General features: G+C 42.6%; 1 protein-coding gene across 1 annotated transcript; it reads left to right on the forward strand.

The window, feature by feature from the left end:
- Positions 1-13,836: 13,836 nt before the first annotated feature.
- Positions 13,837-102,958, forward strand: LOC308168993 (uncharacterized protein; the record flags this gene model as incomplete). Its single annotated transcript, XM_080543631.1, has 7 exons — positions 13,837-13,946; positions 19,715-19,940; positions 35,227-35,553; positions 48,088-48,969; positions 58,569-59,648; positions 101,977-102,038; positions 102,953-102,958. The coding sequence occupies exons 2-7, from the start codon at positions 19,742-19,744 to the stop codon at positions 102,956-102,958; spliced, it is 2,556 nt and encodes an 851-aa protein (XP_080399757.1). The 5' UTR covers positions 13,837-13,946; positions 19,715-19,741.
- Between the last annotated feature and the right edge of the window lie 19,277 nt (positions 102,959-122,235).

A 122,235-nucleotide genomic window follows, 5' to 3' on the forward strand; every position in this document is an offset into this window, starting at 1 on the left:
CTTTTCCCATTTCTCTATTGATATTGTGGACTCTTTTTTTATTATTAATGGGGATGGTGTCAGGGGGTTGTTAATTATTTAAATGTTTGCTTTGATTATGTTTTATTTGGATGTAGGCCTATTGTAAATATTGTTCTTCGCCTATGTTGAATTTATCGTTTAATTGTTCGAAGGTTGACAATGAGCAGAATAGAGCGTATGAACGCACCCATGGATTCAAGTGTATTATTGCTTTTAAAATGCAGGATGTATTCCCAGCCCATCAATTCACTCACTTTGCTTGTCAGCTGACTCCACAGCATAATTATCACCCAATTTCCAAGCTTTCATATTTGGCAAAGATTTTAGAAACCTTAGCGAACACTCAACTTAAGTCATACCTTTCTAGAAACCTTAGCGAACACTCAACTTAAGTCATACCTTTCGAGTTATCCTAATTATTTAGTCCTCTTCAATCTGTTTTTAGAACAAAGCATAGTACAATCACTGCTGTCACCTTGGTTACACATGACATTATATCTGCTTTAGACATGAAGAAGCATTGTGCTGCACTGTTTGTCGATCTATCTAAAGCTTTCGATACAGTAGTCCACTTGCAGCGCACCGTTTTATAAATCAGAATCTTGTGTGCGTAAATGTTCTTGCTTTGCGTACGATGAAACTCTCTTCTCTCGTCTATATAATATCTACACAGTAAATTTGAAAGTGTTAAATCAACACTTTAAGTGTTACATTTAACACTGACAGCGAGTATGGTCCCACCCTACACAGTGTAAAAAGTACACTGATCAAAGTGTTACATTTCTAGTATTGATTTAACACCAAATAGTGCAAAAAAGTAACACTGCACTACACTGGCCGGTGTTGATCACATTTAACACTAAGGGGTAATCAACACTTTAGAGTGTTATATTGACACTCACTAGTGCTGATCTGAGGTGACTCTTACTAGTGTAAACATGGGTTTTAACTCTGTCCAGTGTTAATGTAATTACTCACTAGTGCTGATCTGGGGCGACTCTTATTAGTGTAAAAATGGGTTTTTAACTCTGTCCAGTGTTGTAAATTACAATGTAATTACTATCTCCCTTGTAAATGGAAATCAAAGCACTTGGAATTCACAATACATTCAAGAAAAATGTTTAAAATATTAAAATATGTTCTTAAATTTTTTATTTAAGAACAAACAATTCAAACATAACATTTGACCTATAGGCCTATACAAATCGCACCGACCAATTTAAAAGTAAATAAAATAACAATTTTGGTTTCTATGGACAGACAAAAAAAAAGAAAAAAGACACATGCAGGAGACTGTTTAACCTTTAAACTGTCATCAACTGACAGTAGGGGACAATGTAGTCAAAAGAATCCCTTGCTCCATATGACATGAGCAGACCAAAAGGTTTGTGGTACATGATGTCACTCACATGAAATACCTTGCATGGTGGACTTTGCTTCAAAACAACTTTAAATGCATGCATATGATCATCAAAACATATGGTTTCAAGAGCTGACCCAACCAAAAAACAGTCTCCTCTTTCACAACAATATCCTTAATTTTGTAAAATACTGGCATTTCACTGACAAATTCACCACATATGACCAAATCAAGACGATATTCTGTACCATGGTACTTCACCCATTTAACTGACAAAACATGTGTGTGCACTTCAACTTGACAGCAATTGGGTCATTGACCCTTGACATCTTTCCTGGACCTATAGTTAATCTATCCTGGCTGAATGTTTCCCAATTATATGCCATGTAATTTTGGTGTTTGTTGGCTAAGTTCATAGTGACATTCTTAAAACTCTTCAGTTGCTTTTTAAAGAAATAGTGTTTAGCCTCATAGCGCATACACCATGAGTGAAGAATGGGCCCAATATTCGGTATACAACGAGGATAATGTATCATGAAGTGGTGTTTCGGTAAGAGATTTCTATCAGGAAACAAATACTTGAAAAGCCTATGATGTTCAGCTATTAAGTGTTTATCAATAGCTGGATTATCTGCAATAGCATCAAAGTTAGCGTTTAACAAAATTGGACAGTCTCCTGCATGTGTCTTGTTCAAATGCTTCCTAAAGCCTGAAAAGGTACCAAATACACGACAACAATCTGCTTGACCACATTTTAGTCTAAGAGTTCTACCAGGGCACATTCCATGTACCAACTTGAGATGCCTCACAAGCAAGTTGGTACTTCCATGAGTAGCATGGCAAATAAAACATATAACAGGCATCAGTGCAGTTTACCTCTAAGGCATTAGTGCAGGAGTTTGGCTCTAAGCTCAGCAACCCTTGGAGTTTCCTTCACCTTCCCTATGTCTATGTTGTACACAGTTGTCTGGATAAAGGTGTACATGCTGCGCAGAGATGTATTGTAAGCAGCACAAAAAACGAAGTGAGTCTTGAACAGCTCATCAAAGGCACCAAGAGCACTTGTTGACTTGCACGGCAAGGCTCGCTTGTCCAGGATGATGAAGTACGCATGGATGATGCTCCTCCTGGTCCCCACTGCTAGACGATATGGTTGTTGGCTCTGGTCAATCGCATCAAGGTGCTGCTGGATACTGGTTCCTGCCTGAAGATGACAAACATGAAGACCATCATTAGTTCATAATAACGGCAGCAGCACGACCTATCTATCTATCTATCTATAAGAATGGCAACACAAACCTTTTAGAAGATGCTGCTCAGCTTGGGATGCAGACATCTTTCCTGGTCTTTTGCGGCCTTGTGATGCAGGAGGAATCAAATGGAGCAGGAGAAGGATAGAGGAAAGGTCACTGTCCCATCCTAAACAAAGAAGATATCCTGAGTAAAATGGTTCATTCCCATCATCAGTGACATTAACATTAACATTTCAGAGTCATTTTAAATAATAATATAAATGATACTTTTTTTAGCATCTAACCATCAGCATTTGTGTCAGCTCCCTCATCAACTGTAGATTCAGCCATCTCGATCAGCTCCTGAAGTTCAGCTCCCTGACTGGCAAGGGTCTTGCTTAGCGTGATGATCTTTTGCTTGAATGTAGTTGGCCACCTCTCCAAAAACATGGCTGATGTCTCCTCTCCAAACAGCAGCCCAAAATCCTGTTCAATCTGAAAAAAATCAGGTGGTGAAGTAAGCAGTACAGGCTCTTCTTGCCTTCTGCTGTTCTGCAACAGTATTGCCATGCTACGAACGGACAGAGATGGACACTGCATGTACATTCACAACGATATTATCTTTAACACCCGGTGTGACCTGAATCGTGACAAATTAGAATCTGTTTGGGTTGAAATTATCTTTAACAAAGCAAATTCGGTGCTGGTTGGTACTATCTACAGACCTCCCGATCAGAATGATTTCTATGATATTCTTGAGGGGTGCTTGGATGACGCTGACTGTGTGGAAAAGATTCTTATTGGGGATTTGAACACGGACATGCTCAGAAATGAAGCATCCGTTTTCAAATCCTTCACTAGGTTTTCTGAATTGCACGGTCTCCGTCAACAAATTACCAAACCCACTAGGGTGTGTATTTCTACTCAAACCACCATAGATCTCATTCTAACATCGGATGAGTCCAAAATCTCCAAGAGTGGGGTTATTGTATGTGGGCTAAGTGATCATTACATGATCTTTTGCACTCGTAAAAAACATAAACCCAAGGCTGGCGGTCATAAAACTGTAACCACTAGATCCCTTAAATCCTATTCTAGTGAGGCCTTAAACCATAAACTGGAGAAACAAGACTGGTTAGATGAACTAAAATGCACACAGGTTGAAGAGGCATGGCTAGGTTTCAAAACCAAATTCCTAAATATTATTGACAGTATAGCCCCCATGGGAACCACCAGGGTTAAAGCCCGATCGGAACCATGGATGAATTCAGACATTCTAAATGCTATGAAAGTCAGAGACCTAAAATGCTCTGAAGTTCAAAAATGCAAATCAAAATTAGTGAAACACTTAAACGAAGATCACAAAACCCACTTTGAGAAAATTAAAAAACAATGCAACAAACTATGCAATCAGGTAATTACCATGACCAAATCTGCTAAGAAAGAATACCTCGATAACAAAATCGAAGAAAACTTAAACAAACCACGTGACCTTTGGAAGCTACTTAATAGCCAACTAGGTTGCAGTCAAAAACTCAAAACCAGGTCTACAAACATCAGCATAAAATCTGGAGATTCTCTCCTTACAGACAAGCTGGATGTGGCTAAGTGCTTAAACACTTTCTTTACAACCATAGCCATTAAATTAGTTAACAATCTACCACCCCACTCAGGGCGTTATGGTGTAGAGCACATCCGTGCGTTCTACAATAAACTGGGTGTACGCAAAGATGATTTTAAACTCTCCATGGTGTCAAACGATGAGGTGTTTAAAAAGCTGGGCGCTCTACACTCAGAAAAGGCCACGGGCCATGACAATATTCCAGCCAGATTTCTAAAAGACTCAGCTGCCTCCATTACCCCAATCATCACCCACATAATAAACCTCTCCATCAAACAGGGACACGTCCCCCTTGACTTTAAAATAGCAAGGGTAACCCCACTGTATAAAAAAGGAAGCAAATTAGACCCAGGCAACTACCGACCTGTTTCTATTCTTAATTCCATCTCGAAACTTATGGAAAAAATAGTTTATGAACAGGTTGATAGGTACCTTACCGAAAAAAATCTGATGTATGAATTTCAATCAGGATTCAGAACATCCCATTCCACTGACACATGCCTTCTCTATTTGAACGACCACATCAACCATGAGGTGGACTCGGGCAAGTACTGCGGCATGGTCATGCTGGACCTCCAGAAGGCCTTCGACACAGTAGATCACCACATATTGTTAGATAAACTGAAAGCAATTGGGTTCGATAGAACATCGGTGGGCTGGATGCAATCCTACTTAGAGGGGAGGGAACAGGTGGTTAGTGTGAACGGAACACTGTCCCCCCCCCTCCCAGTGACCTGCGGCGTTCCACAAGGAAGCATATTGGGACCTTTACTGTTCCTAATATATGTGAATGACATGTCATCAGCATGTGATTGCAATTTGTTCCTGTTCGCGGATGACTCGGCTCTGCTGGTCTCTGACAGGGACATATTGCAGGTGGAAAAAGCGCTAAGCACTGAACTGAGTAGAATCTGCATCTGGCTAGCTGACAATAAACTATCAATACACCTAGGTAAAACTGAAACCATCCTATACGGATCCCCATCTAAACTCAGAAAGGCTGAAAATTTTAAAATAAAAGTGGGTAACATTAATATCACAAGAAAAGAGGATATTACATACCTGGGCTCCATCTTAGAGGCAAATCTTTCCGGAGATAAAATGGCAGCAAAAGTAATCAAAAAAGTGAACCATAGAACTAGATTCTTGTACAGGATATCCTCACTTGTCAGTAAAAACACACTGAGGACCCTATCAGGAGCTCTCATTCAATGTCACTTCGACTATGCCGTAACATCATGGTACTATAGAACCACAAAGGCCCATAAAACAAGACTCCAGACAGCCCAAAATAAACTGGTTAGGCTTCTGCTAGGCCTCAACCCTAGGACACATCTAACCGCTGCTCATTTTTTGAGCCTTGATTGGCTACGAGTAGTTGACAGAGTGCAGCAGCTTGCACTGGGCCTGGTCTTCAAGATACGCTACACCACAAAGACACCCAAGTACCTGTCAACATACTTCCAAAAAGTGAACAACGTCCACACATACAACACCAGAGGAAGCTCCACGAACCACGTTCAACCGCGTTGCACCACAAACAAGGGGTTAAACTCGTTTGCAAACTATGCAGTAAAAATGTGGAACGCCCTTCCTATAATCTTAAAGGAGTGCAAAACACTGCCCACCTTCAAAACCACTCTCAAAAAACATTTACAGGAGGCTGCAATCCGTAACTGGACCCTCTAAATCAAAAATCAGATTAAAAGACCCGAACTACCCACTGTACATACTTTGTGTTTTGTCCCCCGCCCCCACCTGTGGTGTATGTCCCCACCTGTCCTACCCGCTGTACATACCTGATGTTTTGTTGTATTGTATATCTAGTATTGTTCTTCCCATGATGGATGTATTTTTATCTTGTAGATAGTAATAGTTATTTGTCTGTATTATCGTGTAGATAGTACTAGTTTTTTTTTCCTGTCTGTCTTACATGTAACGATGAATTGAAAATCAAGGACCCCAATTGAAATAAGCCAGTGGCTTTCTTGGGTTTTTATCCTTTTAGTTGACCGTGTATGTAATATGTACTTTCATGTACCTACTTCTGCAAATCTTCTAATAAAGTTTTCAATCAATCAATCAATCAATTCAATCAATCAAACACACATGACACGTATAGAAGCAGCTGCACCGCATAAAAATAAGACAAGACAACAAACAAAACATTAGTTTTGAGTTTCAAGTCAATTTCTTTCTCACAAAATATTTTAGTTTTTCTCAAACACCGTTTTGGAGGCCAATCACCAGGATACACATGAATCGAACAACTACTATTACGGAAGTATTGTTTTTGTTTACATTTACTGGCCAACCTGAATTGGCATCTAGAGATTAAACGCAATGTATACAATTTAAAACTGTTCTTTAAAAAAGTCTTACCAAGCCCTTCACATCCAGAAAGCGTGGAAATTCGGTTAGGATGGTGGAGCATTTAATCGGGTCGTGGGTCATCTTCTTCCTGTACTCAAAGGTCGATTTCATCTTCTGTTTGACCGTTTCTTCATCAGAAGAATGCTTCATAAGAGAAATGGCCTCTCTGCACTGGTCTTCACTCAGGGTAACCGAAGTGGATGAACTGGACTCCCTCTCAGCAGTTGGCCCTCCAGAGTATAGTTGAGTGGGTCGTTTCTCAGATGAAGCCGATTTCCTCTGAATGGTTTTGATTCTATTTGCGAGGTATCCATCTCCACTCTTGGGGTCGAAATAATGTTCCTTAAGAAGATGAACGTGGTTACTAATCTTAAAGAAAAAGTTAACCAAGTCTCATTTGCTCAGATACCATACCAGACAAATTAAACACAGATGCTCTTTATCAGTTGTAATATATACTTACATATCCATTTTCAGTGTAGGGATCCTTCAAGTATGGGAACAAGGAGACGATGCCTCGTGCAAACGTTTCCCTCACACTGCGCGGTGGTGCTGTCCTGAAATGAATATACACAAGCAACATTCCTACTCTGTCAGCTAAATATCAGGAGTGATTTTAGAAGCTGTATCATGCCAATCGAGTTTGATACAAGAGAAATCTTCTCCCAATAGCAGTGGATGGCTAGCAGTAGCCTAACCAATTATTTGACTGAGATACTGATACAGAAATCATTCTTAACAAACAGCAGAGCAAGTACTGCTCTACAATGTTCATTATGAATCTTTCCTTTAAACTTACCCATGAGTCTCTGTCATCTCTGAAACAAGAATGTTGATCATCATTCGTCTGGTGCTGTCAGTGAGGCTTTTAGATTTGGAGTATTCCTTGATGACAACCTCTCCACCAGGTTTCTTATTGAGTATGCTCTCTATCAGCTGTAAGAAAACAGCAGTGTTGAAGGGTTAGTTTACTATTTTGAACGTTAGACCCCATTTGCGGTCCCTCTATGAACCTGAAACAAAGAGAGCTTTTCTGCAGGGCTACAATAGAAGTCAATGGTAGCAGTAGCAGCCACGTCAGGAAACTCACCGAGTGGTCACTGGTGTCCGTTGATGTTCTGACAAAAAAAGTATGCTTCTTATCAGGTTTTATGTATCATTTAGCATTCAGTCGCAGTACAGCCATATGCTTCCACTGAAAATATTTCCATGCTAAATGATACATAAAACCTGATAAGAAGCATACTTTGCAGAGATTTTCAACATCAACGGACACCAGTGACCACTCTGATGTTTCAGGTTCATGGTAGAGGAACCGCAAATAGGGTCTAATGTTCAAAATAGTGAACTAACCCTTTAAAATCAATTTTCTGGCACATGAATTGCAAAATGAATTACTAACATACATTTTTTGCTTCGTCATCAGATATTTGACTTTTTCTTGAAGGGCTTCCATCCTTGCTCAAAATGATTGCATCATCCGACTCAAGGCCTGAGGCATTCATCTCAGAACCGGCAGAGGAAGGACTCATCAGGGGAGATGCTAAAATACACAATACACACACATGTTATATTGAAAGTAATGCCACAAGTGACCAAGACTTGAAAACATAGATGGTTCCCACCCTATAGTTCCAACCACTATATCCTGATTTTACAGTTCATACATTTATGCAGTTTGAACTTCACACACTACACTGAACCGGCACCACCATAGCCCTGGACGTGATGCTGCAGAAGCTAGAGAGGGAGAGGAAGGTGGGCATCGCTGCCTTCATACGCACGATAAGACTGAGTCGTCCCCTGGTGGTTCAGACTGAGGTAAATACTGACTCCAGACTTAACCCCTATCAGACTGATAAAGACTGACTCCAGACTAACCCCTATCAGACTGACTCTAACCCCTACCAGACTGAGGTAAAGACTGACTCCAGACTAACCCCTATCAGACTGACTCTAACCCCTACCAGACTGAGGTAAAGACTGACTCCAGACTAACCCCTATCAGACTGACTCTAACCCCTACCAGACTGAGGTAAAGACTGACTCCAGACTAACCCCTATCAGACTGGTAAAGACTGACTCCAGACTAACCCCTACCAGACTGAGGTAAAGACTGACTCCAGACTCACCTCTATCAGACCAGCACATACCTTCATTGCCCAGTGTGAGCTTGAACACACCAAGATCTGGCTCTTTCACCACCTCCTCAAACACATCCCCATCAACTTCAGTTCCAGATCCATCATACAGCTTTGCATCTGATAAACTGGTAACTGGGATTCCAAATGTCAGGAAAGCTGTGACAAACATTAAAACAACAGCCTACAATTAGATTTGCAATCATAATGGTAAAAGTAATCAGACTAAATCGCAAATTAAAAGCTTACCTTCAGTCAAAAGGTTGTCAAGTGTCAGGTCAATGATCTTGACATTTTTGTTCACCATTGAACCTCACCTTGATTAGCATCTGGAAGTAGTGATACAAGATAGGCCACAATGGATGAAAAAGCATTACATTTGTATTTCAATCATGACATATTACAAGAGAGACAACTAACTTCTTCACCAATACTCATTTACTTAGCTATGGTAATTTCACATTACAATATAATAAAGACTGACTGCAGGGAAAGAGGAGCGAGCTAGCTAGTTCAGTGTTGCCAGATAACTTAGACAACCCCCCACACAATGCAGTCCCCCGAAGAACTCACTGTAGGGAAGTATGTACATGTACTTGTCTAGTTTGGCAGCGAAGTGGCGAGGCATTTGACCGCAACCGTAATAGTTGCGGTCATTCTCTGGGATGTGATTTATTTTTATTTTTTTACTAAACCCCTAGTTGTTACTAGCTAGTTTCCAACTAGTTGTTTACTAACTAAATGATGATAAATGATTTAAAAATCATCAAAACTGACAAAGGGTCACTTCATACCACTATTTACAGAAAGACCACAGACCGCAACACCATCCTTAGAGCGGATTGTTTTCACCCCTCCAGCTTGATCAAAAATATACCATTTGGGCAATTCCAAAGGCTGCGGCGCATCTGTGACAGGAAAGAGGATTTTGAGGAAAAGGCATGTGATATGCATCAAAGGTTCCAACAACGGGGCTACCAACCCAGCCTTCTTGATCAATCCCTCACCAAAACCAAAGCAACTATTGTCAACACATGATCAGAACCAAGCACTTCACAGATACAAGTGGATTCAGGTACCAGCTAAAGTCTTTTTCCAACTGCAACACCACATATGTTGTTTACAGGCTGGAATGTGGATGTGGTTGCTTCTATGTGGGACGCACTAAGCGTAGACTGAGGGACAGATTCGCAGAGCATGTTTATGCCATCAGAACATCCAATGACCAATATCCTATGGCTAAGCATTACCAACAGGCCGGCCATAGCAGCCCCAGTTCTTTAAAAGTGGTCCACTGCTCTCGCAGAGGAGGGGACAGGCTCAAACTGCTCCTACAAAGGGAAACATTTTGGATTTTTAAACTCAATGCCATGGTTTCCCCTGGGTTAAATGAAGAAATTGATTATTCTCCATTTCTGTAATTTTTGTATGGCCATACAGCTGTTTTTAATTTTGTTTTGACATTGTTTTCAATCATATCTGTATATTGTGGTGTTTGGTTTTATTGTACATAATTGGTGTTTCATGGTACATATTTACCTGTATAACCCATGTTGACCACTAGGGTAGTCACCTCCACCCATTGATTATGATGTCACTTCCACTCATTGTCTTCATAAGTGAAATGTTTGTACCAGTACTCCATGTGCCCTGAGGAAGGTCAGAAGACCGCAACGCGTCGGCATAGCCACTCCTAATAAAGGCTTTTTAATTTGTTCTACAATAAGAGTGCCTTGGTTCCCCTTTTTTCTTAGTTGTTTACTAATTTCAGTTGCACCACGCCAATCTTTTGCCAATTAGCTAGTAAATACTCAGTTTTGGTAACTGTTTTTTGTTTCTCTACTGTAACATAACCAGGTACATGGTACATTAATAATAATAATTACAATTTACAATACAAATACAACAATTGGGGGTCCCTCAAAAAAAATTTGGGAGCGCTGCGCGCGCACAAGACCAACCACCAAGCCCTCATTCTGACCCAGGAAAAACCCTGGTATGTACTGTATAACATGATAACCATCTATGAGCAATGCACTATATAAGATGATGACCAAGGGTCTTTCTGCTTCTGACCAAGGGGCTGTGTCCTGTTGATGGGGCCCAATTTTCTTTTAGAGTCTGTAGGCTGTTTATTAAGATTTCATATTTTGTGTTGTTTTATAAAATGTTCATTATTTTAATTTCTTGTGCTGGTTTATTATGAACAACATGTAAAATTGCAGGAAACTAGCACAAATAATTGGGTGGGAGAGAGGGGCTGCCAAAACGTGCACAGTTTTGGGTCGCTCCACCGCCAAATCTCACTCCAAACTTTTGGTGAAACTTGGCAGCCCTGATCATATTCGTAATAATAATAATAATAATCATATTCATAATAATGTTTTTACTGTTGGAGCATTTCAGGGGAAATGTATCAGTCATGCCTGTCTCTTTAACTAGGGTTGAACACTGCAGCTTCCAACATGAAACACCTTAATGATGAACCCCTTTTATAAACCCCAAACCATGTCAGTCAGACAGCAACACACAGAGAACACTGAGCATTGGTATTAACACCTACTGGCCACTGCTGGTATTAACATCTACTGGCCACTGCTGGTATTAACACCTACTGTCCACTGCTGGTATTAACATCTACTGGCCACTGCTGGTATTAACATCTACTGGTCACTGCTGGTATTAACACCTACTGGCCACTGCTGGTATTAACATCTACTGGCCACTGCTGGTATTAACATCTACTGGCCACTGCTGGTATTAACATCTACTGGCCACTGCTGGTATTAACATCTACTGGCCACTGCTGGTATTAACATCTACTGGCCACTGCTGGTATTAACACCTACTGGTCACTGCTGGTATTAACATCTACTGGCCACTGCTGGTATTAACACCTACTGGTCACTGCTGGTATTAACATCTACTGGTCACTGCTGGTATTAACACCTACTGGTCACTGCTGGTATTAACACCTACTGGTCACTGCTGGTATTAACACCTACTGGTCACTGCTGGTATTAACATCTACTGGCCACTGCTGGTATTAACACCTACTGGTCACTGCTGGTATTAACACCTACTGGTCACTGCTGGTATTAACACCTACTGGTCACTGCTGGTATTAACATCTACTGGTCACTGCTGGTATTAACACCTACTGGTCACTGCTGGTATTAACACCTACTGGTCACTGCTGGTATTAACATCTACTGGTCACTGCTGGTATTAACACCTACTGGTCACTGCTGGTATTAACACCTACTGGTCACTGCTGGTATTAACACCTACTGGCCACTGCTGGTATTAACATCTACTGGTCACTGCTGGTATTAACACCTACTGGTCACTGCTGGTATTAACACCTACTGGTCACTGCTGGTATTAACACCTACTGGCCACTGCTGGTATTAACATCTACTGGCCACTGCTGGTATTAACACCTACTGGCCACTGCTGGTATTAACATCTACTGGCCACTGCTGGTATTAACACCTACTGGTCACTGCTGGTATTAACACCTACTGGCCACTGCTGGTATTAACATCTACTGGTCACTGCTGGAATTAACACCTACTGGTCACTGCTGGTATTAACACCTACTGGTCACTGCTGGTATTAACACCTACTGGTCACTGCTGGTATTAACATCTACTGGCCACTGCTGGTATTAACACCTACTGGTCACTGCTGGTATTAACATATACTGGTCACTGCTGGTATTAACACCTACTGGTCACTGCTGGTATTAACACCTACTGGTCACTGCTGGTATTAACACCTACTGGTCACTGCTGGTATTAACACCTACTGGTCACTGCTGGTATTAACATCTACTGGTCACTGCTGGTATTAACATCTACTGGTCACTGCTGGTATTAACACCTACTGGTCACTGCTGGTATTAACATCTACTGGTCACTGCTGGTATTAACACCTACTGGTCACTGCTGGTATTAACACCTACTGGTCACTGCTGGTATTAACACCTACTGGTCACTGCTGGTATTAACACCTACTGGCCACTGCTGGTATTAACATCTACTGGCCACTGCTGGTATTAACACCTACTGGCCACTGCTGGTATTAACACCTACTGGTCACTGCTGGTATTAACATCTACTGGTCACTGCTGGTATTACCACCAGTGTCATTACTGGGGCATTGAGGGGCTCGGCACCACGGCAAGGCCAGACTAGTGAGATGCGTTTCTGACTATCAGGTGATTCACATGCAGAGTAAATCCTTCATCTTGACATCATCATCATCATGAAGCCTAACAGGTTCAGGTTCAGACAGGCTGAAGTAAAACAACGTCTCTGCTCTTCTGCTGAGCTCAGCTGATGTCCTGCTGCTCTCCAACACACCTGGAGAACTACGCTGCTACTTCACAAACGCAGCAGACCAGAGACGGAGAGGAGAGAAATGGGTAATTTCTCCCAGCAACTTTCCTGTGACTATTAGGGATGTAACGATGCATCGCCATGCGGTTCATTATCGATACAAATCGGTGAAATGAAAAACGAATCGCGATGCTCTTTTAACCCTTAAAAACAGCATGAACAAGCGTTGGAATATTACCGTAATTCCTAAACTATATATGCTAATACATGTAGTATTAATATATACTACATATTAATATTATATTGAAAGCTGAAGTCATCCTGGAAAAAGGGGCCAAAGCATTTACTCCTATGACATTTTCTGACATCTCATTTTGTTAAAAAAATTGTGAGAAAATCGTATTGTGAATCGTGTGGTCAGAGCGCCTTTTACAGGTGGAATGTTGTATTACACATCCCTGTTGCTGTTAAAAGAAATCATGTGACTATTCTAATCTCCCTGCCAGACCGACACAGCAGCACGCGCACGTCATGCGGAAGTGGGCGTGGTTTCGTCTAAACTCCGTTACGATTCGGGGAGGTTCCAGCTCTGCATTTCCAGTTCGTAAATTCGCTCTGGAACTCTGATCAGCACTTGCGGAGTGCCTCTTGTCCAATCAAATGACTCGGTCGCTTTATGACGTTGAACCCAGTGTGCGCTCCGGCGCTGTCAGAGCGAGTTTAAGAACGCAGCCCATATTGGTATGAGGAGTCAGGAGGAGATTGTGGAAACACTGGGAGACGTGAGGAAGTTGAGCGGGTCGATCTTAACAACTTTATAAACTTCCATCAACGATGAATATTGTATGAGCGCAGGTAAGCATGGCCTCTAGTATCTATATGAAACGCAGGCAGCTGTAAACCAAGGTAGATTTGAGTATAGAACCAACCAACGTCTAGATTCTTCAATAGGTGACGGGTTCTATCCAGTAACGTGCAGTGAGGTCATTGGCTGGGTAGGCAGTGAGCTATTTAAAAAAATCATGCGAGTAACGCAGCAGCCAGACTTCAAATGGCATAGCGCATACTATAAAGACAATCAAATAGCCCTTATATCTTTTAACGCAGGCTCAAAACTCACTTCTTCAAGAAGTAGGCCTACTACTATAGGCTATTATACTACTATACTATATATACTATATACTATACTACTACTATAGGCTATTCGGTCGTCTGAATGAGACAGACGACGAGGGAGAGAGAGAGAGCGAGAAGACAGGCAGCGCTGTCCGGGAATGAGTTTGGTGTCAGCGCACCACAACCACCATCACATTATAACATGCACAAAGCCAATGGGAGGGGGGCACTTACTTTATTTGTAAATGAAGTCCATCCGTCTATCCTTCTGGACGAAGATGCTGATCACTTTGTTATAGAAGTCCTCCTTGTCTGGTGCATTCATTAGTTTCATGAGTCTCTCCTTTTCAATGGAAATCAGAGCCAAAGATGAAAGCCTACAATCCACAGAAGCGGTTGTAGCAGGTATAGTTAAGACCAGCTTCAATAGCTTTGTGGCCTGAGGTACTGTCTCCTGCAGGTCATTGTCCCTCAAAAATGTAAGCAGTTGTACAGGTGACATTCCCTGGACCATTTTGTGAACAGTATAATCCCACCAAATCAGATTTTAATCTAACTAGATCAAAGTATTTTGCGTATTTGGACAGACTTTCCAATTTGTCACAGTCAAAATTAACTGACATCTCCGCAAATTTCTTGCTGTCAACGAGGCCAAGGAAAGCAAGCTCATTCATATTGTGAAACCGGGCCTTCATTTGTACAGTGATGTTGTCAAGAACACTGTAAAACAGTCTCCTCCTCTCATCTCTGGGGGATCTGCTGTGGCGAGAATTGTCTTCCGAAAGATTCAGTTCATTGCATTTCTGTTCAAAACGATCATATAAACTATCAAACTGTTCGCGCTGATTGTTCAACGCACACATGGTGTCTCTGACGCGCACACAACAGCAGAGGAATGCCGCTACGGCAAGCCAAACAAGCCAAACGCAAACTGTCAATCATGCTGTCAGACAGTCAGAAGCAGCGTGGCACGGTGCCTCAACGTCCATCAATGAAGACAATGTGAGAACAGACTACGCATGCGCAAACCTACGAAACCGTTGGTCTATCACTTCGCATAGCACAGAAGCACAAGCACAGTCTGCCTCTCGCACACACAGGTGCCTCTCGCCAGCAATCAGCAATCAGCTAGCTTTGGGAGCAAACTCTCCTGGTGCCAGGGCATGCATTCTATTTTTAAAACAACACATTTTACATCATTTATTTTTATTTTAACAACATTTTAACAGATTAAAGTTAAGAATAATTAGTAAAATAAAAAATATATATATATATTTTTGAGATAACAAAATAATAAAAAAATATTTAAAAAAGACTGATATTCTTTTTCTTTCTTAAATGCCTGGGTGAGGCACTGCCTACCCTGCCTCACCTGACTGCACGCCACTGGTTCTATCTCCATTTTTGAGTGTTTTACATAATCTGATCCATTAGATGTTTATTAATGCCTGTGTGGTGTTATTTTTAAGTAATTAATAAAATACAAAGGTTCCATCTCACAGAACATCCAAGATCGCGATACGTTGCAAGTCTCGTCCATGTCTTGTCCATGTCAGTGTATGACATCTTAGTTTGTTTATCGTTTACTGTTTGTTTTATAGCAAATCAGTGCGCTGTCTGCTTAATCGTTCAGTTGTGTGTAGTACATGAAGTTAATCTGCTGATAAACAGGATTTACAATCGTTACCAGTGGCGGCTGGTGCAAAAAAAATTGGGTGGGGCACAGCAGTGTTTTTTTCAGCAGCGATTTTTTTCGTGCAACAATGTTTATTTAAAAAAAAAACTTTTACAAATCGCAACTAGGAAGTGAAGGTGGGGAACTAGGAAGGCTTAAGCCTAGTCCTGGACTAAATCACACTTTCAATGTAAAATCTCCATTGAAGATGCTTTTTAGTCCAGGATTAGGCTTAAGCCTTGTCTGTGAAACTGGCCCATCAAGTGCTAAACGACATCATATGCGCCTTTGACTCCAAGCACTACTGTGTAGCTGTATTTATTGACCTGGCTAAGGCCTTTGACTCCGTGGACCACTGCATCCTGCTTGACAGACTCAAGGATGTTGGACTCACAGAGGAATGCCTGGCATGGTTTAACAACTACTTCTCTGGTCGTGTGCAGTCTGTGAGAGCTGAAGGCCTGCTGTCTGACCCAATGTCCCTGTCCATGGGTGTCCCCCAGGGCTCCATTCTGGGTCCAACACTATTTAATATTTTTATAAATAACATTGCTCACGCGGCTGGAAACTCTAACATCCATCTGTACGCTGACGACACCATTCTTTACACGTCTGGCCCCTCTCTGAACACCGCCCTGACCGATCTCCAACACAGCTTTAATAGCATCCAATATGCCTTCTCCAACCTCCATCTTCTCCTAAACACAGATAAAACTAAATGCATGATCTTCAATCGGACCCTACCCCAAGCCTCCTGTCCCCCAAAAATCACCTCACTGGATGGGTCAGTACTAGAATTTGTCAACACATACAAATATCTAGGTATCTGGCTTGATAGTTCACTCTCCTTCCAAACCCACATCAATAACCTACTCACTAAAGTCAGAACAAGAATTGGTTTCCTGTACCGCAACAAAGCCTCCTTCACCCACTCTGCAAAACACACTCTGGTAAAAATGACCATCCTGCCAATTCTGGACTATGGAGATATCATTTACAGGATTGCCCCCAAAAACCTTCTCAATAAACTGGACGTCATCCATCACACTGCCATCCGCTTTGTCACCGGTGCCCCTTTCAATACACATCACTGCAACCTGTACTCCCAAGTCAACTGGCCATCACTCCACACCAGGCGACTGACCCACTGGTATCAGTTCATCTATAAATCCATCATCGGCAAATCCCCCCCTACCTCTGCTTACTACTGAACTTCTCATCCAGCACACGCAATCTCCGCTCCAACAAATATATCACTCTGGTCCCCCCCAAAGTCCGCACCTCCTTTGGCCGTCATTCTTTTCAGTTTGCTGCCCCCACTGACTGGAATGCGTTGCAGTTGTCATTAAAACTCACCACTTTTATAGCATTACCCACTTTTAAACACTCACTTTCAGATGTTGTCTCGGATCACTGCACTTGCTTTTAAGATAACTTCCCCCTGCTGTAATGTATAGATATTTTTGATACTTGTGTATTGCACTCATGTTTTATATTGTATATATCGTGTTTTGTATCGTATATACTGTGTTGTGTTCTGTGTACTGACTTGCCTCTGTTCTGCCAATTGGCCAGATCGTCGTTGCAAATGAGAATTGGTTCTCAACCGACCTATCTGGTTAAATAAAGGTTAAATAAAAATAAAATTAAAAAGAACATAATGGAATGTAAAAACGTTGACGCTCAATATCTCTGAACTACCCTAAACGGAGATAGAACCTTATGATTCTAAACGGAGTTAGAACCTTATCATTCTAAACAGAGATAGAACCTTATAATTCTAAACGGAGATAGAACCTTATGATTCTAAACGGAGATAGAACCTTATCATTCTAAACGGAGATAGAACCTTATCATTCTAAACTCACAAATAGTTGTATTTTATTTCGTGCTTCGCTTCCTCTTTTCTCTGGTCTGTCGCCCTGCTCAATACAAGGGTTTTTTGGTATTGAACTGTTCAGTCATTTCTACATTCTAGACCAACATATATAGATATCTATACTGTACAGTTAAATGAAGAGACTTCAGATATCGCTGCCCAGATCATGTTGGATATCTTCAGTTGAGGTTCATGTTGAACACCGCTAACCTGCCCAGCGTCGCAGGAGTCACTGCAGAGTAGCAGACAACTATCTACTTATTACTATCTATAATAATATTAATAATATTAATAATATATAATAATACTATCTAGTTATTACTATCTATAATAATATATAATAATATTATCTACTTATTACTATCTATAATAATATTAATAATATATAATAATATTATCTAGTTATTGTCATTAGTTACATTTAGATTGACATTGTTGGCATTTTGCAGATGCCTTTATCCAAAGCGACAACAAACTACGTAATTCCATATGTGTTCTTTCATAGTGTTGATGTCTTCAGTATTAATAACTTTTATTTGTATAGCACTTTTCCTGCAAACGTTGCAATTACAATGTAGAAAATGATCAAATAAAATAATGAAAAATTACACCCCCCCCCCCCCCCACACACACACACACACACACACACACACACACACACACACACACACACACACACTTATGGCCTTTTTCACATGACCCTATCACATTTTTCAAAGATTTAAATTTCAGGTCGAGGGAGTAGAGTTAAGTGTCTGATTAGGTTTTTAGTGTTTTTTTATATATATACCGTATTTTCCGGACTATAAGTCGCGGTTTTTTTCATACTTTGGCTGGTCCTGCGACTTATAGTCAGGTGCGACTTATATATCAATAATTCATAATCTCTGACTGACATGAACTGACATACGGTAATCTCTGACTGACATGAACCAAGGAGTAACTTCCGCTAGCGCCTCATACACGATAGAATAGCCATTATACTTGACAATGTGGACATTAAACACGACAATGTGGACATTAAACATGATGTTATGGACCTTATACACAATGTTATGGACGTTATAAACGATATTAAAGTCATTTATTCCTTCCAGAGACTGTTCTATGTTGCTAAGTTACCCCCGCGAGGCTATTTTGCTACTTCCGCTAGCGCCACATACGCGCTAGAATAGCCATTATACTCGACAATGTGGACATTACACACGACAATGTGGACATTAAACATGATATTATGGACCTTATACACGATATTATGAACGTTATACACGATATTAAAGTCATTTATTACCTTTCAGAGGCTGTTCAATGTTGCATTGTTTGTAGGCCGCCCTTCATCCTAACTACTTCCGTTTTTCACCAAGCTATCTTTGTCATGGCCTTATACACGATAAATAGTCGTTACACTCGACAATGTGGACATTAAGCACTATATTATGAACGTTATACACGCTATTATGAACGTTATACACGATATTAAAGTCATTTATTACCTTTCAGAGGCTGTTCCATCCTGTTTGCTTGCTCCCGCGACGCCATTTTGCTAACCTTCGTTAGCAACGCGCTAGCTAGCCCTGGCTTTACACTCGATAATTTAAGTATTTCTAACCTTTCAGAAGAAGTTTTAACGTGAATTATGTCCTTCCTGGGCTTACAAATCCTCTCATGTCTCTTCACAGTGCCAGACTAGAGTCAAGCTCAACAGGGTCTTCTTTCCCCGCTGATTCCGCCAAGCCCGTTCCCTTGAACCATGCGACTTATAGTCCAGTGCGACTTATATGTGTTTTTTTCCCTCTTCATGACCCATTTTTGGCCTGCTGCGACTTATACTCGGGTGCGACTTATAGTCCGGAAAATACGGTAATATTTTATTATATTAGTATTGTGTTGTATTTGGAGTATTTGTGAAATATGCTCTTCATTGTTTATGCTTCCTTTGTTTCCACTGCACAGATCGATCCACCTCACGGCCCAGCTACCATGTCTGACCCCAGGTCCACACGGGCCCCTGGTTCTGGTTCTGGTTCTGGTTCTGGCTGGGATTCTCCAGCCCAGGAAAGCCCACACGGCCACTGGATGGTGAAATATGGTGAAGATGGGGAGGATGAAGATGATGGTGAGGTTGATGAAGATGGTGAGGATGATGAAGATGGTGAGGAAGATGAGGATGATGAGGATGGTGAGTTCATGTTATGTATTTGGCGAAGGCCAGACCAGATTAATGAGTAGATCAAAGGGGCTGGCAGATATTCAGGGTGTAGGGTTAGGGGTCGGATATTCAGGGTGTAGGGTTAGGGGTCAGATATTCAGGGTGTAGGGTTAGGGGTCAGATATTCAGGGTGTAGGGTCAAAGCATCAAACATGTATTTACATGTATATTATATGGAGAGTATATATGGCTGTTACAGCCCCATATAGAGTCTAGGGTAGTGGTCACCAACCCGTAGATCTTTGAGACTTTCCCTGTAGATCAGGGGTGGCCAACCCGCGGCGGCTCTTTGGCTGTCTGTGTGCGGCTCTTCAATCCATTCATTAAAAGTGTTGGTGTAGCGCTCTCTCTGACAGGCCGCGTTCGTAAATTCGCCGGAGCGCACACTGGGTTTAACGTCATAATGGAACCAAGTAATTTGATTGGACAAGAGACGTGGAGGCACCAACGTTCTCAGAGCGAATTTACGAACGCGGCCTCTGTCTTGCTGCACGCTGCTGTAACCCGATACTTTTTTTTCAAGGATCATCTCGAGTCACTAACAGTGTTGCCAGATTGGATTGATTTTTCAGCCCAACCAGAGTCTAAAAACCCACCCAGAGTGATCATAAGTAGCTCGATTGGGCTGGAATCGGCCAAATCAGGCAACACTGTTCCCTAATTGTCCGTTCTGAGGAGAAGCTGTCACGTAACACTGCTTTTTGACAGTTCATTTATTGACAAATTACAGATAACAACAACAAAATAAAAATGTCAGGGAAGAAATGTACAGCTAAACGCAAGTATGGAGATGAGCACAGGAAGTTTTTAGCCGAGTGGGAGAGTGAATATTTCTTTGTGGAGCGCAATGGAAAGCCATTCTGCCTGATATGCCAAACATCGTTGGCACATTACAAAGCTTCCAATCTCCAGCGCCATTTCAGCACAACGCATGCTAACATTGACCAGGAGTTTCCAAAAGACACCGAACTTCGCAATGGTAAATTAAACAGCTTGAAAAGCCAGACACAAACACAGACCAAGTTGTTCCAAAGATTGGTTAAGCAATCAGAGACAGTGACACTTGCGTCCTATCAAGTGGCCTGGAACATTGCACGTGCTAAAAAGCCATACAATGAAGGAGAGTTTATTAAGAAATGCATCACTGATGTGATGGAAATATTTTTTCCAAATGAAACACTGAAAAAGATGGCCTCAGACATCCAACTGTCACGCCACACCATTGAACACAGAATATCGGACATAAACAGTGCCATTGAAACAGAATTACATTCTGATCTTCAGAATTGTGAATATTTCAGTGTTGCATTGGATGAGTCTTGTCGTGATATACAAGACATACCACAGTTGGCAATATTTGCACGGTCAGTTTCAAAAGACTGTGATCAAAGAAGAGCTCCTTGATATTCAACCTCTGAAGGACAGGCCCCGTGGCATAGATGTGAAAAAAAACATGACTGACGTGTTTGCAAAAGCAAATCTGCCTATCCAGAAACTGACAGCAATAGCCACGGATGGAGCACCCTCAATGGTTGGATCTGTAAACGGGCTAGTGGGGCTCTGTAAAGCTGACAACACTTTTCCAGAGTTTTGGAATTTCCACTGCATCATTCATCGGGAGCAGCTTGTGTGTCTAAAACCCTGAATTTAGACCACGTCATGAAGCCTGTGATGGAAATCGTCAATTATATCCGCACACATGCTCTTAACCACAGGCAATTCAAAAATCTGATTGCTGAACTTGACCAAGACCTTCCCAGGGACCTGCCACTTCACTGCACTGTGAGGTGGCTTTCTAAAGGCAAAGTGCTGTCTTGCTTCCTTGAGCTGTTGGATGCTGTGAGGCTGTTCATGGAGGATAAGAACAAGGACTATCCGCAGCTGTCAGACCCCCAGTGGATTTTGGATTTGTCTTTTTTGGTGGATTAGGTTCTACTTTATAAAATGATATAATTGTAAATATGTTTGTCAATGTTAATAATATGAGAAAGTACACATTAGTTTTACTTTTGTTTTGATGTGAAAAGTGATGCTGCATAAGATGACTGCACTTAGCACTGACTGAGAAAGTACACATTACAGTTCTACTTTATAAAATGCTAATTGTAAATATTTTTGTCAATGTTAATAAGTAAGAATAATAATTAAGTCAGTCAAGTGTCAAAATGTCAAGAATGTCAATTTGTTAACGTTGGCTAATGTTACTATGAACAAAATTATTTTATCATACATTCCTCCATTCCATGCCTTTATTTTTTTGTGTTGTAATGAAATGACATAATCAAACTTTGAATTGAATTTCAGTTATGTACAATTCTTAAAGCAAGACAGCTGCCTGATATGCTTGATACAGTCTTTTTGTTGTTGTTGCTGCATCAATTTTAATGTTGGACCAATGCATTGCATCTAATTAAAATACAGGCAAATAAACGTCATTAAGCTGAAAGTACTATCTTGGCTGTCTTTTTCTCTCAACGCTTCAATAGGTAGATCTTGCCTTCACCAAGGCCGAGGTCAGGGATCTTGGGCTTAAAAAGGTTGGTGACCACTGGTCTAGGAGTATATATGGCTGTTACAGCCCCATATAGAGTCTAGGGGATATGGGGGGTATATATGGCTGTTACAGCCCCATATAGAGTCTAGGGGATATGGGGAGTATATATGGCTGTTACAGCCCCATATAGAGTCTAGGGGATATGGGGAGTATATATGGCTGTTACAGCCCCATATAGAGTCTAGGGGATATGGGGGGTATATATGGCTGTTACAGCCCCATATAGAGTCTAGGGGATATGGGGGGTATATATGGCTATTACAGCCCCATATAGAGTCTAGGGGATATGGGGAGTATATATGGCTGTTACAGCCCCACATAGAGTCTAGGGGATATGGGGAGTATATATGGCTGTTACAGCCCCACATAGAGTCTATGGGATATGGGGAGTATATATGGCTGTTACAGCCCCACATAGAGTCTAGGGGATATGGGGGGTATATATGGCTGTTACAGCCCCACATAGAGTCTAGGGGATATGGGGGGTATATATGGCTGTTACAGCCCCATATAGAGTCTAGGGGATATGGGGAGTATATATGGCTGTTACAGCCCCATATAGAGTCTAGGGGATATGGGGGGTATATATGGCTGTTACAGCCCCATATAGAGTCTAGGGGATATGGGGGGTATATATGGCTGTTACAGCCCCATATAGAGTCTAGGGGATATGGGGAGTATATATGGCTGTTACAGCCCCATATAGAGTCTAGGGGATATGGGGGGTATATATGGCTGTTACAGCCCCATATAGAGTCTAGGGGATATGGGGGGTATATATGGCTGTTACAGCCCCACATAGAGTCTAGGGCAGGCCTATTCAATTAGCGGCCCGGGGGCCGCATGCGGCCCAGACGTGACCCCCGATTGGCCCAGCCATAAAAGCAGAGAAAAACGTATTTCGCAAGTGTTCAGAAATTCATGCAGAAATGTCTACTATAGTAGCCTACAGAACGTGAATATAACACTCTAAACAAACTAAGCGGGGAGCTTAAAATAACAATGGACAACGTGATGGCTACAATTACTTTTATTCGCTCCACTTCGAGCCTCCAACATTATTATTATTATTAACTTATTCCGCAAGCTGCTGTCAGAAATGTCTGCTGAGCACCACGATCTGCTTTTGCATAACGACGTCAGGTGGCTGTCCAAAGGCAAGGCACTGGAGCGTTTCTGTGATCTCAGAGAGGAGATTACAACTTTCCTCCGCAGCAGCAAGCAAACGAAGGCAGAAACACACTTGAATCGCATACTGGACGACAACTTCATGGCTGATGTCTGCTTTCTGAGCGACATATTCAAACAACACCTGAATGACCTAAATGTGGGGCTACAAGGCAGAGACAAAACTGTGATTTATCTTGTGGAACAGACGCGCGCGTTTCAAATCAAACTGGACCTTTTCGCGGCCGACTTCTGCACCGGCAGAATGCTGCATTTTCCGACGCTCCGCAAATGCGTCTCATCCCCGGCACACATCACAGATGTGATGACTGATTTCATTGCGAGGTTGAAAGAGAACTTTGCTGGTCGACTGGATGGACTTGCTCTGCCCGCAGAGGTGATGGGCTTTGCCAGAGACCCGTTCAATAGAAGGGGACTTATCCACCAGAGGAAAGGGAGTGGTGCCTTCCATCGACGAGGGGAAATTCATACTCGAACTTGTTGACATGCAGTCATCCGTAACCATGGCACAGGAGCTTCGCACTAATTGACCTGCGAAGTTTTGGAGTGATGTCAACGTGCACCAGTTCCCTAACGTTAAGAAAGTAGCAATCCATGTGCTCAGTATGTTTGGATCAACATACACCTGTGAATCAAGCTTTTCACACATGAACACAATAAAAAGCAGCTCTCGTTGTTCCCTGACTGACAGTACTCTTCACCAATGCCTTCGGATTGCATTGACATCTTATGAGCCAAATGTCACTGCTCTTGTTCAGAATAAAACATGTCACTTCTCACACTAAGAAAGTCAGCAGGGTAAGATTAGATTAGATTAGATTCAATTTTATTGTTTAACTGTAATTGTAACTTGTTAAATTGTGCACTCAAGGCGTTGATGGTTATTTTCATTCAGTTAAAAGCACTTTGTGATGTGCCTGGGTCAGCTATGACCAACATTTATATTTTACAAAAGGACATTTTTTTATTGGTATACTACTGTACACTTTTTTTATGCACTTTGAGATGACTTTTGACGTGCCTGTGTCAGATGTTACCTAATTTAAAAGGAAAACTATAAATAAACTGCTTGTATTTCATTAGGCCTACATTCATTTGTGTTGGTTTGAAATGTGTCATTACCTGGTGCCTAGGCTACTGGCCGCTGAAAATGTCTGGCCCAGCAACATTTCTTGGTTTTCAAATCTGGCCCAACTGAATTTGTAATTGAATACCCCTGGTCTAGGGGATATGGGGAGTATATATGGCTGTTACAGCCCCATATAGAGTCTAGGGGATATGGGGGGTATATATGGCTATTACAGCCCCATATAGAGTCTAGGGGATATGGGGAGTATATATGGCTGTTACAGCCCCATATAGAGTCTAGGGGATATGGGGGGTATATATGGCTGTTACAGCCCCACATAGAGTCTAGGGGCAGTAGGTGAATCCCTAATGTGCAAGTTGGTCTCTGTCTTAAGCGTCTGGTGCGGGTGGGGGATGTGTCTCTAAATGCGTATGAGGCCGGATGTGCGCCTGGCCTAAGACAATTGCTGGAAGCCACACCCAGGTCCCCAAGGACAGACGCACGGACAAACCAACTGCTGCTACTGCGCCTGTCTCCTCTGTCTCCTCTTTTCCACTGACTCTCTCTATGGTCCCGACTCACAGAACCACCTACAGTTCTCCTCTCTCCAATTCAACATAGACGTTCTCAATCACTTTACTCCTCACCCAACATTATCATCTTATCTCTTTCTTCCCAAAATGTACCAACACTAAAAACACCCTCTTGCCCTTAACATGCCCTGTCTTCCACCTCCAGGACATCTCCCTTCATAGACCAGTCAATATTACAGGTTTAAACACAGTTCTATCTTAAAAGATCCACTAAGTCAGCCACAACTTCACTCTCCTGCTGTCTGAGATGAAGAAGGGGTTAACTGCAGAAGGTGAAACACACAGAGAAAACAAGATTCTTCTCCGAAATAACTTTTGTGTCTCACTTATCAACGTTTTTAAACGTTTTTCCACACCCCCCGTCGTTCCTCCATAAGTATATGTATTTACTTACATATTTTAACTATATCTATAAGACGGCATATAGTTGACTATTTGTCCTATGTGATTAAACTACATGCATACATGAGTCATTGACCCGTGACCTCACCCAATCAACCAACACAGTTCATAAATGCTTCATTCCATTTAAAAACTCCCACTTTGTTCCCATTCTTATGGTGAAAGAACCACTTATTTCCTAAACATCTAATACAGGGTATATACAGGAATCTTGAGGTTAATTTCAAGACTTTTTAAAGACCTTGTCAATATTTTTCCAGACCTCACCGCCACTTCGAGCTGTAACCGTTTACATCAGTGACACCTTTAACTTGACAGTTTTAGTTTGCAATAGACTAGACCACTATCATACAACACAATTTCCTGTTCCTTTGTTTTTTAATAAAACTAATAAATTCACGAACTTTTACTAAAAGTTTTTAGTACTCAAACTCTTTGGACAGAGTCTAATTCAGAAAAATACCTACAAAATTCAAGACCTCATAAAATCGTGATAATACTTTTTAATACTTATTAAGGGTCTTGATTTTCCCAAAATTGATTCATCAACTTTTAATACTTTTCAAGACACCGCGGATACCCTGTGATAGACTGAAGCCAGGATACCCTGTGATAGACTGAAGCCAGGATACCCTGTGATAGACTGAACCCACTTTTGTCCCTCTGTTCCCAGTTGCTAAAAAGTTACGCAATCCTGTCCGTTTCTCCAGATTCAGCCACAGCCTTTATTATTATCTGCACTGCGTATGCCCGTCCCCTCATGTCCCCTTTTAGACTAAACTTGTCTTTTATTTATTTATTTATTGTTTTTGATCACTTCCTCACTTCACACACACTCTAAACGTTTTCATCTTTAGTCAAAACCCTCTAGTTTATTTGTATTCCTCACTTTTTTACACTTTGTTCCTTCAGTCTGTCCATTTTCCACACTATAAACAACACAATGTTCACACTATAAACAACACAATGTATACAGAATTATCCCCCTCTTACTCAGGGAGAGAGAGAGAGAGAGAGAGCGGGAGAGACAGAGAGAGAGAGAGAGAGACAGAGAGAGAGAGAGAGAGAGAGAGACTGAGACTGAGAGAGAGAGAGAGAGACTGAGAGAGAGAGAGAGAGCATTTGTACACTCCACTTATAACAACACACTAAGAACCTAACCCCCACCTTTATAACAACACACTCAGAACCTAACCCCCACCTTTATAACAACACACTCAGAACCTAACCCCCACCTTTATAACAACACACTCAGAACCTAACCCCCACCTTTATAACAACACACTCAGAACCTAACCCCCACCTTTATAACAACACACTCAGAACCTAACCCCCACCTTTATAACAACACACTCAGAACCTAACCCCCACCTTTATAACAACACACTCAGAACCTAACCCCCACCTTTATAACAACACACTCAGAACCTAACCCCCACCTTTGCGCTTCCCACTTTGTTCCTGCACACACTCACCTGGCACTCAGCCAATAGCCCTCCCTGTACAGTGCACTTTTGCAGCTCCGGAAATATTTGCACAGTGACACAATTTCCATAATTTTGGCTCTGTACGCCACCACAATGGATTTGAAATGAAACAATCGAGATGTAATTGAAGTGCAGACTTTCAGCTTTAATTCAAGGGGTTGAACAAAAATATTGTATGAAACGTTTAGGAATTGCAACCATTTTTATACACAGTCCCCTATTTTCAGGAGCTCAAAAGTAATTGGACAAATTAACATAATCATAAATAAGATTTTAATTTGTAATACTTTGTCGAGAATCCTTTGCAGGCAATGACTGCCTGAAGTCTGGAACCCGGTCTTGTGGAGCTTCCAATACAAACTTGCTATGTTTTCCAATACAAACTGGCTGTGTTTTTCCCCAGACAGTTGTTATAACTTATATCATAGTATCCTTTGATTATGATGCAATCACTTTACCAGCATATTGGTTCTCCTTCCTTTTTGTGACAATGCTGTCAGTATTTTAGCCACTTTGTTAGTTCCACTATGTTAGTTAATTGGTTTGTGTAACACAACACCAATGTACTGTGTATGGTTTTCTCTATGCCCTATACAGTATGTATCTCAAATAGAGAAAGGGAATCTTTTGCAGGGGACGGAAGTAAGCAATAGCGGAATACATGAGTGCATAATCTGGGTGATCTCAAGAATGTGTGTGTGAGTGTGAGTGTGAGTGTGAGTGTGAGTGTGAGTGTGAGTGTGAGTGTGAGTGTGAGTGTGTGTGTGTGTGTCCTTTCCTCCAGACCTAACTGGTTGATTTACTTGTGTTTATGCTTAAACCAAGTCTGACATGGTGCGTGTCTACTGGTAGGAGACTCCCTCTCTTTATGGTGTGTTTGGGTTAGATGAGGGAGGAAGGGGAGAACGAGAGGGAGGACAGAGAGCAGGGACGGGGTTAAATTCCTGAAGTGTAACCAGGCTGGCCATTCTGCTGTTTAATGTAAACACGGGGGAGAGAGCTGGAACGACAGACTGGCAGAATGATTCATGAGAGAGGGAGGGAGGGAGGGAGAGAGAGAGAGAGAGAAAGAGAGAGCTCAGTGGAGGGTTGTGTGGTTTGTCCCTACTGTGTGAGTTGGCTCTGGTCTGTGGGTCTGTGTAAACACTGAGGAGCGTCAGACAGAGGATCCGTACTGCACTCCTTTCTCAATTAGCACTGAAGCTCTAACTCTCCTCTCCTCTCCTCTCCCCTCCTCTCCTCTCCTCTGCTCTCCCCTCCCCTCCTCTGCTCTCCCCTCCCCTCCTCTCCCTCTCTCCCTCCCTCCCTCCCTCCTCTCCTCTCCCCTCTCCCTCCCTCCCTCCTCTCCTCTCCTCTCCCCTCCCCTCCCCTCCCCTCCCCTCCCCTCCCCTCCCCTCCTCTCTTACAGTCCAAACTAATGCAGACCTACAAGCAGGGTGATTGAATGACTGTTCAACAGCGACTGACAGAAAGAGAACTCTGTAGTATGAATGCAGTGCTTAAGAGCAACGGTTCACAGTTGCTTTGTGTGAGAGATCATTGTGTTCACATGGCGCCTGTTTTGAAATTGCCTGAGTGTTGAGTTTCATTGTTTTCTATGGGACTACATGCTTTGTAATGCTTTGTGTGCTCCTAGACTAGTGTGGCGTGCCTCAAGGGGCAATAATGTAGGATAGTTTAATATTTGAGTGTGGCCGGCTTGGTTTTCAGCCAGAAAAATGTCCAATGTAAAATGCCTGTCTACTTTTATGTTAGAGGGACATCTTCTGGTAATCTTTGGTACTGCAATCAGATCATGGGAGACAGTAGATGAGAATGAATGATCTGATGAATATGACTATACTATTTGCAGGGCCGTGGTCAGTATTTTGAAAGAAAAAAAACTATAATTGTAAGCTACTGTATTTGTAGTTTCTACCTTCATCCTTTGCCTATATTAATAAGTCTTGTGAAATGTATCATAATAAGCCTGGATTTACCTTGAGCGACATTGATGGAATACCCCCCCCCCTGAAATATGTTCACTAACCTGCGCAGGTGTGTCCGTCTCCTTGATGGGCTGTCCATCTAACATAAACCTAATCTCTCTGATTGATAAACCCTGTTGAAAGACAGAAAACGTTAACACGCATATAAAAACACACAAACAAAAGAATAAAAAAGAACCAGTTGTCAACCAACAAGTAAAACAAACCTTTACTGGTCTTAAAGACTTAATAGGTGAAAGCTAAACATGACAGAATTAGGCTGCACCCATCTATGATCAGGTGGGCAGCAAGCATCATCTGGCTTATGGGAGGTCCATAAGATCCTATCTGATCTACAAGGCATCTCGGGTTTAGCTTGCACCATGGACATCACCAAATGCTGGGTTTCCTCCTTTGTGATGCTTTGCCAGGCCTTTACTGCAGCTGTCTTCAGTTGTTGTTTGTTCGTGGGTTTGAGTTTGTGGCCTTTAGTTTTGTCTTCAGCGAATAATTAGCATATTATTGTTTAATATTTTCACTTTCTTTCAAAATGTATGTTATTAATGGCTTATTATCAGTGTTAACAGACTCCTGACACCTATACTGCAGCCAGCCACCAGGGGGTGATGAACATATTTTGGCTTCACTTTGTTATTACACATTGTAATAATTTTCAGTTATCAATCATGCAAAATATCACTCTCAAACAACCTGAAGCGTAAAATTCACGTGGAAAACCGCAACTTTAATGAGGAATGGACTGACAAGTACGCATTCATCTTGCCAATATTTAGCAAAGCAAAACCTGTATGCCTCATCTGCACTGAAACGGTAGCTGTTGAAAAACGATACAATCTTCGCCGTTACAATTATACAAGGCATGCAGCTTTCAGAGAATCATACCCTGAGAAGTCATACCCTGAGACCCGTCGCAGAAAAATGGCAAGCTTAAAAGCAACTTAAAAGCTGGATATGGATATGCCAGTGGAATTATTAGCAGAACGTTATCTGACCGAGAGGGCAACTAGTGCATCTCTCCGGGCTGTCTGGGTTCTACAAGCATAACAAGCCATTTACCTCATTACATTTTTGACTGAGAAGTTAGTTGTTATTTAAGTCACTATAATGTGCATGTGAAAAAATAGGCTATAACACGAAATGTTAAACAAGAGCATGTGGAGAAAAAAAAACACGAAATGTTAAATGAGATCTATGAGTGTCCCCTCATTCTTGCATGCGAATAGGCGCTACGTCTGCCGCATTCCATTTAAAAGATGGGAATTAGTTTCAGCTTTGCTACTATACTATACTATTATATACTAGTATACTATACTACTATACGGCTATTTAGATGCAAGGTTGCAGCTTTGTGAATGAGTTAGGTCTGAATCGTCCTGCATTGGAAGAACTATATATGCTATGGCCGTGTTCGTAAATTCGCTCTGAGAGAGTCAGAGCGTCCACGTGACTGCCTCTAGTCCAATCAAATCACTTGGTTCCATGACGACGTTGAATCCAGTGTGCGCATCGACGGATTTACGAACGCGCCCTATATGTTCTAAACGGTATTTCCGTCCTCATATTTTCTGAATTCATTCATATTTAAAAAACATAAATATTCCACGGGCCCGATGGGAAGCTTTGGTGGGCCGCATCCGGCCCGCAGGCCGCCTGTTGGTGACCCATGCACTACATGAACACAATGTTTCATCAAAGAGCTATGTATGCAAAGCCATGTAGGCTAAATAAACAGGCCTACCAGTCAAAGTGATCCTGGCCCTGTTTCCCCTGCTCAGTTCCATTACCTGGGGGGACTTGGTCACGTTAAGTTGCACACAAGCTTGGGAGTGGTCAGCTGTCACACGGCTCAGCACGCTCTACATGTGTGAGAATATCTGCTCACACAGACAGGTTGATACGAAGACTGTCAGCAAAGCCAGTGCAATGTTTGTTTGTTTGTTTGTTTGTTTATTAGGATCCCCGTTAGCTAATGCCATGACATTAGCTAGTCTTCCTGGGGTCTGAACGTTTTACATATTCTGAAACTGCAGATTGTAAGCTTTCAAATGATGTCATACGTCGAAATCGCGTATTTGAATGTTGGTCCACCTCAAACACAGAATGGGAGAAAAGTGACGAATGAAAGAGCAAACAAACGCTGCTAACAGCTACCGGCTGTTGGGACATCGCTACGAACGTCTAACTGCATTTCTATAACATCACAACATGCTGATAGAACATAGACATGCTAAAAACACATAACTACACATAATTATATGATCACACAGTCCTTGCTTTTGAACACGTCCCAAAACGAAAGTATATTTACTAGCAAAGTCTCCCTTAGCAGTAGCCTACAGCAAACGAGAACAGTGAATCCAATCCACAAATTAGTATTTAGTTATTGTTGTTTATTATATCGAGTGGGGATTTTAATTCTCTATTAATTATAATTAATTAATTCTTTTTTTATTAATTAATTAATCTTCTCGAATAACTTGTACATTTTCGAGTCTGCGAGTGGTTTAGCCCTAGACTGGCTTGTGTCGCCCCTTTTAGGGGTACGCTTCTGCTACATCAGGATCAGACGCAGGTTGATACTTTCAAAATAAACCTTTTTAATGGTTTCTGTGTCGTTCTGTGTGCTTTAGACTTGCCTAGAATTTGATTCGATTTTATTTTGAAAGATTCGGACCAGAAAATGTATTATTGTCGCCAGAACCACTGCGTGGGAAAACGAGGCGTGCGGATGAGAGACAACATTAAAACATAAAAAAAATAAAACACTCTTGCACACGTATTGCTTGCGTGCCATTGGTTAAGCTGCCACGTGCCACTGCTGGCAGGCATGCCTTGGGTTGCCGCCCCCTAGAGGATATGGGGAGTAACAACATGGTAGAACCAGGGAACAAGAACAGTCAACAGCCTCTGACAACCTTGAGTTCCAACAGCGTGTGCAGACTCCAGAGAGGTTGTGTTACTTCTGCCAAGTCTGCCAAAATTAACAATAAATATATAGACACATAAATGAATGTATGAACAAATAAATCAATGAATACACACAGTATAACACAATACATTTCTATATGTATTTATTCTTTTCCACATTTATTCTTTCTTTTCCACATTGTTTTCCACATTCATTCTTTCTTTTCCACATTGTTTTCCACATTCATTCTTTCTTTTCCACATTGTTTTCCACATTCATTCTTTCTTTTCCACATTCTTTTCCACATTCTTTTCCACATTCATTCTTTCTTTTCCACATTCATGCTTTCATTCTTTCCCCGATTATCAGTAATGTATGCAAATATAGGGGCGTGTCTTGCATGTTGTCCTCGCCCCACGCATTTTCATTGGTTGATACCGTGCGTGACGTGGTAAAAGCGACAAAGTTGAAAAGTCCACCACAGAAGGGAAGAGCACTATGGCTGTCACCTTGCCTGAGAATCAGAATCAGAGAGCCTTGCTGGCCAGAGAATTGTTCGTCTTAGCTGACCTGTCCGACACTGCTCCTCTTGATTATGTACTTTTCCACGTGGAGGCTGTTGTTGATCGTTTGGCGGAGTTTGCTGCATCGACCGATGAAGAAGTTAACACTGACATCTTCCTCATCTTGAATGAAGTCGTCCATGACCTGAATGTTGCTCAGCTGCATTCAGCTAACACCACGACAGTGGGTAGGCCCTCGTATGTACTGCCCGTGGAGACACTTGAGGGTTATTTATCATCGGGGTTGTCTGTACGTGACATTGCCAGGCTTTTTGGAGTCAGTGACCGTACAATTCACCGACGAATGGCAGACATTGGCCTATGGTAAGTCTTGTTTACCGGTATGATATTCCGATTTACGAGTAGCTCACGTTTAGCCCCGTAGTGACTTCAGATGAACCACTGTTGCTCCATCTAATCTCATCTGAAGGCGTACGGTGCTAGCTTATGCTATAAACTATCATACTATGGATAAATAGCCTACAGTTGGCCTTGCTATGTAAATCAATAACGTAGGCTACCTATCCCAAAAAGTCCTGAGTCTGACCATAAAAACTCTTCTTTAGGGTTTCTGGCATGTATGTCAACATGGGGGATGCCGAGTTGGATGAAGTAGTCCAGGAAATCCTCGAGTATTACCCAAATACCGGCTATAAAATGATGGTTGGTCACCTTAAACGGTGCATGCTCCAGGTCGAACCGGCGGTTTGAGTACACAGGTACAAGAAAATCCTAATTTATTATATGGTAATTATATTATAAAGTTACTCTTACAATTAATGAGACATTAAAATATATGTTTAATAGGCTATATTTTAACAAGTAAAATGCATAGTTTAATATTATCAGTAGGTATAGCATCATGATACTGCTGGCTGCACTCTTTTCTAAATAGGACATGTACATCAGTCTTCACATAGATACTATCTACAGTAGAGTCCTTCCTTTAAATACTTTATCTCCAGCTTGCTGGGCAGTTCGGCCTTTTGGCACTTTATGTTGTATGAATGATGGCAGGCACACATGGACAAGTGGCAGTCAGTGTGTGTGTATGTTAGAGACACTAGAGCTAAGAGATATAGGCTAGGCCTAATTTATTGTTTGTTTCATTGTTCACAACCAGCAACAAAGTGAATGAATAAAAAACATAATTCCTGCTTTTTGCCTTTTGTAATGGTATTTTTTCTTCAGTTAATACAGATATTGTGATGTATTGTTGATGAATTGTCTTACTATGTATCGATTATCGCATTATCGTGATACCATCGGTATCAGGGGCAAAATATGGTAAGGTTATGGTATGGTGTGGGAGGGCGTTGTGACCGGGCATTAAACAGGTGGCTCATCTGTTCAGAGAGGCACAGAGGGTGTGACTGGCCCTGTCTGAATACTCTGAAATAGCGCTTATCATTTCACTGGTCTGAAATTACTACTGATTGACATGTTACATTTCTGCCATATTGCTTTTACCTGTCCATGCTACAAATAAGATAATAGTTGGAACCAATTGTAAGCAGTTACATCATCCGTTCCTCATTTGTCCGTCCGGAACATAAGGTTCCGCGAGCTGTGTGTGTGTGTGTGTACGTTATCTGGAGGGGTGGAGGGGTGGGGCACCACGATAAAGGAAACTGTCACCTTATCAACAGCTACTCTTGGAGCCTGTATGGGCATACCGTTGTTCCCCGGGTCCAAAGTTCGGGAAATAACGCACGGTTGTCATGTGTTTAAACAGCATGGATGTTACGTGCCTAATGCCTTTGATGCGCACACTTGCTACTTGCCACTTTCATAATTTTATTTAGCCTATATAGCACAAGTCATGCATTGCATGTAACCTCAAGTGCTGAACAGTATTAAGTAAACCACAATTTATTTGCTAATGCTTAGGGGCGACCGTGCCTTTTGCAGCCATAGACTGTCACTGCCTGGTAATAACAAGGTAGGCAAATGACAGTATCCCGTCTAAAGTTTAGCAGCATTTTTTTTTTTAAGAAACTCATGTTCTGTAGTGTTTTACACACAATCAACGGCAATGGATTTTAGTTAGAAGTACGTTGTGAGAGAAATCTATGTGCCGCACAGCCGGCAACGGTACCCCCTAGGCAGGGCAAGTAGAAAGTTAGATGGGGCAAGTAGATTTCCCTGCGTGGGAAAGTGTACATTTGCAGAGTCGTGGTTGGATGTGCCGGACATTAAACCATGGCTGCAGCCAGTCGCTGATAACATCAAGGAGGCATATTGTACACTATGTAGGAAGAAGATCAGTGTTGCATCCATGGGGATCAACAGGGTTAAGTCTCACATGCATGGCGCTAGCCACAAGGCCGCTGTTGGTCACCGAGAGCGGTGAGGTCTTGAAAAATATTGACAAGGTCTTTTAAAAGGTTTTGAGATTAACCTCAAGATTCCTGCATATACCCTGATGGAGCATTGTGTTGTATTTGGAGTATTTGTGAAATATGCTCTTCATTGTTTATGCTTCCTTTGTTTCCACTGCACAGATCCACCTCACGGCCCAGCTACCATGTCTGACCCCAGGTCCACACGGGCCCCTGGTTCTGGTTCTGGTTCTGGTTCTGGCTGGGGTTCTCCAGCCCAGGAAAGCCCACACGGCCACTGGATGGTGGCAGTGAAGCTGGAGGACTGCAGGAGAACACTCAAACTCAATGTGGCGATGGAAGAGGAGGAGGAGGAAGATGTGATGGTGAAAGAAGAGGAAGAAGGAGGAGAGGAAGTGGAGGAGAAATATGGTGAAGATGGAGAGGATGATGAAGATGATGAAGAAGATGATGAGGATTATGATGAGGATGATGAAGATGATGAGGATGGTGAGTTCATGTTGTGTCTTTGGCGAAGGCCAGGCCAGATTAATGAGTATAAGGGCGCTGTGGTTAGAGAGTTAACTCTCTTGGGGTTGTGGTTAGTTAACTCTCTTGGTGTTAGGGCTGCCACGATTAGTCGGCTAGTCGCGACGACGTCGATTACCAAAATCGTCGCCGACATATTTGGTAATCGACGTCGTTGCATGTTTTTTTGGAGCTGAAATAAGCTATGCATTTGTTTTTCTTCCCTGAAGCTGCCACTGGCGAGCGTCTCCCAGTGTCTTTGATGTACATGCGCAGTGTCGGTCATCCGGGGCACACGTGACATCCCCGGAAAAACAAACAGAAATGTCTTCCCGTCCTCGTACCTCTAAAGTGTGGGAGCATTTCAACCACAACGTTGAAAAAAACAATGTAAAATGTAAAATTTGCAAAGCTGAACTCGCTTATCATGGCAGCACGTCTATGATGCGTGAGCATCTAAAAAGGAAGCACGTTTGTAGCAGATGACGAGGAAGACGATGGCTCGTCTCGGTAAGCTAGTTAGCTTGTTATTGGCTAACGATATCGTTACGTTAAAAGCCTTCAGTGTTTCCTCTATATGCATTTATTCGTGGCGGGCCGCCACCAAAGAATTTCCTCCGCCACCATTTGATTCAGACAGTCCACTTTGATTCAGGCTGCGCAGAAAGGCAGCGAGTTATTATGACCGGAGAACAGAAAAAAAGCAGATTGAAGCTAGATTTAGGCCGCTTCCAGACCAACATTTCGTTACGATTTAGGGGTAGTTATTTACAATATGTTACAATGTTGCAATTAACCTCGTCGTTTGTGTTCGCACTGCAATCGAGACTGAATCTCTCAACAGGCGCGCGGCGCGAGGCGCTTTCAAAACTGGCTGCGTTCGTAAATTCACTCAGGAAATCCGATCAGGACTCGTGGAATGCCTCTCGTCCAATCAAATGACTCGGTTTCTCTATGACGTCGGGCCCAGTGTGCGCTCCAGCGCTCTCAGAGTTTAAAATTGGAGTGAGAAGCAGAGTTGTTGCCTTGTTGAAAACATATTCAGACTCCCCAGCTGTTCTACACGAGTTTATGACATGCAGCTGTATCATGCGGTGGTAGTACTAAACCCTCGTTGTGTATTGTTTGTTTTGCCGTGGAAATGAAACATTTATGAGTCTTACAACAACTCATGTGCGTGTAAAAAGCCGGTAAACGGATTTCTCTTTTAGTCCGTCGCCGGTGCCTTTAATCCCGTATCCTAATCGAAAATGCAACATCATTGACGACTGTGGGTTATTGCATTTACTGCTGTTCTCTGGTTCATGTTCTTATACCAGTGCTCAGTATAGAGTATTTTAAATGAACATTCGTAATGTATGTCTCTGATGTTCATGGTCAATTAAATCAGCCTATTTTGTGAAACAAATATAATGTTCCCGCTAATGGGTTAACCGAGCATTCTCGCACCTAACGTGCAAGCACCTAGCTTCGAACTATTCATAGCAATATACGCGGGGCAACAATAATCTATTGCCTCTTTTTTTTTTCTATTTGCGCGCGCGAAAGATAACCACCCCGCCACCAATGGGAAAAATCCTGGAGGAAACACTGGCCTTCTTACATTATTTTACGTTATGTGCTGTAACGTTGTCATCAAAGCGATACTTATCAAATAGCTAAAAATGTTGTCTTAACGTTACAGTGCTAAGAAGGTGCGTTCTATGGATCGTTATCTTGTCAAGATGCCAACGTGCACACCCCAGCAAGCCACCGTCCTGACTGGATCAATCCTGAACATGCTGGTTAACAAGGGTCTCATATCCTTAACCAGCATGTTCAGGATTGATTAGGGGCGTTTCCCCACACTATCTAAGCTGGCAAAATCTTTTCTGTGCATCCCTGCAACCTCCACCCCATCTGAGAGGATCTTCTCTGCAGCACGGAACATCTGCTCTCAAAAGACAGCAAGCCTCTCTCCAGAACATGTGGAAATGCTGACTTTCCTCGCTATGAATGAATAGTCCACACAGGAGAGAAACAATTTCTTTGCTCAGTCTCCTGCACTTTTCTTTGTTATGTTATTTGATTGAGACCAAACCTTTTCTCTACAAACATTTCTTTTTGTGGATAATTGCTATTTTTTAGTTGCCTTAGTGCCTACCTCATTTTATTTTGCAGCACTATTCAATACATTAAAATGTATGTTTGATGCCAGAGATGAGTGAAGCAAAGCAAAACTTTTGTACTCTGTACAAGTATTTATTTTTGTTTTTGTATTCTTTTGGTTGCCTAGTGCCTAGCCTACCTCATTTTACTCAGCAGTTTGCACTCTCTACTACTCTTTACATTACATTACAATGCAAGTGATGCCAGAAATAAATCTGCAAAGTTCATTAAAATATCTATTTTTGAGTGAACAATCATTTTAATTGTCTTTATTTTTAGTTAGCACATGCCTACAACAACAACTAACAACTTCAAGCTAAATTTAGAAGCTGATTTAGAAGATGATAGCTAAATAAGAGCGATTGAGTAATTGTGCGATAAGCTGTAATTTATGATCCGATTAGTCGACTAATCGTTAAAATAATCGGTGACTAGTCGACTATGAAAATAATCGTTTGTGGCAGCCCTACTTGGTGTTGAGGTTAGGGAGTTAACTCTCTTGGTGTTGAGGTTAGTTAACTCTCTTGGTGTTATGGTTAGTTAACTCTCTTGGTGTTGTGGTTTGTTAACTCTCTTGGGGGTGTGGTTAGTTAACTCTCTTGGTGGTGTGGTTAGGGAGTTAACTCTCTTGGGGGTGTGGTTAGTTAACTCTCTTGGTGTTGTGGTTAGTTAACTCTCTTGGGGGTGTGGTTAGTTAACTCTCTTGGTGTTGTGGTTAGTTAACTCTCTTGGGGGTGTGGTTAGTTAACTCTCTTGGTGTTGTGGTTAGTTAACTCTCTAGTTAGTTAACTAACCACCCCCCCAAGAGAGTTAACTCCCTAACCACACCACCAAGAGAGTTAACTAACCACACCCCCAAGGGAGTTAACTAACCACACCCCCAAGAGAGTTAACTAACTAACCACAACACCAAGAGAGTTAACCAACCACACCCCCAAGATAGGTAACTAACCACACCCCCAAGAGAGTTAACTAACCTCAAAACCAAGAGTGTTAACAACACTAAAAAACACCAGCGTGGAAGCCACTCCGAGCCTCGCGTCTAAGCGCGCCGCCATCTTGGTTACAGAGTAGTTGCAGAGTAGTTACAGAGTAGCTTACACAGCGCTGGACTCAGTCAACACAGTGTCAGCAAGGACAGGTGGCAGAGAATGAACACCAGAATTATGTTTTACATTTTTATACACCGTCACATATGTCTTATGTCTCACATGTGTCATTTCCTTTGGTCACATGTAATTTCTTTTGGGCATATTCTCCGTGTTCTAAAACACTGATGGGCCAGTTATTTGATCATCAAACCCATTTCCTGGGATCATGATTAGGTATATTATTCTAAGTATATTCTTATCAAAAGCTTGCGACAGCAGAAGTGTTGATGATGGTCAGGCGTGTGTCAGGGTTTCCGCGCTGGTCTTAAAAAGCCTTAAAGTCTAAAATCCAACAGTCCAATTTGTAAGGCATAAAAAACCTCTAAAATGTCAGTTATAAGGTCTAAAAATTAGGTGCTAGGTCTTAAAAATGAGATCCTGCAAGGAAATCAGTCCGACCACATCTCTATGCGGAAATTAATCAAGCTGGAATAAAAAAAATAATCATTTTTTGTCTGTATGGCAGTGAAATCCCTGATTTCATCACCTCGAGGATGACAAAAAGCTATCACATGGTGATAGGTCTAAAATTCTATCGGTCTATTCTATAGGTCTAAAAAGGTCCTACATTTGACTTGTTGAAACTTGTAGGAACCCTGGCGTGTATTCCTGTTCACATTGTCTGCAGCTTCCTGTCACACAACAGGCACAAGACCCACGTCCTGTTTCTGAGTCTCATGACCGTTGGGATTCTGCTGACTTAGGCTGACTGTTGCACTGTTAGTACTGCAGCACATTAGAAATAGACTACCAGACCTAATTAGTATAACAGTAATTCATTAGTATTACAGTCATTCATTAGTATTACAGTATTAAAACAGTACAGAAAAATGGTTGATTAACATGAGATCACAATAATTGTGTAGGTCTGCTCTCTGTCATTGTGCAAGGGCAGCAGTGTCCTTTTAAAAGAGGAAGCTTCTACTGGATCACAAGATCATGTACGGCTGCAGAACGGTCAGGTCAAGTTCAGGCCATTTATGCAACTGACTTCTCTGCACCATAAAACATTAGAAGAACAGAATATTGTATCGAGAGTACAGAACAGTATACAAGATTACAGAAAAATAGAATATGATAACAGGCTGGTTGGTAGGCAGGAGATCTGGGTCTGAGACAATCCCTCTGAATCAACCAATGGTAGCTACCTAGCAACTAAAAAATAAAACATTGCTGTGTACTAACATCTAACTGCATGTTTAACACATCACAACACGGTGATAGAACATCAACATGCTAAAAACACGTAACTACACATAATTAGAACACAGTCCTTTCTTTCCAACACGCAGCTAGCCTGCAGAGTCCAGTCAGGTACATGTCTGGTTTCTAAGCAGCTAGCCTGCAGAGTCCAGTCAGGTACATGTCTGGTTTCTAAGCAGCTAGCCTGCAGAGTCCAGTCAGGTACATGTCTGGTTTCTAACCACCTGGCCTGCAGAGTCCAGTCAGGTACATGTCTGGTTTCTAACCACCTGGCCTGCAGACTCCAGTCAGGTACATGTCTGGTTTCTAAGCAGCTAGCCTGCAGAGTCCAGTCAGGTACATGTCTGGTTTCTAAGCAGCTAGCCTGCAGAGTTCAGGTACATGTCTGGTTTTTAAGCAGCTGACCTGCAGAGTCCAGTCAGGTACATGTCTGGTTTCTAAGCAGCTAGCCTGCAGAGTTCAGGTACATGTCTGGTTTTTAAGCAGCTGACCTGCAGAGTCCAGTCAGGTACATGTCTGGTTTCTAAGCAGCTAGCCTGCAGAGTCCAGTCAGTGGCTGTGTAGTGGAGGTCAGACTCGTAGGGAGTGGTGTTGGAGCTTGACCACATGTCAGCTGTAGCAGAGTAGAAGGGGATGTTTTTTACATCATTGAGGATGTCACCCTTCACTTTCTCATACACATTAGGAATGGCAGTTTTAGATGTGGAAGTCTTACTAGGCAACTCGTATTGTCCATCAGAAGAGTTCAGCATGTCTTTAAATGCTGGCTTCTCCACTGTATTGAATGGCCGCATCTCTTTCGCCATGTAACGCGTCAACGTTGCCCGGGAGCGCACACCATTTGGGACTGTCCCGGTTAGACTTCGTCCGTCGGCTTAACGACTCAGCAAGACCCAGCTGTCGGGAGGGACGAGCCACTGCAGCGGCACTGAGCGACTTGTTGACGACAGCAAATTGGGTGGGATGGTGACTTTTTAGATGTTGTTTCAAATTAGTTGTGTTTGCATTTTCTACAGTGAATTTTTTCAAATTCGGCAAACTGACTCATCCACATTTGCGGGTTCTCCTCTCTGATTCGGCTTCAATCCAAAGTGTTCCCAAATGGGTGCGGTCGTGTCCTGTTTTGCGACAAGCTCCATCTCTCTACTGTAGACTGCTGTGTTTGTCTCTCTACTGTAGACTGCTGTGTTTGTCTCTCTACTGTAGACTGCTGTGTTTGTCTCTACTGTAGACTGCTGTGTTTGTCTCTCTACTGTAGACTGCTGTGTTTGTCTCTACTGTAGACTGCTGTGTTTGTCTCTACTGTAGACTGCTGTGTTTGTCTCTCTACTGTAGACTGCTGTGTTTGTCTCTCTACTGTAGACTGCTGTGTTTGTCTCTCTACTGTAGACTGCTGTGTTTGTCTCTCTACGTGTAGACTGCTGTGTTTGTCTCTCTACTGTAGACTGCTGTGTTTGTCCATCTCTCTAGGCTACTGGTGTAGATTTTTACCGCCCGAAAGCTGATTTGATGTACTGTACTGTGCGGTGTCCTCTGATAGGACAGCTCCTGTTCTATCTCGCTACTATCTTGTTTATGACATTGAACCAAGTGTGCGCTCCGGCGAATTTACGAACGCGGCCAGAATATGCACAAGGGAATCCCCGATCGCCACCACTAAAGGTTTAACTAGGGTTGGGTACCGCTTGGTTTTATTCGATACCGGTGCCAAATCGATACTTTAAAAACGGTACCGGTACGGTACTTAAATCGTTACTTTTGATAAAAAAAATATTATATATAGAAATCCAGGATTTTTCACATCAGTGGCGGGGTGGTCACTGACGCGATTTTCCGAGTGCACGCCATTAATGCCGAGCGGCAATGTTTTATAAAAGGTGATCAAACCAACATATCCTGATGCTACAGCTGCAGCAGAACATGGGGAACTACAGCACTGAACATCGGTTACCGTATAATATACATGTGAATGACAGATACGCCCAAGACACACACACACACACACACACAGTGAAAGATAATCAACTCATTGAAGTACACACAGAACCGGGAACGCGCATACAGCACTGAACAACATCCGTAGAATATAAACTTGTGACTGACAGTCACTGACTCAGCTCATCAATATGAAGTAGGCCTATATGACAGTACACGCACAAAACGGGCTAACGTTACTCATTAACTGTTTACACAAGTAAAATCACAGTGTGACAGTCAGATGAAGCATTCGGTAAACAATCAACAGCAAGGTAATGCATCAGCTGAGTTAAAGACAACCAACCTTTACCTTTGATGACACCGACATGAGCCCTGTTTTCCCGTACCTCCGCCGTTCTGTTCGTGATGATTTTAGATTATTTTTGCCCAGCGCATATTGCCCTGTAATTAGACCATGCGACCACAGCTTCCTTGTGTCTCTTATTGTCCAAATGTTCCCTGAATTTTAGCTGCATGTTTTTCCAGCATGTAAATCCGTTGTCAATAAAAATTCTACTCCAATTATTTTACCCTGCCAATAAAACGTTGTTAAAGTGATGGAGAGACGCAAAGGAGAGGGATTTCCTGAAATCCATATTTCCCGCTAAATTCAGACCAATCACAAAACTGTTTTGCAAGCACGCGCCTTGCACTTGTTGAGAGCGATTCAGTCTCGATTACACTGAGTGGAACTTTAACAGGCGATGTCACGTGCGGTTGCATGTAACGTCCGTTTCGGACACCAGGGGGCGAGAGAGGAACCGAAACGAGGAACCGAAATCTCTGTTGCAATTCGGTTCGGTAGGTACCGAATGTAAAGTAACCGGTACCATACCGTTACCGGTTTTCAGTACCCAACCCTAGGTTTAACACCATGCTAACTTGAAAAAAACCATGTACTTAACTCATTGACTGCCAAAGACGCCAATTGGCGTCTTATAGAATAGTAACGTAGACTGCCAAAGACGCCAATTGGCGTCTTATAGAAATTTTTTTTTTTTTCGCGGGGATCGCGTTATTGACATGTTCTACACCTATTGTGTGAATTTCAGACTTGGGTGTAATGTATTTCGGTCCCAGATGAGGGCAGTAGTTCGATTTAGCTCAGCTATAAAAAGCCTGGACAAGGAAGTGGCTTGTTGTGGGTTGTAGAAATGGCGAAGAGGAGAGCGAAGACGAGAGGTTCAGGCGACAAGCATTATAAGCAGTTGACACTGGCACAGAGCTTGTCTGGCAGTGGATCTGCAAGGAGTGTGGTGCAGATCAGGTCAAGCAGATCTGGTATAGGAGATGTGCCAAACGCGGCGAGATCTGGTATAGGAGATGTGCCAAACGCGGCGCGGAGCATCGCGGAGCATCCCGGAGCAGCGCAGCCATCGCGCGACTCTTCAAACAGTTCAGAGTCGGACGATTCTGAACCAGACCCCGATTCAGACGAGTGGTTGCCTTCCCGATCGGATAGTAGCAGGGGCTCCTCTCCAGATCAGCGCGGATCCCCGCGGGTGGAGAGCAAAAACGGTAAAACTGTTGAATGAATGAATGAATGAATTTGTTTTTCTTTTTGTATTCTTTACAGACCGTGTGTGTGTATGTGTGAGTGTGTGTGTGTGTGTGTGTGTGCCTGTGTGTGTGTGTGTGTGTGTGCCTGTATGCCTGTATGTGTGTGTGTGTGTGTGTGTGTGTGTGTGTGCCTGTATGTGTGAGTGTGTGTGTGTGTGTGTGTGTGTGCAGATATGAGGGAGATGAAGAGGGGATGTTTATGGGTAATGTGATGTAAGGCTCATATTAGTTATGAGGTAGTTATGGGTAACCTTGGGTCTACATGTATGTGCTACACAAATACATTTGCCTTGCCTCAGGTCAGAGAGGCTCTGTTTCACACGCGCGCGCGTGTGTGTGTGCGTGCGATGTCTACCTGTGTTGATGTCTACCTCTGTGTTGATGTTTACCCGTGTCTTTGAAGTATACCTCTGTGTGTTGATGTGTGTGTTGATGACCTGTGTGTGACCTGTGTCTTTGAAGTCTCCCTCTGTGTGTTGATGTCTGTGTTGATGACCTGTGTGTGACCTGTGTCTTTGAAGTCTCCCTCTGTGTGTTGATGTCTGTGTTGATGACCTGTGTGTGACCTGTGTCTTTGAAGTCTCCCTCTGTGTGTTGATGTCTGTGTTGATGACCTGTGTGTGACCTGTGTCTTTGAAGTCTCCCTCTGTGTGTTGATGTCTGTGTTGATGACCTGTGTGTGACCTGTGTCTTTGAAGTCTCCCTCTGTGTGTTGATGTGTGTGTTGATGACCTGTGTGTGACCTCTCTGTGTTGATGTCTACCTGTGTGTGTTGTGCTGAAACTTTAACCATCACTAGAGCAGTATAACACTATTACTATTACTATTACACTATTACACTACATCATTACAAAGCAATAAAACATGCCTTTTGTATATATATATTTTGTATAAAATGGTATATATTTCAATATTTTACAGTTCCTGAATTGAGCAGAGGACGTGCCTCAACCAGTGGGTTTGCTGCAAGGAGACGGCTGTCTTCAGAGAAAGCTGCTGGTTGGGGTGACGGTGACTGGCAACCCACAAAGGTTCCATTCACGGCAACCCCTGGACCCCAGAATGCTGCTGCAGAGCTGAAATCTGACCGGCCGGTTGATTTCCTGGAGCTGCTCATTCCTGATGAGCTGGTGCAGCACATTGCAGATCAAACCAACCTGTATGCCAAGCAGTTTTTACAGGCACATCCCGACACATCCCGGCACTCCAGAGGGAGGTCATGGAAACCGGTGACAGTCCCAGAACTGAAACGATTCTTTGGACTCACTTTCATCACCGGTTACATAAAAAAGCCAAAAATAGAAATGTATTGGAGTGTGGATCCACAGGACGCCACTCCATACTTCAATAAAACCATGTCCAGGAACAGGTATCAGCTCATCTGGAAGTTCCTCCACTACAACAATAATGCATCACAGGACGCCACAGATAAAATGTATAAAGTGCGTCCTATTTTAGATCATGTTGTAGCCAAATTCAAAGAGCTGTATCAGCCCTTTGAAAGTATCTGCATTGATGAAGGAATGATGCAGTGGCGTGGCCGCCTATCATTCAAAGTGTATAACCCTCAGAAGCCGGTGAAGTATGGAATTAAATCCTACATACTGTGTGACTCTTATACTGGGTATTGTTTTAACATTAAGCCTTATGTTGGCCAGCATAACACACTCCCAGACACAGTGTTCTCCCTCCTTGACCGTCTCACAGGACACGGATACACACTTTACATGGACAACTTCTACAACTCTGTTCAACTTTGTGAGCAGTTGATCAAAGCCAACACCAACGTCTGCGGAACACTGCGAAAAAACAGGGGGGAACCGCAGATCATAAGGGAGCCGACAAAGAAGGACTTGGGTGTGGAGGGGAGGGTGGTGCGGCACAATGGCAGGGTGCTGGTTATGGCATGGCAGGACAAGCGTCTGGTGAGGATGGTGACAACCTGCCACCATGACAGCATGCAGAGGGTGGAGGTGTGGCAGAAGGGGAAGAAGGAGAAGGTGGGTCAGCTCAAACCGCAGTGTGTTGTGGCATACAATGCCTGCATGAATGGGGTGGACAAACTTGACCAGAACATTGCATATTACCCATTCATACGGAAAACACTCAACTGGTCAAAGAAGTTTGTGGCATACTTATTTCAGCTGTGTGTGTTCAATGCATATGTGCTGTACAAGGCCAGGAACCCGGGGAAGTGCAAAACACACTTGGAGTTTGTGAGGAGGGTGGCGAGGTCGTGGACTGAAAAAACCTATGTGGAGGAGGAGGAGGAGGAGGAGAGAGGAGGAGGAGGGGGAGGAAGAGGAGGAGAGAGGAGGAGGGGGAGGAGGGGGAGAGAGGAGGAGGGGGGGGAGGAGGAGGAGGAGGAGGAAGAGGAGGAAGAGGAGGTCCGACAAACCAGGGCCGCAAGACAGAGAGACCCAGACAGCAGGCTGGATGGCCGGATGGCCAGGCATGAGTTGGAAAAATTAAGGCCCACCAGCAATAACACAAAGCCAGCAAGAAAATGTAGGGTCTGCGTTCGAAGGGGTAAAAGGAGAGAGACCAGAATGTGGTGCAGGTCCTGCCATGTTCCCCTGCACTCAGGAGAGTGCTTCACAGCCTACCACACAGCAAAAAAATATGATTGAGTGCATAGAGACACACACACACACACACACACACACATATCTGTAAATAAGTTTACACACACACACACACACATCTGTAAATACGTTTACACACACACATACACACACATCTGTAAATAAGTTTACACACACGTACACACCTGTAAATAGTTCACACACATGTAAATAGATTATTTTGTTATGTTTTGTATTATGTTCTAAATGTTCTAAATCTGTGAATAAATGTAGTTATTTTGTCATCAAAAGCCTTTTTTCCTGTGTTGTTTTTATTGTTTCATAGAAGTAAACAACTTTTCAGATGTTTGAGGTGTCACTAAAACTAAAATATGTGGACGTCAGTCACCGTTTTGCTTGAATTTGCTTCTCTGCAGAAAAAAAAAAAAAAAAAAAAGTCTGCAGAAAAAGCTCGTTTTCTCTGTTTATTGGTCAAAATCAGGTGTTTTTGCTGAAACCACCCTATGTTCTACGGCCGATTTCTAAACACTCAAAGAGGCTAGAAACAAACTTTCTTTTTCTGATGAAAGAAGAGAGTCTAAAGTTTTGGTAGATATGTTCAATGTTTATGTAGTCCGAAAAGTCAATATTTGGTGGGTCTTCAAAGTTCAGCGAAAATGCCCCAAAAGTCTGGCAGTGTGGAGCTCTCCGCTCTGAACATGGCTGGCAGTCAAAGAGTTAATCAAGAACGATGGCTAAAAGTTACACGACTAACTAACTAATTATTAACGTTAACACATTTGTCATCTTGCCATTGATGTACTGTATGGAGAAAATCTGAATGTTTCAGTAACTGTGTCCCAAAAATGTTGGTACGCAAAAGTGCCTCTTTTCGTATTTTCTGGTGCGCATCCGTTATTTTGACCGCATGCGCACCTGTTATGTGTACCACTGGTTATAGTTAACTAGGTAGCAGTGTTCTAGTTAACTAGGTAGCAGTGTTCTAGTTAACTAGGTAGCAGTGGGGATTACTCACCTAATCCGTTGCGTTGTTGCGGTATTTTTGACTTGACTAGCGAGTTTGTGTTGTGATTCTCAATAACGTTGAAACGTAGTTCCATGTTTCAAAAGAAAAGTCTGAACATTTTGATTGGTTGCTGATATGAGGACCAAAGCATTAGAACGTGTCATATTACCAAGTTCTACCTACATGCATGGCACACGTAGATAACACTGTAGAGGGGTTTCAAGTAGGGTTGGACGATTTCCCATTTTTATATTGTTAAACTGTTCCCAAATAAAACCCCGGTTTTCAGTTAAACCGCAGACACGTCCACATTCCCCTACTCACACGGCCAGGGAGTGCTCCTTCTGCAGAGGGCATTGTCGTCGCCCCATACTGGCTCTCTGGGTTTTGCCTTTTGGGTGGTTTGGTAACCCTAGATGATCTTCCTGAAATTTCACACGTGACATTTGACATATATACTGTATGTACACAAACTCACAACAGTATAAAAACATCGCTCGTAAAACGCCACTAAAATGTGCTCGCTCGTAATGCCGCTTCTCTCTTCCTCAGCTCTCCACGAGCTTCGTGCTTTGAGTTACCGTAATAAACCCTATATGGGTAGAAAGCGCAGCTTCTCTGCCTTCAGGAACCGTTGGAATTTTTTATAGCACATGTAGTTTAGGAATTACGGTAATGAGAACGTGTGCTGTCAGTTTTTAAGGATTAAAATAATATTGAATTAGAGTAGCGGTTAATTTCTAATTTCACAGATTTGAATTGTCTCATATTTGTAGCGATATTTAACTGTGTCGCGATGCATTGTTACATCCCTACTGCTGAGTCTATGGAAGCAGCACTTGTTCTCATGTTGTTTCTCATCCTGTATATGTTCCTATTCTTACAGGAGAGAGATCCAACCCAGACTCAGACATGGAGCCCAGCTCCACCGCATCAGGAAGCCAGAAACAACACAGACGGAGGAGCTCAAGACAGGAGACTCACTCTTGTCTTCAGTGTGGAAAGAGGTTCAGTCGGGCACATAACCTAAAAATCCATCAGAGAGTACACACAGGAGAGAAGCCATATCCCTGCTCCCTGTGTGGGCAGAGTTTCAGTCGGACAGATTCCCTAAAGAGCCATCAGAGAATACACACAGGAGAGAAGCCATATCCCTGCTCCCTGTGTGGGAAGAGGTTCAGTGATGCACGATCCCTAAAACTCCATCAGAGAATACACACAGGAGAGAAGCCATATCACTGCTCCCAGTGTGGGAAGAGTTTCAGTCAGGCAGGACACCTAAAGATTCACCAGAGAATACACACAGGAGAGAAGCCATATCCCTGCTCCCTGTGTGGGAAGAGTTTCAGTCAGGCAGGAAACCTAAAACTCCACCAGAGAATACACACAGGAGAGAAGCCATATCCCTGCTCCCTGTGTGGGAAGAGTTTCAGTCAGGCAGAAAACCTAAAACTCCATCAGAGAATACACACAGGAGAGAAGCCATATCCCTGCTCCCTGTGTGGGAAGAGTTTCAGTCAGGCAGGAAACCTAAAACTCCATCAGAGAATACACACAGGAGAGAAGCCATATCCCTGCTCCCAGTGTGGGAAGAGTTTCAGTGATGCAGGATCCCTAAAACTCCATCAGAGAATACACACAGGAGAGAAGCCATATCCCTGCTCCCAGTGTGGGAAGAGTTTCAGTGATGCAGGATCCCTAAAACGCCATCAGAGAATACACACAGGAGAGAAGCCATATCCCTGCTCCCAGTGTGGGCAGAGTTTTAGTCAGGCAGGATCCCTAAAACTCCATCAGAGAATACACACAGGAGAGAAACCATATCACTGCTCCCTGTGTGGGCAGAGTTTCAGTCAGTCAGGATCCCTAAAAAGTCACCAGAGAATACACACAGGAGAGAAGCCATATCCCTGCTCCCAGTGTGGGAAGAGTTTCAGTGATGCAGGAGACCTAAAGAAACATCACCAGAGAATTCACACAGGAGAGAAGCCATATCACTGCTCCCAGTGTGGGCATAGTTTCAATCATGCAGGACACCTAAAGAGACACCAGAGAATACACACAGGAGAGAGGCCATATCCCTCCCCCAGACTAACCAACAGCTACTTCCCCCAGGCGATCAGGCTCATGAACAAGCCTGCTGTAGACAATTGACTATCATCCCCAAGCACACCCCATGTATACAGACTACCTAAAACTTAACCTCACAGCCACTTTACTACTTGAACTATCTATTTTATTTACTAAAGTCACACAATTTTTCCCGTAATCTCCCGAAGTCTGCAACCTGGGTGTCATCCTTGACTCCACCCTCTCCTTCCAGTCACACATCAAATCCGTCACCAAATCCACCGTCTTGTTCTCCAACTCACCTACAAATCCCTCCATGCCTGCGCCCCCCAGTACCTATCTGACCTTCTCTGCCAACATACCCCATCCCGGAACCTGCGGTCCTCAGACATGGGTCTGCTCTCCACCCCCCGCACCAACCTACGGACCTTCGGAGACAGAGCCTTCAGTGTGGCAGCTCCCACCCTCTGGAACTCTCTCCCCACAGTGATCCGCAACTCCCCTACCCTGGACACCTTCAACGCCCCTACCCTGGACACCTTCAAATCAGCTTTTTTCAGCTTATAGGATAGTATTTTCAGCTTATAGGACTGGAGGATGGCACAGTGCATGTCGAAAGCTACGACTGGCAAAAGCATCTGGGTGGCTACTTACGAAGGCTCCCACATACTACGAGTTAGCAGCACTACGAGGTAGCAGCACTCATGGTCACTGTATTAGCAATTCTATTTTATTACAGCTTTGATACCCAGACATCTGGACATGGCCAGGCAGAAATATCTTTTGGAGAAGATCAGAGAATTCTGTTCTGATGAGACACAAAACACAAAACATCACACTCCAAGTCCCACTAGATACTTTATAGACTGGAATGATAAATGCGTACACACGGACACAACGTTATCATTTTGTACTATTCTATTATTATTGCTAATATTGTAGTATTGCTCAATTGCATCTTGCCTTGTTTCCTATTATAAATATTGCCATTATGTTTTCTCTTGCTGCTGCAATGTCGACTGGAACTAAAGCCATAAGAATGTCACTCTCTTGTATTTGTATAATGGGATGTAATAAACCTCTGGCACACATGGCAATAAAAAAGAATGAATCTTGAATTATTATTATTATTATTATTATTATTTAGCAATTTAAACATGTCAGCCCTGCAAGTTTGTTTCCTGAGGGTTATTTGACAACCCCTCTAACAGATGACAGGTAGATAATGACAGGTAGATAATGACAGGTAGTGTAATGGGGGAGTGGTTGTCCTGGGGGAGTGGTTGGGGGTGGAGTTAACCAGCTGTTGTTCCCATCCTTTACCTGCCTGTGAAAAGTGTGAAAACTTTGAGGGTGAATTACTCTCTTAAGCACTATTATACATATATATATATATATTCCCACTGGACTAGTGTTATATATACAGGTGCTGGTCATATAATTAGAATATCATCAAAAAGTTGATTTATTTCAGTAATTCCATTCAAAAAGTGAGACTTGTATAATGTATACATTCATTCCACACAGACTGATATATTTCAAGTGTTTGTTGCTTTTAATTTTGATGATTATTACTGACAACTAATGAAAACCCCAAATTCAGTATCTCAGAAAATTAGAATATTACTTAAGACCAATACAAAACAAGTTTTTTTTTTTTTTATGTTGGCCAACTGAAAAGTATGAACATGGAAAGTATGAGCATGTACAGCACTCAATACTTAGTTGGTGCTCCTTTTGCCTGGATTACTGCAGCAATGCGGCGTGGCATGGAGTCCATCAGTCTGTGGCACTGCTCAGGTGTGACATGTTAACACTTGTAGAGCCAAAATTACAGGTTTTAGCCAGGGAGGTTTAAAATCCCCGCTCCCGGACGTGAATTTGCGAAACCTAGGATGGTAGGGGAAGGCAGGGCAATACTGAAGAGCCCCCTCATTGGCTGGCGAGTCTACCATCTAATTAGCCAGACTCTTTGCTATAAGCTAGCAATATTGGGCTTAGGGTCTGTGAACGGGTTGAAATGCGTGTGTCTCACGCCCAGAGAAGTTAGAAGTCATAAGGAAACATGTTTATTGACTGGGCAACACAGTGTAAATACAGAGTTCAAGTTTAAACAACTCCTAAAGAAATTGAATGTTAACAAGCTGGTTATTATCAGAATAAACAGCCTGGTCCCACACATCACACATAGAGATTACAGGGACAGTCTAACCCTAACCCTAACCTTAACCCTAACCCTAACCTTAACCCTAACCTTAACCCTAACCATAGAGACCCCATTGGGGCTCAAAGCGGTGCGGGAGCTATTTAACGACCATCCAGACCCTTCTAGACCAGATGAGGCTCTTCTCCATCTCTTAGAGTTAGGGTTGACTAGAAACGATTTTGTCTTTGATTCCAGATGTTTCCTTCAGGTACATGGGACAGCCATGGGGAAGAAGTTCGCCCCTGCGTATGCCAACATTTATATGGCTGATTGGGAGCGGACTGTCTTCCCCAAATGCCCGAAACTCCCAGCACTGTATGTCCGTTATTTGGACGATATTTTTGGCATCTGGAGCCACACAAGGGAGGACTTCCAGGTTTTTATCAATGTGCTGAACACGCATCATCAGGCAATCACTGTAAAATTCAATATTCAACCTGAGAAAATCGTTTTTGGACACAGAGGTGTTTATTAAGAGAGGAGAGGGGGGTTATAGTATGGGCACAAGAGTATATTTTAAACCCACAGATACCCATGCGCTGTTGCACAAGTCTAGCTATCACCCCAAACATACCTTTAGGGGAATAGTGAAATCGCAGCTTATCAGATTCAAGCGAATTTGCACAGCAGAGGAGGACGCGGAGTCAGCCACGAGGACCCTCTTCAAGGTCCTCAGATCGAGGGGTTATGGGAGAACTTTCCTCCGGACCATCAAAGCTGAGGTCCAGCAAAATTTCAGCAGGGGGATAGACCTGCAAAAGAAGGGGACAATTGCAGGATAATTCCTTTTGTTTCCATGTTCTCCCCATCCTCGATGGAACTTAATAAAATGATTAAAAGTAATTTTAAAAGGACTCAAGATATCGTCGAACCGTTGGTGGGTTTTAAAATTATTGCAGCCTTTAGGAGGAATAAAAATATAAAAGATTTGCTAGTACATGCAGCATTAAAAAGCGATAAACAAAATAAACTAAAAAGACATTTAAAAACACCAAAATACATTACGAACATATATACAGACAAAGGGGCTCCAATCTGGAATGTTCTGGGTTTGGAGTCCTCAAACCTGGTATATGGAATAAAATGTGGGGTCTGTTCTAAATGGTACATTGGTGAAACTAAGAACAAACTTTGTGAACGTTTAAAACAGCACCTTTACAGGATAAATCGGATTGAGGAATCCACCCTACTGTACGAACATTTTAGAGATCATGGTAGGGAGAATCTCCTGATTGTAGGCCTGGAATCTGGAACCTGTTGGTCAAAAAGACAGAGAATGATGAGGGAAAGACACTGGATTAAAGAACTAAACACAATTTCACCCAGTGGTTTAAATGAAATATAAAAACTTACCTCTCATTTAATATGTACAGTCCAGTCCTGAAAAAAATTAAAAAAAAATCTGTAAAGGAAAAAAACACTTACCTGTGATCTGATAGAACCTGAAAAAAGTTTAAAAATAAAATAAAAAATACAGTTAAATTGGGTGCTTACCTGGATACGTACTGAAATTCTGAAGCCGGAGATCCTTGAATCTTGAATTATGGATGGTCGACGACATAATCTGAACAAAGATCTGAAAGTAGAGAAAAAAACTAAAAGATTAGTGTGCCCGTGCATTCTGCGAGCCTTCGGGCAAGCAGGGCCTTTTATTCCCCTAACCTAACCATAGAGACCCCATTGGGGCTCAAAGCGGTGCGGGAGCTATTTAACGACCATCCAGACCCTTCTAGACCAGATGAGGCTCTTCTCCATCTCTTAGAGTTAGGGTTGACTAGAAACGATTTTGTCTTTGATTCCAGATGTTTCCTTCAGGTACATGGGACAGCCATGGGGAAGAAGTTCGCCCCTGCGTATGCCAACATTTATATGGCTGATTGGGAGCGGACTGTCTTCCCCAAATGCCCGAAACTCCCAGCACTGTATGTCCGTTATTTGGACGATATTTTTGGCATCTGGAGCCACACAAGGGAGGACTTCCAGGTTTTTATCAATGTGCTGAACACGCATCATCAGGCAATCACTGTAAAATTCAATATTCAACCTGAGAAAATCGAGTTTTTGGACACAGAGGTGTTTATTAAGAGAGGAGAGGGGGGTTATAGTATGGGCACAAGAGTATATTTTAAACCCACAGATACCCATGCGCTGTTGCACAAGTCTAGCTATCACCCCAAACATACCTTTAGGGGAATAGTGAAATCGCAGCTTATCAGATTCAAGCGAATTTGCACAGCAGAGGAGGATGCGGAGTCAGCCACGAGGACCCTCTTCAAGGTCCTCAGATCGAGGGGTTATGGGAGAACTTTCCTCCGGACCATCAAAGCTGAGGTCCAGCAAAACTTCAGCAGGGGGGATAGACCTGCAAAAGAAGGGGACAATTGCAGGATAATTCCTTTTGTTTCCATGTTCTCCCCATCCTCGATGGAACTTAATAAAATGATTAAAAGTAATTTTAAAAGGACTCAAGATATCGTCGAACCGTTGGTGGGTTTTAAAATTATTGCAGCCTTTAGGAGGAATACAAATATAAAAGATTTGCTAGTACATGCAGCATTAAAAAGCGATAAACAAAATAAACTAAAAAGACATTTAAAAACACCAAAATACATTACGAACATATATACAGACAAAGGGGCTCCAATCTGGAATGTTCCATTTAGTTGGAGTCCTCAAACCTGGTATATGGAATAAAATGTGGGGTCTGTTCTAAATGGTACATTGGTGAAACTAAGAACAAACTTTGTGAACGTTTAAAACAGCACCTTTACAGGGTAAATCGTATTGAGGAATCCACCCTACTGTACGAACATTTTAGAGATCATGGTAGGGAGAATCTCCTGATTGTAGGCCTGGAATCTGGAACCTGTTGGTCAAAAAGACAGAGAATGATAAGGGAAAGACACTGGATTAAAGAACTAAACACAATTTCACCCAGTGGTTTAAATGAAATATAAAAACTTACCTCTCATTTAATATGTACAGTCCAGTCCTGAAAAAAATCTGTAAAGGAAATAAACACTTACCTGCGATCCGATAGAACCTGAAAAAAGTTTAAAAAATAAAATAAAAAATACAGTTAAAATGGGTGCTTACCTGGATACGTACTGAAATTCTGAAGCCGGAGATCCTTGGATTGTGGATGGTCGACGACATAATCTGAACAAAGATCTGAAAGTAGAGAAAAAAACTAAAAGATTAGTGTGCCCGTGCATTCTGCGAGCCTTCGGGCAAGCAGAGCCTTTTATTCCCCTAACCTAACCCTAACCTTAACCCTAACCCTAACCTTAACCCTAACCCTAACCCTAACCTTAACCCTAACCCTAACCTTAACCCTAACCCTAACCCTAATTGTTGTGAAGGCCCACAGTTTAGAGCCAGTTTAGTTTCCCCAAACCAGCCCTATTTTGCCCCAGTTATTTCCTTTGTTATTTTCTATACTATTCATGTACGTTTATGAAGGTGTATGTATTGTTATTGTAATGTTTATGTATATGTTTGATGACGTAGTATATCCGGGGTGTGTCCGTGACCCGGATGTTAGGTTCGGTGGTATATATATAGGAACGGAAGTGCTCTGTCAGTCAGTGTGTGATGAGAACCAGAACGAGAGAGACCAAACGAGAGAGAGTAACGAGAAGTCAATCTAAGATGGCGGATTCAGTAACACGCACACCGTGCAGAAGCTGAAGACGCCAGGAAAGTGATTATTGAGTTTACCACTGTAGCCCAGTTTAGTTGTGTCCCCGTTAGACAGCCTTGCCAGCAGCCGGCTGTTAACGTTGGACCACGCGAGACGCCAAACTGGACAGAACCGTCGCCTCCAAGAGCGGACTGCGACCGAACGCTGACTCCATCGGAGCTTACCGTGAACCACCCGGACCTGAGCCCTTCACCCCTCGGCGCGGACTACGAAGAAGGCCCTTTCCCTCCGCGTTGCTACGTCACCCCCCCCCCTTTTGTCTGCTACCTTCCTCGACGCACATGCCATCCAACCAGGCCTCAACGCGCACCACAGTCCGGGACTATAAGCCTGTTCAGGCCAGACACTATGAGTGAGTGATTGAGTGTGTGTGTGGCCGGCGGGGAGGGAGTGTATATATCTGGGGATGTATACATCAGTTCTGTAAATAAATGTGTTTGTTCATATGTGATACCGTTACCGTGTGTTAGTTGTTTGTATGCTAATGCTAATTCCAAGGCTAATGCTAATGCTAATTCCAATGCTAATGCTAATGCTAATTCCCATGCTAATGCTAACGATAGTAACTGCTAGTCTAACGGTTTGCTGGCGCCCCCTGCCTGTATCCTCCTACACTGCCTATTTAGCTTAGAGTTAGTTAGATAACCAGCCCCTTCCTAAATTCTACAGTCCTTTTAGCTACTCCCTGGTTACAATTGGTCCTTCGAGCCGGATAGGTAGTGTAGTGATAGCATGGCTGAGCGCAGCCAACCAGACCAGACAGTTACCCCCCCTTCTCCGCCCCCGGAGCCCGAGCCACGACCACAGAGAGTCCCGCGGTTGCCTCCGAGGTTACAGGAGTATGAGCTTGAGCTCGAAAGCTCACTGAGTGGTAGCGAGGAGCGCACTCCACGGGATACAGTGGTCGGAGAGGCCGAGGTGTCCGCCGGCGCGCGGGTGGCTAGCACTGAGACAGCCCTCAAAGAGCACCAGCCTGAGGATGAGATGGCAGAACCGCAGGGTTTTGCCGTGGAAACGGAAGAGCAGGAAGGAGAGGCCCGGTCCGACAGCGCCTGCGGGCGGAAGAGGGAGGGCCTCAGCCTTAACGATCTGCCTCCCAGTACGGCGCGCTCGAGACCTAGCTCCTGCCGCTCAGTGGCTTCCTCCCGGTCCAGGGTTTCCGTGGGCAGTTCTGCCTCTGGGGCGGATAGCCTGCACTCCAGAGGGAGTAGTGCCGCGCTGTCCAAATGTATGCGCCAACAGGCCGAGGTGGCGTTAGAGCGAGAACGCCTCCAGTTCGAGCGTGAACGAGAGAGGGAACGCATCCATTTCGAGCGCGAACGCTTCCAGATGAACGGAGCGGAACGCGCGGCGGAGAGACAGCGCCAGGAGGCGCTAGAACGTGAACGCTTCCAGATGGAGCGCGACCGCCTCCAGATGGAGAGAGAGCGACTGCACGCGGAGAAGATGGAGGAAGTGATGCAGACCATGCGCGACGTGTGCATCAGCAGAGCTCCGTCGGGCCGTAGCTCCAGAGCATCATCCGCACGGCCCTCTCGAGTGCCATCTCCTGAACCCCCCGCCGATGGCTCCATGACCCCCGCCATGACTGTCCAACTACAGGCCCAGCTGACCACCTGGAAGGAAGAGGACCAGGGACCCGACCGCTACGCGGCCCAGAGGGAGCCAGCGTCGCTGCCCGGGAGGGGAGCCATCCCCCAAGAGCGTAGCACACCCCTAGGTCCTCCAGTGCACCAAAATGCATGCAGGCCGGACACCCAGACCGTCACTCCAGCCCCGATCATCCACTACAGGATGTTTCCCCAGGTGGAGGGACCCAAGTTCCCCTTCTTCAAGGACGAGGACAGGAGCCAGTATGTGGAACTACGCATCTGCCTAGACACGCTCTTGGACGACTCCTGCTCCGAGTCCTACAAATATGCGATTCTCCTTCAGCATGTGAGGAACCCCAGAGCCCACAACATGGTTCTGGCCCATGCCTCCGCACCGACACCTTACACCAGAGCGCTCGCTGACTTGGATGCCCGCTACGGTCGTCCCTGGAACCACGCCCTTGCTGAACTGCAAGCCCTCGAACAGCAGGCCCCCATCAAGGATGAACGGGCGCTGGATGACTTCGCGCTCCGCGTGCACACCTTGGTTGGAATGCTGAAGACGCAGGGCCCAGCTGGCGCCAGCGAGATCAACAGCACCTCCAACGTAGAGCGGCTGCTCCGCAAGATCCCACGCTTCCGGCAGGAGAGGTTCCGGCGACAGCAGCGCGTTCGTAACCCCGGGAAGTTGGGTCTGAGCATGGCTGCCTTCGCGGAGTTCCTACTGGAGGAAGTGCATGACACCAACGTAGACGCCATGGGTTACGCGGAGCCGAAGAAGGAGAGGGAGAAGGGAGACCGCTGGGACAGGCCGAGCTCGAACAGAGGACGCCCAGTAGGAGTGCTGCACACGGAGGAGGAGCCTCGGAGAGAGAGGAACGCCCGACCTGAGGGAAAGGATTCCTCTCAACCCCCTCAAAAGGGACGGAGAGGTCCACCGCCATGTCCGTACTGCACCAGCGAGCACTGGTTCAATGAGTGCAGTGACTTCAACAACCTGAGTACCGAGGCCAAGCAGAGGTGGCTCGAGGAGAACAAGAGGTGCTGGAACTGTGGGCGCGACCATCTGGCTAAGAACTGCACCTTGAGGAGAAAGTGCAACCGCTGTGAGGAGGTCCACCTCAACATCTTACACGAGGTCTCCCTCGCCAGGTCCACGGAGGGCACCAGAAGCCCTAGGTCCGGTAGCGCACCGGAAGAGGCAACACCTGTCTACTACCTAGACCCAGCCCGGAGCAGCGGCTCCAAGGTCCTACTGAAGGTGGTGAAGGTCCGACTTCACCACAACAACGCTGTGTACGACACGTACGCCGTTCTAGACGACGGGTCGGAACGGACCATCCTTCTCCAGGGGGCAGTGCGCCAGTTGGGGCTCCAAGGGACTGCGGAGAAGCTGACTCTGCGCACGATACGTCGCGACCTTAAAGAGGTCACCGGGGCGAGAATCAACTTCTCTATCTCCCCGGCGGGGCGGCCGTCGGACAGATATCGGCTTCGGAATGTCTTCACCGCAGACCAGCTAGCGCTCTCCCGCTACGACTACCCCCTGGAGAGATTACGCGCAAGATATTCCCACCTACGGCGAGTAGACCTACATCCGATAGAAGGAGCGGAGCCAACCCTTCTCATCGGCTCGGACAACGCTGAACTGATCGTGTCGCTCCGTCCTCCGCTGAGAGGACCACGAGGCTGCCCGATGGCTGTTAAGACTGCGCTTGGGTGGGCCCTCCAAGGCGCTACCGAGGGGAGAGATAGAGACGGGAGAGCTACGTCATCCCTCCATGTCCGAACCGAAGAAGCAAACCAACCAACCGGACCGCCTGGAGTGGAATCTATTGCTGCCAGTGCACCTGGAACAGTTAGTACCACAAATGGTTCACCACAGGATGACCAACCAAAGAAGAAGTCTCTGTGGACAGAGCATAAGTCTCTGGATGGGAAGACCTACTTCTACAACACAGAGACTAAACAGTCCTCATGGGAGAAACCAGACGACCTGAAATCTCCTGCTGAGCAAATGTTGTCTAAGTGCCCGTGGAAGGAGTACAAGTCTGACACGGGAAAGCCTTACTACTACAACTCCCAGACTAAGGAGTCCCGGTGGACCAAGCCCAAAGAGCTGGAAGATCTGGAAGCGATGATCAAAGCGGAGGAGAATGGGACGGTAGAAGCTGCAGCTCCTGGCACCGCCCCCGTTCCCACTCTTCAGGTTGATCCTGCTGCTACCATGGCGACCATGATGGACATGGAGGCCATGGCGGCAACAGCTGTTGCCGAGGAACACCTGCAGGTGGCCATGCACCCTCACGTGGCCGAGGTCAGCATTGACGCACCCGTCAACTCCGTCGAGTACACGTCAGCCATGGAAGTCTCAGCCAGTATTGTAGACGCCTCCAAGGAGGAAAGGCCGGAGTTGGCGAAGAAAACGTACAAGTGGAACCCAAAAGAGGAGGCCAAGCAGGCCTTCAAAGAGCTTCTGAAGGAGAAGGGTGTTTCATCCAACGCGTCATGGGAGCAAGCCATGAGAATGATCATCAACGACCCACGCTACAGCGCCCTGCCCAAGCTGAGTGAGAAGAAGCAAGCGTTTAAGGCCTACAAGGCTAAGAAGGAGAAGGAACAAGCCAAGCAGCTCAGGAAGAGGAACTGGGAGGCGCTGAAGAACATTCTGGACAACATGGCCAACGTCACCTACCGCACCACCTGGTCCGAGGCCCAGCAGTACCTGCTGGACAACCCCACCTTCGCTGAGTACGAGGAGCTGCAGAACATGGACAAGGAAGGCGCTCTGATCTGCTTCGAGGAGCACATCCGCGCCCTGGAGAAGGAGGAGAAGCAGAAGACTCTGCTGAGGGAGAGAGACAACTTGTCCGAAGGTGCCGTGGTACTGGTGATCGACCAGTCCCTTCCACGCGCCGCCTGGCAGACAGGCAGAGTGACCAAGGTCCTGCCGGGTCCGGATGGAAGGGTGCGGACGGCCATCGTGGACGTTGGTGGTCGCACTTACACCCGACCTGTGGCACGCCTGATTGAGCTCCCTCAAATTACCAAGGACACTATCACCTCCTACCTCACGCTGCTAGAGCAGCCTAGCCAGTGTGCCTTCCTTAGTTAACTGAAACCGAGGGTTTCATGGGGCGGCTGTTGTGAAGGCCCACAGTTTAGAGCCAGTTTAGTTTCCCCAAACCAGCCCTATTTTGCCCCAGTTATTTCCTTTGTTATTTTCTATACTATTCATGTACGTTTATGAAGGTGTATGTATTGTTATTGTAATGTTTATGTATATGTTTGATGACGTAGTATATCCGGGGTGTGTCCGTGACCCGGATGTTAGGTTCGGTGGTATATATATAGGAACGGAAGTGCTCTGTCAGTCAGTGTGTGATGAGAACCAGAACGAGAGAGACCAAACGAGAGAGAGTAACGAGAAGTCAATCTAAGATGGCGGATTCAGTAACACGCACACCGTGCAGAAGCTGAAGACGCCAGGAAAGTGATTATTGAGTTTACCACTGTAGCCCAGTTTAGTTGTGTCCCCGTTAGACAGCCTTGCCAGCAGCCGGCTGTTAACGTTGGACCACGCGAGACGCCAAACTGGACAGAACCGTCGCCTCCAAGAGCGGACTGCGACCGAACGCTGACTCCATCGGAGCTTACCGTGAACCACCCGGACCTGAGCCCTTCACCCCTCGGCGCGGACTACGAAGAAGGCCCTTTCCCTCCGCGTTGCTACGTCACCCCCCCCCCTTTTGTCTGCTACCTTCCTCGACGCACATGCCATCCAACCAGGCCTCAACGCGCACCACAGTCCGGGACTATAAGCCTGTTCAGGCCAGACACTATGAGTGAGTGATTGAGTGTGTGTGTGGCCGGCGGGGAGGGAGTGTATATATCTGGGGATGTATACATCAGTTCTGTAAATAAATGTGTTTGTTCATATGTGATACCGTTACCGTGTGTTAGTTGTTTGTATGCTAATGCTAATTCCAAGGCTAATGCTAATGCTAATTCCAATGCTAATGCTAATGCTAATTCCCATGCTAATGCTAACGATAGTAACTGCTAGTCTAACGGTTTGCTGGCGCCCCCTGCCTGTATCCTCCTACACTGCCTATTTAGCTTAGAGTTAGTTAGATAACCAGCCCCTTCCTAAATTCTACAGTCCTTTTAGCTACTCCCTGGTTACACTAATGTAAGGCGATCAACTTCTCCAGAATTGATTTAATTGAGTTGTCACTCACAAGCGAGTTCGTTTAATCTCAACGAGACGTCCTTGATATGTCTCCTAAGATAAAATGATCCAATCATATATTCGGCACCACTACTGAACTGTTCTTTAAGAGAATATTTATTCGAGCACATCAGCAAACAATAGCATCAGCAAACGATAGCATTTCATTCCATGGAAAGGGGTCCTATCTAGCTTCACGTCCGCAGGCCAGTATAGCTGGTTAACTGCCGAAGCTTCACCGGACAAGAGACCCGTTTAGCCTTGGTACATAGTCCTTTATACATTTGATTTAACATTTGGGGCTGGGTTGTCCCTCCCCCCCTATCTGGTAGTTTTCCAATTCTCAGCACAAAATCCGTTGCAGCTGCGAGCAAGTGTTTTAGTTAGGTATGTGGCCTCAGTGTATCAGAATAGCTTGTGAAAACATTTGAACACAGTCCTATGAGTTTAGGATTCGATTAACAAGTTAAAATATAGTATAGAAGAATAGACTTATCATTAATCATTAGTTATGAAAGTATAAAATCAGTACAGAAAAATAGAATATCATAACAGCAGGTGTAAAATGGTTGTTAGCACATAGGTAAAAATAAGTAATTTACAGGCAGTTTGAATCATAAAACTTTCTTTTAGTCAGGAGCTTGTCTTTTTCTTGTCGCTCAAAAACAGAACCTCTCTTTTGGCTTTGCGTGACCTTCCTATTGTTCTCAACTGACCTCAGTCACATATTATTTAAATGAGCACATAGTACATGATTTATCACTTCTAGTTATTTTAATACAAATTCCCAACAAATCCCCCCTTTGGTCATTAAACAAAATTATGACCATTACAGAGAATTTGTAGCCAGACATGGTGAGATGGGTCGTAGACCGCAAATGCCTTTATTTACACCATTCCTTCACAAACCTCCATAATCACAACATATCTTCAACTCCTGTATCATGATCCATGATCTCCTCACCCTCTAACAGCGACTGCTGCTGCTCAGCAATAAGCATTTGTAATTGCATCTGTGTTCCAGCATCAACCTTGGTTAGGGCCGCAGTAATCAGTCGCTGGGTCAGGCCTCTAATGCAAGGGACAATACAGCAGCCAAACAGGATCAACACCGTGGCAGAGATGAGGAGGGCAGTGAACATAGACATAGACAGATTTTTTCATTTTAGGTTACAGGTTTAGGTTACAGGTTTAGGTTACAGGTTTAGGTTATGAGGTTTAGGTTATGAGGTTTAGGTTATGAGGTTTAGGTTATGAGGTTTAGGTTACAGGTTTAGGTTATGAGGTTTAGGTTATGAGGTTTAGGTTATGAGGTTTAGGTTACAGGTTTAGGTTATGAGGTTTAGGTTATGAGGTTTAGGTTATGAGGTTTAGGTTACAGGTTTAGGTTATGAGGTTTAGGTTACAGGTTTAGGTTATGAGGTTTAGGTTATGAGGTTTAGGTTATGAGGTTTAGGTTACAGGTTTAGGTTATGAGGTTTAGGTTATGAGGTTTAGGTTATGAGGTTTAGGTTACAAGTTTAGGTTATGAGGTTTAGGTTATGAGGTTTAGGTTACAGGTTTAGGTTATGAGGTTTAGGTTATGAGGTTTAGGTTATGAGGTTTAGGTTATGAGGTTTAGGTTATGAGGTTTAGGTTACAGGTTTAGGTTATGAGGTTATGAGGTTTAGGTTATGAGGTTTAGGTTACAGGTTTAGGTTATGAGATTTAGGTTACAGGTTTAGGTTACAGGTTTAGGTTATGAGGTTTAGGTTACAGGTTTAGGTTACAGGTTTAGGTTATGAGGTTTAGGTTACAGGTTTAGGTTATGAGGTTTAGGTTACAGGTTTAGGTTATGAGGTTTAGGTTATGAGGTTTAGGTTATGAGGTTTATGTTACAGGTTTAGGTTATGAGGTTTAGGTTATGAGGTTTAGGTTATGAGGTTTAGGTTACAAGTTTAGGTTATGAGGTTTAGGTTATGAGGTTTAGGTTACAGGTTTAGGTTATGAGGTTTAGGTTATGAGGTTTAGGTTATGAGGTTTAGGTTATGAGGTTTAGGTTATGAGGTTTAGGTTACAGGTTTAGGTTATGAGGTTATGAGGTTTAGGTTATGAGGTTTAGGTTACAGGTTTAGGTTATGAGATTTAGGTTACAGGTTTAGGTTACAGGTTTAGGTTATGAGGTTTAGGTTACAGGTTTAGGTTACAGGTTTAGGTTATGAGGTTTAGGTTACAGGTTTAGGTTATGAGGTTTAGGTTACAGGTTTAGGTTATGAGGTTTAGGTTATGAGGTTTAGGTTATGAGGTTTAGGTTACAGGTTTAGGTTACAGGTTTAGGTTATGAGGTTTAGGTTATGAGGTTTAGGTTATGAGGTTTAGGTTATGAGGTTTAGGTTACAGGTTTAGGTTACAGGTTTAGGTTACAGGTTTAGGTTATGAGGTTTAGGTTACAGGTTTAGGCTATGAGGTTTAGGTTATGAGGTTTAGGTTACAGGTTTAGGTTATGAGGTTTAGGTTATGAGGTTTAGGTTACAGGTTTAGGTTATGAGGTTTAGGTTACAGGTTTAGGTTACAGGTTTAGGTTATGAGGTTTAGGTTATGAGGTTTAGGTTACAGGTTTATGTTATGAGGTTTAGGTTATGAGGTTTAGGTTACAGGTTTAGGTTATGAGGTTTAGGTTATGAGGTTTAGGTTACAGGTTTAGGTTACAGGTTTAGGTTATGAGGTTTAGGTTATGAGGTTTAGGTTATGAGGTTTAGGTTACAGGTTTAGGTTATGAGGTTTAGGTTATGAGTTTTAGGTTACAGGTTTAGGTTATGAGGTTTAGGTTATGAGGTTTAGGTTATGAGGTTTAGGTTATGAGGTTTAGCTTATGAGGTTTAGGTTACAGGTTTAGGTTATGAGGTTTAGGTTATGAGGTTTAGGTTACAGGTTTAGGTTATGAGGTTTAGGTTATGAGGTTTTGGTTACAGGTTTAGGTTATGAGGTTTAGGTTATGAGGTTTAGGTTATGAGGTTTAGGTTATGAGGTTTAGGTTACAGGTTTAGGTTACAGGTTTAGGTTATGAGGTTTAGGTTATGAGGTTTAGGTTACAGGTTTAGGTTATGAGGTTTAGCTTATGAGGTTTAGGTTATGAGGTTTAGGTTATGAGGTTTAGGTTATGAGGTTTAGGTTACAGGTTTAGGTTATGAGGTTTAGGTTACAGGTTTAGGTTACAGGTTTAGGTTACAGGTTTAGGTTACAGGTTTAGGTTACAAGTTTAGGTTATGAGGTTTAGGTTATGAGGTTTAGGTTATGAGGTTTAGGTTATGAGGTTTAGGTTACAGGTTTAGGTTACAGGTTTAGGTTACAGGTTTAGGTTATGAGGTTTAGGTTACAGGTTAAGGTTATGAGGTTTAGGTTACAGGTTTAGGTTATGAGGTTTAGGTTACAGGTTTAGGTTACAGGTTTAGGTTATGAGGTTTAGGTTATGAGGTTTAGGTTACAGGTTTAGGTTATGAGGTTTAGGTTATGAGGTTTAGGTTATGAGGTTTAGGTTACATGTTATGGTTACAGGTTAAGGTTATGAGGTTTAGGTTACAGGTTTAGGTTATGAGGTTTAGGTTATGAGGTTTAGGTTATGAGGTTTAGGTTATGAGGTTTAGGTTATGAGGTTTAGGTTACAGGTTTAGGTTATGAGGTTTAGGTTATGAGGTTTAGGTTACGAGGTTTAGGTTACAGGTTTAGGTTACAGGTTTAGGTTATGAGGTTTAGGTTATGAGGTTTAGGTTATGAGGTTTAGGTTACAGGTTTAGGTTATGAGGTTTAGGTTATGAGGTTTAGGTTAGGAGGTTTAGGTTACAGGTTTAGGTTATGAGGTTACAGGTTTAGGTTATGAGGTTTAGGTTATGAGGTTTAGGTTATGAGGTTTAGGTTATGAGGTTTAGGTTACAGGTTTAGGTTACAGGTTTAGGTTACAGGTTTAGGTTATGATGTTTAGGTTACAGGTTTAGGTTATGAGGTTTAGGTTATGAGGTTTAGGTTACAGGTTTAGGTTATGAGGTTTAGGTTATGAGGTTTAGGTTATGAGGTTTAGGTTACAGGTTTAGGTTATGAGGTTTAGGTTACAGGTTTAGGTTACAGGTTTAGGTTATGAGGTTTAGGTTATGAGGTTTAGGTTATGAGGTTTAGGTTACAGGTTTAGGTTATGAGGTTTAGGTTATGAGGTTTAGGTTACAGGTTTAGGTTACAGGTTTAGGTTATGAGGTTTAGGTTACAGGTTAAGGTTATGAGGTTTAGGTTACAGGTTTAGGTTATGAGGTTTAGGTTACAGGTTTAGGTTACAGGTTTAGGTTATGAGGTTTAGGTTATGAGGTTTAGGTTACAGGTTCAGGTTATGAGGTTTAGGTTATGAGGTTTAGGTTACAGGTTATGGTTACAGGTTAAGGTTATGAGGTTTAGGTTACAGGTTTAGGTTATGAGGTTTAGGTTATGAGGTTTAGGTTATGAGGTTTAGGTTATGAGGTTTAGGTTATGAGGTTTAGGTTACAGGTTTAGGTTATGAGGTTTTGGTTATGAGGGTTAGGTTATGAGGTTTAGGTTACAGGTTTAGGTTACAGGTTTAGGTTATGAGGTTTAGGTTATGAGGTTTAGGTTATGAGGTTTAGGTTACAGGTTTAGGTTATGAGGTTTAGGTTATGAGGTTTGGGTTATGAGGTTTAGGTTATGAGGTTTAGGTTACAGGTTTAGGTTATGAGGTTTAGGTTACAGGTTTAGGTTATGAGGTTTAGGTTATGAGGTTTGGGTTATGAGGTTTAGGTTATGAGGTTTAGGTTACAGGTTTAGGTTATGAGGTTTAGGTTACAGGTTTAGGTTATGAGGTTTAGGTTATGAGGTTTAGGTTATGAGGTTTAGGTTATGAGGTTTAGGTTACAGGTTTAGGTTACAGGTTTAGGTGACAGGTTTAGGTTATGATGTTTAGGTTACAGGTTTAGGTTATGAGGTTTAGGTTATGAGGTTTAGGTTACAGGTTTAGGTTATGAGGTTTAGGTTATGAGGTTTAGGTTATGAGGTTTAGGTTACAGGTTTAGGTTATGAGGTTTAGGTTACAGGTTTAGGTTACAGGTTTAGGTTATGAGGTTTAGGTTATGAGGTTTAGGTTACAGGTTTAGGTTATGAGGTTTAGGTTATGAGGTTTAGGTTACAGGTTTAGGTTACAGGTTTAGGTTATGAGGTTTAGGTTATGAGGTTTAGGTTATGAGGTTTAGGTTACAGGTTTAGGTTATGAGGTTTAGGTTATGAGGTTTAGGTTACAGGTTTAGGTTATGAGGTTTAGGTTATGAGGTTTAGGTTATGAGGTTTAGGTTATGAGGTTTAGGTTATGAGGTTTAGGTTACAGGTTTAGGTTACAGGTTTAGGTTATGAGGTTTAGGTTTTTAGGTTTAGGTTACAGGTTTAGGTTATGAGGTTTAGGTTATGAGGTTTTGGTTACAGGTTTAGGTTATGAGGTTTAGGTTATGAGGTTTAGGTTATGAGGTTTAGGTTATGAGGTTTAGGTTACATGTTTAGGTTACAGGTTTAGGTTATGAGGTTTAGCTTATGAGGTTTAGGTTATGAGGTTTAGGTTATGAGGTTTAGGTTATGAGGTTTAGGTTACAGGTTTAGGTTATGAGGTTTAGGTTACAGGTTTAGGTTACAGGTTTAGGTTACAGGTTTAGGTTACAGGTTTAGGTTACAAGTTTAGGTTATGAGGTTTAGGTTATGAGGTTTAGGTTATGAGGTTTAGGTTATGAGGTTTAGGTTACAGGTTTAGGTTACAGGTTTAGGTTACAGGTTTAGGTTATGAGGTTTAGGTTACAGGTTAAGGTTATGAGGTTTAGGTTACAGGTTTAGGTTATGAGGTTTAGGTTACAGGTTTAGGTTACAGGTTTAGGTTATGAGGTTTAGGTTATGAGGTTTAGGTTACAGGTTTAGGTTATGAGGTTTAGGTTATGAGGTTTAGGTTATGAGGTTTAGGTTACATGTTATGGTTACAGGTTAAGGTTATGAGGTTTAGGTTACAGGTTTAGGTTATGAGGTTTAGGTTATGAGGTTTAGGTTATGAGGTTTAGGTTATGAGGTTTAGGTTATGAGGTTTAGGTTACAGGTTTAGGTTATGAGGTTTAGGTTATGAGGTTTAGGTTACGAGGTTTAGGTTACAGGTTTAGGTTACAGGTTTAGGTTATGAGGTTTAGGTTATGAGGTTTAGGTTATGAGGTTTAGGTTACAGGTTTAGGTTATGAGGTTTAGGTTATGAGGTTTAGGTTAGGAGGTTTAGGTTACAGGTTTAGGTTATGAGGTTACAGGTTTAGGTTATGAGGTTTAGGTTATGAGGTTTAGGTTATGAGGTTTAGGTTATGAGGTTTAGGTTACAGGTTTAGGTTACAGGTTTAGGTTACAGGTTTAGGTTATGATGTTTAGGTTACAGGTTTAGGTTATGAGGTTTAGGTTATGAGGTTTAGGTTACAGGTTTAGGTTATGAGGTTTAGGTTATGAGGTTTAGGTTATGAGGTTTAGGTTACAGGTTTAGGTTATGAGGTTTAGGTTACAGGTTTAGGTTACAGGTTTAGGTTATGAGGTTTAGGTTATGAGGTTTAGGTTACAGGTTTAGGTTATGAGGTTTAGGTTATGAGGTTTAGGTTACAGGTTTAGGTTACAGGTTTAGGTTATGAGGTTTAGGTTACAGGTTAAGGTTATGAGGTTTAGGTTACAGGTTTAGGTTATGAGGTTTAGGTTACAGGTTTAGGTTACAGGTTTAGGTTATGAGGTTTAGGTTATGAGGTTTAGGTTACAGGTTCAGGTTATGAGGTTTAGGTTATGAGGTTTAGGTTACAGGTTATGGTTACAGGTTAAGGTTATGAGGTTTAGGTTACAGGTTTAGGTTATGAGGTTTAGGTTATGAGGTTTAGGTTATGAGGTTTAGGTTATGAGGTTTAGGTTATGAGGTTTAGGTTACAGGTTTAGGTTATGAGGTTTTGGTTATGAGGGTTAGGTTATGAGGTTTAGGTTACAGGTTTAGGTTACAGGTTTAGGTTATGAGGTTTAGGTTATGAGGTTTAGGTTATGAGGTTTAGGTTACAGGTTTAGGTTATGAGGTTTAGGTTATGAGGTTTGGGTTATGAGGTTTAGGTTATGAGGTTTAGGTTACAGGTTTAGGTTATGAGGTTTAGGTTACAGGTTTAGGTTATGAGGTTTAGGTTATGAGGTTTAGGTTATGAGGTTTAGGTTATGAGGTTTAGGTTACAGGTTTAGGTTACAGGTTTAGGTGACAGGTTTAGGTTATGATGTTTAGGTTACAGGTTTAGGTTATGAGGTTTAGGTTATGAGGTTTAGGTTACAGGTTTAGGTTATGAGGTTTAGGTTATGAGGTTTAGGTTACAGGTTTAGGTTATGAGGTTTAGGTTACAGGTTTAGGTTACAGGTTTAGGTTATGAGGTTTAGGTTATGAGGTTTAGGTTACAGGTTTAGGTTATGAGGTTTAGGTTATGAGGTTTAGGTTACAGGTTTAGGTTACAGGTTTAGGTTATGAGGTTTAGGTTATGAGGTTTAGGTTATGAGGTTTAGGTTACAGGTTTAGGTTATGAGGTTTAGGTTATGAGGTTTAGGTTACAGGTTTAGGTTATGAGGTTTAGGTTATGAGGTTTAGGTTATGAGGTTTAGGTTATGAGGTTTAGGTTATGAGGTTTAGGTTACAGGTTTAGGTTACAGGTTTAGGTTATGAGGTTTAGGTTTTTAGGTTTAGGTTACAGGTTTAGGTTATGAGGTTTAGGTTATGAGGTTTTGGTTACAGGTTTAGGTTATGAGGTTTAGGTTATGAGGTTTAGGTTATGAGGTTTAGGTTATGAGGTTTAGGTTACATGTTTAGGTTACAGGTTTAGGTTATGAGGTTTAGGTTATGAGGTTTAGGTTACAGGTTTAGGTTATGAGGTTTAGGTTATGAGGTTTAGGTTATGAGGTTTAGGTTACAGGTTTAGGTTACAGGTTTAGGTTATGAGGTTTAGGTTACAGGTTTAGGTTATGAGGTTTCGGTTATGAGGTTTAGGTTACAGGTTTAGGTTATGAGGTTTAGGTTATGAGGTTTAGGTTACAGGTTTAGGTTATGAGGTTTAGGTTATGAGGTTTTGTTTACAGGTTTAGGTTATGAGGTTTAGGTTATGAGGTTTAGGTTATGAGGTTTAGGTTACAGGTTTAGGTTACAGGTTTAGGTTATGAGGTTTAGGTTATGAGGTTTAGGTTACAGGTTTAGGTTATGAGGTTTAGCTTATGAGGTTTAGGTTATGAGGTTTAGGTTATGAGGTTTAGGTTATGAGGTTTAGGTTACAGGTTTAGGTTATGAGGTTTAGGTTACAGGTTTAGGTTACAGGTTTAGGTTACAGGTTTAGGTTACAGGTTTAGGTTACAGGTTTAGGTTATGAGGTTTAGGTTATGAGGTTTAGGTTATGAGGTTTAGGTTATGAGGTTTAGGTTACAGGTTTAGGTTACAGGTTTAGGTTACAGGTTTAGGTTATGAGGTTCAGGTTACAGGTTAAGGTTATGAGGTTTAGGTTACAGGTTTAGGTTATGAGGTTTAGGTTACAGGTTTAGGTTACAGGTTTAGGTTATGAGGTTTAGGTTATGAGGTTTAGGTTACAGGTTTAGGTTATGAGGTTTAGGTTATGAGGTTTAGGTTATGAGGTTTAGGTTACATGTTATGGTTACAGGTTAAGGTTATGAGGTTTAGGTTACAGGTTTAGGTTATGAGGTTTAGGTTATGAGGTTTAGGTTATGAGGTTTAGGTTATGAGGTTTAGGTTATGAGGTTTAGGTTACAGGTTTAGGTTATGAGGTTTAGGTTATGAGGTTTAGGTTACGAGGTTTAGGTTACAGGTTTAGGTTACAGGTTTAGGTTATGAGGTTTAGGTTATGAGGTTTAGGTTATGAGGTTTAGGTTACAGGTTTAGGTTATGAGGTTTAGGTTATGAGGTTTAGGTTATGAGGTTTAGGTTACAGGTTTAGGTTATGAGGTTTAGGTTACAGGTTTAGGTTATGAGGTTTAGGTTATGAGGTTTAGGTTATGAGGTTTAGGTTATGAGGTTTAGGTTACAGGTTTAGGTTACAGGTTTAGGTTACAGGTTTAGGTTATGATGTTTAGGTTACAGGTTTAGGTTATGAGGTTTAGGTTATGAGGTTTAGGTTACAGGTTTAGGTTATGAGGTTTAGGTTATGAGGTTTAGGTTATGAGGTTTAGGTTACAGATTTAGGTTATGAGGTTTAGGTTACAGGTTTAGGTTACAGGTTTAGGTTACAGGTTTAGGTTATGAGGTTTAGGTTATGAGGTTTAGGTTACAGGTTTAGGTTATGAGGTTTAGGTTATGAGGTTTAGGTTACAGGTTTAGGTTACAGGTTTAGGTTATGAGGTTTAGGTAACAGGTTAAGGTTATGAGGTTTAGGTTACAGGTTTAGGTTATGAGGTTTAGGTTACAGGTTTAGGTTACAGGTTTAGGTTATGAGGTTTAGGTTATGAGGTTTAGGTTATGAGGTTTAGGTTACAGGTTCAGGTTATGAGGTTTAGGTTATGAGGTTTAGGTTATGAGGTTTAGGTTACAGGTTATGGTTACAGGTTAAGGTTATGAGGTTTAGGTTACAGGTTTAGGTTATGAGGTTTAGGTTATGAGGTTTAGGTTATGAGGTTTAGGTTATGAGGTTTAGGTTATGAGGTTTAGGTTACAGGTTTAGGTTATGAGGTTTAGGTTATGAGGTTTAGGTTATGAGGTTTAGGTTACAGGTTTAGGTTACAGGTTTAGGTTATGAGGTTTAGGTTATGAGGTTTAGGTTACAGGTTTAGGTTATGAGGTTTAGGTTATGAGGTTTGGGTTATGAGGTTTAGGTTATGAGGTTTAGGTTACAGGTTTAGGTTATGAGGTTTAGGTTACAGGTTTAGGTTATGAGGTTTAGGTTATGAGGTTTAGGTTATGAGGTTTAGGTTATGAGGTTTAGGTTACAGGTTTAGGTTACAGGTTTAGGTTACAGGTTTAGGTTATGATGTTTAGGTTACAGGTTTAGGTTATGAGGTTTAGGTTATGAGGTTTAGGTTACAGGTTTAGGTTATGAGGTTTAGGTTATGAGGTTTAGGTTATGAGGTTTAGGTTACAGGTTTAGGTTATGAGGTTTAGGTTACAGGTTTAGGTTACAGGTTTAGGTTATGAGGTTTAGGTTATGAGGTTTAGGTTACAGGTTTAGGTTATGAGGTTTAGGTTATGAGGTTTAGGTTACAGGTTTAGGTTACAGGTTTAGGTTATGAGGTTTAGGTTATGAGGTTTAGGTTATGAGGTTTAGGTTACAGGTTTAGGTTATGAGGTTTAGGTTATGAGGTTTAGGTTACAGGTTTAGGTTATGAGGTTTAGGTTATGAGGTTTAGGTTATGAGGTTTAGGTTATGAGGTTTAGGTTATGAGGTTTAGGTTACAGGTTTAGGTTACAGGTTTAGGTTATGAGGTTTAGGTTTTTAGGTTTAGGTTACAGGTTTAGGTTATGAGGTTTAGGTTATGAGGTTTTGGTTACAGGTTTAGGTTATGAGGTTTAGGTTATGAGGTTTAGGTTATGAGGTTTAGGTTATGAGGTTTAGGTTACATGTTTAGGTTACAGGTTTAGGTTATGAGGTTTAGGTTATGAGGTTTAGGTTACAGGTTTAGGTTATGAGGTTTAGGTTATGAGGTTTAGGTTATGAGGTTTAGGTTATGAGGTTTAGGTTATGAGGTTTAGGTTACAGGTTTAGGTTATGAGGTTTAGGTTACAGGTTTAGGTTACAGGTTTAGGTTACAGGTTTAGGTTATGAGGTTTAGGTTATGAGGTTTAGGTTATGAGGTTTAGGTTATGAGGTTTAGGTTATGAGGTTTAGGTTATGAGGTTTAGGTTACAGGTTTAGGTTATGAGGTTTAGGTTATGAGGTTTAGGTTATGAGGTTTAGGTTATGAGGTTTAGGTTACAGGTTTAGGTTATGAGGTTTAGGTTACAGGTTTAGGTTACAGGTTTAGGTTATGAGGTTTAGGTTACAGGTTTAGGTTATGAGGTTTAGGTTATGAGGTTTAGGTTACAGGTTATGGTTACAGGTTAAGGTTATGAGGTTTAGGTTACAGGTTTAGGTTATGAGGTTTAGGTTATGAGGTTTAGGTTATGAGGTTTAGGTTATGAGGTTTAGGTTACAGGTTTAGGTTATGAGGTTTAGGGTATGAGGTTAAGGTTATGAGGTTTAGGTTACAGGTTTAGGTTACAGGTTTAGGTTATGAGGTTTAGGTTATGAGGTTTAGGTTATGAGGTTTAGGTTACAGGTTTAGGTTACAGGTTTAGGTTATGAGGTTTAGGTTATGAGGTTTAGGTTATGAGGTTTAGGTTACAGGTTTAGGTTATGAGGTTTAGGTTACAGGTTTAGGTTATGAGGTTTAGGTTATGAGGTATAGGTTACAGGTTTAGGTTATGAGGTTTAGGTTATGAGGTTTAGGTTATGAGGTTTAGGTTATGAGGTTTAGGTTATGAGGTTTAGGTTATGAGGTTTAGGTTACAGGTTTAGGTTATGAGGTTTAGGTTATGAGGTTTAGGTTATGAGGTTTAGGTTATGAGGTTTAGGTTACAGGTTTAGGTTATGAGGTTTAGGTTATGAGGTTTAGGTTATGAGGTTTAGGTTATGAGGTTTAGGTTATGAGGTTTAGGTTACAGGTTTAGGTTATGAGGTTTAGGTTATGAGGTTTAGGTTATGAGGTTTAGGTTATGAGGTTTAGGTTACAGGTTTAGGTTATGAGGTTTAGGTTATGAGGTTTAGGTTACAGGTTTAGGTTATGAGGTTTAGGTTATGAGGTTTAGGTTACAGGTTTAGGTTACAGGTTTAGGTTATGAGGTTTAGGTTATGAGGTTTAGGTTATGAGGTTTAGGTTACAGGTTTAGGTTACAGGTTTAGGTTATGAGGTTTAGGTTACAGGTTTAGGTTATAGGTTTAGGTTATGAGGTTTAGGTTACAGGTTTAGGTTACAGGTTTAGGTTACAGGTTTAGGTTACAGGTTTAGGTTACAGGTTTAGGTTATGAGGTTTAGGTTATGAGGTTTAGGTTACAGGTTTAGGTTATGAGGTTTAGGTTACAGGTTTAGGTTACATGTTTAGGTTATGAGGTTTAGGTTACAGGTTTAGGTAACGGGTTTAGGTTATGAGGTTTAGGTTATGAGGTTTAGGTTATGAGGTTTAGGTTATGAGGTTTAGGTTACAGGTTTAGGTTACAGGTTTAGGTTATGAGGTTTAGGTTATGAGGTTTAGGTTACAGGTTTAGGTTATGAGGTTTAGGTTATGAGGTTTAGGTTATGAGGTTTAGGTTATGAGGTTTAGGTTACAGGTTTAGGTTACAGGTTTAGGTTATGAGGTTTAGGTTATGAGGTTTAGGTTATGAGGTTTAGGTTACAGGTTTAGGTTACAGGTTTAGGTTACAGGTTTAGGTTATGATGTTTAGGTTACAGGTTTAGGTTATGAGGTTTAGGTTATGAGGTTTAGGTTACAGGTTTAGGTTATGAGGTTTAGGTTATGAGGTTTAGGTTATGAGGTTTAGGTTACAGGTTTAGGTTATGAGGTTTAGGTTACAGGTTTAGGTTACAGGTTTAGGTTATGAGGTTTAGGTTATGAGGTTTAGGTTACAGGTTTAGGTTATGAGGTTTAGGTTATGAGGTTTAGGTTACAGGTTTAGGTTACAGGTTTAGGTTATGAGGTTTAGGTTATGAGGTTTAGGTTATGAGGTTTAGGTTACAGGTTTAGGTTATGAGGTTTAGGTTATGAGGTTTAGGTTACAGGTTTAGGTTATGAGGTTTAGGTTATGAGGTTTAGGTTATGAGGTTTAGGTTATGAGGTTTAGGTTATGAGGTTTAGGTTACAGGTTTAGGTTACAGGTTTAGGTTATGAGGTTTAGGTTTTTAGGTTTAGGTTACAGGTTTAGGTTATGAGGTTTAGGTTATGAGGTTTTGGTTACAGGTTTAGGTTATGAGGTTTAGGTTATGAGGTTTAGGTTATGAGGTTTAGGTTATGAGGTTTAGGTTACATGTTTAGGTTACAGGTTTAGGTTATGAGGTTTAGGTTATGAGGTTTAGGTTACAGGTTTAGGTTATGAGGTTTAGGTTATGAGGTTTAGGTTATGAGGTTTAGGTTATGAGGTTTAGGTTACAGGTTTAGGTTATGAGGTTTAGGTTACAGGTTTAGGTTACAGGTTTAGGTTACAGGTTTAGGTTATGAGGTTTAGGTTATGAGGTTTAGGTTACAGGTTTAGGTTATGAGGTTTAGGTTATGAGGTTTAGGTTACAGGTTTAGGTTACAGGTTTAGGTTACAGGTTTAGGTTATGAGGTTTAGGTTACAGGTTTAGGTTATGAGGTTTAGGTTACAGGTTTAGGTTATGAGGTTTAGGTTACAGGTTTAGGTTACAGGTTTAGGTTATGAGGTTTAGGTTACAGGTTTAGGTTATGAGGTTTAGGTTATGAGGTTTAGGTTACAGGTTATGGTTACAGGTTAAGGTTATGAGGTTTAGGTTACAGGTTTAGGTTATGAGGTTTAGGTTATGAGGTTTAGGTTATGAGGTTTAGGTTATGAGGTTTAGGTTACAGGTTTAGGTTATGAGGTTTAGGGTATGAGGTTAAGGTTATGAGGTTTAGGTTACAGGTTTAGGTTACAGGTTTAGGTTATGAGGTTTAGGTTATGAGGTTTAGGTTATGAGGTTTAGGTTACAGGTTTAGGTTACAGGTTTAGGTTATGAGGTTTAGGTTATGAGGTTTAGGTTATGAGGTTTAGGTTACAGGTTTAGGTTATGAGGTTTAGGTTACAGGTTTAGGTTATGAGGTTTAGGTTATGAGGTATAGGTTACAGGTTTAGGTTATGAGGTTTAGGTTATGAGGTATAGGTTATGAGGTTTAGGTTATGAGGTTTAGGTTATGAGGTTTAGGTTATGAGGTTTAGGTTACAGGTTTAGGTTATGAGGTTTAGGTTATGAGGTTTAGGTTATGAGGTTTAGGTTATGAGGTTTAGGTTATGAGGTTTAGGTTACAGGTTTAGGTTATGAGGTTTAGGTTATGAGGTTTAGGTTATGAGGTTTAGGTTATGAGGTTTAGGTTATGAGGTTTAGGTTACAGGTTTAGGTTATGAGGTTTAGGTTATGAGGTTTAGGTTATGAGGTTTAGGTTATGAGGTTTAGGTTACAGGTTTAGGTTATGAGGTTTAGGTTATGAGGTTTAGGTTACAGGTTTAGGTTATGAGGTTTAGGTTATGAGGTTTAGGTTACAGGTTTAGGTTACAGGTTTAGGTTATGAGGTTTAGGTTATGAGGTTTAGGTTATGAGGTTTAGGTTACAGGTTTAGGTTACAGGTTTAGGTTATGAGGTTTAGGTTACAGGTTTAGGTTATAGGTTTAGGTTATGAGGTTTAGGTTACAGGTTTAGGTTACAGGTTTAGGTTACAGGTTTAGGTTACAGGTTTAGGTTACAGGTTTAGGTTATGAGGTTTAGGTTATGAGGTTTAGGTTACAGGTTTAGGTTATGAGGTTTAGGTTACAGGTTTAGGTTACATGTTTAGGTTATGAGGTTTAGGTTACAGGTTTAGGTAACGGGTTTAGGTTATGAGGTTTAGGTTATGAGGTTTAGGTTATGAGGTTTAGGTTATGAGGTTTAGGTTACAGGTTTAGGTTACAGGTTTAGGTTATGAGGTTTAGGTTATGAGGTTTAGGTTACAGGTTTAGGTTATGAGGTTTAGGTTATGAGGTTTAGGTTATGAGGTTTAGGTTATGAGGTTTAGGTTACAGGTTTAGGTTACAGGTTTAGGTTATGAGGTTTAGGTTATGAGGTTTAGGTTATGAGGTTTAGGTTACAGGTTTAGGTTATGAGGTTTAGGTTACAGGTTTAGGTTACAGGTTTAGGTTATGAGGTTTAGGTTATGAGGTTTAGGTTACAGGTTTAGGTTATGAGGTTTAGGTTATGAGGTTTAGGTTACAGGTTTAGGTTACAGGTTTAGGTTATGAGGTTTAGGTTATGAGGTTTAGGTTATGAGGTTTAGGTTACAGGTTTAGGTTATGAGGTTTAGGTTATGAGGTTTAGGTTACAGGTTTAGGTTATGAGGTTTAGGTTATGAGGTTTAGGTTATGAGGTTTAGGTTATGAGGTTTAGGTTATGAGGTTTAGGTTACAGGTTTAGGTTACAGGTTTAGGTTATGAGGTTTAGGTTTTGAGGTTTAGGTTACAGGTTTAGGTTATGAGGTTTAGGTTATGAGGTTTTGGTTACAGGTTTAGGTTATGAGGTTTAGGTTATGAGGTTTAGGTTATGAGGTTTAGGTTACATGTTTAGGTTACAGGTTTAGGTTATGAGGTTTAGGTTATGAGGTTTAGGTTACAGGTTTAGGTTATGAGGTTTAGGTTATGAGGTTTAGGTTATGAGGTTTAGGTTATGAGGTTTAGGTTATGAGGTTTAGGTTACAGGTTTAGGTTATGAGGTTTAGGTTACAGGTTTAGGTTACAGGTTTAGGTTACAGGTTTAGGTTATGAGGTTTAGGTTATGAGGTTTAGGTTACAGGTTTAGGTTATGAGGTTTAGGTTATGAGGTTTAGGTTACAGGTTTAGGTTATGAGGTTTAGGTTACAGGTTTAGGTTATGAGGTTTAGGTTACAGGTTTAGGTTACAGGTTTAGGTTACAGGTTTAGGTTATGAGGTTTAGGTTACAGGTTTAGGTTATGAGGTTTAGGTTACAGGTTTAGGTTATGAGGTTTAGGTTACAGGTTTAGGTTACAGGTTTAGGTTATGAGGTTTAGGTTATGAGGTTTAGGTTACAGGTTTAGGTTATGAGGTTTAGGTTATGAGGTTTAGGTTACAGGTTATGGTTACAGGTTAAGGTTATGAGGTTTAGGTTACAGGTTTAGGTTATGAGGTTTAGGTTATGAGGTTTAGGTTATGAGGTTTAGGTTATGAGGTTTAGGTTACAGGTTTAGGTTATGAGGTTTAGGGTATGAGGTTTAGGTTATGAGGTTTAGGTTACAGGTTTAGGTTACAGGTTTAGGTTATGAGGTTTAGGTTATGAGGTTTAGGTTATGAGGTTTAGGTTACAGGTTTAGGTTACAGGTTTAGGTTATGAGGTTTAGGTTATGAGGTTTAGGTTATGAGGTTTAGGTTATGAGGTTTAGGTTACAGGTTTAGGTTATGAGGTTTAGGTTACAGGTTTAGGTTATGAGGTTTAGGTTATGAGGTATAGGTTACAGGTTTAGGTTATGAGGTTTAGGTTATGAGGTTTAGGTTATGAGGTTTAGGTTATGAGGTTTAGGTTATGAGGTTTAGGTTATGAGGTTTTGGTTATGAGGTTTAGGTTACAGGTTTAGGTTATGAGGTTTAGGTTATGAGGTTTAGGTTATGAGGTTTAGGTTATGAGGTTTAGGTTATGAGGTTTAGGTTACAGGTTTAGGTTATGAGGTTTAGGTTATGAGCTTTAGGTTATGAGCTTTAGGTTATGAGCTTTAGGTTACAGGTTTAGGTTATGAGGTTTAGGTTATGAGGTTTAGGTTACAGGTTTAGGTTATGAGGTTTAGGTTATGAGGTTTAGGTTACAGGTTTAGGTTACAGGTTTAGGTTATGAGGTTTAGGTTATGAGGTTTAGGTTATGAGGTTTAGGTTACAGGTTTAGGTTACAGGTTTAGGTTATGAGGTTTAGGTTACAGGTTTAGGTTATAGGTTTAGGTTATGAGGTTTAGGTTACAGGTTTAGGTTACAGGTTTAGGTTACAGGTTTAGGTTACAGGTTTAGGTTATGAGGTTTAGGTTATGAGGTTTAGGTTATGAGGTTTAGGTTACAGGTTTAGGTTATGAGGTTTAGGTTACAGGTTTAGGTTACATGTTTAGGTTATGAGGTTATGGTTACAGGTTTAGGTTACAGGTTTAGGTAACAGGTTTAGGTTACAGGTTTAGGTTACAGGTTTAGGTTATGAGGTTTAGGTTATGAGGTTTAGGTTATGAGGTTTAGGTTATGAGGTTTAGGTTACAGGTTTAGGTTACAGGTTTAGGTTATGAGGTTTAGGTTATGAGGTTTAGGTTACAGGTTTAGGTTATGAGGTTTAGGTTATGAGGTTTAGGTTATGAGGTTTAGGTTATGAGGTTTAGGTTACAGGTTTAGGTTATGAGGTTTAGGTTATGAGGTTTAGGTTATGAGGTTTAGGTTATGAGGTTTAGGTTACAGGTTTAGGTTATGAGGTTTAGGTTATGAGGTTTAGGTTATGAGGTTTAGGTTACAGGTTTAGGTTATGAGGTTTAGGTTATGAGGTTTAGGTTATGAGGTTTAGGTTACAGGTTTAGGTTATGAGGTTTAGGTTACAGGTTTAGGTTATGAGGTTTAGGTTATGAGGTTTAGGTTATGAGGTTTAGGTTACAGGTTTAGGTTATGAGGTTTAGGTTATGAGGTTTAGGTTATGAGGTTTAGGTTACAAGTTTAGGTTATGAGGTTTAGGTTATGAGGTTTAGGTTACAGGTTTAGGTTATGAGGTTTAGGTTATGAGGTTTAGGTTATGAGGTTTAGGTTATGAGGTTTAGGTTATGAGGTTTAGGTTACAGGTTTAGGTTATGAGGTTATGAGGTTTAGGTTATGAGGTTTAGGTTATGAGGTTTAGGTTATGAGGTTTAGGTTACAGGTTTAGGTTACAGGTTTATGTTACAAGTTTAGGTTACAGGTTTAGGTTACAGGTTTAGGTTATGAGGTTTAGGTTATGAGGTTTAGGTTATGAGGTTTAGGTTACAGGTTTAGGTTATGAGGTTTAGGTTATGAGGTTTAGGTTACAGGTTTAGGTTATGAGGTTTAGGTTATGAGGTTTAGGTTACAGGTTTAGGTTATGAAGTTTAGGTTATGAGGTTTAGGTTATGAGGTTTAGGTTATGAGGTTTAGGTTATGAGGTTTAGGTTATGAGGTTTAGGTTACAGGTTTAGGTTACAGGTTTAGGTTATGAGGTTTAGGTTACAGGTTTAGGTTATGAGGTTTAGGTTATGAGGTTTAGGTTATGAGGTTTAGGTTACAGGTTTAGGTTATGAGGTTTAGGTTATGAGGTTTAGGTTACAGGTTTAGGTTACAGGTTTAGGTTATGAGGTTTAGGTTATGAGGTTTAGGTTACAGGTTTAGGTTATGAGGTTTAGGTTACAGGTTTAGGTTATGAGGTTTAGGTTATGAGGTTTAGGTTACAGGTTTAGGTTATGAGGTTTAGGTTATGAGGTTTAGGTTACAGGTTTAGGTTACAGGTTTAGGTTATGAGGTTTAGGTTATGAGGTTTAGGTTATGAGGTTTAGGTTACAGGTTTAGGTTACAGGTTTAGGTTATGAGGTTTAGGTTACAGGTTTAGGTTACAGGTTTAGGTTATGAGGTTTAGGTTACAGGTTTAGGTTACAGGTTTAGGTTACAGGTTTAGGTTACAGGTTTAGGTTACAGGTTTAGGTTATGAGGTTTAGGTTATGAGGTTTAGGTTACAGGTTTAGGTTATGAGGTTTAGGTTACAGGTTTAGGTTACAGGTTTAGGTTATGAGGTTTAGGTTACAGGTTTAGGTTATGAGGTTTAGGTTATGAGGTTTAGGTTATGAGGTTTAGGTTATGAGGTTTAGGTTACAGGTTTAGGTTATGAGGTTTAGGTTATGAGGTTTAGGTTATGAGGTTTAGGTTATGAGGTTTAGGTTACAGGTTTAGGTTATGAGGTTTAGGTTATGAGGTTTAGGTTATGAGGTTTAGGTTATGAGGTTTAGGTTATGAGGTTTAGGTTACAGGTTTAGGTTATGAGGTTATGAGGTTTAGGTTATGAGGTTTAGGTTATGAGGTTTAGGTTATGAGGTTTAGGTTACAGGTTTAGGTTACAGGTTTAGGTTACAAGTTTAGGTTACAGGTTTAGGTTACAGGTTTAGGTTACAGGTTTAGGTTATGAGGTTTAGGTTATGAGGTTTAGGTTATGAGGTTTAGGTTACAGGTTTAGGTTATGAGGTTTAGGTTATGAGGTTTAGGTTACAAGTTTAGGTTATGAGGTTTAGGTTATGAGGTTTAGGTTACAGGTTTAGGTTATGAGGTTTAGGTTATGAGGTTTAGGTTATGAGGTTTAGGTTATGAGGTTTAGGTTATGAGGTTTAGGTTACAGGTTTAGGTTACAGGTTTAGGTTATGAGGTTTAGGTTACAGGTTTAGGTTACAAGTTTAGGTTATGAGGATTAGGTTATGAGGTTTAGGTTATGAGGTTTAGGTTACAGGTTTAGGTTATGAGGTTTAGGTTATGAGGTTTAGGTTACAGGTTTAGGTTATGAGGTTTAGGTTATGAGGTTTAGGTTACAGGTTTAGGTTATGAGGTTTAGGTTACAGGTTTAGGTTATGAGGTTTAGGTTATGAGGTTTAGGTTACAGGTTTAGGTTATGAGGTTTAGGTTATGAGGTTTAGGTTACAGGTTTAGGTTACAGGTTTAGGTTATGAGGTTTAGGTTATGAGGTTTAGGTTATGAGGTTTAGGTTACAGTTTTAGGTTACAGGTTTAGGTTATGAGGTTTAGGTTATGAGGTTTTGGTTACAGGTTTAGGTTATGAGGTTTAGGTTATGAGGTTTAGGTTATGAGGTTTAGGTTATGAGGTTTAGGTTATGAGGTTTAGGTTACAGGTTTAGGTTATGAGGTTTAGGTTATGAGGTTTAGGTTATAAGGTTTAGGTTATGAGGTTTAGGTTATGAGGTTTAGGTTACAGGTTTAGGTTATGAGGTTTAGGTTATGAGGTTTAGGTTACAGGTTTAGGTTACAGGTTTAGGTTATGAGGTTTAGGTTACAGGTTTAGGTTATGAGGTTTAGGTTATGAGGTTTAGGTTATGAGGTTTAGGTTACAGGTTTAGGTTATGAGGTTTAGGTTATGAGGTTTAGGTTTCAGGTTTAGGTCATGAGGTTTAGGTTATGAGGTTAAGGTTATGAGGTTTAGGTTATGAGGTTTAGGTTACAGGTTTAGGTTATGAGGTTTAGGTTACAGGTTTAGATTATGAGGTTTAGGTTACAGGTTTAGGTTATGAGGTTTAGGTTACAGGTTTAGGTCATGAGGTTTAGGTTATGAGGTTTAGGTTATGAGGTTTAGGTTACAGGTTTAGGTTATGAGGTTTAGGTTATGAGGTTTAGGTTACAGGTTTAGGTTATGAGGTTTAGGTTATGAGGTTTAGGTTATGAGGTTTAGGTTATGAGGTTTAGGTTATGAGGTTTAGGTTACAGGTTTAGGTTATGAGGTTTAGGTTATGAGGTTTAGGTTACAGGTTTAGGTTACAGGTTTAGGTTATGAGGTTTAGGTTACAGGTTTAGGTTATGAGGTTTAGGTTATGAGGTTTAGGTTATGAGGTTTAGGTTACAGGTTTAGGTTATGAGGTTTAGGTTATGAGGTTTAGGTTTCAGGTTTAGGTCATGAGGTTTAGGTTATGAGGTTTAGGTTATGAGGTTTAGGTTATGAGGTTTAGGTTACAGGTTTAGGTTATGAGGTTTAGGTTACAGGTTTAGGTTATGAGGTTTAGGTTATGAGGTTTAGGTTACAGGTTTAGGTTATGAGGTTTAGGTTCCAGGTTTAGGTCATGAGGTTTAGGTTATGAGGTTTAGGTTATGAGGTTTAGGTTACAGGTTTAGGATATGAGGTTTAGGTTACAGGTTTAGGTTATGAGATTTAGGTTACAGGTTTAGGTTATGAGGTTTAGGTTACAGGTTTAGGTTATGAGGTTTAGGTTACAGGTTTAGGTTACAGGTTTAGGTTACAGGTTTAGGTTACAGATTTAGGTTATGAGGTTTAGGTTACAGGTTTAGGTTATGAGGTTTAGGTTATGAGGTTTAGGTTACAGGTTTAGGTTTAGGTTACAGGTTTAGGTTACAGGTTTAGGTTATGAGGTTTAGGTTACAGGTTTAGGTTACAGGTTTAGGTTACAGGTTTAGGTTATGAGGTTTAGGTTATGAGGTTTAGGTTATGAGGTTTAGGTTATGAGGTTTAGGTTACAGGTTTAGGTTATGAGGTTTAGGTTATGAGGTTTAGGTTATGAGGTTTAGGTTATGAGGTTTAGGTTACAGGTTTAGGTTATGAGGTTTAGGTTACAGGTTTAGGTTATGAGGTTTAGGTTATGAGGTTTAGGTTATGAGGTTTAGGTTATGAGGTTTAGGTTATGAGGTTTAGGTTACAGGTTTAGGTTATGAGGTTTAGGTTATGAGGTTTAGTTTATGAGGTTTAGGTTATGAGGTTTAGGTTATGAGGTTTAGGTTATGAGGTTTAGGTTACAGGTTTAGGTTATGAGGTTTAGGTTACAGGTTTAGGTTACAGGTTTAGGTTATGAGGTTTAGGTTATGAGGTTTAGGTTATGAGGTTTAGGTTACAGGTTTAGGTTACAGGTTTAGGTTATGAGGTTTAGGTTATGAGGTTTAGGTTACAGGTTTAGGTTATGAGGTTTAGGTTATGAGGTTTAGGTTATGAGGTTTAGGTTACAGGTTTAGGTTATGAGGTTTAGGTTATGAGGTTTAGGTTATGAGGTTTAGGTTACAGGTTTAGGTTACAGGTTTAGGTTATGAGGTTTAGGTTATGAGGTTTAGGTTATGAGGTTTAGGTTACAGGTTTAGGTTATGAGGTTTAGGTTACAGGTTTAGGTTATGAGGTTTAGGTTATGAGGTATAGGTTACAGGTTTAGGTTATGAGGTTTAGGTTATGAGGTTTAGGTTATGAGGTTTAGGTTATGAGGTTTAGGTTATGAGGTTTAGGTTATGAGGTTTAGGTTACAGGTTTAGGTTATGAGGTTTAGGTTATGAGGTTTAGGTTATGAGGTTTAGGTTATGAGGTTTAGGTTATGAGGTTTAGGTTACAGGTTTAGGTTATGAGGTTTAGGTTATGAGGTTTAGGTTACAGGTTTAGGTTATGAGGTTTAGGTTATGAGGTTTAGGTTACAGGTTTAGGTTACAGGTTTAGGTTATGAGGTTTAGGTTATGAGGTTTAGGTTATGAGGTTTAGGTTACAGGTTTAGGTTACAGGTTTAGGTTATGAGGTTTAGGTTACAGGTTTAGGTTATAGGTTTAGGTTATGAGGTTTAGGTTACAGGTTTAGGTTACAGGTTTAGGTTACAGGTTTAGGTTACAGGTTTAGGTTATGAGGTTTAGGTTATGAGGTTTAGGTTACAGGTTTAGGTTATGAGGTTTAGGTTACAGGTTTAGGTTACATGTTTAGGTTATGAGGTTTAGGTTACAGGTTTAGGTAACGGGTTTAGGTTATGAGGTTTAGGTTATGAGGTTTAGGTTATGAGGTTTAGGTTATGAGGTTTAGGTTACAGGTTTAGGTTACAGGTTTAGGTTATGAGGTTTAGGTTATGAGGTTTAGGTTACAGGTTTAGGTTATGAGGTTTAGGTTATGAGTTTTAGGTTATGAGGTTTAGGTTATGAGGTTTAGGTTACAGGTTTAGGTTACAGGTTTAGGTTATGAGGTTTAGGTTACAGGTTTAGGTTATGAGGTTTAGGTTACAGGTTTAGGTTACAGGTTTAGGTTATGAGGTTTAGGTTATGAGGTTTAGGTTACAGGTTTAGGTTATGAGGTTTAGGTTATGAGGTTTAGGTTACAGGTTTAGGTTACAGGTTTAGGTTATGAGGTTTAGGTTATGAGGTTTAGGTTATGAGGTTTAGGTTACAGGTTTAGGTTATGAGGTTTAGGTTATGAGGTTTAGGTTACAGGTTTAGGTTATGAGGTTTAGGTTATGAGGTTTAGGTTATGAGGTTTAGGTTATGAGGTTTAGGTTATGAGGTTTAGGTTACAGGTTTAGGTTACAGGTTTAGGTTATGAGGTTTAGGTTTTGAGGTTTAGGTTACAGGTTTAGGTTATGAGGTTTAGGTTATGAGGTTTTGGTTACAGGTTTAGGTTATGAGGTTTAGGTTATGAGGTTTAGGTTATGAGGTTTAGGTTACATGTTTAGGTTACAGGTTTAGGTTATGAGGTTTAGGTTATGAGGTTTAGGTTACAGGTTTAGGTTATGAGGTTTAGGTTATGAGGTTTAGGTTATGAGGTTTAGGTTATGAGGTTTAGGTTATGAGGTTTAGGTTACAGGTTTAGGTTATGAGGTTTAGGTTACAGGTTTAGGTTACAGGTTTAGGTTACAGGTTTAGGTTATGAGGTTTAGGTTATGAGGTTTAGGTTACAGGTTTAGGTTATGAGGTTTAGGTTACAGGTTTAGGTTATGAGGTTTAGGTTACAGGTTTAGGTTACAGGTTTAGGTTACAGGTTTAGGTTATGAGGTTTAGGTTACAGGTTTAGGTTATGAGGTTTAGGTTACAGGTTTAGGTTATGAGGTTTAGGTTACAGGTTTAGGTTACAGGTTTAGGTTATGAGGTTTAGGTTATGAGGTTTAGGTTACAGGTTTAGGTTATGAGGTTTAGGTTATGAGGTTTAGGTTACAGGTTATGGTTACAGGTTAAGGTTATGAGGTTTAGGTTACAGGTTTAGGTTATGAGGTTTAGGTTATGAGGTTTAGGTTATGAGGTTTAGGTTATGAGGTTTAGGTTACAGGTTTAGGTTATGAGGTTTAGGGTATGAGGTTTAGGTTATGAGGTTTAGGTTACAGGTTTAGGTTACAGGTTTAGGTTATGAGGTTTAGGTTATGAGGTTTAGGTTATGAGGTTTAGGTTACAGGTTTAGGTTACAGGTTTAGGTTATGAGGTTTAGGTTATGAGGTTTAGGTTATGAGGTTTAGGTTATGAGGTTTAGGTTACAGGTTTAGGTTATGAGGTTTAGGTTACAGGTTTAGGTTATGAGGTTTAGGTTATGAGGTATAGGTTACAGGTTTAGGTTATGAGGTTTAGGTTATGAGGTTTAGGTTATGAGGTTTAGGTTATGAGGTTTAGGTTATGAGGTTTAGGTTATGAGGTTTTGGTTATGAGGTTTAGGTTACAGGTTTAGGTTATGAGGTTTAGGTTATGAGGTTTAGGTTATGAGGTTTAGGTTATGAGGTTTAGGTTATGAGGTTTAGGTTACAGGTTTAGGTTATGAGGTTTAGGTTATGAGCTTTAGGTTATGAGCTTTAGGTTATGAGCTTTAGGTTACAGGTTTAGGTTATGAGGTTTAGGTTATGAGGTTTAGGTTACAGGTTTAGGTTATGAGGTTTAGGTTATGAGGTTTAGGTTACAGGTTTAGGTTACAGGTTTAGGTTATGAGGTTTAGGTTATGAGGTTTAGGTTATGAGGTTTAGGTTACAGGTTTAGGTTACAGGTTTAGGTTATGAGGTTTAGGTTACAGGTTTAGGTTATAGGTTTAGGTTATGAGGTTTAGGTTACAGGTTTAGGTTACAGGTTTAGGTTACAGGTTTAGGTTACAGGTTTAGGTTATGAGGTTTAGGTTATGAGGTTTAGGTTATGAGGTTTAGGTTACAGGTTTAGGTTATGAGGTTTAGGTTACAGGTTTAGGTTACATGTTTAGGTTATGAGGTTATGGTTACAGGTTTAGGTTACAGGTTTAGGTAACAGGTTTAGGTTACAGGTTTAGGTTACAGGTTTAGGTTATGAGGTTTAGGTTATGAGGTTTAGGTTATGAGGTTTAGGTTATGAGGTTTAGGTTACAGGTTTAGGTTACAGGTTTAGGTTATGAGGTTTAGGTTATGAGGTTTAGGTTACAGGTTTAGGTTATGAGGTTTAGGTTATGAGGTTTAGGTTATGAGGTTTAGGTTATGAGGTTTAGGTTACAGGTTTAGGTTATGAGGTTTAGGTTATGAGGTTTAGGTTATGAGGTTTAGGTTATGAGGTTTAGGTTACAGGTTTAGGTTATGAGGTTTAGGTTATGAGGTTTAGGTTATGAGGTTTAGGTTACAGGTTTAGGTTATGAGGTTTAGGTTATGAGGTTTAGGTTATGAGGTTTAGGTTACAGGTTTAGGTTATGAGGTTTAGGTTACAGGTTTAGGTTATGAGGTTTAGGTTATGAGGTTTAGGTTATGAGGTTTAGGTTACAGGTTTAGGTTATGAGGTTTAGGTTATGAGGTTTAGGTTATGAGGTTTAGGTTACAAGTTTAGGTTATGAGGTTTAGGTTATGAGGTTTAGGTTACAGGTTTAGGTTATGAGGTTTAGGTTATGAGGTTTAGGTTATGAGGTTTAGGTTATGAGGTTTAGGTTATGAGGTTTAGGTTACAGGTTTAGGTTATGAGGTTATGAGGTTTAGGTTATGAGGTTTAGGTTATGAGGTTTAGGTTATGAGGTTTAGGTTACAGGTTTAGGTTACAGGTTTATGTTACAAGTTTAGGTTACAGGTTTAGGTTACAGGTTTAGGTTATGAGGTTTAGGTTATGAGGTTTAGGTTATGAGGTTTAGGTTACAGGTTTAGGTTATGAGGTTTAGGTTATGAGGTTTAGGTTACAGGTTTAGGTTATGAGGTTTAGGTTATGAGGTTTAGGTTACAGGTTTAGGTTATGAAGTTTAGGTTATGAGGTTTAGGTTATGAGGTTTAGGTTATGAGGTTTAGGTTATGAGGTTTAGGTTACAGGTTTAGGTTACAGGTTTAGGTTATGAGGTTTAGGTTACAGGTTTAGGTTACAGGTTTAGGTTATGAGGTTTAGGTTATGAGGTTTAGGTTATGAGGTTTAGGTTACAGGTTTAGGTTATGAGGTTTAGGTTATGAGGTTTAGGTTACAGGTTTAGGTTACAGGTTTAGGTTATGAGGTTTAGGTTATGAGGTTTAGGTTACAGGTTTAGGTTATGAGGTTTAGGTTACAGGTTTAGGTTATGAGGTTTAGGTTATGAGGTTTAGGTTACAGGTTTAGGTTATGAGGTTTAGGTTATGAGGTTTAGGTTACAGGTTTAGGTTACAGGTTTAGGTTATGAGGTTTAGGTTATGAGGTTTAGGTTATGAGGTTTAGGTTACAGGTTTAGGTTACAGGTTTAGGTTATGAGGTTTAGGTTACAGGTTTAGGTTACAGGTTTAGGTTATGAGGTTTAGGTTACAGGTTTAGGTTACAGGTTTAGGTTACAGGTTTAGGTTACAGGTTTAGGTTACAGGTTTAGGTTATGAGGTTTAGGTTATGAGGTTTAGGTTACAGGTTTAGGTTATGAGGTTTAGGTTACAGGTTTAGGTTACAGGTTTAGGTTATGAGGTTTAGGTTACAGGTTTAGGTTATGAGGTTTAGGTTATGAGGTTTAGGTTATGAGGTTTAGGTTATGAGGTTTAGGTTACAGGTTTAGGTTATGAGGTTTAGGTTATGAGGTTTAGGTTATGAGGTTTAGGTTATGAGGTTTAGGTTACAGGTTTAGGTTATGAGGTTTAGGTTATGAGGTTTAGGTTATGAGGTTTAGGTTATGAGGTTTAGGTTACAGGTTTAGGTTATGAGGTTATGAGGTTTAGGTTATGAGGTTTAGGTTATGAGGTTTAGGTTATGAGGTTTAGGTTACAGGTTTAGGTTACAGGTTTAGGTTACAAGTTTAGGTTACAGGTTTAGGTTACAGGTTTAGGTTACAGGTTTAGGTTATGAGGTTTAGGTTATGAGGTTTAGGTTATGAGGTTTAGGTTACAGGTTTAGGTTATGAGGTTTAGGTTATGAGGTTTAGGTTACAAGTTTAGGTTATGAGGTTTAGGTTATGAGGTTTAGGTTACAGGTTTAGGTTATGAGGTTTAGGTTATGAGGTTTAGGTTATGAGGTTTAGGTTATGAGGTTTAGGTTATGAGGTTTAGGTTACAGGTTTAGGTTACAGGTTTAGGTTATGAGGTTTAGGTTACAGGTTTAGGTTACAAGTTTAGGTTATGAGGATTAGGTTATGAGGTTTAGGTTATGAGGTTTAGGTTACAGGTTTAGGTTATGAGGTTTAGGTTATGAGGTTTAGGTTACAGGTTTAGGTTATGAGGTTTAGGTTATGAGGTTTAGGTTACAGGTTTAGGTTATGAGGTTTAGGTTACAGGTTTAGGTTATGAGGTTTAGGTTATGAGGTTTAGGTTACAGGTTTAGGTTATGAGGTTTAGGTTATGAGGTTTAGGTTACAGGTTTAGGTTACAGGTTTAGGTTATGAGGTTTAGGTTATGAGGTTTAGGTTATGAGGTTTAGGTTACAGTTTTAGGTTACAGGTTTAGGTTATGAGGTTTAGGTTATGAGGTTTTGGTTACAGGTTTAGGTTATGAGGTTTAGGTTATGAGGTTTAGGTTATGAGGTTTAGGTTATGAGGTTTAGGTTATGAGGTTTAGGTTACAGGTTTAGGTTATGAGGTTTAGGTTATGAGGTTTAGGTTATGAGGTTTAGGTTATGAGGTTTAGGTTATGAGGTTTAGGTTACAGGTTTAGGTTATGAGGTTTAGGTTATGAGGTTTAGGTTACAGGTTTAGGTTACAGGTTTAGGTTATGAGGTTTAGGTTACAGGTTTAGGTTATGAGGTTTAGGTTATGAGGTTTAGGTTATGAGGTTTAGGTTACAGGTTTAGGTTATGAGGTTTAGGTTATGAGGTTTAGGTTTCAGGTTTAGGTCATGAGGTTTAGGTTATGAGGTTAAGGTTATGAGGTTTAGGTTATGAGGTTTAGGTTACAGGTTTAGGTTATGAGGTTTAGGTTACAGGTTTAGATTATGAGGTTTAGGTTACAGGTTTAGGTTATGAGGTTTAGGTTACAGGTTTAGGTCATGAGGTTTAGGTTATGAGGTTTAGGTTATGAGGTTTAGGTTACAGGTTTAGGTTATGAGGTTTAGGTTATGAGGTTTAGGTTACAGGTTTAGGTTATGAGGTTTAGGTTATGAGGTTTAGGTTATGAGGTTTAGGTTATGAGGTTTAGGTTATGAGGTTTAGGTTACAGGTTTAGGTTATGAGGTTTAGGTTATGAGGTTTAGGTTACAGGTTTAGGTTACAGGTTTAGGTTATGAGGTTTAGGTTACAGGTTTAGGTTATGAGGTTTAGGTTATGAGGTTTAGGTTATGAGGTTTAGGTTACAGGTTTAGGTTATGAGGTTTAGGTTATGAGGTTTAGGTTTCAGGTTTAGGTCATGAGGTTTAGGTTATGAGGTTTAGGTTATGAGGTTTAGGTTTTGAGGTTTAGGTTACAGGTTTAGGTTATGAGGTTTAGGTTACAGGTTTAGGTTATGAGGTTTAGGTTATGAGGTTTAGGTTACAGGTTTAGGTTATGAGGTTTAGGTTCCAGGTTTAGGTCATGAGGTTTAGGTTATGAGGTTTAGGTTATGAGGTTTAGGTTACAGGTTTAGGATATGAGGTTTAGGTTACAGGTTTAGGTTATGAGATTTAGGTTACAGGTTTAGGTTATGAGGTTTAGGTTACAGGTTTAGGTTATGAGGTTTAGGTTACAGGTTTAGGTTACAGGTTTAGGTTACAGGTTTAGGTTACAGATTTAGGTTATGAGGTTTAGGTTACAGGTTTAGGTTATGAGGTTTAGGTTATGAGGTTTAGGTTACAGGTTTAGGTTTAGGTTACAGGTTTAGGTTACAGGTTTAGGTTATGAGGTTTAGGTTACAGGTTTAGGTTACAGGTTTAGGTTACAGGTTTAGGTTATGAGGTTTAGGTTATGAGGTTTAGGTTATGAGGTTTAGGTTATGAGGTTTAGGTTACAGGTTTAGGTTATGAGGTTTAGGTTATGAGGTTTAGGTTATGAGGTTTAGGTTATGAGGTTTAGGTTACAGGTTTAGGTTATGAGGTTTAGGTTACAGGTTTAGGTTATGAGGTTTAGGTTATGAGGTTTAGGTTATGAGGTTTAGGTTATGAGGTTTAGGTTATGAGGTTTAGGTTACAGGTTTAGGTTATGAGGTTTAGGTTATGAGGTTTAGTTTATGAGGTTTAGGTTATGAGGTTTAGGTTATGAGGTTTAGGTTATGAGGTTTAGGTTACAGGTTTAGGTTATGAGGTTTAGGTTACAGGTTTAGGTTACAGGTTTAGGTTATGAGGTTTAGGTTATGAGGTTTAGGTTATGAGGTTTAGGTTACAGGTTTAGGTTACAGGTTTAGGTTATGAGGTTTAGGTTATGAGGTTTAGGTTACAGGTTTAGGTTATGAGGTTTAGGTTATGAGGTTTAGGTTATGAGGTTTAGTTTATGAGGTTTAGGTTACAGGTTTAGGTTATGAGGTTTAGGTTACAGGTTTAGGTTACAGGTTTAGGTTATGAGGTTTAGGTTACAGGTTTAGGTTACAGGTTTAGGTTACAGGTTTAGGTTATGAGGTTTAGGTTATGAGGTTTAGGTTACAGGTTTAGGTTATGAGGTTTAGGTTATGAGGTTTAGGTTATGAGGTTTAGGTTACAGGTTTAGGTTACAGGTTTAGGTTATGAGATTTAGGTTATGAGGTTTAGGTTATGAGGTTTAGGTTATGATGTTTAGGTTATGAGGATTAGGTTATGAGGTTTAGGTTACAGGTTTAGGTTTTGAGGTTTAGTTTACAGGTTTAGGTTATGAGATTTAGGTTACAGGTTTAGGTTACAGGTTTAGGTTACAGGTTTAGGTTATGAGGTTTAGGTTATGAGGTTTAGGTTATGAGGTTTAGGTTATGAGGTATAGGTTACAGGTTTAGGTTACAGGTTTAGGTTATGAGGTTTAGGTTATGAGGTTTAGGTTATGAGGTTTAGGTTACAGGTTTAGGTTACAGGTTTAGGTTACAGGTTTAGGTTATGAGGTTTAGGTTATGAGGTTTAGGTTATGAGATTTAGGTTACTGGTTTAGGTTACAGGTTTAGGTTACAGGTTTAGGTTATGAGGTTTAGGTTATGAGGTTTAGGTTATGAGGTTTAGGTTACAGGTTTAGGTTATGAGGTTTAGGTTACAGGTTTAGGTTACAGGTTTAGGTTATGAGGTTTAGGTTATGAGGTTTAGGTTATGAGGTTTAGGTTATGATGTTTAGGTTATGAGGTTTAGGTTACAGGTTTAGGTTATGAGGTTTAGGTTATGAGGTTTAGGTTATGAGGTTTAGGTTATGAGGTTTAGGTTATGAGGTTTAGGTTACAGGTTTAGGTTACAGGTTTAGGTTATGAGGTTTAGGTTATGAGGTTTAGGTTACAGGTTTAGGTTATGAGGTTTAGGTTACAGGTTTAGGTTATGAGGTTTAGGTTATGAGGTTTAGGTTATGAGGTTTAGGTTACAGGTTTAGGTTATGAGGTTTAGGTTATGAGGTTTAGGTTACAGGTTTAGGTTACAGGTTTAGGTTATGAGGTTTAGGTTATGAGGTTTAGGTTACAGGTTTAGGTTATGAGGTTTAGGTTTTGAGGTTTAGGTTACAGGTTTAGGTTACAGGTTTAGGTTACGAGGTTTAGGTTACGAGGTTTAGGTTACGAGGTAGAGGATTGCAAAACAAAAGTCTTTTTCAACTTTCCATCGTTTCAGTCCTAGGATGTAGGACTATATACTATATATATATATTTCCGTGGCTGTCAACATAAAAGTTACGTTATGGTGCATAAACACCATTGAAAATCTACATTTACAATTACAAGTTAAATACAGAGACCCCCAAATATATACAATATAACTACTAAGACACATTGTCCAAATGCCGCCAAGCACCACTGTAGAGTATGTGAAATTTGAGTATGCAAGAAATGTATGTAACTAGATTTTCGGTCGGCTGGTATTGGCATACTTATTATGAATTTAGTAAGCAGTATGCAGTATATACTCATTGAGTATGCTAGTAAGCAGTATGCAGTATATACTCATTGAGTATGCTAGTATGCTAGTATGCCATTTCGAACACAGCCACACACTTCAGAGTGCGTCACCACCAGATAACTAGCTGGTTCTCTTTCTTCCCCCAACAGTGTCGGATTACGTTGATGACGTCGTGGCAATGTAGCAAGTAAGGGACAATGTTGTAATTTCACTGGACAAAAATGTGTATATAGTAGGGATGCACCGAAATGAAAATTCTTGGCCGAGGCCGAAGCCGAATTTAAGGAAACACTTGGCCGAATACCGAATACCGAATGTGTATCGGCAGTTTTTAATTTTATCATTGCATAAACTAAATACATTTAGCTTTTTATTCATGCTTCTCAAAGAAAGAAATTGAGATTGAAAAAAAAGAACTTTTATATATAACTTATTATAACTAATTATCGTGGGATTTAATCTCTACTGCTTTCCAGGGTTCAAGTTAATGATATTCATGATTTGTCTCTACATAGGCTTCAGAAAGTATTTAGACCCCTTCACTTTTTTCACATTTTTGAATAGATTTGCCATCAATCCACACACAGTACCCCATAATCTAAGTAAAAACGTTTTTTAATGTTTGCAAATGTATTAAAATGTAAATACAGAAATACCTCATGTACATAAAGTCGTACATGGCCTAAGTCGTATCAACACCATCCTTCCAGACAGGCTAGTGACCAAACTACTAGACCTGGGTCTATCACACTCTATATGTGCGTGGATCAAGGACTTCCTGACCGACCGCCCCCAGAGGGTGCGGGTGGGCCCCCACACCTCCACAGCCCTCAGCCTCAGCACTGGGTCCCCCCAGGGCTGCGTGCTAAGCCCCATCCTCTACAACCTCTACACCCACGACTTCACCCCCGTCCACCCCAGCAACTACATCGTAAAGTTTGCAGACGACACCACCGTGGTGGGATGTATCTCGGGGGGGGACGAGGCGGCGTACAGGGATGAGGTAGAGCAACTGAGCAAGCTGTGCAAGGTTAACAACCTGCTGCTAAACAAGTCAAAGACCCAGGAATTCATCGTAGACTTCAGGAGGAAAAAGTCCGAGATCCAGCCCCTGCTCATCGACGGAGAGAGCGTGGAGAGAGTCTCAACCCTCCGATTCCTGGGACACAACATGCGGGATGACCTGGCCTGGAAGGACAACACAAAAGGCACCATCAAGAGGGCACAACAGCGGCTATACACCCTGAGATGCCTCAGGAAAGAACACAACAAGCAGGAGATACTGGTGGCCTTCTACCACGGCGCAGTGGAGAGCATCCTCACCTACGGCATCTCCAACTGGTTCCACAGCTGCACAACAGCGGAGAGAAACGCGCTACAGAGAGTCGTGAGAACAGCACAGAAGATCACCGGCGCCCCCCTCCCCTCTCTGGAGGAGCTGTACAACACACGCTGTCTCAGGAGGGCCTCCAAGATCTCCAGGGACCCGACCCACCCTGGGCACGTACACTTTGTCAAGCTGCCCTCGAACAGGAGGTACAGGACCCCGGCCGCTAAGACAAACAGACTGAAGGACTGCTTCTACCACAGGGCCGTCAAGGCCCTGAACACAGAAAAGGCCTAAGTTCTGGGCCCAGGACAGTCCGGACGGATTGTATGGCAGCTAGTGCTGAGGCACAAACATGTACATTTTCAAGCCTGCAAACTGTGACACTTTAAAATAATGTGAAAAAATACTTTTGTGCAATATGACAACCCTAGTTGACTATCTGTGCAGTATAGTTCAGTGGATTGTGTACATAGCCTTTATTGATGTAAACCAGCTCCTTACCTTCTTGTGATTTTATGCTTTTATGCTTTTTCTAAAAAAATAAAAATAAAATCCCTTTCCTAACACCAGGGGAGCCACCCCTCCTAAATTTCGTTGTTTGGTACCTGTACTGTAGCAATGACAAATAAAGTCCATTCCATTCCATAAGTATTCAGACCCTTTGTCACTCTTAAAATTAGGTCAAATGCTAAATGTCTTCAACAACTCATTCAACAAGTTGAATTGAGTCCACCTGAGTGTAAGGATAATAGTTCATGTTATTTCAGAATGAATATATTTTGTTTTTATAGTCTCTGGTTTGCATAGAAACCACCGCATGATACAGCTGCATGTCTGTTGTGTCCTGTTTATACCGCCAGTGGGCGCTAGTATGCTAGTGATGTATGCAGTGACGGAAGTGATGTATGCACTGACGGATGTTAAGAGAGGAGTTGAATAAACGTGCGAAGTAAATAGCAGCTGCGTGTCTCCCGGTCACATTCTTTCCTAACTACTTTCTTACTACAGAATACCACATTTTTGGCGACGAGGATGGCTATTTCCGTACCCTTACCTACACCGTTCATGCCTGTGCCAGGCGAACCTGCTATTTCTTTTCCTACTTGGTTGAGAATGTTTGAAAATTACATGCTCGTAATTGATGCTACCGGAGAAAAATGGCCGGAGGAAAGAAAGCGCGCGGTTCTTCTCCATGCACTTGGGACCGAAGGACAAAGACTGTTCTACACTCTAAAGGATACGGGTGTTACCTACACTTCTGCCGTGGATGGACTGAAAAAGTACTTTGTTCCTAAGGTGAATGTGATTGCTGAACGTCACAAATTTCGACAGAGAGCTCAGGGTCCTGACGAGACGGTTAATCAGTTCCTTGCTTCATTACGCGAGCTAGCTGCAGCTTGTGAATTTGGTGCCATGGAGGAACAAATGATTCGTGATCAACTGATTGAGCGTGTTGCTAATACACGCATACGAGACAGACTTTTGCTTGAATCGGACTTGTCTCTGGACAAAGCTACTTCAATGGCCTTACAAATCGAGGCTGGACTACGGAACTCCAACGTTCTCTCTGGAGCTACAGCTTCGGTGAGAACCATCGAGAAACAGCCGACGAGGAGGAGGTTCGACAAGGGCAAGAAGAAAGCTCCGACGACGACTGCACCTGCCACGGTCTACAGCCAGCCAGCTACAACTGGGAATCAGCGCGCCTGCTTCCGATGCGGATCCACAGGACACTTAGCTAACAAGCCTACATGCCCGGCGGTTAAGGTGACTTGCAATACATGCGGAAAAGTTGGACATTTTTCCAAGGTGTGTAGATCGGCTCAAAAAGAGGTGCGTGAGGTAGTGGTGAATGACGTTACTGTGCTTTACATGCAGGGGGCCGTCGTGAATGATAAAATTATGTGTACTGTACGAGTTGATACAAATTATCATTCCCATGATGTTGAGCTGATAGTGGATACAGGCTCATCTGTTTCTATTATTCCAGAGAGTACTTACCAGACACTTTTCCATACATGTGTCCTTGCTGAGCCTACAGTGAATCTGCTTACTTACTCCAGAGAGAAAATTCCTGTTAAAGGTTGCATGCATGCTACAGTTGTTCATAATGGACATTCAGTTACAGGTTCATTGATAGTGGTTGAATCAGGAAATGCATTGCTGGGACTAGATTTATTTGTAGCATTGCAGATGTGCATTGAGGGTAACAAAATTATTACTGTTAGCTCTGCTAGCTCTCCTACTGTGCTCCGAGCACCTACTGTACAGAGTACCACTCCACAGACCGAACCAGAGGTTCTAGTACAGGAGTTAGGGTGTGCAAAAGGTTTTATGCACAAAATACAGGTTAAACCAGATGCTGTGCCAGTACAGCAGAAACTGAGGAGGCTTCCGTTCTCAGTGAGGCAGGCTGTGACCGATGAGCTCGCAGATCTACAGGAAAAAGGCGTTATAGAACGTATAGACGCATCTCCATGGGTTTCCCCTATAGTTGTGACCCAGAGAAAGGGGGGAGGAAAGCCTCGCCTGTGTGTTGACCTCAGAGAACCTAATAAGGCAATCATCAGTGACTGTCATCCCTTACCGCACATGGATGAACTGTTCGCTGAGCTCCGTGGAGCCACAGTCTTTTCTACTATAGACTTAGCCTCTGCTTATCACCAGTTGCCATTGCATCCAGATAGCCGTGATTTAACTGCGTTTATCACGCATGAGGGTCTCTTTCGTTTCTGCCGAGTGCCATTTGGCCTCGCTTCTGCTCCTTCAGCTTTTCAGAAAATGATGTCGACTGTACTGACAGGCCTGCCAGGCGTACAGGCCTACCTGGATGATGTGATTTGCTACGGCATCACACAGCAGGACCACGATGTCAGCCTACGGAGAGTGCTACATGCTCTAAATGAAGTGGGACTTAAACTGAACATGCACAAGTGTAAGTTCAACCAGAAAGCTCTGCGCTTCCTGGGCCACACTGTGTCCAAAGATGGTCTTCATCCTGACCAAGACGGGGTCAGTGCTGTGGCGAACGCGCCTGCCCCGCACGACACATCCTCCCTGCGGTCCTTCCTAGGACTTGCATCGTGGTATAGTAAATTCATACCTGACTTCTCTACTGTGGTGGAACCGCTACGTGCTACACTCAGGGAATCTACTGACACTAAGTTTGAATGGACAGCGGATGCAGAGTCCAGTTTTACTGAGGTTAAGAGACTGATTACTGAGAGTCCTACCTTAGCATTATATGATCCGGAGTTACCTACTTATGTCACTACCGATGCTTCTAACTATGGATTGGGGGCTGTAATGAGCCAGATTCACCCAGACAATACAGAGAGAACCATAGCTTTTGCGTCCAGGACACTTTCTCCTGCAGAGAGAAAGTACTCTACCGTCGAGCGTGAGGCGCTGGCATGCGTTTGGGCGGTGGAAAGGTGGAGAACCTACCTGTGGGGACATCGTTTTGTCCTACGCACAGACCACCAAGCGTTGACAACCCTACTCACTTCCAGGGGTACGGGTCGCGCAGGTCTGAGAATAGCGAGATGGTCTGCACGTCTACTATGCTTTACTTATGATGTCACTTACCATCCAGGGAAACGTAATGTGACTGCTGACTGTTTGTCCAGACTCCCTCTGCCTTCGACAGGAGAGATGGAGGAGGAGCCAGACATGGTGGCTACTGTGTTCACAGGTTCCTCACATGCCATATCTGTGACCGAGTTCACTGCTGCCTGTGAGGCCTGTCCTGAACTGACTCAACTGAGACAGCAGATACAGAAAGGTTGGCCAAAATGCAGTAAGAATGTGACAAAGGAACTTGCTCCATATTTTAGAGTGAGAGATGAACTGGCTGTGGATGAACTACTTGTCATGAGAGGCCCCGACCGTGTGGTGGTTCCTACTACACTACGGTCTAAAGTTGTAAATTTAGCTCATGAAGCGCATCAGGGAATAGTGCGTACTAAACAGAGACTACGAGAGCTATATTGGTGGCCGCAAATGGACAGAGGTGTCCAGACATTAGTAGGCTCATGTGTACCCTGTCAATACAATGACAAAACAGCCAAAACTGCGCCTGCACCACTTACCCCAGTGGAACTGCCAGGTGGACCATGGGAGAAGGTGGCCATTGACATTGTTGGTCCCTTTGACTGTGCGACATGGGACTGCCGTTATGCTATTACACTCACAGACTATTACAGTAAGTGGCCAGAGGTGGCGTTTGTCTCTACTGTAACTACAGAGGCGGTTATTAGCTTCGTGACTACAGTGTTTAGTCGTGAAGGTAACCCTTCCTTCCTGGTCTCTGACAACGGATGTCAGTTTACCTCCCATGCTTTTGCAAGCTTTCTGGGAGAGAGAGAGATAAAGCACCTGCGTTCCAGTGTTTATTATCCAAGAGCCAACGGGGCTATTGAGAGATTTAATCGAGTTCTCAAAGAGTGTATTCAGACGGCTGAGAGAATGCACAAGCCATGGAAACATGCAGTAACAGAGTTCTTACTGAACTATCGCGCTACGCCGCATGCTACTACAGGAGCTACTCCCTTTGAGTTGCTGAGGAACAGAAAGATGCGTACAAAACTAAATGTCCTCCCTGTCTCACAACAAATTAAGTCACATGAGAAAGTGCAGGAGACAGTGAGACGCAAGCAACAGGAGAGTAAGGAGTACACAGACAGAATGAGGGGAGCGAAAGTGCCCATGTTCCAAGTGAATGACACCGTACGTGTCCGCAGACCGGAGCATGTAAAAAAAGGGATCATCAAGATTCACAGAACCGCTGACAGTAGTTAGTAAAGCAGGACAGAATACATACCTGCTCAGTGATGGTCGAAAATGGAATGCATCCAAGCTTACACGCTTCCCCAAGGATGCTCTGTCTGGCACCAGTGGTGAAAAGGAGATTGAGCTAGAGGAGTTAATGGTGCCCGAGACAGAGAATGTGTTTAATGAACCAGGTCCAAGAAGGAACCTTAGAGTCAGAAACCCACCTAGGTGGCTGGTAGACTTTGTGCCGTAGAGAACGTACTAAAAGGGTAGGATAGAACACGGTTCTAACTTAGTACAAAAAGGTCCTACAATGCAATGACAAAAGTGAATGTTCATTTCATGTTTCACTGTCATAAACTGTTTATTGTTGTTATTCATTCTGCTGATTCATTCATTTTCATTTCCTTAGTCTTCATTTTATTTCAATTGTACTGACACCAGTCTACAGAATATTGCATTCTTTGAGTACTGTAATTCCTTTAAGAAAGGGGGAAATGTTGTGTCCTGTTTATACCGCCAGTGGGCGCTAGTATGCTAGTGATGTATGCAGTGACGGAAGTGATGTATGCACTGACGGATGTTAAGAGAGGAGTTGAATAAACGTGCGAAGTGAATAGCAGCTGCGTGTCTCCCGGTCTCATTCTTTCCTAACTACTTTCTTACTACAGAATACCACAATGTCATAAACTCGTGTAGAACAGCTGGGAGTCTGAATATGTTTTCAACAAGGCAACAACTCTGCTTCTCACTCCAATTTTAAATTGAGCTACGACTGCTAAGCTAACTAGCTAGATGAGTGTAAGGTTGCGTTCGTAAAGTCGCTCTGAGAGCGCTGGAGCGCACACTGGGCCCGACGTCATAGAGAAACCGAGTCATTTGATTGGACGAGAGGCATTCCACGAGTGCTGATCGGATTTCCTGAGTGAATTTACGAACGCAGCCAGTTTTGAAAGCGCGTCGCCTCGCGCCGTGCGCCTGTTGAGAGTTATATTTAATTGTATTGCGTCATCAAAACACGGCCACTATTCGGTGGTAAACATTCGGTGTTTTCACACATTCGGCCGAATACCGAATGTGCTTTATTTTGCGATATTCGGCCGAATACATTCGGTGGCCGAATGTTCGGTGCATCCCTAGTATATAGTTATATTATCCAGGCAGACATGTCATGTATTAATATCCCATCACAGTGTTTATTTACACTTGACATGATTAATGACAATAAGCGACACTCAGCCACCGTGGACAAACGTGTCCGGGTCTACCCCAACACGAAGCCATGGATGACTGGGAAGCAGTGGAGCCCCTAGACTTTTGGGGGCCCTAAGCAAAGGGTCTTAGGCGGGTGACGATGTGGAAATTTTAAAATGTATTTATTTCCCTGACACTAAAATATAATACGGTTTTACGAAGTTCGCGCATATGTGCGCGCTCGTGTGTGTGTAAGTAAAAAAACAGTCTGAAACAAAGGAATTCATTATAAATGTCATAATGTATTAATTAACAGTCACACACACGTCCGAGTATTTGATCAACAAAGGAGCCATGTGTAGTAACATCAAATTGGAGCAATATAAATAATGAAATATCAACTCACAATGGTGCTTATTAGAACTCTTAACACACTTACATTCTGAAACTGCTGGTGTTTTCACATTCTGAAATAGCAACATTAATATGTAATATCAAACAGAGCAAGAACAACAAATAAATAAACAAATAAATCAAAAAATCAATAAACAAGTATATTCTGAAACCGCTGGTGTTCTTATTTACATTTTTCATGACTCCACTGGGTCTGTCTGTCTGTCTGTCTGCCTGCCTGCTTGTCTGTCTGTCTGCCTGCCTAAGACATCTTACTTATTTTGAGTCCTCAGCAGACTCAGAGCGACTGAACGCTGAATGCCATGATTTCCATTGAAAATACATTCATCCAAGGACAGTTTTAGTTTGACAAAAAGGCCCTTTTTGTTTGGTGGCCCCAAGCAATTGCCTTGGTTGCCTCTATGGACGGGGCGCCTCTGCTGGGAAGGTCCAAAAACTGAACAAGGAGAGGGACAACGCCTTCCCAGGGAAGGGCACACTGCTGTGCAGCACCACCAGGGCTAACCTAAAGCGCGGCATCCGGGAGGCCAAGGCAGACCACAGAGAGAAGATTGAGGAATGCTTCCTGAGCAACGACTCCAGGCGGGTGTGGCAGGGGGTTCAGCACATGACAAACTTCAGAGCCAACAGGCTCACAGCCGCGGAGGACGACCCCCTGCTGGCGGAAAAGCTGAACTCCTTCTACGCCCGGTTCGACGAGGGGCGAACGGAGGTAACCACAACACAAACACCACTCTCTCCAGCTCTCAGCAGCCTCACTCTCACAGAGCATGAAGTGAGACGCGTGCTGAAGGCGGTGGACACCAGGGGAGCCCCCCCCCCTCCCAAATTTCGTTGTTTGGTACCTGTACTATATCAATGACAATAAAGACCATTCATTCATTCATTCATTCATTCATTCATTCATTCATTCATTCATTCATTCATTCATTCATTCATTCATTCATTCGATAAGAACAAGTACAAGCGACGATAACAAAAGGCTGTTATTTCTTATTATATTTATGTTTATTATTATCATCATAATAGATGGATGGTTGAGACCACAGCTGGAGTGGCACTGGCCAAACTTGACCCAACTTGACCCCCCTGCCACAGGGGTCTGCAACTCTGACATCACCTGTGTTAAACTGAGAAGTGCTCACTAGGCACCTCTCATTATCATGTTCCCATTAGGTGGAAACATCAGAAAACAACTTGGTGTATTTTTGTTGTTGTAATTTTAATAAAAGCGTGCTAAAAAATGTTTAATTAGTGTGCTTGCTGTAAGCAAAGTCAACCAGGACTACACGTGTCCGACAGGTCTCAGAGCACCACTGAGACACGGGAACTGGCAGCCCTTTCTTTCTCTGACAAGACAAGACCACTTGGAAAACATGAAAAACACAAAACCTGTTTGCCATTTCTACAGATTAAACAATACACAGAAATCTTACATCAACATGGTTATCTCTTCACACTGTCACTCCACATCTGAATATCTAAGCCTTAACATTCATAGTTTTTTTTTCTTCTGTTCTGGCCGTTTGTTTGTTGGCTAGCTAACACAGTGGCTTTGACACCCGGTTACCACGGTAACGGTCTATGGTCTAACATAGGGATGGGCAACTTGGATGGTGGTGGGGGCCACAGAATGTATGTGCTGGTATAACAGAGTTAAACATATACAGTTAGGGCCATATATATATATTTGGACACAGACAGAATTGTTGTAATTTTAGCTGTTTACCTAAACATCTTCAAGTTACAGTTATATAATGAATATGGGCTTAAAGTGCAGACTCTCCGCTTTAGGGTATGGCTATTCACATCCAAATTGAAGGAAGGGTTTAGGAATTACAGCTCTTTAATATGTAGCTCCCTCTTTTTCAAGGGACCAAAAGTAATTGGACAATTGACTCAAAAGCTGTTTCATGGGCCAGTGTGGACTATTCCTTCATTATTTGTTTATCAATTAAGCAGGTAAAAGGTCTGAGTTGATTCCAAGTGTGGCATTTGCATTTGGAAGCTGTTGCTGTATACACACAACATGCAGTCAACGGAGCTCTCAATGCAAGTGAAACAGGCCATCCTGAGGCTGCAAAAACAACCAAAAAATCAGAGAGATAGTGGGAACACAGCTCTCACTGGCACAGCACCAGAATATCTGAAAGACCTTTCGCTAGCATATCAGCCCAATAGAGCTCTCAGGGCTTCTGACGCTGGTTTTCTCTGTGTACCACATGTACAAAAGAAGAGATTTGGTGAGGCTGCATTCTCATTTTATGCACCCAAATTGTGGAATGCACTGCCAGTTTACATTAGAGATGCAACCTCAGCAAATATTCAATCTTTTTAATATTGCGTTTAAATAACTAAATAATTAAATTATGATTATATAATGATTAAAGCACTTTGAGCTGCAACGTTTGCAGGGAAGATGCTATACAAATAAAAGTTATTATTATTATAATCATAATAAGACTGCCCTACCTGCCGAAGACCACACCAGCAAACCAGCACCACCACCTCCAACATCCACAACAGCTGGTAGGTTTTATGTTTGTTGAGCAAACTCAAAGCATATCTCCCTTGTATGATTGTTTCAGTTAGAAATTGCTGTAGTATAATCGTTAACATTTTTCAGTGTAACTAGAAAAACACCTTTATGCTACAAAATGAGATCTCATTCTGACATACCCTGAAATGTTATACCATGTACCTACAGAATTGCAGCCAGGTATCCTCACCACGAGACAGGCCAAGCAGAGTCAGAGCAAGGAGCTGCAGGTGAGACATAAATGGACTGCACTTATATAGCGCCTTTATCCAAAGCGCTTTACAACGGCCTCTCCTTCACCCATTCACACACACATTCACACACCAATGGCGGCAAGCTACCATGCAAGGCGCCGGCCCGCTCACTGGGAGCAATTTGGGGTTCAGTGTCTTGCCCAAGGACACTTCGACATGTGACATCTACTATCCCCCAGCACTGCGTCTCCTGCGACACCTGCTTTTCCTCTATACTGTGTCTCCTAATACTTCTACTGCCCCCCTTGCACTGTTTCTCCAGTGTCTATAATAAATAAAAAATGTAAAAAATATATTCTATCATGAAGACTGCCAATGGCCCCTGGCCTGAGCTAGATTACTCTTCCTGCTACAACTGGTGAATTGATGATTCACTTGCTTAGTCAAATGTATCGCTTTGGAATAAGGCGTCTGCTAAATGCCAACAATGTAAATGTAAATGTAGGTTTACTTTCCACCAAGAATTCACTGCAGATACGTATGGGTAAATGTAAGTTACAGTCCAGCTGGGATGACCAGAAGGGGGCCTTCAAAAAGTCTCGCCCAACTCAAGAGAGGCTATCAAGGTGTCCCCAAAATGATGGCCCTCACCCAGCCAGAGCACACTCTGCATTGAGAGTGAGATTGACCCTGATTGGCTCACTCCTATGGAGACCAGAGGGTGGAGCCTAGACCTCTCTGACCTCCCAGGTTAGTGGACCAGTCCACCCAATGCAGCCTGCCCTGGGCTCAAGTCAAAAGAGGAGAGGTGAGAAGAGGGGCAGGGATTTGTCTTCCCCGGGTAAGGAGGACGAACCCCGTAAAAGGGTAAGGATGGTCAACTCTTCCACCTCTTCAAGCTTACCATCACCAGTTAACCATCTCCCCCTCCCCTTCCCATGTGTCCACAGCACTAATTTAATTAGGCCCCTTCTATACTTTATTTTATTATTATTTTATTTTTTTCAGTTTGTAATGTGTCTTTGAGTGTCTAGAAAAGCACTATATAAGTCAAATGTATTATTATTATTATTATTATTATTATTACTATCAATATAACTCAGGGCAAAGCTCATCGGACTCCAGCTTATCAGACTCTTAGGGACCCCATGGCTGCCATTGTGGACGCCATGTTCAATCCTGCTGAGCTGCAGCAGGCCTCTTCCCCATCGTCAGACCTCACTGCCCCTCTGGGTAGACTGGAGGAGCTCCTCTCCCAAGGGAAGGTCCAGGCTCTGTCCCGTGACCTGGTTGACCGACAGAAGAGCCTGATGATAGAACACGGAAAGGTCTCTGTGCACCATGCGGAGAGCTGGCAGAAGTCTCTCAGACTCTGCTCTCTTAAAACACACCCAAGGAGGGAGAGCAAGAAGGGAGCTCTGTGCTCCCTCTGAGCTGAACTACGCTTTCCCTGAGGAGTCGGTGAAGCATTTGTCGGCTACTCTCCTCATCCCTCCCGCGTCCTGGGGCTTAGAACAAAAAGCCTCCTCCTCCAGCCGCAGAAGCTCCCATGGTCTCCGAGACCAGCTCACAGATCTACAACCAGACTGTGAACCTGTTCACGAAGGTACTGGGTCCAGCAAGTCACGGTCTGTCTGCAGGAGCCAGGGAGGGTGACAGCTTTAGGTGAGGTAAGGGATGACTGTCTGCCTGTCACATGTTGACCCCCTGCCCCACGCTCTTTGGTACCGGTGGGTGCCAGAGTAGCGTGAAGGCAAGTCAAGTGGCTCTCTAGAATCAGGGTCTGTTAGTAGGTGTGTGTCGCCGGCCGGGTCTGAGGCTGAGGCGACCCAGGCTGAGCCCAAAGGAAAGAGGAGATCCAGGTTCCTCAGGTTCCTCCCTAAGCTCAGCCAGCTCAAAGCCGGCTTCAAGGTAAACCAGATTTGACTATACTTTATACATTCCAGTCCGAGTTTGACATTTAATAGTCTCTGTAAACATTAAGACCATTCAATGTTATCTGTCATCTATATACACAATCTCCTCTCATTTTAGTAGTTTTAGGGCCGGTTTCACAGACAAGGCTTAAGCCTAATCCTAGACTAAAAAACATCTTCAATGGAGATTTTACATTGAAAGTGTGATTTAGTCCAGGACTAGGCTTAAGCCTTGTCTCTGAAACCGTGTCTTACCAATTCCATTAATTATAGATAGGTCTATCATGTAAACATGTTACTTTGTTTTGTAATACTTGTTTCTTTCACAGAGCTCCAAGAAGAGTAAGAGGAAGGACAGCTAGGCCCCAGAGGAAGCACAGGAGCCGAAGGTTGAAGGCTGCATCTGTAAATCTACTGATAGGAAGATCCTTCTGCTGTAGGGTTGATACTGCATGAATCAGCTAATCCTCAACATTACTACAAGCGTCAATCCACTATGAGACAAAATGTTATCCTTGAAAAACCATCTCTCTCTCTCTTCTCCTCTTTCCCTCTCCTCCTCCGTCTCTAGCGGCCGTCTTCAGGAGGATGTTATCAGCTGTCAGCAAGGGCCTGTGTAAGCCCTTCAAGAAGGCCTCAAGGAAGACCCAGAAGCCCACCTAAATGATTCATTAAATGTGTTTCTGTTTCTGCATTCAGTCTATTGTATTCTTTGCCTTTTGTCAATTCACAGTTGGATTTAATCATAGTATGAAATACTCCTACAGTTACTGCTTAAAGCCACCAGAGGGTGTTACCACTACACCATTGTGGGTCTATGAACATATTTCATGTCTTTCTACCAACATATTTTAGTAGGAGATAGCAATTAGAGCGTATTAAGGCCTACATGTCTTAATAACCAGGGTTCCCTTTAAGGGTGAAACCTTTACCATTACTCACTGAATTTACCATTACTCACTGATAGGTGGCAGTAGATCCAATCTGGCCCTGCTCCAGTGAGCCTCACACTACCATACCATTAGTACATAGGTCTGAACCACAGCCAAGTAGCTTGTTTATCTCTGTGCCTTAAGTCACACAGGATGTATGTGGTGTGAGATGAGGTAACTATCATTAGCATTGAACAGTCTAAACAGGCCAAGATAACATACTAAGAATAAAACGTTAATGAGCATAAGGAGAATATGCAATGTTTGTGTATAACACAACAGAAAAGTTTATTTGTATCATGTACATGTATCTGTGGGTTTCCATTTATTGTCACCACACAATGAGAAAAGACAGTCCAGTGGTCTAAGTGCAGGAGTGATGGGAGCTCAGTGTCTGTATCCGGTTGTTAAGTCGTGACGTGTTTCCGGGTCCAACGTTGGCTGAGGCGCTCTCTTCGAAATGCCGCAGTAATAATAATAATTAATTATATATGTATAGTGCTTTTCCGAGCACTATACATATATCATTCTACCGCTTTAGTACACTGGTACGGGGAATGTTTTATTTGGACCCGGAAATTGCTAAGCGTCACGCGTGACGTCAGACTTAACAACCGAATAGTGCCCGGCTCCAGATCCACCAAGATGGCTCTGGGGACATATTTTCCTCCTGTTGGAACACAAATGTAAATACATTCATCAACTAACATTAAAAGATACATTTAGAAAATAATAGTCATTTAAAGGCAATATTAAAAAGATTAGTTTTTATTCTTTTTTCCACAGATCTCTGTGCATGTCACCCACCTGTTGCCTCATTGTAGTAGACGTTGATCCTCTCTAGCTGCAGGTCACTGTCCCCGTGGTAGGTCCCTGTGGGGTCGATGCCGTGTTCATCATGATCACCTCCCAGAACTGCAGCAGGTGAAGGAAGGGTTCATGTTGTTTCCATGGTTGCAGCCAGTCAACCCTAGGCAGCTAGCTAATTAAGTATCTTCTAGTTAAGATTTTATTAGCCTACTTTATGCTTATGTTGTGAGCATCAGTAAACTGGGAATAACACAGGTGGAAGTCGTCTCTCCTTTCGCTCGTGTGCGTTGCTTAACTGAGAATGAGACACGTTCAACGTGACATTGTTTTGCTAGCAAACTACCCGCCACAAAAACATAAAAATAAGTACTTTTCCTTTTGTTTTCTTAAAATGTTTATTCACCATAATGTAGTACGGAGTTCAAAGTACTAAAATACCACATAATATCAAAATCACAGAAATAATAAATGTCCATCTATTTTTGCTCTTTCCCACAAACGAACGCCAGCAACATCCGACGGGTTTTCCCAGGCCGCCACACATAGACATTCTCTGTCATAACCTTTTCTATCTAGTGGGTCAAAATAAAACTTTCTGCAACTGAAAAGGAGCAACCCACTCCCTCTTCACCCAGTGCATCTATTTCTTTACAGATTCAGGCCCCAGAGACAGTAGGTTTGCCTTCTCTCTAACCTCTCCCACCCCTCCCAGTGGCCCAGCCTAAAGCTCAACGTAGAAGCCGCTGACCCTTCCCCAGCTCTGCAGACCAGCGGTTGAGTCACTGTCAGCGTCACCAAAACCCAGAACTGATGTGTAAGGCTCAGAAGCGCCGTAGGGAGGTGGAGAGGAAGAAGAAAGGGAGAGTGAGACTCTGAGACTGCAGTATGAGAGCGAGAGGCTGAGCGAGGTTAGGAACGCAGCGGGCCTCGACTGGTCCTTTTCTCAAGGCCAATCTCAAACCAGGACAAAAACAGATTATATTTGAAATATAATCAATTGTGTGTTCAGGGACTGTCAAATATGGTCCTGAAAGTGCAGAAGAAATACCCAGTGGTTAGACAGAATGATGGCGTGTCTGGACCCCACTGTTATGTACAGAGACCCAGACAGTTGCAGGAGAAAGATGAAAGGTCTTGTCAAGACATTTCTGGAGGACAAGCAAGTGACAGGGGTTTCTGCTGGTAGTAGTTCTGGAACAGGCTGTGACAAATTGCACCTTCACTAACAACACCCTCACAAATTGTATTTTCATCTCCACCATTTATGTCAACCAGTGTAGTTTCAATGAATCTAGAGGGTTTTAGTTTTGTATGTTGTCACCTTTTTCACTACTCCAGAGTTTGCAGGTCTGAATAATGACCAATACGTGTCTGATTTATGAAATGTTGTGATAGGTGATGTTATACTGGAGCAGTTCGGTGCTGTCCTGCCCCTTGAGGGGAGTAGTGAGGAGTTCCTCTCTTTCCAACCCATGATGTCCTCAGCGAGCCCTACCCTGACCTCTGGAATCAGCTAGGACCAGGTACCGTGACTACCTTACACAGAAAAAGAAAAAGAAGGAGTTGGATGCTCAGACTCAGAAGAGAAAGGCTGGGGTGGCGAGAAAGGCTTAGGTGGCGTAGCGGGTTAAGCGCTGACCATGCAACCGCAGGTTTGAATCCGGCCGGGGACATATCCTGCATGTCATCCCTCCTCTCTCTCTCACCCATCCTTCCTGTCTAAATCTTCACTGTATCTGTCAAATAAAAATTAAAAATATGAGTGGGACTGCCCCGAACCGTCCAAACGTTTTGGGATTCTCATAGAAGTTTATTGAAGTTCAACAAAGTTTCAACTTTGCAAACCTGATTACTATGAAGGGGGTCTCTGGAGAGTCTCAAACATGTGAAAGAAAAATCTTCAGGCTTCTCAGCTCAAAACTGTTAGCTGTCCCTGAGGTGCTGTATGTTAGCTGTCCCTGAGGTGCTGTATGTTAGCTGTCCCTGAGGTGCTGTATGTTAGCTGTCCCTGAGGTGCTGTATGTTAGCTGTCCCTGAGGTGCTGTATGTTAGCTGTCCCTGAGGTGCTGTATGTTAGCTGTCCCTGAGGTGCTGTATGTTAGCTGTCCCTGAGGTGCTGTATGTTAGCTGTCCCTGAGGTGCTGTATGTTAGCTGTCCCTGAGGTGCTGTATGTTAGCTGTCCCTGAGGTGCTGTATGTTAGCTGTCCCTGAGGTGCTGTATGTTAGCTGTCCCTGAGGTGCTGTATGTTAGCTGTCCCTGAGGTGCTGTATGTTAGCTGTCCCTGAGGTGCTGTATGTTAGCTGTCCCTGAGGTGCTGTATGTTAGCTGTCCCTGAGGTGCTGTATGTTAGCTGTCCCTGAGGTGCTGTATGTTAGCTGTCCCTGAGGTGCTGTATGTTAGCTGTCCCTGAGGTGCTGTATGTTAGCTGTCCCTGAGGTGCTGTATGTTAGCTGTCCCTGAGGTGCTGTATGTTAGCTGTCCCTGAGGTGCTGTATGTTAGCTGTCCCTGAGGTGCTGTATGTTAGCTGTCCCTGAGGTGCTGTATGTTAGCTGTCCCTGAGGTGCTGTATGTTAGCTGTCCCTGAGGTGCTGTATGTTAGCTGTCCCTGAGGTGCTGTATGTTAGCTGTCCCTGAGGTGCTGTATGTTAGCTGTCCCTGAGGTGCTGTATGTTAGCTGTCCCTGAGGTGCTGTATGTTAGCTGTCCCTGAGGTGCTGTATGTTAGCTGTCCCTGAGGTGCTGTATGTTAGCTGTCCCTGAGGTGCTGTATGTTAGCTGTCCCTGAGGTGCTGTATGTTAGCTGTCCCTGAGGTGCTGTATGTTAGCTGTCCCTGAGGTGCTGTATGTTAGCTGTCCCTGAGGTGCTGTATGTTAGCTGTCCCTGAGGTGCTGTATGTTAGCTGTCCCTGAGGTGCTGTATGTTAGCTGTCCCTGAGGTGCTGTATGTTAGCTGTCCCTGAGGTGCTGTATGTTAGCTGTCCCTGAGGTGCTGTATGTTAGCTGTCCCTGAGGTGCTGTATGTTAGCTGTCCCTGAGGTGCTGTATGTTAGCTGTCCCTGAGGTGCTGTATGTTAGCTGTCCCTGAGGTGCTGTATGTTAGCTGTCCCTGAGGTGCTGTATGTTAGCTGTCCCTGAGGTGCTGTATGTTAGCTGTCCCTGAGGTGCTGTATGTTAGCTGTCCCTGAGGTGCTGTATGTTAGCTGTCCCTGAGGTGCTGTATGTTAGCTGTCCCTGAGGTGCTGTATGTTAGCTGTCCCTGAGGTGCTGTATGTTAGCTGTCCCTGAGGTGCTGTATGTTAGCTGTCCCTGAGGTGCTGTATGTTAGCTGTCCCTGAGGTGCTGTATGTTAGCTGTCCCTGAGGTGCTGTATGTTAGCTGTCCCTGAGGTGCTGTATGTTAGCTGTCCCTGAGGTGCTGTATGTTAGCTGTCCCTGAGGTGCTGTATGTTAGCTGTCCCTGAGGTGCTGTATGTTAGCTGTCCCTGAGGTGCTGTATGTTAGCTGTCCCTGAGGTGCTGTATGTTAGCTGTCCCTGAGGTGCTGTATGTTAGCTGTCCCTGAGGTGCTGTATGTTAGCTGTCCCTGAGGTGCTGTATGTTAGCTGTCCCTGAGGTGCTGTATGTTAGCTGTCCCTGAGGTGCTGTATGTTAGCTGTCCCTGAGGTGCTGTATGTTAGCTGTCCCTGAGGTGCTGTATGTTAGCTGTCCCTGAGGTGCTGTATGTTAGCTGTCCCTGAGGTGCTGTATGTTAGCTGTCCCTGAGGTGCTGTATGTTAGCTGTCCCTGAGGTGCTGTATGTTAGCTGTCCCTGAGGTGCTGTATGTTAGCTGTCCCTGAGGTGCTGTATGTTAGCTGTCCCTGAGGTGCTGTATGTTAGCTGTCCCTGAGGTGCTGTATGTTAGCTGTCCCTGAGGTGCTGTATGTTAGCTGTCCCTGAGGTGCTGTATGTTAGCTGTCCCTGAGGTGCTGTATGTTAGCTGTCCCTGAGGTGCTGTATGTTAGCTGTCCCTGAGGTGCTGTATGTTAGCTGTCCCTGAGGTGCTGTATGTTAGCTGTCCCTGAGGTGCTGTATGTTAGCTGTCCCTGAGGTGCTGTATGTTAGCTGTCCCTGAGGTGCTGTATGTTAGTTGTCCCTGAGGTGCTGTATGTTAGCTGTCCCTGAGGTGCTGTATGTTAGCTGTCCCTGAGGTGCTGTATGTTAGCTGTCCCTGAGGTGCTGTATGTTAGCTGTCCCTGAGGTGCTGTATGTTAGCTGTCCCTGAGGTGCTGTATGTTAGCTGTCCCTGAGGTGCTGTATGTTAGCTGTCCCTGAGGTGCTGTATGTTAGCTGTCCCTGAGGTGCTGTATGTTAGCTGTCCCTGAGGTGCTGTATGTTAGCTGTCCCTGAGGTGCTGTATGTTAGCTGTCCCTGAGGTGCTGTATGTTAGCTGTCCCTGAGGTGCTGTATGTTAGCTGTCCCTGAGGTGCTGTATGTTAGCTGTCCCTGAGGTGCTGTATGTTAGCTGTCCCTGAGGTGCTGTATGGGGTTTGTTGAACTGTTAGCTGTCCCTGAGGTGCTGTATGGGGTTTGTTGGAGGGACACTGTTGTAACAGCTCCAGCTCCAGCAATCATCCCAGTTACGATCTCTCTTCATGCCCTCTTTAGCAAAGAGTGACACACTTCCTGAATGTCTTCCACCATTGGCCTTGTTGCATATAAGGGATATTATACTCTCTTCAATAAGCACTGTAAGTTTTAGTATCACCCCCTGTTCAGTTTACAGGAGAAGGTAAGATGATTGTAAAGGGATTTGTCGCAAACTCATCCCTCTTCAAATATCTCTTCAAGCCTTTATCCGATGGGAGGTAATACGTCAGGTTTGTTTTTAGATGTCTTTTGACGTTTTATTTTTCTTCTTGCTGTTTCGATGTCTTTTTTCTTCAGAATGAGAATCCACTAACCTTGCTAAGGGATCTGTAAAAAAAAGCAAAAAAAAAAGTCTCAGTTAAGAGTACAGCCTGGAATTCTTTGACAATGAAGCAATGACATATTACATAACACTTGCATGCACTGACCTAAGCAGTCACGTCAGACAACCAGTCATGGAGGAGTATCTGCTCCAGAACCGGTCTCTTGCGGGGGTTTTGTGCCAAGCACCAGCCAATCAGGTCCTTGCAAGCTATGCAGAAGAAAAAAAAGATAACATACATAGTAGATGGACACTTTTTTGTCAGTTCAGTTGTACTACCATTATTTAATAGTTTTGGCTACTGGAAAAAAAATCTGATTCTGTGTGGCTACATATTGCCTTGGGATTTGCCTAGAGAGTGTATGGTTCCTTAGTGTTCAGAGGGCTCAAGCTTGTTCTTACATTTGGACAGCCCTCTCTTAAAGCGCAGGCGTCCAGCCACGATCTCAGTCTCCTTTTCGAAGGGCAGGCTTCCACAGACCAGGTTAAAGAGCAGCATACCCAGGGACCAGACGGTTGCCTTGCGACCCTGGTACTTCCCATCCAACACCCACTCAGGTGGAGAGAACTCAACAGTGCCTGAGAGAGAGAGAGAGAGAGAGAGAGAGAGAGAGAGAGATAGATATGTAAAGTCACATTAAATGTTGTTGTTTTCTTGATTGAACATACCAATATCATTCTGTCTCTCTTACCCGCAAAGGTCCTGTATGGTTTGTCACACAGCAGATCTCCGCAACCAAAGTCGATGAGCTTGACACGAAGTGTGTCCGTTGTCACCAACAGGTTCTCTAACTTGATGTCGCGGTGCAGGACGCCACGGTCGCGGCAGTGGCGCGCAGCCAGAACCACCTGGAACATCACACCCCGAGCAAGAGACTCCTCCATCTTGCCGCCCATCTGCTCCATGTAGTCATAGAGGTCCACGCATGGGGACGGATGCTCCAGAACCAAGATGTACCTCTTGGACTGATCGAACCAATCCACCAGCTCCAGCACATTTTCAGATTTGGGAGACTCGCACACAATCTGCATCAGGGCCACCTCTAGGGGCAGCTTGCGTGATGTTCCAGGCTAAGAGGGGACAGTTTGAGAGAGGATTTAAAGGCCTGGCATTTCTAGGCCTACAAGTTGGAATTCCAAATGGAATCATGAACTTACGATTGTGAGGAAGGGGTCTTCGTCATTCTTATCGATGAACTTGAGGGCCACCTGAGGGAAAAGAGAGGCACATTCTGAATATGATCTACCATTGTTATAAACCACAGTACATTATACAGTTCTATGCCGTCGCTTTGAGACGCATAGCTAGATTTGACACTCAACAACATTGTTTGAACTAAATTAGCTATACTAATGACACGTGGTGAAAACAATTGATAGTGTTGTGGGTGAACAGAAATAAAAAAAGTTCGAGAACAGAGGAAGGAGAGATGTTTACCTCTCTTCCATCTGCCTTGCGCTTTCCGTGATAGACAGACGCACATCCTCCTTTGCCCAGCATCTTTCCCACAGTGTAGAACGAGGTGAAATTTGCTGCAATACAATGTTTAGAACACAGCTCAGTGCCACCCAGGACAAGTTGATCCAAACAGTACAAGCAGACATCATACACAAATATGATAATCTGAAAGATGGCTTCATACAGTACAATCTGATCAAGGTTTTAGTGAATAGTAAGCACATTCTACAACTATTTGCAAACCTACTATGTTCCATTATATCAGAGACTTTGGTAGTGAGTCACTCAAACCTACAGAAGATTTCAACAAAATATTCTAACCTCTCCGTGGTGGGTTTCGCCGGACCTTTGGCTTCAGTTTGGGGGAGACGCCTGAAGAAGGGCCCTCACCACTCTGGCTCCTCGTCGATGAGTCCGATGATCTGGAGTCTGAGGTATCCTCCTCTGAGCTGACCTTCCTAAGCCTTTTACGGGGTTCCTCCTCCTCGTCTGGGGACGCATCTCTGCGCCTCTTTTTACCTGTAGAAGGGCCCTCACCACTCTGGCTGCTCGTCGATGAGTCAGATGAGCTGGAGTCTGAGCTATGCTCTTCTGAGCTGACCTTCCTAAGCCTTTTACGGGGTTCCTCCTCCTCGTCTGGGGAAGACGAATCCCTGTGCCTCTTTTTACCTCTCCTCTTTTGAGGAGAGCCCAAGCTGCATTGGGTGGAGCGGTCCACCAACCTGGGAGGTTGGGGAGGTCTAGGCTCCACCCTACAACTGGCTCTAGTCTCCATAGGAGGGAGCCAGTCAGGGTCACTCTCATTCTCCATCTGGCTGAGAGTGCCCTGGCGCCTGCCCATACTCACCTGTAGCCTATACTTACCTGTATTCTCGGCTCGTGGTAATTCTGTAGGTACATGGTAAACATTTTAGGATATGTCAGAAGATGTCATTTTGTAGCATAAAAGTGTTTTTCTAGATACACTGAAAAATATATAATATAGCCATTAGCCTATAATACAGGATTTCTATATTTCTAATGTTTTTTATTGAGCCAAAACAATGTTCACATAGATTATGTTCCATCAACGCTCATTTTTATTTACATGAAAGAGATACAAAAATATATTAATGTATTTTCAAATATACTTTGAACAGAATCAAGACAGAAAGAAAAACAAAACAAAAAACAGACAAACCAAAAAGAGAAAGAAAAATTAAGAATAAACAAAAGAGCCGCAGTTCTGTCTTTGTCTACCCCTTTAGACTCCTCTATTTCTCCGTCCCCTATCCCCCACTCACCCATCTATTCACCAAATAAGATTGAAACAGTGTAAGTGTATATTATAATTTAGGAGCGTCAGATGTGATATGCGAGGTTGCCAGATCACATTATATCGTGCAAGTCTGTCCTTTAATACATATCTGATCCTTTCCAAGTGCAATGTAGCCTACTGGTTAGATCAGGTAGCACATTTCTAGTAGCACGTAGACATTTCTAACTGAAATCATCTTACAAGACAGATAGGCTTTGCTTTGAGTTCGCTAGTCCTTCACATTCAAAACAATCAAACAAACGTATAACCTTACCAAAGGATGGATGTTGGTTTTGCCCGTGTCGTCTTCGACAGGCATGCCAATCTGATAACGAGAGGTGCCCAGCGATCACTTATCAGTGATCAGACATGATTGATGATGTCATAATTAGCATTCAGGTGACGTCAGAATTGCAGACTCCGATGGCAGGGGTGAAGTGCAGGGTTGCCAGATGCGGCGGGTTACCGCCGAATGGGCTACTTTTGATCACGCTGTGCTAGAAAAAAAGCAATTGGCCGGTTGGGCTGGATAGATAGGATTTATGCGGTATCAAAATGTCAGTGCCTGAAAGTTACAAAATGTGTGAAGTTAAAACACACACCCTAGTAGCTACATACAATGTGCCGTTTTTTGTAAATTTTACAAACATCATTGGCAACAGCCATACAATTTAGGGGCAGGAGATGGGCACCTGCCCAATGGTAATTAGCGGTTTTCTGACAATATAGGCTTTGGGCTGCTGGTTTTTGGTGGATTTTGCGGTTTTTAGACTGTGGTTAGGCTGGATATTGTCAATCCGATATGGCAACCCGTCAAGCGCGTCCAAACTGGAAAGTGCCACTCCAACTGCGATCGCAACCAGTGAAATCCCTGGTTGATAATGATGATAAACATGATTATAAACATGATTATAATAAGTAACAACTGCCTTTTGCTATTGCTTGAATGTTTCGTGTCATTGGCTGGTCGCTTATTGCTAGAGTAATCATGTCAACTGTAAAAGATTGGATATTAATACATTTCTGCTTGGATAATGTTTTATCCAGTGAAATTACAACGTTGTAGTAAGAGGTGGTGGGCTGAACGCGCTGTTGATCGATCACCATCTGGAGAGTACACGATGTTTTACATATCATATTAAGCCATTCTATTAAGTCTTATAAAAAAAGTATTGGCAGCTCTCGTTATAGTTATATCTTTCCAAACAGTTTGAACCGGGGGACAGGACCAGAAGGCGTGTAGGTGATTGTCGTGAGTGTCTGGTTCACACACTGTGAGGCGGGACATCCCATCTAAGCGTGCATTCGGTGGCCTGTGAGATGTGTGCTGTATTACTTTGCAGTGGATTAGTTTGAAAAGTGGTTTGACATATTTGTGACCAGAAGTTGTTATCTGGATCGATATCGAGGTCCTTTTCCCATTTCTCTATTGATATTGTGGACTCTTTTTTTATTAATGGGGATGGTGTCAGGGGGTTGTTAATTATTTAAATGTTTGCTTTGATTATATTTTATTTGGATGTAGGCCTATTGTAAATATTGTTCTTCGCCTATGTTGAATTTATCGTTTAATTGTTCGAAGGTTGACAATGAGCAGAATAGAGCGTATGAACGCACCCATGGATTCAAGTGTATTATTGCTTTTAAAATGCAGGATGTATTCCCAGCCCATCAATTCACTCACTTTGCTTGTCAGCTGACTCCACAGCATAATTATCACCCAATTTCCAAGCTTTCATATTTGGCAAAGATTTTAGAAACCTTAGCGAACACTCAACTTAAGTCATACCTTTCTAGAAACCTTAGCGAACACTCAACTTAAGTCATACCTTTCGAGTTATCCTAATTATTTAGTCACCTTGATGATGCTAGTCACCTTGGTTACACATGACATTATATCTGCTTTAGACATGAAGAAGCATTGTGCTGCACTGTTTGTCGATCTATCTAAAGCTTTCGATACAGTAGTCCACTTGCGGCGCACCGTTTTATAAATCAGAATCTTGTGTGCGTAAATGTTCTTGCTTTGCGTACGATGAAACTCTCTTCTCTCGTCTATATAATATCTACACAGTAAATTTGAAAGTGTTAAATCAACACTTTAAGTGTTACATTTAACACTGACAGCGAGTATGGTCCCACCCTACACAGTGTAAAAAGTACACTGATCAAAGTGTTACATTTCTAGTGTTGATTTAACACCAAATAGTGCAAAAAAATAACACTGCACTACACTGGCCGGTGTTGATCAAATTTAACACTAAGGGGTAATCAACACTTTAGAGTGTTATATTGACACTCACTAGTGCTGATCTGAGGTGACTCTTACTAGTGTAAAATGGGTTTTAACTATGTCCAGTGTTAATGTAATTACTCACTAGTGCTGATCTGGGGCGACTCTTATTAGTGTAAAAATGGGTTTTTAACTCTGTCCAGTGTTGTAAATTACAATGTAATTACTATCTCCCTTGTAAATGGAAATCAAAGCACTTGGAATTCACAATACATTCAAGAAAAATGTTTAAAATATTAAAATATGTTCTTAAAATTTTTATTTAAGAACAAACAATTCAAACATAACATTTGACCTATAGGCCTATACAAATCGCACCGACCAATTTAAAAGTAAATAAAATAACAATTTTGGTTTCTATGGACAGACAAAAAAAAGGAAAAAAGACACATGCAGGAGACTGTTTAACCTTTAAACTGTCATCAACTGACAGTAGGGGACAATGTAGTCAAAAGAATCCCTTGCTCCATATGACATGAGCAGACCAAAAGGTTTGTGGTACATGATGTCACTCACATGAAATACCTTGCATGGTGGACTTTGCTTCAAAACAACTTTAAATGCATGCATATGATCATCAAAACATATGGTTTCAAGAGCTGACCCAACCAAAAAACAGTCTCCTCTTTCACAACAATATCCTTAATTTTGTAAAATACTGGCATTTCACTGACAAATTCACCACATATGACCAAATCAAGACGATATTCTGTACCATGGTACTTCACCCATTTAACTGACAAAACATGTGTGTGCACTTCAACTTGACAGCAATTGGGTCATTGACCCATGACATCTTTTCTGGACCTATAGTTAATCTATCCTGGCTGAATGTTTCCCAATTATATGCCATGTAATTTTGGTGTTTGTTGGCTAAGGTCATAGTGACATTCTTAAAACTCTTCAGTTGCTTTTTAAAGAAATAGTGTTTAGCCTCATAGTGCATACACCATGAGTGAAGAATGGGCCCAATATTCCGTATACAACGAGGATAATGTATCATGAAGTGGTGTTTCGGTAAGAGATTTCTATCAGGAAACAAATACTTGAAAAGCCTATGATGTTCAGCTATTAAGTGTTTATCAATAGCTGGATTATCTGCAATAGCATCAAAGTTAGCGTTTAACAAAATTGGACAGTCTCCTGCATGTGTCTTGTTCAAATGCTTCCTAAAGCCTGAAAAGGTACCAAATACACGACAACAATCTGCTTGACCACATTTTAGTCTAAGAGTTCTACCAGGGCACATTCCATGTACCAACTTGAGATGCCTCACAAGCAAGTTGGTACTTCCATGAGTAGCATGGCAAATAAAACATATAACAGGCATCAGTGCAGTTTACCTCTAAGGCATTAGTGCAGGAGTTTGGCTCTAAGCTCAGCAACCCTTGGAGTTTCCTTCACCTTCCCTATGTCTATGTTGTACACAGTTGTCTGGATAAAGGTGTACATGCTGCGCAGAGATGTATTGTAAGCAGTACAAAAAACGAAGTGAGTCTTGAACAGCTCATCAAAGGCACCAAGAGCACTTGTTGACTTGCACGGCAAGGCTCGCTTGTCCAGGATGATGAAGTACGCATGGATGATGCTCCTCCTGGTCCCCACTGCTAGAAGATATGGTTGTTGGCTCTGGTCAATCGCATCAAGGTGCTGCTGGATACTGGTTCCTGCCTGAAGATGACAAACATGAAGACCATCATTAGTTCATAATAACGGCAGCAGCACGACCTATCTATCTATCTATAAGAATGGCAACACAAACCTTTTGGAATTTTACAAGATGCTGCTCAGCTTGGGATGCAGACATCTTTCCTGGTCTTTTGCGGCCTTGTGATGCAGGAGGAATCAAATGGAGCAGGAGAAGGATAGAGGAAAGGTCACTGTCCCATCCTAAACAAAGAAGATATCCTGAGTAAAATGGTTCATTCCCATCATCAGTGACATTAACATTAACATTTCAGTCATTTTAAATAATAATATAAATGATAATTTTTTCTGGGGTTCCGAATAAACATGGAAAAGAGCATGGTGACACCCTCCCAACGCATCGCGTTTATAGGGCTCGCACTGGACTCTATCCGAGCCAAGGCGTTTTTGTCTCCAGAAAGAGGGGAGACGATGCGCGCGTCTATAGCGCTGTTTCGCAGGGGCAACATAATTACCCTCAAACAATGCCAGAGGTTGTTAGGCTTGATGGCCTCCGCTGTGGTGGTCATACCCCTGGGGCGCCTGTACATGAGAGGCATCCAGCGCTGGGTGGCCTCTCTGGGCCTGGACCCCCACCGCGACGGTCACCGTCGTGTGAGGGTCTCCAGGGATTGCTCACTGGCTCTGCACCAGTGGAAGGACCCAGGTTTCATAACACAGGGTGTTTCTATGGGACCTGGCCTGAACAGAAAAGTAATCACCACGGACGCCTCTCTGAGAGGCTGGGGTGCCACTTTCGAAGGGAGAACGATAAACGGGGGTTGGGACCCGCACTTACGTTCTACCCATATAAACGGCCTGGAACTGCTAGCTGTTCACTTGGCTCTGAAACATTTCCTCCCGTGGTTGAGAGGACATCATGTTTTGGTGAGGACAGACAACTCCACGGTCGTTGCCTATGTAAACAGACAGGGGGGACTGAGGTCCCACCAGTTACACACCATGGCACACAGACTGATAGTGTGGAGCAGTGCACACATGCGGTCGCTGAGAGCAACCCATGTACCGGGCATTCTGAACTACGGAGCAGATTTGTTGTCCAGGGGCAACCCACTGTACGCAGACTGGAGACTTCACCCCGAAGTAGTGAAACAGATTTGGTCACGATTCGGTCAAGCGACCGTAGACGTTTATGCTACGGCAGAGAACGCCCAGTGTCCCCTGTTCTTCTCTCTGCGCGATCGGGGAGCCCCGCTGGGAGTGGACGCATTAGCGCACGAGTGGCCGAGGACCCTCCTGTATGCGTTCCCACTGGTGGCACTCATTCCCCCGACTCTGGCCAGAGTGAGGGAAGGAGATCTGTTCATGGTGCTGATAGCCCTGCGTTGGCCGGGAAAGCACTGGTTGGCGGAGATTTTTCATCTCCTATCCGGTCCGCCATGGCAACTACCGCTGCGCAGGGACCTGCTGACCCAGGCGCGGGAGGAGATATTCCATCCCCACCCAGAGAGATTGTCTCTGTGGGCCTGGCCCGTGAAGGGATCAACCTTGCACTAGTGGGTCTTCCCCAAGGGGTGATCGACACTATTCAGTGCGCCAGAGCCTCATCAACTAGAAAGTTGTATGGGCATAAGTGGCGTGTGTTCGAGACTTGGTGCTCAGAGTCACACGCTGTCCCTTTTCAGTGTTCTGTGACAGTTATTCTGTCATTTCTACAGGACTTGATTGAGAGGGGTAAGGCTTTCTCAACCGTTAAGGTCTATTTGGCAGCTATTTCGGCTTGTCATATTGGCCTGGGTGGAAAGTCGATAAGCCAGCACCCGTTGGTGTGCCAGTTTATGAAATGGGCCCGAAGGAAATTGCCTACGTCTAGGCCGTTAGCTCCTTTATGGGACCTCCCTATGGTACTAGATGGTACTAGTCCATGCGCTCTCGGTGCACCGAGAGTGTACAAAGTTCTCCCCAGGGGACTCTAGGGTCAGTCTGATGCCTAACCCAGCCTTTATTCCGAAGGTTATAGGCTCTTGCACCCCTATAGAGTTGGCTGCCTTCTATCCCCCGCCTTTTGCCTCGGAAGAGCACAGGCGGTTGCATACTTTATGTCCTGTCCGCGCGCTGCGTGTTTACATAGACAGGACACAGGACTCAGGGTTGCAGGAAAGGTGACCAGTTGTTTGTATCCTGGGCGAATCCACACACGGGAAAGCCAGTGTCGAAACAACGCCTTTCCCATTGGGTAGTGGCAGCTATTGCCTTGGCTTACTCTAGTAAGGGTCTACAGCCCCCCGCGGGCTTACGTGCGCACTCTACTAGAGGTTTGGCGACCTCCTGGGCACTCTTTAAAGGGGTGTCTATTCAGGAGGTGTGTGCGGCGACGTGCTGGGCTTCGCCCCACACGTTCGCTAGATTTTATAGGTTGGATGTTACGGCTCCAACGCTATCACACTCAGTCCGGGTTCCTCTTAGGACGTAGTTCCTAGAGTGTGAGGGTCCATTCTGGGACAGTTGTCGTTTTACAGGCAGGTCTGGCAATACGGGAGTAAGTATATTCCCATAGTGAGATACGAAACGTGTTGTGTCTTGCTGTTCTCTCTGACATTACAAGATACACTTTATAATAATAATGACTCTGGTCTCTGGAGCAACGTTCAGCGTGCGTCTTTATTCACCATTTCAACAACCACTAGACCACACTAGTCAATCGGTGATAACATTGTCAAGATGTAATGCTACGGAGGCAATAGCAATCAATCCCAGATCTATGCTAAACATAGCAATATACTACATCCCCCCTTTTAAGCATTAAAAGTCTCTCTTGGGTCAACTGAAAATTAGTCTCTGAAAAGTTATACGTTCTATAACTTGTCCAGTAACTTGTGAACTTTCACTTGGAGTAAAATCAAACTTGTAAACATACCACACACTTTCTAAATGTGTCCAACTATCATCTAGTAACTAACTAAACTAAGGGACAGAGGTCACCAGTACTTAACCCTGGTGGAGCACAACCTTCAGCGTTGGCCCATCTCAAAGTCTTGATACCTTGCCGGAAGCACCACAGCTCTGCCACTTCTGGTGCGGCAGGTAGGAGTGGAGCTCTCGCCCTCACAGGAGGACGGGTGCTGAGCTGGATGATCCGGTGACTCTGGGGGTCCTCCCAGCGGGCTCACAGGTGCAGGCTGCTCCAGTGGCTCAGGATCTCTCTCTTGATGCAGACTTGGATGAATACGCCTGAGATGACGTCTGTTCCTTCTGAAGACAACACCAGACGGGCTTCTCACGTTGTATGACCGTGGCTCTTCTCGTTGGTTTAGGACTCTGGCTGGCATCCATCCACGTCTCGTTTCCATGTGAACCGTTGCACCAGGAGCAAACTCAGGTAAGGGCTGTGAGTTGCGGTTGTAGTAGTGCTCCTGTCTGGTTTGGAGATCTTTCAGCCTGGCATGAACTTCTCTCGGGGTAGCTGGCTGTAGAACAGCTGTAGAGCAGGGCAGCGTGCTTCGTAGTACTCTTCCCATAAGCACCTGAGCTGGGGAAACATCTGTGCCTGTTATTGGAGTGTTTCTCAATGCTAGCAGGGCTAGATGGGGGTCTATGTTGGTCTGCAAAGCTTTCTTGAGTGCATGTTTGACCGTCTTCACCATCCTCTCTGCCAGACCGTTGGATTGAGGATATGCAGGGCTGGAGTGAATGAGCTGTATTCCCCAGGATGCTGCAAACTCCCTCATCTCTGCACTTGCAAAAGGAACATGGTCGCTTACCAGCTCTTTTGGGATCCCGTGCCTCGCGTAGACTGCTTTCATCTTGCGGATGACTGTGTGAGCGGTCTTGTCAGGTAGATGGAGCACCTCTGGGTACTTGGACAGATAGTCCACCACGATAAGGTATGACTGGCCCTGGAGCTCAAAGATGTCAGCCCCGACCTTTAGCCATGGTATCTCAGGGATATCATGTGACATGAGGGGCTCTCTCTGGTTCTGTGGTTGGAGTTGTTGACACGGAGAGCATCTCTCCACTGCGTTGTCGATGTCACGAGTCATTCCCGGCCAGTACACGACTTGTCGGGCCTGTGCCTTTGTCCTCTGGATACCTTGATGTGCGAGGTGTAGTCTCTCTAGTATCACCTGTCTGGCGGCTTGAGGAATCACAATTCTGTCGCCGGTCATCAGTAGTCCGTCCCTGATGTGGATAATGTGCCGCTGAGGCCAGTATTGGTAGAGACTGGCGGGCACACTACGTCGTCTTTGGGGCCAGCCGCTGCGGTGTCTCTCAGCCACTGCCTGTAGTGTCTCGTCAGCTGCTGTGGCTTCTTTGAGCATCTTGAGCATGTCTGAGCTCATGGCAGCAGTAGCCTCCATCGTGTGGATCACTCTCTCCTCGAAGAGGTCCTCTTTTCCACTGTCGGCCTGTTCGGTGACAAACGCGCGGGAAAGGGTGTCGGCGACGTGCATGTCTTTTCCTGGCGTGTATGTTATTTTCAAATCATACCGTTGAAGCTGGAGCAACATGCGCTGTAGTCTTGCTGGGGCTTTGCTCAGGTGTTTCTTAAAAATCACTTCAAGTGGCTTGTGATCAGATTGGACTGTAACAGTGTTGCCGTAAACATACTGGTGGAAGCGTTTGGCTGCGAACACTATCGCCAGCAACTCCTTCTCTATTTGGGCGTAGTTTCTCTCAGCTTCTGTGAGAGCTCGTGAGGCATAGCACAGCGGTCTCCCCTCCTGGAGAAGACAAGCTCCCAGTCCATCTTTCGACGCGTCAGCCTGTATGGTGAGAGGCATGGCTTGGTCATAGAACTTCAGCACAGGGGCGTTGGTGAGGGCTGACTTCAGCTTGATTAAAGCATCATCATGTTCATGGTTCCACTGCCAAGCTGCATCTCTCCTCAGCAGCTGTCTGAGCGGGGCAGTCACTGAAGCTTCATCAGGGA

Source organism: Nansenia antarctica (genome assembly GCF_963989245.1).
Source record: "Nansenia antarctica genome assembly, chromosome: 12".
Lineage (NCBI taxonomy): Eukaryota > Metazoa > Chordata > Actinopteri > Argentiniformes > Microstomatidae > Nansenia > Nansenia antarctica.